This window comes from Salvia hispanica, chromosome 2 (assembly GCF_029641045.1).
Source record: "Salvia hispanica isolate PSC_SH4W2 chromosome 2, Shi_PSC_v1, whole genome shotgun sequence".
Lineage (NCBI taxonomy): Eukaryota > Viridiplantae > Streptophyta > Magnoliopsida > Lamiales > Lamiaceae > Salvia > Salvia hispanica.
Genome location: NC_142693.1, coordinates 34,809,200 through 34,923,796, shown reverse-complemented (window position 1 = coordinate 34,923,796; position 114,597 = coordinate 34,809,200). Strand labels below are relative to the sequence as shown.

The 114,597-nt window shown below is 35.6% G+C and overlaps 6 protein-coding genes and 1 long non-coding RNA gene across 7 annotated transcripts; 4 read left to right on the top strand and 3 right to left on the bottom strand.

The window, feature by feature from the left end:
- Positions 1 to 5,374: 5,374 nt before the first annotated feature.
- LOC125193593 (uncharacterized) lies at positions 5,375 to 6,677 on the top strand. The gene has a single exon (XM_048091428.2). The coding sequence runs from the start codon at positions 5,455 to 5,457 to the stop codon at positions 6,433 to 6,435; it is 981 nt and encodes a 326-aa protein (XP_047947385.2). The 5' UTR covers positions 5,375 to 5,454; the 3' UTR covers positions 6,436 to 6,677.
- A 1,065-nt stretch (positions 6,678 to 7,742) lies between these two features.
- On the bottom strand, positions 7,743 to 18,465 carry LOC125200730 (actin binding protein). Its single transcript, XM_048098476.2, has 16 exons — positions 17,935 to 18,465; positions 16,613 to 17,319; positions 16,310 to 16,531; positions 13,555 to 16,229; positions 13,209 to 13,335; positions 12,349 to 12,420; positions 11,064 to 11,162; positions 10,942 to 10,983; positions 10,117 to 10,248; positions 9,959 to 10,040; positions 9,584 to 9,678; positions 9,174 to 9,245; positions 8,977 to 9,093; positions 8,743 to 8,811; positions 8,597 to 8,663; positions 7,743 to 8,517 (listed from the first exon to the last, which is right to left on the bottom strand). The coding sequence occupies exons 1-16, from the start codon at positions 18,005 to 18,007 to the stop codon at positions 8,366 to 8,368; spliced, it is 4,803 nt and encodes a 1,600-aa protein (XP_047954433.2). The 5' UTR covers positions 18,008 to 18,465; the 3' UTR covers positions 7,743 to 8,365.
- Positions 18,466 to 20,947: 2,482 nt separating this feature from the next.
- Positions 20,948 to 25,253, bottom strand: LOC125200729 (protein IMPAIRED IN BABA-INDUCED STERILITY 1-like). Its single transcript, XM_048098475.2, has 8 exons — positions 24,217 to 25,253; positions 23,233 to 23,517; positions 22,831 to 23,148; positions 22,484 to 22,711; positions 22,177 to 22,362; positions 21,581 to 22,099; positions 21,334 to 21,469; positions 20,948 to 21,247 (listed from the first exon to the last, which is right to left on the bottom strand). Exons 1-8 carry the CDS (start codon positions 24,595 to 24,597, stop codon positions 21,228 to 21,230), a joined length of 2,073 nt encoding a protein of 690 aa, XP_047954432.2. The 5' UTR covers positions 24,598 to 25,253; the 3' UTR covers positions 20,948 to 21,227.
- A 16,153-nt stretch (positions 25,254 to 41,406) lies between these two features.
- LOC125201292 (putative LRR receptor-like serine/threonine-protein kinase At1g74360) lies at positions 41,407 to 45,236 on the top strand. The gene is made up of 2 exons (XM_048099342.2): positions 41,407 to 41,767; positions 41,920 to 45,236. The coding sequence occupies exons 1-2, from the start codon at positions 41,698 to 41,700 to the stop codon at positions 45,135 to 45,137; spliced, it is 3,288 nt and encodes a 1,095-aa protein (XP_047955299.1). The 5' UTR covers positions 41,407 to 41,697; the 3' UTR covers positions 45,138 to 45,236.
- Positions 45,237 to 45,257: 21 nt separating this feature from the next.
- Positions 45,258 to 47,640, bottom strand: LOC125201293 (flavin-containing monooxygenase FMO GS-OX-like 9). The gene is made up of 7 exons (XM_048099343.2): positions 47,024 to 47,640; positions 46,776 to 46,846; positions 46,406 to 46,564; positions 46,249 to 46,331; positions 45,992 to 46,127; positions 45,734 to 45,907; positions 45,258 to 45,644 (listed from the first exon to the last, which is right to left on the bottom strand). The coding sequence occupies exons 1-7, from the start codon at positions 47,574 to 47,576 to the stop codon at positions 45,447 to 45,449; spliced, it is 1,374 nt and encodes a 457-aa protein (XP_047955300.2). The 5' UTR covers positions 47,577 to 47,640; the 3' UTR covers positions 45,258 to 45,446.
- A 16,696-nt stretch (positions 47,641 to 64,336) lies between these two features.
- LOC148932265 (protein FAR1-RELATED SEQUENCE 5-like) lies at positions 64,337 to 66,719 on the top strand. Its single transcript, XM_089065048.1, has 3 exons — positions 64,337 to 64,737; positions 65,339 to 66,041; positions 66,681 to 66,719. The coding sequence occupies exons 1-3, from the start codon at positions 64,337 to 64,339 to the stop codon at positions 66,717 to 66,719; spliced, it is 1,143 nt and encodes a 380-aa protein (XP_088921174.1).
- Positions 66,720 to 99,064: 32,345 nt separating this feature from the next.
- Positions 99,065 to 100,661, top strand: LOC125221076 (uncharacterized). Its single transcript, XR_007176367.2, has 2 exons — positions 99,065 to 99,995; positions 100,462 to 100,661. It is a non-coding gene; the product is annotated as an uncharacterized LOC125221076 (long non-coding RNA).
- The last annotated feature ends 13,936 nt before the right edge of the window (positions 100,662 to 114,597 follow it).

The window sequence follows — 114,597 nt, the reverse complement described above, 5'->3', positions numbered from 1 at the left end:
AAGAAATGTTAAGAAAAGTGAGTGGAAAAAAGTTACTGGAATAAGAATTTCACGTATATATTAATTTAAATGAAAATGTGAGTGGAATAAGTTAGTGGAAGATGAAACTCTATTACCATTTATGATAAAAAATTAACTGAGATTCCTATTCATAGACGTACTAAAATGTAAAAACAACTCCTATTTGTAGACAAAGGAGTAATTACAATGTGATAATATGCCTCGACATAAGCATAGGATGTCTAGTCGGCTCTACGTGGCTAGTGGATGATGTGTCAAATAAAGATATAACAATGTGCACATTGGTTCTATATACAATTAGTGACAAAATTGTTATCAAATTATAATCGATAATAACTAGAATAATATAGAAAGACGCAACTTTTATAAATTGGGATCGACGTGTGATGTTGGACTCGTAAATATTCATTCTATACAAACATGATAAGTATAACATAATAAAGAAAAAGTTTGATCCATGCTGAGGATAATATTGATAACAATGGGTCTTAATCAAACTTAGTTGATAGTAACATGATAATGATTGACTTTTGCCGTTTATTGCGTATGAGAAAACATGTCACTTTTGTTGTACTATATTGTTATATATCAAGGTTTTGAGTGTCACTATGTTTCAATAAAAATAATCATGTAGGTAGGTAGTTAGTTTGGGCTGAAATGAGGCCCATATGAAGCTCCTGATGGTGAAAGTAAACAATATAAAGCCCAATTCGAAGCCCAAATGTAGTGGACTATTTCAAGATTTATAAATTCTGATGAAGTCTAATGTGTGCAGCCCAATAATCTTGATGAACAAATTCGACGGTTTAATTGTTTTATTTGTATGAAAATCAAGAATGTCATAGTTTTAGTTTGAATAAATACCATTTAATACTCCAAAGTTTATGAATTTTTAGGTGCATGTCTTAACGCAAGTCTATTGATAAATCAAGCTCTAACATTTTAAATGGGTTTATAATGACATTTAGACTACAAAATTCATACCCGTATTGCCTAGCTGACAAATCTAGAATCCTTGTCAATTACACATGAAATGAAAAACTAAGCTGTTTAACAGTTAACACTACGATATTTGTTATAGTACATTTTAAACGAGTTCATAATAATGTCGGGGACATGTTTATGTCAGGTCAGATTCGTGTGCACCGGAGGTTGCACCAATCCTTGTTGGTTTCACCGTACATAACTTAGTGATTTTTTGTCGATTATTTTTCGCATTAAACCAAATTCGAATATGGCATAATAAAACAGTTGTTAATAATTAATTGTGGAAGTTCAATACTAATAATGATGTGATTTGAAGCTGCAGCTGCAAAGGTTTATTTTCAAGAAGATGGGATGTCGATCTCAAGTCTTTGTTCTTGTTTGATTTTAATTAATATTGTCTGATTAAAGCTCGATATTAATTTAACGCATTTAATTTGTCTAAATAAACTGGCATTTTCTTTTATCTGCTAACCAAACTAGCAACAATTTATAAGTTCTTCAATGTATATTGATAATTTGTTAGGGAATAGTATAGTGAATAAATTCATCAATGAAGTGACTGATCAGACTTAAACTGTTAATTTTATTTCTTCACATTTATTTATTATTCTCTCTTTTTAAGTTTTATGTTAGGTTGAGCTTAGAAATATACCGTGCTATAAAACAAAATTGAAATGGGCTTAATCATTTCATAATCGTCAAGATTTGTCGGTAGATAATATTGCAATTATTTGATCGATCTAATTATAAAGTATCATTCAAACTGTTCACGATTTTAATTAGTTGGTGCAAAACATAATCCAAAGTTACTACTTTAATTAGTGATTCGTCGTCTTCTGATAGAAATTCAAACCAAGCTGTCAAATAAATTATATAAAAAGAATAAAGTAGGTTGTGCAATGTTTATATGGTAGTAACATTATAGAATAAAGAAAACATGCATTTTTTTATATTTCCATAATAAGACAAATAATAAATCTAATATTCTCTCCAGCTCGTTCTAATACTTATTGTTTACGTTTACTCAGACACAAATCTTTTATGCTAAATATGATAATTAAGTAATGAAATCTTTAAGTTTGTATCTATCATCACAACAAAAATAACAATAAAATAATACTCATAATAGAAAGCATTAATTATGTTAGATCACGCTACGGATAAATACAGCGAAAACGATTTCATTTATAATAATAATAGCTACTGCTTCAAATTAAATATTGTGCATCACTATATTTTTTATTACTAAATCAAACATTTCACTTGATTTTGAATTAATGGAAGTGCTTAATTTTTTTTGTTAAACTTTAACCATTGACCATTGTAATTATAATACTACCGAGTTAAGACCAAGAAAACAATGCCCTAGTATATTTAAGACCATTTTTTTTATATTCCATAAATAAGAAACTATAATTGATAATTTGATATCAAAATTTGTCATGTTCCATCAAATATATATTTGATGGATCTTTGCTAGCAGTTCAAGGCAAGATTAGAGTTTGGAACTCCACCATGATTATAATATTCTTAATTATTCTCACACCAAAATTATGCTTTTCAAAGTCACCTTTTATTCTTTGCCCCCACACTTATGTAGATATATATCAACTATAATAGTTGGCACACTTCCTCTATCACTAGGACTTCAATGTTTAAATATTATCACCTCTAGCTACTTCTCATTTAAATTTTCATAAGTTGCATTTTTAAAAGTGCTATCAACCCATAACATGTGTAATGTAAAAGTGAAAATTTTCAACATAAGGTAGTTAAGATTCTCCCTTAATGTCATATTTCTGGTTATTATCCTGAATTGAATTTAAATTTGAATATGACCATAATTACATAAGTATCATCCTACATATCTTGATTTCGTAAGACAATCTAATGTAAAATTTTTGTGTTCTAAATTTTTATTGGCTGGTATATATCCAACCTAAGATTGAAGTGATTGCCATCTAATTGTTATATTGATCAAATTGGACATTTGTTTGTTTATTACATAATCAAGAATCTATGTATTGCTCAAAACTATGTAACACAACAAAAGTAAAGGCAGATTTCGATAAGATTCGAGACCAAAATGGGTCTTGAAATCGGTGAAGCTGATTGCATTCAACACGTTTATATAAAGTGGAAATGCGTAATCACGCTTTTGGATTAGGTGATCAAAAAGCGGGTTGACCCAATTCATATACTAAGATTACTTTTATTAAAGGAAAGAGTTAACAAAAGATTAGAATAAAGTACTACTTCATTAAGTTGAGAGACCAACCAAAGTAGTATTGTAAATCAAAGTCAAAAAATCAAAATACTACCCACCGAAAATTTGCAATTGACATTTCAAATATTGTCTTCAAATTTTCAATCTATATTTACATTATTGAATTGCAAAATTGATAATATATCTTTACTCTATAGTCTATACTAATTGATGAAAGTACGTACCCTCTAAATTAACCATTGACAAATGACAAGATATATTTGAAGTGGGTTACGTGCATGTTTTCATAATCCACACATATATCTCTGTTTATTTATTAATTAGTTATTGATTTAGATGATATATAATTACAACACCAATAATCAATTAGGTCAGCAGTCAACTTCTTTAGGCACCACATAAGCATTTTGTGAGTTAAAACTCAACTCATGTAGGAATTAGGTTCATGCCCAATACATGGTTTCTCAATTAAAAATAGAACAATATAAAATTTTATTGTGAATATGAGTAGTTCTCCTAATTTGACTGTTCTCTACTATTTGTAATTAACTAGTAGTACAATATTTCTCTTAAAAAGAAAGGGGAGAGAAAATAGAAACAATAAGAAAAGTAAAAAAGAAGCTTTATGTATCTTTAAATTTTTGATGGGACCTTATTGTTTTAAAAGGAAAAAGGTTTGGCTATTATCAGCTTCAACTAATCAGGAAAATGGGTGTAATCTATTTCCTAAAATGGTATTTTGTCTCGGTTTGGAGAACTCAAAACACAATTTGAACTTTTTAATAGATCAATGTATATTGGTTTTCAAATAAAAAGATCTATGTGTGTTTGTATTTAAACAAACGTGAACAATTATTAAATGCCCAATTAAAATCGACACTGATATCTCACTTAATTACACCACTAAATACTGTTATTGTCCATAAAATGAAGATCTTATTCACCTTAAATAAGGAGATGTTAAAATATTAAAGGCCACGGAATAATTGCAAAGGTAAAAATAGCTTGTGCGATGTATTTAATCTACAAAAGTAAGTATATTCCAAGTAATCATAAAAGAGGTTGTTTTCTTTTTAAAATACAAGCAACTCAATAAAATTCCTAACTTAGATCCTAAGCTGACACCTGATAATGATGTTACATTTCACGGTGAAAATGAAAGATCTAATTCACATGATGTTATTGACAAAGAAGAAAAAATCAAACCCAGTATTATTAGTTGGGTTATTGCCTATTACCCCATGTTGTATATCACTATAAGATATTTTTGCAGGTCACAAAACACCTTTTGATATACTAGTCATATGTAGTACTATCATAAAGCTCAAACCAGAAGTAATGACCCCTAAAATTAACTAAAATTTTCGTTGTGCCGCCAACACTAGTCGTATGTAATACTCTCTCCATTCACAAGTCGCAACTAGGGCTAACAATTTTCGTCAAGACACAAAATCCCAATACTAACATGCATAAAATTAATAGGTTTGAGTCTAGCCTTATTGGTTTCTAGTCATTATCGGATCGACTTTTAGAAATTCGATAATTTCAGGTTAGATTTAGGCAACCCATTAAAAAATAACTAAATAAGTATTAAGTATTATTTTAATTATTTTATTTAAAAAATATATACGTTAGTTTTATTCTCTAGGTTCGCGTAATCATGTTTTTATTTGTGTAAATCAAGTCTAAAAATCAGGTTTAATCATGTAAATATAACATTGGTTTAAATCGTATAAAGTGTATAGCATGTTCAAGTCGTTATTCGTGTTCGAATTTGAAGGTAGCATGCCGAGTTCTAATTTGGTTGAGGATTTTCTTAATACGTAAGTTTCAGAATATGCCTTATTAAATTGAGTCGTTATCAAGTTGATCAGATAATGACCTAATATGCATAATTTGGCATCCCTATTAGCATCTCATAGTCCTGTTTTGTGCAATTAGGATATCTATGCTTGACTATCAGACTATGCAAGTAATTGCTTGGCATCCAAACTATTGGGATGGTAGTTAGTTGCCATATCAAAAATTCTCACCAGTCACACCAGGAAAACCAAAACACTCAACCCATCAAGAAACAACTCCACCTCAGCTAATGCCAATACAGTTAGTTCATAGCAGTTGTTAGACCATCCCATTCCATTTCCCTTCCCATCCCAATATCACACACACAACCCCCTCTTTTATACACTCTCTCAACCCCATCAATTCATCATTTCAATATGTCACAAAACTTCTACTACTACCACCACTCATCAACAATGACTAGTCCATCAAGAATCATGCGAAAATCCATCTTCACATTCCTCCAAAACTTCCACCACCTCTCCACCGCCCCGGCCCTCCTCCTCCTCCCCTTTGCCGCCTCCACCCTCCTCTCCCCTCCCCTCGTCGCCTCCTCCCGCCTCTTCCCCTTACTCCACGGCCGCCTCCACTCCCTCTTCCTCGCCGCGGGAATCCCCCCCCAATCCGAGCTCTTCGCCATCCTCAACCTCAAGCTCGCCCAAACCATCCTCTCCTTCTCCTTCTCCCTCCCCTTCTCCCTCTCCTTCCTCCTCCTCGCCAAGGCCGCCGTCGTCAAACTCCTCCACCACCACAACAAACCCCACTCATTCCTCTCCCTCATCTCCACCTTCAACCGCCTCGTCTCCACTCAGATATGCAACTCTCTCCTCATCCTCGCCACCAACGCCACCTGCTTCTGCCTCCTCGCCGCCGCCTTCAACCTCTCCGACGTCTTCAACCTCTCCTCCCCGAGATTCCGGCTGCTCCTCTCCGCCACCGGCGCCATATGCTACTCCATCGCCCTCGCCAACGCCTACATCGTCTCCGGCCTCGCCCTCATCATCGCCGCCGCCGACGATTCCGGCGCCGGCGCCGGCGGATTCAGCTCGATTTTGGAGGCGTGCGTGGCGATCCGAGGGCGGACCTCCGCCGCATTGTCGCTGGCGGTGCCGATGAACATGGCGCTCGCCGCCGTGGAAGCTCTGTTTCAGTACCGCGTGCTCAGCCGCGAAATTAAAGGAACTCCGGCGATGGTGACGGAAGCGGCGCTCGTCGCGTATCTCTACGCGGTGGTTCTGATCATCGACACCATTGTCGGTTACGTTTTCTTGAAGAGTTGCAGAGAAGAGCAGTCTGATTTTTGCCCTCGCCGGATTGAATTCACCAAGCAAGGGAAGGGGATGGAATCGGCGGTTTGAATTTCAGCATTCATTTTTTTTTTCTTGGGAATTAATAAAGGTGTGGATAAGAATTTGCTCTGTTTTTGAGTTAGAAAGTTTTAGCTGTGAAATGTAAAGATGAAGACAGATTCTTGGAAGAATTCAGAAACTGAAAATATGGAGTTTGTAAATGAAAATAGAGATACAGAGTCATGTGAATTTTTTCAACTGCTTAAGAATTTGTGTTTTGTTAATATGAAAACTGACAGTTGATGAACATACATATACTTTGGTATTAATATGTGTAACATTATTAAAGGAATTTTGATGCTATTTGTGGCTATTAAACTGCAAATGTTTTTACCATATCAATCATGAACAAGTTATATATGCTACTCTGCTACATTAATATGCATTATGTGTGTATTTATGAGATCATTGAATATAGTGATCATAATAAATTTGTACTATAGATTGATCAAATATTTTAGGGTCTGACCGGTCTGTACATAGTAGGAGTATATATTTTTATTTAGAAAAATGTGACATGATCAGGATTCATCAAATATGGTCCTTCTCCAAGTATGATCAATTTAATGTGCCATGTTTCTTGAAAATTACTCTTTCGATCTCCTTGAAAATAGTCCATAATTCATAGGTTCTGACGTTATGTCATACTCCTATATTTTAACGCGGAATCGGTAATTAGAAAGAGAAATAGAAAAAAATAGTTGAAATAATAGTACAAGTTAAAAAGTGAGACCGGCATTTTTAATAGTGTATAGTTATATTTTGAGTGGCGGTCTCTAGTAATATAAGTTGTAAATTAAAATAAGTGTGAGGGCAATGACACAATGTATTGTAAAAAAGTTTCGAAAAATCTATTGGACGATCCAAAATGAAAAATGAAACTATTTTTTTTGGACGATGAGAGTACCAAAGATAAAGTTAAAGACAATTGGCCCACTATCTGTGTGACCCTTCAATTTTATTTTTGAAATTGAAATTAATTACATTTGTAAAAGAAGAATTATAGAGCATATGTAACGTTGAAGGGAAGTTAAAAAGGGAAGAAAGAGATGGGACAATTGAATATAAAAAATGTGGTTATAAACAGTTGAGCAGCATTTTTTTTATCTTTTGATTGCCCCAATGAGAAGTTTAGGTAGTTAAGACGGTTGAACTTATTTCATCAAACTAATTACTCAACCCAAGCCAAGTGGCTTTCAATTTTTATACTAACATATAGCTATATTTGTCATCACCAACATCCCATACAAGACTTGTACTTGCAACATAAAAGATAAGATTGAAACACAAATGAAGGTAAGAAAAAACAACAGATCAAGCTTGAAAACTTCTCACTAATGAATGAATTTATCCAATTCTTGAAAGTAAATGGAAACATAGACCAAAAAACCTATGCTGGATTAGATCATCTATCTACAAATCTTAGACTATGCTCTTCTAGTTCTATATAATATATTCTCTCTACTCGGGTTCTATACAAGGACGCATTTCAACGCGAGGAGCCAAAACGAATTCTATAACTACACCAAAGAATTAGTGTTAAATCTAAGTAGAGGGTTAGCATTTATGTACAACTTTCATCTAGCGACCAGTGATTCAATGTGGTGATACTGAAAACCGGGAGAGCTACAGTTTTCTCACATAGAAACGAGCATGTGTTCTCATTAGTCCAACCTGCAATGTCGAGGGCTCAACACGTACCTCTGATGAAGAAATCTCCGTTGCGATCACCATCCCAACAATCACCGGGCTTTCTCAAATTTCCTTCTCTACAGTTTCAGGTTTTGTGATGGCTCGACAGCACCCTCTGCACCGGGTTTCCAGAAAAGCTGAGGGCTCGTTGGCTGCATCCTGCGGTGTATGCAGTCAAATATTGTAGACGGGCATAAGGCTGGGCGTTGGGAACAGCCATATGGGTCTCTGCTAAAAAGCATTCAACTCAGCGTTTGGCTCTCTTCGACAGGTTTAATCCTTGGGCATTCTCCAGTTCAGCTTCCTTCTGGGCTTTCTTCTTTTCCAGTTCAGCTTGTTTGCAGTTTTCTTCATGAGCTTTCCGGAACATTCTGACAAAGTTCAAGAGGGTTGCAATGACTGCATAAATGATAAGGCACGGGATCAGTAAGGTGCTATGTGGAATATCAGCAAGGAAGAGAGCATATTGTAATGTTACCTTGCTCGAAAGGGCATCGTGCAGGGTCCTCACCAAAATACTGAGCTAGTGCATCTGCATTTCTCCCCTGCAAACAATAATCAATGATATCAGATAACCAACAGCAGCCAGAAAATGATCTGAGACATTTGTTTAAAGAAATGTACCGCAATAGAATATAGAGATGTCACAGAGGCCACGTCACTCTCAGCAGTGGTGACGAATTCCTTCAATGTCTGAAAAAAAGAATAAGCTTCTCATGTTAAGACAAAACATAACAGATTTTCACAAGATGAAACCACAGCCTCAACGACAAGTTCAGAATTACAATTTAGACTGCAGAAGTGTAAGCATGCATGAAAGTGGTAGAAACTGAAAACATATTGAATATACCAAAATACCTTGCGAAAAGTTTCAGATACAGGACCATCGTTTTCCGAAGCAGCCAATTCCTGCTTTACCTTCTCTAAACCTTTGATAATGGCTTGCATCTCTTCTGCCAAGGATTTCAATTGTATCTACACGAGGAAACTCATTATTCTTCAAATAATTCAAGGGGTTTTGAAATCTATCCAACAGATAGAGGATTTATATGAACCTTAGCGCCAGCTTCTAAGCTAACAAGATCTTGATGAAAGTCTAAAAGAGCTGGTGTCTTTGCAGCAAGCACCTGAAGAAAAGGTGTTTTTCGTTAACACAACGCCAGATTTACTGGGTATGCACAGCCTTTGATAATAAACGGTCAGGTCAAAAGAAAGTTTTAACAGATGTTGTAACATGAAAGAGGAAATATGGCATTCCTAACCAGCTGTCCAGTGGTTAAATTTAAACCAATTAAAATAGTTGGTGCCAGAACTTTGAAGAAGGTGATAACCAATCAAAAGAACAACATTTGGTCATTTTAATTGACTCAATTAGGATAACAATAATGCTAACTTCTTGGGGCATGAGAGAAATTGTAGAAGAATCATATAGATAAATACAAAATCAATAAACACGAGACAATACCTTACAAAGATAATGCATGAGTGTCATCTTGCTGTTGGATGCACGTGTATCTGTGAGCTTCAAGAGACTGTCTAATTTGAATCCAAGAGCAGAACCTAAATACAGAAACTAAATATTAAGCTTTGAATATGCTTTTAGAACTGAAAAAAATGTTATTCTGCAACAAGAAAAATCATGAAACTTTTCAAAAATTTTAAAGAACTATGCTAAAATCTCAAAATGATGGGATTCTTTGGTCCCGTAAATTAAAGGGGTAGTAGTCCAACAAAATTTCAAAAGTGCATAAATTTAGACCTTTTGCCCTCATTCCAATGAAGTCCTTGAAGTCCTGCTCTTATATAACTTGAACATGTTTTGATTAAAAAAGGTCCATACCTCTAGCAGTTCCTTGGTTTAATGTATTTCCAAGATATAAAATCTTCTTCATAATTTCTTTAAGCTTGAGGGAGCTCCGAACCTAGCACAAGTGAAGTTATGTCATTGAGGTGTTTCTGATAAATACATGTTGGCTAAATATAGAATTTCAGGCGTACCTCGTTACATGCTGAATTTACAGTGTTCAAGCTTTTCTTGAAATCAGAAGACTGAGAGTTGAATTGGATCTTGAATAAGAAAACCCTTAACTTAGATTCCACTCGTGGAACCTTCATCAGCTCCAGGAAAAACTGAGAAGTAAAACCCGAGACCCGTGAGTGATCATAAAGCACCAATAAAAATAGCATTACATGGCAGAAAGGGGAATCAGGAAATGAGGCAAAAAAAGGGGATTATATGCAGATAATAATTTATAAATGAGCTAGAAGTCTGAAATCCATTAGTTAGTGTTCATGCTATGGTAATAGAATTAGGGCTATTTGCAAAAGGGAGGCAAAAAGAAAACAGGAAATTAATGTGCTTATATGCGAAAATTCTGTCACAATACACTATAGTCTATAGACCCTATACTCATCTTCACATATTGAATGTTATACCATGATTCAGAAGAATCGGAATAGGAATCAGAATATAGTACCACTGATTGCAAACCTATGAGGAACCTCAGAGTATTTCTCTTAAAATCATCTTTTCCATAAATAATGACTTCAAACTTGCAAGAATGCCTTAAGCCCTTAACAGAAAATAATGTCCTTAACTAATGCTTAGTAACTAAGAAATTACATGACCGTTCAGCAAAATAGGTGGACTAATCTAATCTCAAATTGCATGAGCACAAATTTCTCATTAAACCAGCTTAAGAAATAGTAACAAGATTCTAACAGCAAAAAGGATTAACTAGACTAATCCCTTGCGAGAAAAATCTTCATAATGCAAGACAAACATAATAGATAACTAAAGTAATTTGGCTAGAGTTCACAAACCTGTTCGCACTTCCCCAAAGTCTCCTTGTCCCCTGTGTAGCCCTAAATAGTTACAAATTCATTAGTTAAAAGACGATACGTTTTTTTGATTAGCAAACTGCAGAATTGCAACCAAGCTTCACCTTAAGAAGTTCCATCTCTTCTTTAGTTGGACAAAACTTAATGAGATTTTCTACTTGATCAGCATCCAAAATTGATTCATCCATTGCAAGTGCTGCAGCCTGTCAAGGTCATTCATCATGGTTATTATGGTATAATACTTTAAAAAAGTACACTGGATAGACACTAGGGATATATATTTCTACATAATCCTACATAAACAAGAAGGGACATTAACCTAACAATTTGGGAGCAAAGCGGGAAATCCTTCTCCATACAAGTTCTCGGAATTAAATATCCAACCATTTTGGCCTTAAATTCCACAAAATTGGAATCCTAAGTATCGCCATATAAATGTTAAATAATACCCTTCCCTCGTCCCTTAAAGTGGTCCATTTTGGTACGACCACAAAAATTAGTCCATTTTAATTTATACCCGACAGCATATTACCCTCAATATATCAACTTATTGACTCTTTCTACCACAAGTCCCAAGACTCTATCCACTCACAATACGTTTTAAATCATTACTACCACTATACTGAAGACGAGACCCCTTCTCCACTCACAACACAGCAACAACTTTTATTAAAACTTGTGTGGCACTCTATAAGGCCTATTTCTGAGGGACACGGGGAGTAAGTGATAATTAGGGAATCGATTTACACTTTGTCATTTGCAAACGTCAAAAGGAATAATGCATCGATTATTCATTAACTTGAGTAGAAATGCAATGTTATTATGTTAAACAACTTAGGAAAGGGTATTGGCATTATTTATATTCTGTATGAAATTCAAATATTGATAGGAAAGATTTGGAGATTTGTCACATAACAATCCTTAGGCTGTTAACAATATGATGTCGATCTTCTAACATACACTTTATACTTCTATGACAGAACTATCTCTGAAAAACAGTTTACTGATGTAAAACATTCCAATTTATATCAAGACAAGCTTCTACGACTCAGTTTGGTCTTCTCCAAAACATCATTTTCTTTCTAACATTGTTTTTCATTCATAGTTCTTCATTGCTGCTTACATGCCATTTTCACATTCTCAGGAAATTACAAAAGGCATCTTTCTTATATTAATGCAGTTGCATGTCAATTTTTAATATGCAAATGAACAAAACTATAGAGGCAATAAAGAAAAATGTAAGTACACAGAAGGCATCAAATTACATTGGTTTAGAAAGTAGCGCTAACTACGAAACCCTCTCAAGCTACATTTCACATATTAAACAGTTATACCTACAGAAATGATTTGTAAGGGACCATTGAAGAGAGAATGGGAATCAAAGCTTACCATCATGTCAGGAAGGGGCATTTTCACTTTTGTGAGCATAATTTCAGTGTTGTTTGCTCTCCTTAGGTCAATCTACAAAACAGAAGCAGTAAGATTGAGAAACATGCTGAAGAAAAGATTGACTACATGAAACTAGTCCAATCTCCATCTCCAGTCCCACACTAACAAAATCCCAATGTTCATGTTCTTCAGCATTTTATCTGTCATATTTTTCATGAATAAGTAGCAATGCATCGTGTCTTACTGTTAGCAATAAATATTACCCCCTCTGTCCCATTAGTGTTGAGTCATATTCCTTTTTGGGCAGTCCCATTACAGTTGGGTCATTTCCATTTTCGGCAAAATCCAACATACTTAATCTCTCTTACTTTATCCCCTCTCCTACTTTATCTCCCATTACTTATCTACTTTATTCCCTCTCTTACTTTAATCTCACTCCACTTAACTCACTAAATATATATTGCTTAATCTCCGTGCCCAAAGAAATGCATTAACACTAATGGGACAGAGGTAGTAGTAGTTTCTGGGCAGATGTGAGAGATCAATGTCAGTCATTAATCTGGCAGAGATGGGACTCTCAAGATCGAATGTTGTTCTCTGGTGGTGAGTTAAATAACACAATTTGGACTTATTAATGCAATATATGCGCACACCGACAAGCGACATGACACATTGTCACTATGAATAGATTTAAATTTCTTGAGATCATCAAGACTCTTCATCAGCTATTACATGAAGAAATTGGAGAAGACATTTGTCATTCAGTAAATCCAAACAATTCTTTAGTCATTTGCCTCTCCAAACCCCCAGGGAAATTATACCCCTAAAATGATAAAAAAAAATGATTAATATAACATTACCAGATGAACTTTTTCAGGCTTAGATCCAGTAGATTTTCTCCGACTTCCAGCTTTTCCTCCTGCATCTGACTTTGGTACTGTGGCAGAGAAAAGGGTCTCAAGTTCTGACACATCGAATTCTGGTGCCCTAGAGTAAGAGAAAAGCATATCAGTCATTCATTAGCAGCAAAATGAGACAAAAGAGACGAGAATTGGAATGGAGTGCAGAAATCTAGGCAATGAATTATTTGACATAGTGATGTTAAAGTGGTTTACTTTCTTTTCTAAGGAAAAAAGGAACCTATAAGAGATGCTAAAACAGAGTAATCTAATTCAAATAAGTCAACCAGTAGAGAAAGAGAAATACACTTGAGGATCGCCGAATCTCTGCAATTCTTCCCACAAGCTTCCTTGTAATACCCTGGTTACCTTGCTCCAATGAAGTGGCTTTAAGGTAGACCTTCGAGGTGCTGTTGCCATTGGACGTGGAAGCCCACGCCCTCTACCAGCAAGCAACCCTTTACTATCAGTTGCAGGGCCCTTTGCACCAAATGGAGGAGGTGGGGGCGGTCCACCTCCTGGAGGTCTCGGAGGTCCTGGAGGTGGGGGCGGTCCACCTCCTGGAGGTCTCGGAGGTCCTGGAGGAGCAGGTGGACCAGGCACACGACCTCCAGGAGGTGGTGCTCCTATGGGTGGAGGTGGTGGAGGGCCACGACTTGAAGGTGGGGGAGGTGGAATTGGGGCTCCACGTGTAGGAGGAGGTGGAGGTGGTGGAGCTCCCCGATTGGGAGGCGGTGGTGGAGCAGGCATTCCTCGTCCTGGAGGTGGTGGAGGTGGTGGAGGACCAGCCATTCCCTGTCCTGGAGGTGGAGGAGGTGGTGGTGGAGCAGACATTCTCCCTCCGGGAGGTGGTGGAGGAGGTGGTGGAGCAGACATTCTCCCTCCGGGAGGTGGTGGAGGAGGTGGTGGAGCAGACATTCTCCCTCCAGGAGGTGGTGGAGGAGGCGGTGGACCAGGCATTCCCCATCCTGGAGGAGGTGGAGGTGGCGGTACACCTGGTGCACCAAAAGGAGGAGGTGGTGGTGGTGGTGGTGGTGGAGGTGGAGGTGGAGCACTATGCAAAGGAGGAGGAGGAGGTGGTGGTGGAGTTCTATGGTTCTGAGAAGGATAATAATCTTGGTAGGTGGAAGGTGGTGGAGGCGGAGGTGGTGGTGCTCCATTAGAAGGAGGTGGGGGAGGTGGGGGTGGTGGAGTTCTATGGTTCTGAGAAGGATAATAATTTTGGTTGGTGGAAGGTGGTGGAGGCGGAGGTGGTGGTGGTGGTGGTGGTGGTGCTCCATTCGAAGGAGGCGGGGGAGGTGGAGGTGGGGGTGCACTACGTGAAAAAGGAGGTGGCGGAGGAGGAGGTGGGGCTCTATGAGATTGAAAAGAAGGAAGCCCATTCATGGGAGGTGGTGGCGGAGGAGGAGGTGGAGGTGGGGGTGGGGGAGGTGGAGGTGATACTCCTAAAGGCGCATGCCATGAACTCCCAGAGACTGGGGGTGGAGGAGGTGGTGGAGGCGGAGGCACTCTACTGGTATTCTGTACATTGGAAGAATGGGGAGGGGGAGGGGGAGGGGGAGGAGGAGGGGCGGGGGTTTTGGGAATGGCTTCCTGTAGAGCTGTCCATAAGCTTGTACCCGTGGATGGAAGATGGAAAGAGGAAGGTGAGAACTTACTAACTATAGCAGTATGAGGAAATGGAACTGTGGAAGGTGGGGGTGGAGGTGGAGGTGGAGGTGGAGGTGGAGGAGGGGGTGGGGGTGGCTGGTATACTCTTGAGGGCAAGACAGTAACATCATTTGCAGATGGTGGAGGTGGAGGAGTAAAACGTCCACCATTTGGTGAGAGGCTAGGAGGTGCAGGTGGAGATGAAAGAACACTGCCCTCACCATCTTGAAACAATTCTGTAGGTGTTGAAGAAGGTTCATACAGAAAAGAATTAGCCTGAGGTGGAGGAGGTGGAGGTGGTGGTGGTGGAGGTGATTGCTGGGGTGTTTCTGAAGGTGTTGGAGATTCTATGCTATTTTCAGCTTTACTTCCCACCTGTGAGGGTAAAGGTAGAGATGCAGCAGAAGCATCTTTAGCCAGTAATGCATCTAATGACGGTGAGCTAGATGCATGCCTGGAACGTCCTGATGCACTACTACCTCTGTCAGCAGTAGTGGTTACTGAAGATGAAGTAACAAAAGGAGGCTTAGATTTCCCTCCAGGCGCAGAATCTTTGCCAGAATCTTTGCCAGAAGTTAGTGATGCCGGAGCACTGTTATATCTTGACGGAGGATAATAAACATGCATTGAGCTAGTGTAAGAACCTTTATTAGTAGGTATCCACTTCGATACAGCATTTGGTTTTGCCACTCTAGCTGGAGTGCTCTGCGAATCCGGAAGCTTAGATTTTTTGTTGGAAGTGAATGCATCAGAAGCAGATCGGGAAATAGAAACAGGCGGCTTTTTAGATAAAGTCGAGAGGCTCCTATCAAACTTCGGCTTATTATTATCAACACTAGATTTCTGTTCCTGGCCCTGCTTTCCAAGATTCTTCATTAACCGAGGAGGTTCTTCGTTTCGCTCACTCTCTTCTTCATCTTCAGACTCATCACCCGTTCCACTATTAATAGATTTGGTTTCAGCATCAGTAGCTAGTTTATCAGTCTGAAGTCCAGACTCTACTTTAGCATTTCCATTACGCAAAGCACTGTCATTGCGTTCACGCCTCTGAATTCCCTCATCAGGTGCACAATCTTCGAATGCATGATGATCTGAATCATCCTTCACGACAACCTCCTGGTTACTCTCATTTACCTCAGAATTCGTGATTACTTCATAGTCATCAGACTCCGATTCCACCTTGCCATCATGAGTGTCCACTGCACTGCTGAATATCTCTTCGGCCTCAAAGAATTCCTCAGCTCCGGTATTTTCTGTCTCATTTCCATCGTCACTTTCTGCTTCGTCGCTGTTTATAACAGAGCGAACAGAATCTGCGTCTGAAAATAGCACCTATGCAGAAGGGAGGGAAAAGTTTAACTCCTAAAAGTTCAGGAATAGACAAGCAAAGCATGAAAAACACAAAATCTTACCTCTGCTTTGAATTCCCTAGAGAACTGATCCTTGGAATCCCAAAGCACATCAGCTTCGTCACGGTTCAGCACCAAAACGTTTGACCGGACAAACGCTGTATGGAACATTACTCTAAAAATCATCTCTTCTCTCACTAAGTCATCCTCCAAGTGGATGCACTCAAGAACAATATCTCCTTGAACACGGCAACGGATATTAATTTTTACTAGCTCACACTCTTCCTGCATCCAAAAGACATAAGAACACCTTAAAATCGCAATCTATCCATCTATTTGATGTGAATTTAAGGATTGAGGCCTTACCTGTTGATAGAAGCGAATTTTCTTTTGGACTTTCGAGGTTGAGAACAAAAGCTTCGAACTTCTAGTAGATGTTTTTGAAGTAGGATCCTGACCATACACACGAACTACTGGCCGGCATCCTCTTCCACCATCATATACAGGAAGGATCCTAAGAATAATGCAATCCAGACCCAGAGGTGTATCTGACGGTGGCCAGTCCGACCCAATATTCCTTCTAGAGATGTACTGAAGATATCTGAGCTGAGATGGTTGGGGATTTAAAGGAGACAAGAGATGAAGAAGTTCTTTTGGTGCTTGTTTGTAGACCATTTCAAGCGTCTTCTGCTCGCCCGTGTACTGTTTCCTGTACAGAAGAAGGCCCGCAAGCATAAAGGCGAGCACAGGCCATCCTCCCCTTTCGCAATGCATCAGAAGCACATTCTGTTGGCCCTCCAGTGACAGCCAGCTCTCACTGGAACGCAAGAAGTGGTGAATCATCTCCAGCGGTAACAGCGGACACCCTTCATACTGCCGAGGATAATCCATCACTGTCATGTCATACTGAGATAACACATCAGATAATTGGCTCCTTCTTTCACCTTCTTTGAAGTTGAAAACCATAAAAGCAGCATCGGGGTAGTGGTCCTGTAACTGAGCAACAATTCCATTCATATACGTTCTGTACTCATCCTCGTCAAGTACATCGGTGGAGAAGCAACAATCAAACACTACAGTCAAAAAACATCAAATGGCATCAGCCTATGGTACAATATACAAGTCTAGCAAGCATCCATACAATCATAAAATTATAATCACCAAAATCAACATCATTTTCCCAATAATTCACAAAAATGGCATTCATGTGACAAATCCAAGATGAAACTCCAGAGCTATCAGGCTATTCATTTCAATATGAGAAGACACATGGCTTACAGTTTAATGATACTACCTAAAAACTTCAGGAAAACTTAAAACCACTAGGCAACAAAACATCCTCTCGAACTATCCAAGTTCGATGATTCCAGCAGCTGTTTTCGAATTCGAAATACAGTAAATATATCCCATTTCCATAGTCTATCCAATTAACAGCATCCACAACACAGCTCCATCAATCCAGCCAAGCTATACAGTAAGAGAAAGGCATGAACAATTGAGCTAGAGCTGCAGCTAGAGGTTGATACACATTGAATTGATTGACTCAAAACAGAAAACTTCCAAGAATCAGTCAAAACTTCAATGCAACAATCACTTGAAACTTGTTCAAAATTACAGAATTTGCATAATGCTGAAGAACTAAAACTCATCACAATCAAACAATGAAGCAGAGGCCGAAAAGGGCATACCGTAGACCCTCTCGGAGATCTCGAGAAGCCGATCAGGCGGCTTCCGGTAGAAGAACCTTCTGAACAGCGCCATCTAATGGCGCTGTTTCCCCCCTGACCGGATCCAAACCCCCAATTTCCCCCAATTCAGTACCCCAAAATCCAAACTTCACCCCAATTTGACCTAACCAACCACCAGATCTCCACAGCAGGCCAATCACCGCCGCAATGCAACTCAGCAAGCTGAACAAGACCCAGATCAAAAACACCACCGACCACCGCAATTCAGCTCCGGATTCCCAATTCGCACCAATCCAACAGTTCAATCGCCGCAGCCCAACTGAACTAGAACAGAAATAACCGAGAAAAAGATCCGAGAACAGCAAGAAATTGAAAAAGGTAAGAAATTTCAGCAGAAATTAAGTCAAATTGCGAGCAGCTGACGATGAATAGAGTGGTAGCAAGAAAGGATAACGATACACAAAATATACTAGGACCGTTTTGTGATTGCAAAAAGGGGGGACTTGATCACATGGGGGGGTGAAGAGAGAGAGGGGGGGAGAGTTGAAGAGAGAGAAAGGGGGGAAGAAACGTAGTGGGAGTGAAAAGGTGAAAGGATAGCCGTCAAGGGGAGACAGATCCGACCCGAATGAACAGTGAATAGGACCCGACTTTGCGTTTGTCGATTTCTTGAAATTGTTGTTTTCTTTTCTAACTCTGTTGCGTTTTGTTTTTGGACGGATTGCTTTTCTGGTGGGATGTGGAAATCACGTGGCAAAATGTTGACAACGATTAAGGGACAAATCTGCCTCTTCTAGCTGTAATTCATGTAATAATTCTGTCAATTTTCATGGTTTTTGACACAAATAAACCTTGCCTTTTATTCGTATGATTATTTGTAGGAATTTTTTTCAACTTGAATTCATACTCCAAGACTCAATTTTTATGTCATTTTGACTTGGATTTTGCAGTCAATATTTTTTCTTTGTCAATAACTCTTTCTATCAGTATTCAAATTTCAAACATATTTTTTGAAATGTAATTATATTGTTTAGTACAATTAGTAGAATCATGATAATTTTTCCTAAATGATTTAAAACATAATAAGATAGTAGTGATTCGTTATTAGAATGTACAATGGTGATTAATGAGGGTGCAATTAAAGGGAAAGATTACTTGTTTTAGGATATTGAGTAAAAATAGGTATATTGGGTAAAGTAATTCATTGAACTACGCAAATTCATTTGAAGATTATCTATATTTAGCAGAATATTGTTTCGTACTTTATTATTAAAAAAGACTGAGAATCGCTTAGACATTTATTTTTTAGTGTAAAAGTAAAACATGTCCCAACATGGCTTCAAAAGACACAATTGTGAATGATAAAATGCAAAATTTTAGTGAAAAAATTTATTGGTTTAAAATGAAAATAGTCTTTATTACTGTCAAACATATTTACTTCATTTTTTAATTTGATAATAAGATTTTAATGTTTCAAAATATGTTTTGATTATTCTTAATACTTAATTGAAAACTTTCTTACATAAGAATTGAAGAAAGACAATCATTAACATTAAATGTGTGTAAATCATTAGTTTTAACTACTCAATTAATCAGTCAAATTGTCATTGAAATAACATTTTTAACACCTATTTTTGCTACAAGATAGTAGTATTTATTATTTTATTAGGAGTAGTAAGAAAAATCATGCATGAGTTTTTTTCATATACATTATGGTCTGAACGGCTAGCTTAAAATGTGCAATTAAAATTAGGCTTAATATATATTAACTCATTATTTTAACTGAATAGATTAATTCGAAACTAAGTGGGTTATATTGATCGACACCCCTAAATTAATGTAGCCTGCGCTAGAAAATCTAAAAGAGGACCATTAGTTCGATTCCATTATTATGAAATAATGACATTTCAATTACACTAACTTCCAATTGAACTACCAAGAAGGGGATCATTAATGTTTATGAGTGAAAAGTCTTGGTTGATCCATCATAATCAGAAAACAGAATTATTGTATTTACGATTTTTTTTATTAAATTGATACACTCCACTTGCTAAGATTTAGTAATAGTACTATACATTATTACAACGTAAATTAATAGTAATAATTATATAGCCAATTTGTTGGTTTTAAATTGTAACATATCTAACGGGACTAAACTGCAAAACGGTGACGTTAAAGAAATATGTAATCGTTTGTTGCATTTCATAAAAGGGAAAGGATAAATTGCATGTGATGGGTTTAATTTACAATAATTTGGTGGAGATTTAAATTGCCATCTTTAATTAGATATAAAAATATGAAATGCATTGACCATTTTAAGAACTTCTTCTCGAGTTCGAGTTCTTTCAGATATGGTGAAAAGTATTTCTAGAGATAACTAAAATGTTAGGGATTCACAAATTATTTTTCTTTTTTTTATTACACAAATCAGGTTATTAATCCAATAATTTATAATTTAGCCGTATATGTATGTATGTGTGCATATAATTAATAATAGAGAGCCCATTAATGGAAAACCTAGGGTGGGTGAGAATGTTTAAATTATGGTGTCATGTCATCATAGTTGTCGTTTGACATTGTATAGCATTTTTATGTTGTTATACAGCTTATGGACATTGATAATTAATCAAAACTTTTGTTTCTTTGTTTCTTGTATTCCACTTATACTTATCTGATGCACTTCCATCAATCGACAATCACATTAAAAATGCCGATAACATCAACTATATCAAAATGACTCAAAATTTGCATAGTACTTGCAAATAAGCTGACGAGTAAAACCCATCACCTTTGCCATGATATACAATGGATTCCAGACATCTGACATTGTTCATAAGGTGAAATCGTCATTCTATTTTATTTTTATAGTACTACATTTTTCAATCATTTTTTTATTTCAATTTAAATTCTTTAGCTATCGAAACCATTTATAAATAATGGCTTTTATTGTTTTATAATCAATTTTGATTTATCAATTCCAAATTGTCATCTATCAAAACAACAAGTAGAAACATTTTCTTTCAACTTTTATATTTCCATCTCTTGGAAATAAGAAACATTGGAAGGTTTGAATAACCAGCTATTTATGCATACTTCCTGTACATTAGTGGTGGAGCAGTAATACAAAAAATATTCCAAGGCATGAAAATCAATTTTGATGAATGAATATGGAGAAGAAGCAGTCATGGCCTTCCCTCTTCTGTCTCTCTTTTCCACATCAAATCATTCATTCCTCACTCTTTTTACTTAGCTCCATTTCCTCATCTAAATGCTTCAGTTTTAGCAATATGCACTTACTTCCCATTTCTTTTCACTGCATATATGTACCATTCTGCTATTAGTGTTATTACAACAAAGTCATAATCTACATTAAGACCAACTGAGTAATAATCAGCTTACCTCTCTGGAACCATGATCTTCGAACTGCCTGGCGAATGCATCGCTCGTGTTTCTCCAAGAGTTCGTCAATTTTCTTCGATTGAGATAGCAAGGGTCCTGAAAATTCAACCTTCTCCCCTTGATCATCATGATAAACCTGCATCATATCCCAATGAATATTACCAAAAAGAACACATTTTTATCATTTTCATGAAACCATTATGTCTGTAATCTTACTGTCACGGAGTAGAAAATTATGCAAACTAACCATGTTTCGTCTCTTAACAGACGAAGCTTCCTCTTTATGGTATAGCGCCATTGACAGTTCTTGAGAGTGGTATCCATCTGAACCATCAAAAGAGTCCGGACACTCTAACTGGCTCCATTTCTTGAGCATTGATCGTTTAAACGTCTCATACGAGTCGTGGTCCTTTGTCCCATCTTTCACACCTTCGCACTTTTCTTCCCCGGCTGAATCCAAATTGTTTCTCAGATGCATAGCACCAGAAGATTCAAGGATCAGACTCCTCGAACTAGACCTACTCCGCGACCTCAAAGATGAATCCATCATCCTCTTCTTCGCCCAGGCAAAACCGCTCGACCCTGATACTTGTAGAGGGCCTGGATACACATCATCCCCTTGAGATGCATTCTTCACATGGAACGCCTCTTTGGTCACGTTCATTGGCTGCTTAGGTGGCTCTTGATCCAATACATTCTCTGCTTTGCGATTGCTGCCTCCGATTCCGTTCACTTTCTTTTCACCTTGCTTTTGAGGAGGCAAGTTCTGTAAAATACAGAAATCAGATCAAGAACTACACATAGATAAGAGATTCACATACACAAGAGAGAGCAGGAAAGGACCTCTTCTGGGGCTAGTTTATTCATTCCGTTTTGCTTCCTAGTAGGCTTCCTCGATTCAGGCCCCCGTGATCTGCCAGCAGGCCTTTTCCTGCTAGCCTCCTCGTGATGTTTAATGTCTATCTCCTTACTAGGAGGGTATTTTGGCACGCTCGATGGATCACAGGCGTAAGGCTTCGTCTTGAAGTACTAAACAACACATTGAAAGAATCAAGTGATTAAAAAGAATCCTACTTGACATGAAACCATTTGAACCATACAACTTGCAGATGTGAAAATGGACATTGATCTATCATTATTAATAGGGTACCTCGGAAGCCAGGGCTGAGGCAGCCGAACCCCTCTTGTGTGGCTCCACGGATAGAAGAGTTTCCACAAGGGAGACAGCAGACTCAGGTAGGTCCTTGAAGGTTTGCCACAGAGAGCTCTTATACGGATGCTGCGGTTTAAACAAGGTCGCATGAGGAAGCTTCGACTTTTTCCAGTAATCATCGGGCGGTGATCCACAGAGTTTGAATATTTTGTGCAGCTGTTCAACCTGTTTATACAAATAACATACATTTTTCAGTATTCATGTGTCACAAGTTATGTGATGCTACAAATCAGTCATAATGTTTCACAAATTGTGTGATTTAGAGTGTTGGAAAGGATGCTAACCTCAGTTCTTCCTTGAAGGATGGGTCTACCGGTAAGAAGCTCAGCAAGTAAGCAGCCTACGCTCCATAGATCCACGGATGCCCCGTATTCTGTGGAGCCTAACAAGAGCTCCGGAGGGCGATACCACAAAGTCACAACTCGACTAGTTAGAGGCTGCTTCTGCCCATAAGAACTGAAGTTGGCTAATCCGAAATCAGCAACCTTGAGGACTCCTCCATCATCTACTAAAAGATTGGCTCCTTTTATGTCCCGATGCATCACTCCTCGTGCATGACAGTGCTCGAGGCCAGACAACAGTTGCTTCATGTAGCATTTAACCTGTAAAACCAAGCCAGTGGGATCATGACAATAGCCCCAAAAAGATCAATTTACTCTGCTCAAGCCTCAAAGAATGATCTATACCTGTGCTTCGGTGAAAGTGATCTCTGGGGAAGATAGTAGTCCAGAGATATCGTGCTCCATATACTCGAACACGAGATAGATGTTGCATGAAGATCGGGATGTGATCAGACCTTCCAACTTGATAATATTTGGATGGTCGAGCCTACGGAGAATTGTTATCTCCCTAGCCATGAAACGAACACTCTCGGGCTCAAAATTGTCAAACCGGACCTTCTTCAAAGCAACGATCTTCCCAGTTTCCAAGTCTCGTGCTCTGAATACTGTGCTATATGTACCCTGACCAATCTGTTCAAATACATTTGGAACTTTACATCTCTATCAGCAAAACCCCCAATTATATGAAACCTTAGTTCTTATCAGCTAACATTATTACTTCACCCCATTATCAATGGAGCTTATCATGCTCAATTGGAAAACTTCAAGATCAGATTTTTTATTAAAGAAATCATTTTCAGTAAGCAGTTAATGGTAATATGTAGCTGAAATGACTTACTACAATTGAAATGGTAACAAAACTAATCCTTTTTAACAACAGTTATAAGTTATAACTTCACCAACTAAAAAATAAAGACTCCAGCTTGAATTAACTACAATAACTGCAACAACCCTAAACCAGTAAGAACTCATCAACTCCTCCTTGAATCTTTCCATCTATCCATAGTTAAGAAAACTCAAGAGAATTTCATACGCATATGAATGATCTTGATATGCATAAAATTGAATAAAAGGTACTCCATAATTAATGATTAAATACTTCTTCAACCTCTAAAACTCGGAATATACAGACAACTGATGCATCCCATAGTTAATGATTAAAATTTCCCAATATAACTCAAGAAAAAGACACAGGCAAAGTACTAAAAGTCCCAAAAAAATTCCACCCTTAATCACTAAACAAAAACAAAGATGATAACGACTTAATTAATCACATGTTTACAAGCAAAAAACGTGGCTAATCCCAATTAAAGATTGTAAATTTCAAACCTTTTCAAGTTTCTCAAAGGAGTCTGCTTTGAGCGGCACCCATCCCTGGATGGCTTCACCGGCCACCGCGCTCAGCCAAGCCGGCCACCCCGCCGCCACCTGCTCCCCCTCCACAAACTTATGCAGATTCCCCAGCCTAAAACTCACCGACTCACTCCCACACCCATTCGAACTCGTCCTCCCCGACTCGCCCACCTCGCTCCCTGACTCAGTCGACCCTCTTTTCTTCACCTTCTTCAAGTTCGCATCCAGCTCCGCCGCCAAACCGCCGCCGCCGCCGCTCCCCACCCTGCTCCGGCCCGACCCGCCAACGAACGCCCCCGAGTGGTCCAGCGCGGCCGGCGTAACCGACCCCGTCTGCTTCGACGACACGCAACCCATAGCGGCCGCGCCACCGGGTCGACTCACCGACCCATCACACCCGCCGCCGTGAGCTTCGGAGAAGAAAAGCAATTCAAGCCCAGATCAGAATATACCAAATCTTGAGGTGGGCCGAACTCAGTTTGGGGAAAAGCAATGCCGGTTTCGTGGATCGTCGGAAACTAAATTCAAGCTCCCGTTTTTATACGGCAAATCAAGAAAAAGAAGATCTTTTTCACTTCTCCCCCTCTCTCACTGCTCTCTTTTAAATGCGGCGATTGCGGGAGAGCTTCCCTCTTAATGGGTCTCGCAAGAACACAAGCGGAATCAACGGAGTGAGAAACCAGTCGCCTCTTTTTCCCCTGTATACGTATAAATACTGTATCTATCTATTCTGCTTAATAATTGACTCGTTTTCTTAAAGAAAGGCAACTGGAATCTGCACAGTGTAAAACCAAGAAAAGTTGGCAACTATTCCAAAAAACTGAGTGGATGTATTTGACTTTTACGTTGATTTGGATTTGGCAATGGAAATTTCTGCACCATTCTTCTCTATTTTTGGTTTCATGTTGCTATATTACTTGCCTTCAAATTTACAAAACTAAATGCCCATTTTGGTGGGGATTGGTTGCAGAATTCAAAAGACCATTATAGTGACTGACACAGAATGAGAAAATGGAGGTGTTGGGTTGGGATTTTATTTATTTCTAAGGCATAATTTTTTAATTATTTGGTCCTTATTTTTTCAGTCTGTCATACGCTGTCCCACTCTATAGTTTTCCATGAGGGATTTTTTGAATAAATTTACAAGATGAAATATAAAAAAATTGATGAAATTTTATGATACTTTTGATTTGTTTTTTGTGGGGTGGGGCAATAATGGAGCGTGTGGGGGGAGTGAAGAGAGAGATTAGAGAAGAAACATATTGGTTAGGTTGGTGTTGACGAGTGAGTAATGTGTTCATATAGTTATAATGATAGGGGACAAAAAGAGGGGGAAGAATAACAATAAAAAGAGTGAGCAGTCAAATTCCACTATAATATGTTTGTGATATATTACTATTTTACTCTTTAATAGTAGCATATTGTATTTTGATGTAGATATAGAGGAGTTCTTACAGCGTGGTCAACCGGTCACGGGCATATTAGTATAATTAATATGATTGCAAATAATTTGATTTGATTGCACGAAAAAAAGATGAGAAAGAAAATGAGAAGTGGGAGTGATAAATGATGGTAATAATTTTTTTTTATCTACAGTGAGTTATTTATAGTCCTTCCTAAGATACTTAAAATAATACTCTTGCTCCTTTATCTCATTAGATATAAAATATTTTTTTTTATACGAAATTTTTTTAGTATTTTTTGTGAGTTAATAAAAAGAGGATAAAGTAAGAAAGAAAGAAAAATATAAATAATAAAATTTTCATTTTAATAAATTTAATAAAATAACTTAAAAAGAAAAATATTTTATTTTTAATTGGATAACTTTTAAATCCATAGCAATTCGATTTGAAAAGATCAAACTTGATAAGCATACATGTTCTTTTAATTAATTAACAAAACTCGAGTTTTTATGAGAAGGGAAAATGGAAGACAAGAAAATAGGAAAAGTAATTAGTCGATAATGATAACATACACATTACAAAAAAAATTCAAAAATATTAAAAAGCAAAAGTGGCAAAAATTTCACCCCCAACAAAAAGAAAAAGAAAACAAGAAAATTATTGAAGGGGGGTAAGCTTTCACCCACTCCCAAACTTTTTCCATTTTCTTCATATTTCTAAGTCCTGCAACTAAAATTGTCAAATTTTATTTACCATATGAAATTGTGGATTTGTGCTACCACTCTTAAGGCAATATTAAATGCATTAATTTTGATTGGTTGCTACAATAACCCACAATTCAAAGCAACGCACATGCACGTCCTTCTTTTTGCTCAAACAATATTTCTCTAATTAGTTTTTTGTATTTGTGTGTGTCCGTTTTATTATTTCACTTATTAATGTTTTTGTGTTTGTGTTAGTTCGATGTATTTAGAGTAATATATGTGTTTGTGTTTAAATAGAAAATACAAACGCTAAACAATGAACGACTCAACTTCAAATTACACTCAAGGATTTGAGTACTGAGAGAGATTAGTATAAAACAGCCTTGGTTAATACTTATATAATCAAACAGTTAATTATGATTTATTGAGATCATGAATTTTTTATTTTTTATTTTTTATTTTTGTTATCTGGTGGAGTCCACTAGTGTATAGATAAAGAAAATATCAACGTATTGAATCGGTTAAATAAATACTCTTACAATTTTTTACATACTACTATTTTACATTCTATCCGTGAAGCAACACTATTTATTTAGCAAAAAGTAAGAAAATTAAATTCAGATATATCACTTTTAATTATTTTGCTTAAATTAAGTAAATGGTTATTTTATATTTTGTCTCTTTTTATAATTACTAATTCGTCCTACACGTATTATTAAATATATTTTGGTTTCATTTATCATATGACAGTGACTGTAAATTGGAAATTGTCTACTCATAATAAGAAAATAATGAGACAAATACACTTGTTTTTGTTTTTTCTTTTGTGTAGTTTGTGTACTTGCATACAAAAGTGGGCAGCAGTCGGTACATTATTGTGCTAAAATTGTAGTAGTAGTAACAAAAAGATGAACTTCTAATTAAAATATTTTGAAATTTTGTAATACTTATAAATTCAGATAATTAAATGCTAATATCTTAGACAATTAACCGATATTTTAAAGTTTTGATGAAATGTGAATTCCCTTTGACTATACAATCTAAATAAAAAGGTGATGTTTATTTATGAACCTTAATCAATTAAAAGAAATTTTGAAATGATAAGTTGGTGTCAATGCCATTATTTCATGGATGACTTGTGCTCCTGGGAAGCTTATAACAATCGGAACCATTAATTCCTCCAACCTATCAATATTTTAATAGTATCATTTCTTTTCCCATAAAAAAATCATATATAGTCTTATTTTATTCAATAAGATTTTATAGTCCATTCACTTACACGTCCTTAATTAATGAGAGTATGGTTGGAATAAATTCTTGTTATTCAGTGCACTTATTAATTGAGAATAATATATTAATATATGAAGTAGTATTACATTTATTTTCAAACTTTAATATATACACCAGTTTGGAAATCTATATGGCTATATTGTATAAAGTGGGAGTAACATTTGCAAGCTATTTTATCTCCGGCATAATGAATCGTTGATTACTATTATTCCAATCTAAGTACTTATTTATCACTTGCACTTTCATAAAAAAATCACGAATTTATTTCCACATAGAAGTACATTAAGTTTTTCCATAATAAAATGGCATTAAACTATCAATGATAATGATCATTTGTTGAGTTTTATATTTCAAGAATGTCAAGTAAATTGGTGAATGGCCATATCTTCAATTTTTTAAAATCTTTTTTGTCCTTGAAACTTCTATTTTTTGAGGTGATATTGTTAATTGTATTCGCGGCCATGATCAATTATATATATGAAAAAAAATAGTAACTTGGATATTCGAGGTTAATCATTTTTCGATTCTTAGATCAACTTTTACTTATCCATAGACTAAAAAAATATGGATAAATAAACAATTCTAATATTTTTCATTCCCAATTCATTCTAGTATTAAAAAGGTTAGCCCATGCATATAGGAGTAATCGCATTTAAGAGCATTCCCATCCGTGCTCTTAGCTAAGAGCACGGAGGTGGGCCCGGACCCACTTTTATTCCTTGTCCTTAGCTAAGAGCACAACACCCACATCCGTGCTCTTAGCTAAGGACAAGCTCAAGGGTCCCACCATTCTATTATTCAATTTAAATACTCCAATTATTAAAAACATTTCTACATTAAAAAAATACATTATAAAATAAAAATTACATAATTAAAATCCTAAAAAATACAAATTACATAATTAAAATACTAAAAATAAAAATACATAATTAAAATAAAAAATACATAATTAAAATCCTACAAATTAAAAATTACAAACGTGGAAGACTATTCTTCTAACCCCAATTGCCTCTTGAGACCCCGGATCAATTGCTCGTGTGTTGCAAGTTGTTCCGGAGTCATGTGAGACGTATCGGTCATATGAAGTTGACTCAATATGGCCCACAACGAGTTGGTCGGGGGTGGAGGAGGCACAAAGGGAGCGGGGGCGGCGGCGGCGGGGGCGGGGGCGGCGGCGGATGGAGTCGGGGCGCGGCGGCGGGAACCGCTCGGGCCAGCGTCGGGGCTACCCATGTTAGTTCCGGCAAGCTGGGTAGCCACATCATCGGAGGAGGATAGAGCTACCGACCTCGACCGTTTGCTGGAGGAGCTGGAGGAGGATGCTGCTATGCCGCCCCTATACTTCGGATGTTGGCGCCCCTCCTGCCAACAATCGAGGTACTTGAACGGTTTGTACTCCTCCTTTTGGTATGCCGCCAAGGCGGCAGTGATGATGTCGAGCTCGTTCGTGCCGCTCCCCGCCGACCGCTCTTCCTGGAGGTAAATCCCCTGGAACTTCCCGATTGCCTCGTTGCATCTGTAGATGCAATTGCGAACCATACTATCATTGCGATATATGGTTCCCTCCGGCCGGGTTTCATTGTAGAGGCGAGTGATGCGCCACCAATAAGTTTCCCCGGTTTGGTTCGTGCCGACGTCCGGCTCTTCGGAGACTGCCAAGTAGGCTTTGAACATCGCCATCATCTCACCCGGAGTGTACGGGGTGCGGGTGCCACGAACAGGAGGAGTAGGACCAGAAGTAGGAGTAGGAGTAGAGCTGTTGCTCCCTCCCGATCCGGGTTCGGGTGCCCACCCGAACCCGGGGGCGTTTAGGTCGTGCACCGGGTAAGGACGGTAGCCACCCGGAGCTTGCGAACCTTGGGTTTGAGGAGGGGCCGTAAATTGGGTTTCCGGACTATATCCGGCCTCGAAGTCGAACCAATCGTGGTTCCAACCGCGATTGCCGGAGGGGTGATCGCCGGAGCCGGACATTGTGTAGTGTGGTGGGAATTTAGATGATAGAGTAGGAGGAAAAAAGATGAGAGAATGTAGATGATGATAGTATAGATAATAGATGAGAATGTGATTTTTTTTTGTGTTGGAGTGGGGGTATTTATAGATGAAAATGTGAATTTTGGGGAAAAAAAAATTGAAAAATTAATTATAAGTGGGTAGAAAACGGATATATTTTTTTTGGGAAGTGGGAAAATATTTTTTTTTATTTAAAAACATTTTTTAAAATAAATTTCGAATTTAAAAAAAAAAAAAAAATGAAATTGCCAACGGCTATGCCGTTGGCCAATCAGCAATTGCCACGTAATTGTGCTCAGCGGCACGGACGTGCTCTTAGCTAAGAGCAGCGCCGTGCCGCTGGCACGGACGGACAAGCTCCATTGGCGGACGGACGGCTTGGTGCTCAGCGGCACGGACGGACGAGCGGTGCGTTGAGCACCGCTGCGGATGCTCTAAGATTACTTTGTGCTATTTTCTATTGGTTTTTCCTATTAATAATTGATCGAAACACATTAACTATACATCATTGCACACCACTTTTGGTTGACACACGTTTATTGACTGATACATATCAAGTATCAATTATACATCATCACACACCACATTAGCAGATACACATTGATTGACCAACACAGATCTACTATACATCATTGCACGTCACTTTTGGCTGACACATTTCTTTCATTTGTTTTTTCCTTCTCTCTTCTTTCGTATGCTATTCTTCATCTACTTTTTTTTTTCTTTTCTTTTTCTCTGAGTACTTTATTTGTGTAAGCCAAAATTGATAGTATGTACTCCCTCCGTCCCAAGGAAGATGACCCCTTTCTTGGGCGGCACGAGATTTTATGCAATTTTATTTTGTGTGTTAAATGGAGAGAGTAAAGTAAGAGAGAGGGGATAAAGTAGAGATAAAGGGGTTTCCATTTTAAGTAGTGGGTCATCTTGATTGGGACAAACCAAAAAGGAAAGTGAGTCATCTTTAATGGGACGGAGGGAGTAATATATAATATAAAGTTGATGTGTGTACTAACGAGTATCAATAGTTAGATATACTAGCGAATGTCAACAATTGGTAAGAAAGTCCATGGATAATAATACCCCATAAGGTAAATTTTTAAAACAACAAAAATGTTAATTGTGCAAAAAGATATCAAATGTGAGTACTCATATATTCTTAGATTATTCTTACTAACGAAATTCACTAGGGACCAGAGATATTAGAACTGCATTGTGGATAGACTATTTTGTGGCTTAGTCATTTATAATAAACAAAAGTGAGGGAAAAACCTTTCAAGTCTCTGAGTATAATTAAGTTGCACTTTTAAGCATCATAAAAAAATAAAGTTCTATTAATTCACCTCACATTTTGTGAGTGACAGTGAAGTTGGTTAGACATATAATAGAAATGGACCCCTTACAAAAGTCGGTATATCAAACGAAATGGACTTATTTATTTTGGTTATGACTTATGAGAATATAATTCTCATTCATTACTGGATAATTCTCATTACTGGATATGAACGAGAATTATAAGAGTGCGCATATATCATCTATTTCATGTACAAAATAAAATACGAAATAAAATACGTGAGACTGAAGCAGTAATACTACGTGACACCAATAATTAACGAATTACTATATAATTGATGCGTATTTTAGAGTATCTGATTCAGTTCACACAAGATATCAAGTTTAATTAATTAACTCTAATAATACTATGATACTGCAAGATTATAGCGTCGTTAGTAGTATTTCAAGTGTCGATCCACAGGGAGGTAGAAGATTGTTTAAAACTTATGAATTTAAAAAGATGAAACATAAGGATTTGATTTTTTTGGTTTTGAAAGATTCAGACAAACGAAAATAAAAGATTAACAAAAGATGAATTTCTCAAACGGAAAAGCATGTCACTCCAAGTTGCTCAAAAGACTTGCATATTTCTACATCTATCAAAAGCACAAATTTTGGGATTAATTCATCAACCTAATCGCTTGCACTGAACATGTTTGCGACGTATAGTTCACAGTCAGCTGAACACTTGTTCCATGAACTAATTTTCGATGTTTATAAACTTCTGCGGAAGCGCGGGAGACATAAACATCTACTATATAAACTTACCTAATCCGTTGTCAAATTATCCTCTGAACAATTCAAATTCAACAACACATCAATTGATTACTCCATCCAAGTCTATGTTAAAGAGACGATAAACAAGGATTAAACATCTATAACGATAGAGGCCTCTAAAGTGATAGAATCTAACATTAAACACATCAACGATGACAAAACGTGGATTCAAAGGTGTAGATACATTCACAAAAGCCTAAATCACAACTTGGAGCAACATTGAGAGTTTAGCCTAAACACATGATAAAAATCACAATGAAAACCATAGGAAGCATGCTCTCGTTGAGTGGAATTGAGATTTGGAGACGAATAGTCGGAATGTTGGCCGTAATTTCTTCCTTCTCTTCTTCCTCCTCTCTTTCTCTCCTTTCCCCTCTCTCTTTTCGTCCAAGGAAGTTTCTCCGTCTCCAAAAACCGCCCATAAACCAATTTGAACAATGAAATTCGGCAGTTATCGAGAAAAATGCCCGGCCCGGGCGAAATGATGACAATCCGGGCATTTTGTATGTCAACCCGGGCGTTTCCACTGGACCCGGACGTTTTTTTATGCCGAAAACGCCCGACCCGGGCGTTTGTGCCGGTTTTGACTGCTTCCCGCAACCTTCGTCAAATGGTCAAAACTTTTTCATCCGAGCTCCGATTGAGGCGTACAATATACCCACGCGAAGCTATTTCAAAGACGAAGATAATGGTGGTAAGATAAAAGAATTTGCACGCCATCTTGATAGGCAACGAACAGTTTCAATCAGACCCCACTCCACATGTACATCTATCAACTAATATATAATAATCAAGTTTTAATGATTAATTGATAAATGATTTTAAGATATAAAATAGGAGAAATCATGGGGCAGAACAAGCATTATTTGATTCAAATCAATAATCATATAGGGTTGTGAATTTGTGATCCCTATAAATAAAGTTAACTTTTGCATGTGATATTTTAAAATACTAACCACAATCATTGATGCTTCCCACGTCTTATTTTTCATTATAATGATAGTGCAAGTCATTATACCACATGATTTCTCTCAACTTTCATATCTTGTTCAATTTCTTGAAATATTTATAAAGCCATTGCAAGGAGATTTATGGGATTAGTTTAACACTAATTTTTGGGATAATGAAGTTACTAAATGATGTCGTGATACGAAATTCATGAGACAATGTCAGAATATTGCAGTATTTAAGGACAGAAATCAAGAAAGTGGCACTTTGGACCTAGTGAAAAAAACTAAGGCTATTTTTTAAGTGTGTGTGTATGGGGTGCCAAAAAGTTTAATCATAGTTGGTCCCAACACCCACCCCACCCAACAAATTTAAGTATTACCAAATTTGCTTGCTAAACCCACCTCAAATTAAGGTTTAGGTTTAATTACAAGCCTTCACATATATGGTGCAAACATTGTCCATTATTTGAAGTGTAAGTTCTTGTTTGCTATCTATTTAGCACCAAATTTACGGATGTAGCTAATCAGCTCTTTTTTTTTTTGGGATGTAGCTCAGCTCTATCAATACAGACTATGTATATAATAAAAACATTTTTAAGGAACAAATTATTATCTTTGTTCATAAAAAATATTCTTAACAATAGACATACGAGTTACAATGAATATTCTTAAAATAAAGAGAAGAATCAAAGTAATGTTATTGAAAAATAGGACACTCACACACTTCACTAGAGAGAAATTTACCATAAACAAATGAAGACTAATTTTGGTGACACAAAAATTAAAAAGTCAATACTTTTGACTATAATTAATTATATATATGTGCAAAGATCAATAAGTAAAAATTACCACAAGCGTCTCAGTCCTTGTTTCAATATTTATAATTCTGATATATGAGTAGAATTCTGATAATAATAAAGCTGTTGTCAAATACCCATTTCCAAAAAATAGTCTTTTTTTTACCATTTAGTTCGTCCACCCAAACTTAATCAACTTCTGATTTTGAAAATTTTTCACCAATTAGACTCTATCAATAACTTGGTCACACCATCCACCAATACTATTTTATCAATATCATGTATTAAAACATGTGTTGTTCTCAAAGCCGCTATTTTTAAGAGATGGAATAACGCATATTGATATTGTCCAAAATAAAACGATCAATAATATATGTATCTATATATGTCGACAATAATGAAAAACCAAAAGACTATTTATTAAATAATGAAGAGGACATTTAACCATTGGAGGGGGGTCAAAGGTTGGTCAATTGGATTGTCTTAAGCCAACTACTTCACTCACTAAAACTAAACAAAATATCATCAAATGGTAATTAAAACATTAGAAAAGAATGGTTTCATAATTTTGGGAGGTATGGTTGGTGATGACATTACTATGCTACTTGATGATTTCCTAGATGAAAGAATCTTTATATGCACCAAAATCTGTCACACCCCCAAAAATAAAAGTTCCTTACACTTTTCTATAATGTTACCACTTATTACAGACCAAAAAGTCAATAAAAAAGCAGCCTGTATCATGAAAAATGAACATTTTTTGTTTTGCTATTTCAATTCTTCAAATCATTGTAGCTCTTTTCCTGAGCATTGAATTGATGTGTCAAAGTACATATGCAATGCTAAAGAGTAAAAATTTATACTACTATAAATTAGTTGAATTCAACTGATTTTGAATTAACACAAATCTAGGTATTTTCTCAGCAAGAGATAAACAGGAAAATCGACATAATATGAACAATTGAAGATGAATGAGAAACGATACAAGATAAGAGATTGCAACATGATTCATCAAAATAGACTTAATTATTATACACTCAAATCATAGTATATCGTGTATGCAATTGGAAATTGCAACACTAAAATGGAAATAATTAATGTCAATTTTATGTGTGTTGAGTTGATAGTTTGTAGAAAACATGATATTCTCCAACTAATAAAACACATGATGTGATAATCCTAACCAAATTCGTAGCCATCGACGGAGACAGGTCATCATGTTTCGGAACACGGCAGGTGCTTAGAGCAACCAGGTCGTGGCACTGCGTTCCGGGTTGGATCGATCCGTGTTCTACTATTGCAGCTTCAAGGGGTACGAGGGCACCCTCTATGTCCACTCCTAGCCCCAATTCTACCACATCTGCGAGACTGCGACATCTAAGATTGTGTTTAAATGCTCAACTTACAATATCGATTATGAATATATATATCTGGTTCATGTCCGTAATTTACTCTAAGGGGAATTTCTAACAATGATATAATTAGATTTGTATTCTAAGTTCTAACTATTTGTAGATTAAATTTACGAATTACTTCTTTCCGGTCCCTACTAATTGTCCCATTTCAGTGAATATTACTCCATTAGTCCATTACAAAGAACATAGTATCTTTTAAGGATACAAAAATTGAGACGCAAATACTTGTATTGGAAAGTTTTTAAAAATAACCACGTATGCAAAACCTAAATCCCTTTTTTTAGGACGTTTCCATTTGCGTCTTCTAGTTTTAGTTGAGACACCAACAATAAGGACACTTTTTGAAACATTGGTGGTATATTTAGAAACACAAATTAAGGTCCTTAATTGCATTAAAAAATATTCCGATTTTTTTGTTGTAGTGCCTCCTTTCGTCCCTTAAAAATAGACCACATTTGCCATTTTGAAATATCTCTTAAAAGTAGACCAATTCTATTTAAGACAACTTTTTTCTCTCTAATGAGGTGAACCCCATTATCCACTAACAATACTCTAATCATGTTTTCTTTCTATCTGTCTCTTACTTAATTTACCAATTATTCATTAAAATCTGTGTCATTCCAAATATTGTCTTTTTTTAGGGATATGAGGGAGTATTTCGTAAACAAAATTTTAAGAATGAAATAAGATTGTCTTTCGCATGAAAATCAAATTATTTTTCCAAAATCCAAATCTTTCGAATGGATTTCCATAATCCAAATACTAAGAATGAAATTAGATTTCAACTTCTTCTGGAAAGAATTTAATATTGGAAACCCACGGAATACCTATTGAGTCAGTTCAGAACATTTAGAACGTAGAATGATTGTTTTGTGTAACAAAATAATACCTACTCCTATGTTCAATAGGAGATTTCATGGCTTTCTACCAAAAAATTGTTTGGGCATCAGATTAGCAATGTATATGGATACATGAGTAATGAATTTGCAAGTGCAAGATTTGATCAATCCCTCTAACTATTGTGTGTGAATGTTGAACATGCATATTGATTGTGAAAATTTGATGTCCATAATTTCTATCACATAGTCATAATAAGATTTGATTATTCACTCCTTGATTGTATGAATCATTCTTTAACAAAATACGGAGTAGTTGATTACATTAATCCTTGTAAAAGGACAGAATAAAATGAGGCCAAATATTTTACAACAAAGAAAGACAAAATGGTGGGGAAATAGTTTAATGAGTGTTGCTAAAAAGAAGATCGGCAAGGGCTAGAATCGATGGTCGAGAGGAAAATCCGTTGCATGCAGAATATTTATGGGTTTTTCTTAGTGGCATCAGCAGTTTTTTTGGCCGCCACAACCACAGCTACTAGGGTACATCTAAGCAAGAAACTGAGCGAAACAGCAGGAAGAATGATTCTTGGCGGAAAATTTGCCACCGATCATATCAAATTTGCCATTTAAAATAATTATTTCTGCTGTTTTGCTCAATTTCTTGTTTAGATGTGAGTGCCACTTTAGTACACCCACCGGATGGCACTAATAGCTGTGGCCATGGCCACCAAGGAAACAGCCGCTGCCATGAAGAAAGATCCTCAAATACTGCGGACCTTCCCTCTCGACCACCACCGATTCTACTCACTCGGCCTCAATGCTTAATTCCTTGAAAAACTCACCGATGATCTTCTTAGCTAATTAAACTATTTCTTCACCATCTTGTCTTTGAGCATAAGAGTGTTTTTTTGGGCATGCTCATTTTATGCTACTCCTATCTCTTTACTTTTAGAAGGATTCCCATATTCAATTCTGTACTTTCATAATGAGGGGATCTAATTATATACTCCCACCGTCCCATAATAGGAGTGTTGACACAGATTTTAAAAAATGTAAAGAACAGGGGGTTAGAAAAGTTAGTGGAATATGATGTCCACTTTTTCATATCGTTTTTATAATAGAATGTGAGTGAAATGAGTTTTTTTTCTTTCTTCAAATTAACTCCTATATAAAGGAGGAAATTACAACTGACGTCAAGAGGGCTCGAACGCAGCACCTCACACATTGATGTCTAAACTCCTTGCTGCTAGGACAAAGACTCTAGACATGTGAGTGAAATGAGTTAATGGAATGTGAAACCTATTTACTATTTAAGGTAAAATTGAAATGTGACTTTTAAGGGAAGAGATTTTTGCAATACCAGATTATGAGTTCATAAACTAAATATTCTAGTAGATGAAATGAGTATAGGAATTACGGTGGAAAAAGGCTTTAGGCAAGAATATTGGTACGTAATTGTTCAATCCTTTACGTAGCAGTCTTCGGCACCTGCGGGTTTGGGTAACCCGATGTGGGTATCGGGATATATACCCGCAATGCCTTATGGGTAAGGTTTCGAGTAGTAAAAATTTTAAAATTTCAGGTTCGGGTACCCACAATTTGGGTTACAGATACGGTTTAGACACCCTTAACTGTGCATGCAAGGTGATGTGCAATAATGAATTTTTTGGATCATAACGGATTTCATAATTCAAATTTTGAATTTTCGCACAATTCAGATTGGATTAGTTTCATTTATTTTATAAATGTTAAGATCTTCTAATCGGATTGAATTGAGAAAAAAATCCGATTCGATTACTACTCACCCCTAACAATATAATTGGGCTATGGGCTTGAAACTGATTTCGTAACCAAAAATTGGGCTATAAACTGCATTGCAGTGTGTAATAAAAAATTGGGCTATTACTGCATTGCAGTGTGTAATAAACAATTGGGCTATAATTTGCACTGGAGATTAACAAATAATTGGGCAATAAACTATGTTCGATACAGATCCAAAATTATGGAGAGTTAACCACATATTATTGTTAGATATATATTGATAGTTAATACTCCTAATTAGTAGGAGTATTAAAGATGCTTTGATCCAACCAACATGATCCGCATGATAGTTCAGTCCTCGTCCGTTAAGTTTAAGGTCAGGAGTTCTATCTCTGTCCATATGAATTGAGCAAACCATTTGGTCAGTCCTAATATCGCTAAGAGCCTAAGACGAGGGATTCTTAGTGTTTTAGCCATTGACAAGAGAACACCTTAGAAAATATCCAATTTTGTTAAGTGTCTAAGTTGTCAAAGGTGTATGTATTTCAAAGGCAAGCTGTGGGAATATGCAGCTTTCTTCCTTTTATGCTCAAACCGTTAATTTCGACGTTGATTCTCCCCTTCTAGAAAGTTATTCCACTTTTTTTCTTTTTTTCCTTTCGTTTCCAAGAACCAAATGCCAAAAAAATCACTTGAATTATAATAAAAAAAATGGATGCCATTTTCCTCATATTTTCATATATTCTATTTTGGTCTGCTATGCCATCAATCGCAATTTTCTTTTCTAGAACCAAGTTTTTCCTATAATTATTGAGAAAATAAAATATTGAGTGTAGAATGGGCGGGTTGATATAATTAATATTCATTCAATTGTTTTCTCTCATTTTGCTATTTGCTTCGTTAATTTCGGCTCCGCAAGGTCATAAATGTTGATTCTAGTTTTGAGCTGAATAAATATTAGTGTTGTACTTAATTCTTACTTATATAATAATTTTATAATTAAATGATCCGTATATGTATAGACATTAAATTAAGATCGAAGTGTATTCCCTAAATAATTATAATCCGGACTACTACGTAATTGGCATTTTTTAAATACCAATCCTCCCCATAAATGGATTGAAAGACTAGTCACCTTTATTCTAAATAAAATTAATAATATTGACATAAAAAAACCAGTAATATAGATTGAATTAGACTTATACAGAATTTTAAAAATGCCACACTAATTAATTATCGACATTGAGCTGAAAAATCTTACTCTTGAAAAGTCCCTTTTTTATTTTTTTGATGCATATAAATTCATCTTCTAGAATTTTACTTGAGCCGATTTATTGGACATGTACATGCCCCTTATTTATTAATAAGATTGAATTATATTTGAGAAGTTATAGTACTCCTAAGTTAGGCTCACCCGATTAAAACTAGATGTGCAAAAGTTCAAATGACAATTTTGAAGTAGTTTTTGTAATTAATAGGATAGCAAGAGAGTTAGGAATCTATTTTAAGATTTCAACCGTTATGATATTTCTGAATAAATATTTTGATTTATATTATTAATGAAAAACACTAAAATTAAGTGGTTGGGATTAGGATGAGATCAAAAGCGAAAGAAAGCGCTAAATAGTACTTTGGTCGTTGCTCATTGTTAGTGTAAGTGTGACTCTAATCATGGTTAATTATTTGTCTCCAACCATGGTTTATTACCTCGGATCTAAGTTGAATGTGATAGTGCATTAGTGCTATAAATTGATGTGCTTATCCAAAACGCAATGCCTAAGCAATAGTATTCCTATCCATAATTTTGATTTTGCGCTGGTGATGTTTGAATGGTCATACATTCGTCCGTACAGTTGAATCATTACCCTTTTCTTTTCAAAATCAAGCAATCGCAATTTTGAGGTCTGAATTTAATATACAATATGTAGGAAAATGAAGAACAAAATTAAAATAGTAGTAGCAAGTGATTTTTCATTAGAATAAAGAAAATAGAGTTTACTTTTACATTTTTAGAAATATGGAGTACTATAATTTTTTATATGATCAAAATTAAACGAGATCTTGTATACGAGAGGTATAGATCTCCAAAGTCCAAACCCATGTCCAATGTATTTATAACTTTTTTTTTAAAAAAATTCATTTGATTTGATTTTATTTTCTCTTCGTAAGTAAGGATATGAAATTTTATTCTATGCTATAAATTATATACTAATTCAATACACGTATTTCTAAAGACAAAAACTTGATACATTTTTGTCGATCATAAATATTTTTTGGAAGATGGGATTCGACTCAAACTATTTTAGGACTTTTCCAAATCAAATTAATAATAATAGACTTGGTTTTAGACGTGCATGCCTTATAAATTAATATTCGATGCACTGAATATGTAATAGTAAATTCATGTTATTATTATTTTTAAATTAATGCATGATTATAAAATTTGACGATATGGATGGGCAAACTTCCCAACGACTTTATACGGACACGTCTCCTATGTATTCAAATAGTTCATTAATACAATCTTATATCATGTGGTCTTCGATTTTGCTTTTTCTTAATTTATCAAAAGACTGCCTCCTAAACCTAAAGTCAATATATGGACCTTTTCATAATATTTTCCTTACAAATTAATGTTTTCAAAGTTTTAACAATTGTGTCTTGTCGATCAGATTTGGGCTAATCTTGCCTAGCTGGCACATTTGAAGCCACGTAATTACGCGCATAGAATAATAATTTATGTAAATTAAGATAAATTAGAAGCCGATGATGTTTTTTGAATGTATATTTTGATTTAAGTTTTATGTGTAATCGACGTGGCATTCATAGGTGAATATTAATCATACTTAGGTTAGTATATGAAAAGATCTGTATAAATTAAGATGATGAGTGATATTTTCATTATAATTTATTAATTTGATAGTTTTGATGATTTTTTTTCAACGGCTACATTCAATGGTCTAAGCAAGTAAAATACTAAAAAAAATGTAGTAGTAGCTATACATACAGTAGCATTTTCCATTTATGAATATATCTATTTTTTCTAAAATTTTTATCCTAACTTACTTGGATATTTCAGAGTAACAATTTTCTAATGGATGCTCGTGTGATGGTGAGTTATGAGTAATTTGTAAGCAATTTAAAGAAATTCTTTTTCATTTTATTACTACTCCATTATATATGTGCATGTGGTCCTGCTTCTTGTGTGTTTGTTTAATGGTTGCTAGAACTTGAACCACTGAGTTTGGTGTGGTTAGATTCAGGGAGAATCAACTTCAACTTTGGCCCTTTTCTTTAAGGAAAAGTAGCCACTTATTTATTATTTTATTATTTGTAATATTCAATTCACTTGGCAATTAGGTAGTAGCTGTAATTCAGTTCTACATTGTAATTTTGCCTGCCAAGTTGTTGTTCAGCCATATGGAAATATAGATGCTTGTTGGTTTTGCCAAGAATGTGGAAATTCTCCTTTACTATTGGTGGTGTGATTTTTTTTGATTTTATGAACATGTGGCTCACCGTTTCCTTATTGGCTTTCAACGTTTTTTATGCACCAAAGACTTCAACACCGACAAACTATTACTCGTGTAATATTATCATTTTGTCACATGATGCAAATAGAATTGCCATGAGAAACACAAATTTAAAGATAAATACTAGAAAAAAGGACACATCAACTGACTTTTTTTTATAGTTTGGATTCAAATAAACCGGTTAGAACATAGAAAAATCTGGTCAACTTAGGCGGCCACCTTTGCCCCCATTTTGTAGTCACAAATTCATCAACCTCTTCTTCTCCCTTTCCCACCTCACCATAACAACAATAAAACCTAATAGTAATACTAAAACTAGACACATAAATTTAGTATATATTCCATTTCCAATCTATCAACAAATATACTATTCCTTCCCATTCAAAATCTGGTCAAATAAAACAAAAAGATAGTGTGTTTCACTTCACATCACTAAAATATTCGAGCGTACGTGCATCTAGTTGCCGGGCCCACCCCCTACATTCAACAAAAAACAATTGACCTCAAAAACTAAAAACAAAAAAACCCCATTAATTTTCTCTCAAATTCCACATTTTCAATTCGTTAATTATTTTCCAAGAACATGAAATCCCAACCACCACTGTGAGAAGTAATCCCCAATTCCAATACAAGATCAATCAGGATCATGTCAGAAGACGAATCCGATCACCTCCTCCTTCGCGCCGCAGTTGTCGTCTTCCTCCTCCTCATCACAGGTATAAATTTAATCATTTCTTGCTCAATTACATTCTGCAACTGTGTTTGTTTATTGGATTTGAGAGTTTCGAGGATGATTGTCGGATTTGACCAGCATTTATTACACCAACTTGGATACGATATTAATCAATCAATCCTCTGTTTTTTGTAGGAGAGCTCGTGATTGCCCAATCACCGCTAGAGAGAGACAGAGACATCCTTCTCCAGCTGCAGACATTTCTCAAGCGCGAAAATCCAATCGCCGAGAATCGAGGCAAATACATGAAATGGAACTCCGGCGACGCCTCCCCGTGCGCGTGGGAAGGAATCACCTGCGACAACTCCACAAACCGCGTGAAATCAATCGACCTCTCCGACTGCAACGTCGCCGGAGAGCTCTTCGATAACTTCTCCGCCCTCACGGAGCTCACTCACCTAGACCTTTCATCGAACACCATCGGCGGAGTGATACCGGCCGACCTCGGCAGCTGCCGGAACCTCAAATTCCTCAACTTATCGCACAACATCATCTACGGGGAAGTCAATCTCACCGGCTTGGAAAATCTGGAGGTTCTCGATCTCTCACTCAACAGAATTCAAGCGTTTATCCGTCTCACCATACCGGAAAACTGCTCCAGTTTAGCCGTGGCGAACATCTCCAGCAACAATTTCACCGGAGAAGTAGGAGGCATCTTTGAAAAGTGTATCAATTTGAAGTTTCTCGATCTCAGCTCCAATCGGCTGGAGGGAGACATATGGCCTGGATTCGATCGGATGGAGGAAGTCTCGTTATCGGAGAATCAATTTTCCGGCGCCGTTTCTGCTGCAATTTTCTCCGAAAATTGCAGCTTGACATCGTTGGATTTATCTGAGAATCGCTTCTTTGGAGAATTTCCATCTCAAATCTCCAATTGTAAAAATTTGGAGATATTGACGCTTGGGGGAAACAAATTCAAGGGGCTAATCCCTAAAGAAATCGGATCATTGCCTAAAATCCAAGCGTTATATTTGGGGAATAACAATTTTTCAAGAGAGATTCCAGAAAGCTTAGTAGGTTTAGCCAATTTGAAATTCCTGGATTTGAGCAGCAACAGCTTCGGAGGCGAGATTCAAGAGATTTTCGGCCGATTGAAGCAGGTGAAATATCTTCTCCTCCATAAGAATTCATATGTAGGAGGAATTCACACATCTGGTGTGCTCGAGCTTCCAAACGTCGTTAGACTGGATTTAAGCTACAATAATTTCTCCGGCGAGTTACCTGTGGAGATATCGCAGATGTCGAGCTTGAGATACCTAATTCTCGCCTACAACAGCTTCACCGGCGGGATACCTTCCCAATATGGAGACCTCTCCGGCCTTCAAGCACTCGATCTTTCCTATAACAGCCTCAACGGATCCATACCTAACACTTTCGGCAACCTCAAATCACTCCTATGGCTGATGCTGGCAAACAATTCCCTCTCCGGCGAGATTCCGCCGCAGCTGGGAAACTGCAGCAGCTTGCTGTGGCTCAATCTCGCAAACAACCAGTTTTCAGGGGAGTTACCAACTGAATTAACCGCCATCGGAAACGACGTCGCGCCGACCTTCATGCTCAACCGTCTCGAGAGCGATGTGGTGCCGGCTGGCTCCGGCGAGTGCACGGCGATGAAGAGGTGGGTTCCGGCGGACTACCCGCCGTTCAGCTTCGTCTACGACCTTCTCACGAGGAAGAAGTGTAGGGATTTGTGGGACAGGATACTGAAAGGGTACGGCCTGTTTTCGGTCTGCTCCCCAGGATCGAACATTCGGACGATGCAGATTTCCGGCTACATCCAGCTCAGCGGCAATCAGTTATCCGGCGAAATCCCCGAAGAAATTGGGAACATGCTGAATTTCAGTATGTTGCACTTTGGCCTAAACCGGTTCAGCGGCGAGCTGCCACCGGGGCTGGAGAGGATACCGTTGATGGTGCTGAACGTCACGCGAAACAACTTCTCCGGCGAGATACCGCCGGAGATAGGCAACCTCAAGTGCCTACAGAATCTTGATTTGTCGCACAACAACTTCTCCGGCCAGTTTCCGAGCAGCTTGAACAATTTAAGTGATCTCACCAAGTTCAACATTTCTTATAATCAATATATATCCGGCTCTGTTCCGGCCGTTGGACAGCTGGCGACGTTTGATAAGTGGTCGTTCGTCGGGGACCCTCTCCTCCGGCTGCCTCCATTCATCACCAATGAGACGAATGGGGCGCCACCGTGGAGGAACAGGGGAGGGAGGAAGAATGAGCCTAGGGGAATAGGTGTGTTTTTAGTGGTGTTGGCTTTGGTTCTTGCTGCCTCAGTTTGTGGGATAATGACACTGATTGTGTGTCTCCTTATTAAGAGCCCTATTGACTCGAGAGGGTATCTCTTGAATGAGTCGAAGGGAGTCGAGTTCGGGTCAGGCTCGAGCTCGTCATCGCCATGGGGGTCGAACACGATCAAGGTCATTCGCTTGGACAAAACGGCCTTCACGCATTCGGATATCTTGAGGGCTACTAGAAGCTTCTCGGATGAGCGAATCATCGGCAGGGGAGGGTCGGGCACGGTGTACAGAGGTGTGCTGCCCGACGGTCGGGAGGTGGCAGTGAAGAAGCTGCAGTCGGAAGGTGTGGAGGGGGAGAGGGAGTTCAGAACTGAGATGGAGTTGTTGAGTGGTAATGGACTAGGTTGGCCTCATCCGAACCTAGTCACACTCTACGGTTGGTGCCTCAACGGTTCGGAGAAGCTGCTTGTCTACGAGTACATGGAAGGGGGCACCTTAGAGGATCGCATCACCGACCGAATAGGCCTCAACTGGCGGAGGCGTCTGGATGTCGCGGTGGACGTGGCACGGGCGCTAGTGTTCCTGCACCACGAGTGCTACCCGAGCATCGTGCATAGGGATGTCAAGGCGAGCAATGTGCTGCTCGACAAGGATGGAAAGGCCCGGGTGACTGACTTTGGTCTGGCACGGGTGGTGGACGTGGGAGACAGCCATGTCAGCACCATGGTGGCAGGGACCGTGGGGTATGTCGCGCCAGAGTATGGGCAGACGTGGCAGGCGACGACAAAAGGGGATGTGTATAGCTTTGGTGTGCTGGTGATGGAGCTGGCCACGGGGAGGCGGGCCGTGGATGGTGGTGAGGAGTGCCTGGTCGAGTGGGCCAAGCGGGTCATGGGGGACGGCCAGAGGCCTCTGCCGGTGGCTCTGCTCGTGTCGGGTCTAGCTGATGGAGCTGACAAGATGGGTGAGTTGCTCCGGGTCGGGCTATGGTGCACGGCTGAGACGCCTCAAGCTAGGCCTAACATGAAGGAGGTGTTGGCCATGTTGTTTAGAATTACTTGCACACAAAAGGATTTTGAACATGTTTCTGATTTTATTTGATTTTGTTCAACTAGGATTGATGTATAGGCTCTCTCTGTTATTATTCTTTCTTGTAATTAACACACATTGTTAGAAAGGGGAAATTTCACCATTTTTGCATCATGCTGTTATTACAATAGATTTGACAAATAAACATCAATATTTCCTTACCAAATCACACTAAAACATATTTTGACAAAATTGCTTGGTTTTCTCAACATGAAAATACTAGTTTTATTTTGGCAATCTATGATGTTGAATTCTTATAGTACTAGTGCAACACATAATTGTGTTGTGAAAATTCAATAAATAGATCCATCCAGTTTCTAATTAGGTAGAATCTTGAGGTCCATGTTGAGTAAAATGTGTGCTGGTATAAGCAACTTTAAGCATCTCCTCATCTTGTTCATACGATTCGCGATACGTCTCCAAGTTCGTTTCAGCATTCACAATCGCAGACAAGCAAAGCACCTTCCTCCACTCCTCCAAATGCGGAAAACCAGTGTAGTCCGCGTATTTGTCACAGTACTGAAAACAAATGGAAAGTAGCAGCACATTGTTCAATAAGGTGAATTCCATTCATGAAAATGAACTATATCAGCGTAGTCCTTTTATACCTCAAACTCAGCAATGTCATGTGTGTAGTGCTTTGGGATGCCAGCGGCCTCCTTCGAGTCATAAAACTCCTCGATCGATTGCATCATAGCATCCCATGATGGCAAACTCCGTTTTCCAGACAAGTGTTGAGCAATCCATGTTGCTTGGGATTCAAAGAAAGGTAACCCTATGATCTACACATTAACCAAAAAAAAAAACAAATTTAGCAAAACTTGAGTTAGAACACCCTAGTGTGGTTTTACATGGAATACATTTACCTTTCTTGGGATGCCAATAAAAGATAGAGAAGGTGCTAGTGAAGGAGGGAAGGCATGCTCATAGAGGGGTCCCACCCTCTCATCATCTATCCTCACTATTCCTTTAGTATCAAGAAATGGGAATGAATATGAGTACCTACACAGTCCCCACTTATACTAATTAGCTCTTGTCATCCATGAACTAGTGTATGCTTCAAGATATGGCCACATAAAGTATAGTTTGAACTAAGCATGGTCATGGTAAAGTGACGGTTTACCCGGTACAGTATATGATGGTGTCGGCTATGATCCACGAGCCATCACGGAATAGGACCTTCCCGTCCTCGTATAGGGACTCTATCTGCATCCATGAAGAAGCTATTAAAAGGAAATCAACTATGAAATGTTTTTGCTTAAAATGTTGAAATAACAAACCTGTGGTTTGAGGTTTAGATTGTCATGTTTAGCAATGACATTTGATAGGCCTTGAGAAACATCAAGAGATTTAGAACTTAGGTAGATCTCCTTCGCTACATTCACAAGCTCCATTGAGATGTCTTGTCCACTCAAAGAACTCCCAACAACCACAACTACCTGTGAAGATTAGAATAATCACATGGAAAATGAAATAGTAAAAAGTTAGTATGTTTGAGAACAAAGTAATCAACCCTTCATCAATAAAACTGATGGGATTTAGTTAGGTATGCATGTCTACCAATAATTGGCAGTTAAACCTTTCCTTGCAAATTATTTCTATGTCTTGTCTTTACTAAATAGTATAGTAAAACATTAAATTTTATGCTACCTCATTCTTGAATGGATGTGGAACTCTGTATATGTGGCTGTGCATCTGTTTTCGCTTCCATGCATCCATTCCTAAACATATTTCAAGATATATATTGAGTCGAGAACTGATATTCATTAATCAACGAACTAACATTAATATATTTGCAAACTGATATAGTACTTTTGTGTTCTGACTTTAAAAAAAGTTCTGAAATAAACATCTCCATATGATAAGATATATCTTGAATAATGGAATATAAATTATACCTTTAATTGAAGGCAACCTTGGGTGGGAGTAATGCCCGGTGGCTACAACCACCGCGTCATAGACTTCCTCCAGCTCCTTCTCCATCTCCGCCTTGCTTTTCACCACCCACTTCAAATGCTCCTTGTCAAGAACAGGCAAGTCAAGTATCTCCACATTCTCAACCCGAGAATTGAACCGGATATGCTCCCTCAACCCGAAGGAGTCACAGAAATCTTGCAAGTAGAGAAGAAGCTCTTTATGGCCAGGAAACCTCCTCATGTCCCTACCCTTCTTGCCACTAAATGGAAAATCAGTGAACCCCATGATTTCTCGAGGCGACATCAGCCTCAGCGAGGCGTAAACGCTGCTGTGAACCTTCAAGAACCGGGTTCGGCCTAGAGGGTTTTCTTCCTCCACTTTAGAGTCATAGAGCCATTGACCTCCAACATCATGCTTTTGTTCAATGACCACCACTCCATGGCCCTCCCTCCTCAGCTCCCGGGCTGCGACCAGACCGGCCGGTCCGGCTCCGATCACGCACACATTCTTGGACAATTTCAAATATGAAACCATTCTTATTTTGGTATATGTATATATGAGATGTGTGACAAGAATTAATTTGTGTGATTGATATATGGGTCCATTGCATGTGAGGCTATTTATAGTTGAAAAGATTTGGGATTGCTAGTTTGGTAGATAGGAGACAAACGTGAAAATATGCGATCATTTAATACACATTATACGTCTTGGGACTCATCTTTTGGGAATCTTAAAACTGAAAGAAATAATGAGTTTTTTCCACTCGTCCTCGTGTGAGGCTGTGGTTCATAAATATAAACACAACTAATACATGAATTGTTTACCTAGTTCGATACAACTTTTTTTTACGTCTAGAGAGCCTAAACTCTCTATACAATATTGACCAGATCTGGTCATACTTCATTATAAGAAAATATTCATGAGGAAACAAATCTTAGTGAAGAGACAAAGGAGCTCATTCATTTTACATTATCATATTTTATATATTTTCTCAATCTCATAAAAAATGTCACACTTTTTTTTGTCTATTTATTTTGAAAAATTGATACTTCCTTCGTCCTAAAAAATTGATAAATTTGTATAGGACTTCAAGTTTTAATGTAGTACTTATCTATCTTAAAAAATCTGAAGGGGGTACTAAACAAAACACGTTCAAGGTATAGAAATTGGTGAGCTAAAAGTCCAACAAATAAGAACAACAATAAAATAACTAAAGCATCCAATGCACGGAAAATCAAATATTATTAAATTATAAGGGACATTTTTTTAATTAGAGTGAACTACGTAAATGGTATTCCCTACGTCCCACAAAAGATATCACACTTTCTTTTTCATATTTTCCTTTTTAGAAAAGTTCTTTCTCACATGAATATAAAAATTATATTTTCTCTCTTCGTTTAACACACAAAACAAAACCTCCTAAAATCCGGTGCCGTCCCACAAATGTGACATCTTTTACATTCGCATGCAAATGGTACCTGATCTTTATTTTATATCATTTTTGGTACCTAGTGACAAAAATAACCCTATGTACCAAACATGTGATTTTTTTATTATGGAGGATATTTTTAGAAATTTCCATTAAATAGTAGTACCAAATATGTGATTATTTTTTCCTTCTCTTCTTTCTTTTTCTTCTTTCTTTTTAGTATTTTATCTTCCTTTCTTCTTTCTTTCTCTCCTTAGTTTATGTTTCCTCTTTTTTCTTTCCTCTTCTTTTTCCTCTTTCTTTTTAGTATTTTATGCATACAACTAATTGCATTTATAATATAAATTAAGAACAAAACACCTAATTAAATTAATTATTTAAAATAATTAAATCAATTAATTTTTTATTGAATGATTTATACTCATTTTAGGATTGAAATACTAAACTAAAAATATTCAACTCTTAATATCATTAGGAATACAATTCACAATTTTTAATTTTATATTAAAACTATATTGATTAGTTATTAATTTAATGTATAATAATAATAATAATAATAATAATAATTATTATTATTATTATTATTATTATTTTATAATATTATGTGATTCATAATTTAAATAATTATAATTATTAATTTTAACTAATTTTAAGTATTATAACAATAATATTATTACAATAATTAAATATAATTATAACTATAACTATAATTAGAGTGAACTTCAAAAATAGTTCCTAGACTATGGATTTATCTCGAAAATGGTCCCTGGACTTTAAAAATATAACCAGTAGTCCCTGGACTAAGGGTTAATATAAAAAACGGTCCTTTTGCACTGTTTCGAGACGAAAATGCATTTGAGGAGTTTTGGGGGATTTGGGCAATTTGGTCTTATTACACTTTTAACATTTTAAATCTGATATTATTTCAGTTATGTACTAAATCTGATATTATTTCAAAATTATCATTCTTCTTCTTTTTTGTCATCCTTCACTTTGTTTCTTTATTTCAATATTAGATTTAATACAAAATTACATCTTAAATTTTAATTTTTAAATATCAATAAATTTTTTTAATTATTAAAATTATTATATAAAAAATTAATAGTCATAATCAATATTTGATAGTGCCTAATATTTAATCAATAAGATATGACAACGCCTTAGTTTTCATTAATATTTAATAGCTTTAATCATAAATAGATCATATAACACGATTTATTCTGAAATAAATATGCATCTAATGTAAGACTAATATAATTTTCGTTTATTAATTTGAAAACAATCAAAATGACTAGAAAATTTCAACAAAAATACTCCTATATAAAATATTTAGTCAACTTCATAATATTCAATCACAAGCAATTATAACAACCGAACGAAGGCTAAATAGAATAGCTCTTATTTTTCCATTATGATTAATATTATTTTTCTGTACTTCTTCAATTCAGCTGAATATTGTATTAAATAACAAAAATTAATAGTTTTAATCAATATTTATAGTGTCCATGAATTAATAGTTTTAATTAAAAAAATTTATTGATATTTAAAACTGAAATTTAAAATTTAATTTTATAAAGTTAAATCTAATATTGAAATAAAGAAACAAAATGAAGGATGATAAAAGGGAAGAAGAATGATAATTTTGAAATAATATCAGATTTAGTACATAACTAACTGAAATAATATCAGATTTTAAAATGTTAAAAGTGTAAAAAGACCAAATTGTCCAAACCCCCTCAAAAGGGCATTTTCGTCTCGAAACAGTGCAAAAGGACCGTTTTTGATATTAACCCTTAGTCCAGGGACTACTGGTGATATTTTTAAAGTCCAGGGACCATTTTTAAGATAAACCCATAATCCTGGGACCATTTTTGAAGTTCACTCTTATAATTAAGTATATCTGAATGATATTAAAAAAATAAATTATTACATCAAAGTAATAATATTAATATTGATTATTAATAATAGTATAAAGAGTGAGAAGAATGAGTGAAGATATTATAATATCACTTTTGGTATTTAGTTTTGTGTATGGCTGTATGCCCAAAATATCCTCAATGACACAAATGGATAAATGTATTTGTTTAGAAGGCATTTTGGGGTGAAAATTGTATCAGGTACCAAAAATGTGATTTATAGGTACCAAACATGATATAAAATAAAAATTAGGTATCATTTATGTGTGAAAGTGAAAGTTCAGGTACCATTTATGTAGATCACTCTTTTAGTTATTACTCCTTTTGTCCCGAAAAATTTATCACTTATTTCCTTTTTCGTATGTCCCTAAAAATTTGTCACCTTTCACTTTTGCCCTTTTTGGTAGTAGATCCCACATTCTATTAACTCATTCCCACTCACATTTTATTTTAAAACTACTACTAACATACAAAAGTAAGACCCACATGCCATTAACTTTTTCAATTCACTTTCTACTACATTTCTTAAAATCCGTGTTGGATCAAAATGGTGTCTAATTTTAAAGGACGGATGTAGTATTATAATTAAGGGTAAGGGAGAAATTAGAGATTTAAGAAATAAGTCTTTTGGCACACATCTCTATCATTTAATTGCTAGCTAAAAGTCCAACAAATAAGAACAATTAAAATAACTAAAGCACACCCAATGCACAGAAGATCAAATACTATTATTTAATTATAAGGGACCATTTTTTGAGTTACTATTACTATTATTAAGGGTGAAAGAGAAATTAGAGATTTATGAAATAAGATCTTTTGGTAGACTATCTCTATCATTTAATTGTTATTGAAGTGCAATGGGATGGAATCAACAAATCAAAATATTATTTTTAATTATAAGGGACAATTTTTTGAGTTATTATTACTATTATTAAGGGTGAGAGCGAAATTAGAGATGTAAGAAATAAGATCTTTTGGTAGACTATCTCTATCATTTAATTGCTATTGACGTGCAATGGAATGGAATACAAACCTCATTATTGTACTGCCTTGCTAGAAATTAATTAAGTTGGTCGGACAAACATTGAATTTGAATTTATTGAGCAAAAAAATAAAATAAAATCAGGGTTCTATATTTCCAAGTCATATTATCAGTACTTTTTATGTTATTTGAAAATAGTTTACCATCTCCGATCATACACTAAACTCATTTTTGGTGCAGGACAATTTCTCCAATCATACACCAAACTCAAACTCATTTTTGAGTTTTTCAATGAAATAACACCATATTTGTTACTGTAAAATTTTTGTGAGACAAATACCCAAAAATAGTGTAAATTTTAAATATGGTGTAAATGATTGGAGTAAAACAACTTTTTAGTGTGGAGCATGCTAAAAAATAGGTTTGAATTTGACGTAAATGGTTTGGAACGGTATGCTTCTGCAATTGTTTTCAAAACTAATAAAAATATTAAGGTACTCATTTATATTAATTAGTACTTATCAAAATATGATCACACAATATTAACGATAGTGGAGTTATTTTGATGTCAACGATTAATTTTAAATGAAATAATGTTAAAAAATGATTAGTTATAAGTAGTTAACAACTGTGAATCATGGCTTACAAATTACCTCACCATTTTAGTATTTTAGAAGAAAAGTCAGATACATGAGCAAAATATATGAATTTATATATAAAGATATCAAAAAGAAAAATCGACAGTTTACTACGTTATCAAGTTTTTGTTGTATTTTATAAGATATAGTTTATAACAAGTTATAAAGTTGGTAAATGGAAAAATATTTCCTCTTTTCTATTTACCTTTATTTTTTTTTATTTTTTTTCACAAAGTTTAAAATTAAGAGAAGGAAATTACATTTAGTAACTAAACTTTTATATTTGAAAAATAAAAAGACAAAACTTGCAGGTAAAAACACGTTAACTCGCATTCCATGTAAGTCGACAATAGCAATTATGAAACTATAAATTAATATTGTGAAACTTACTACATAAAGTATATATGTAATGAATTCAATATTTTCATATATTAAATTTGACCCTCAAAATGTGTATAATCATTGAAATTTTTAAACAAATTACAATAATCACATACAAAATTTTCAGATTTTCCTTACGCTTATAAAATATCCTTAACAAGTAAACTTGTCACGCCCCGAACCTTTTGACGAAAATATTTATTAAAATAAAATACAATTTAAAGTAAAGAGATCACATATTAAATATTTCACCATCTAAAATACTATAATTACAAAATCCATCATTTATTTTTGCTTATTTACAATATTCTAAATCCGCACATATAAATAAACATCAAATATCATATACAATTTCATATTCATACGCATATACCAATCTATCCCATTTATTATTCTGTGACAAATCAAACCTGGTATATGCCTGAGATTCCATTGTATATGACCCGTAGGTCCCATTGCCATTATATATATATATATATATATATATATATATATATATATATATATATAGGGATGTGATCAGGTCCATAAGTGAAATTCTGTCAAAAATCAAAGCAAATCTCAGCCATTGGATCCTGTAATGTAACCGTTAGATTAATGCCTCGTGTCACCTAATAATGTAGATTGTGTAGTCTAATAATGTAGCTCGGCTAATAATGTAACACGTTGTAGTCTAATAATGTAGATTGTGCAGTCTAATAATGTAGCCTAGTTAATAATGTAACGCTTTTAGTGTAATAATGTATCTCGGGTATTATGATCACAACCATCTAATCTGAGGATCCAAGGGCTGAGATTTGCTTTGATTTTTGACAGAATTTGTCTTATGGACCATAGTGCGCCCCTATATATATATATATATATATATATATATATATATATATATATAAGGATGTATTCAAATCCTTTTTATATCTTTTGTCCTTTTTCCTTCTTAATCCTAGCCCCACGATTTTGTCATCTGACGGTTAGATTAATGCCACGTGTCATTTAATAATGCACATTTTCATTCTAATAATGCACAACGGCTAATAATGCAACATTATAGACTAATAATGCATTGATCACAACCATCCAATTCAGGGATCCAAGGGCTGAGATTAAGAAGGAAATAGGACACTTAGGGTGCAAAGGAGCCTAACGCACTATATATATATATATATATAGGTTTGTGTTAAAATGACAACCCTTCTTAAAATGACAACGTGACAACGCTTATACAGCAATATGATAAACGCTACACAGCAATATCCAACACGTTAGACAGCAATTTATAGATTGCTGTCTAACGTGTTGGATATTGCTGTTCAAGAAAAATTGCTGTTTAAAGACTAGAACATTGCTGCCCGTCTTTTTGGGGGGTTTTTTTTTTTTTTTGGCCACGTGGCAGCTTATTATTCGTCCACGTGTACAAATGATTGGCTAGGAATGGTGGTATGGTGTTATTTTAAGGGGTGGTGGCACCCTAACATGCCCCTATATATATATATATATATAGAGAGAGAGAGAGAGAGAGAGAGAGAGAGTAGTAAGCTCCTTTTACCCCTTTAGATACTATTTCCTTTTTAATATCATTAGATTGATAGAATGGATGTACAAGATTAAAATGTGAAATCTAAGCCCGTGTTGCATTATTGGTTCTAATGTGTGCATTATAAGGGTAAAGCTGTAAACACGAAAATATATCAGCAGTTTCAAAACTGCAAGTGCGAAAATTACGTGGTTATTTGGAGAGACGATTGACAAATCCCTCATTCCATTCTCTTTTACAATCCTATGAAGATCGGTCTTTCTCACCACCACGCTGCGAATAACCACTGCGATTCAATGACTTTTCTCGGTGAGGATTTTTCTTTCCACTTCCAGCAACAGCAGTCGGAGATCGATTGAATCAATTTTGAATTTGATTTTTCAGTGAATTTATGGTTTATTCTGATAAATTTGTGCGTAACCGTCGGTTTTCGCAATTTTGAATTCGATTTTCAGTGAATTTATGGTTTATTCTGATAAATTTGTGATGAACAGACGGAGAAAGTGAGGTTAGAAACCCTAGCTGCTTTAAAATCGGAGAAACTCCATTGAAAGAGTCAATTTCTGCTAGCTTAACACCTTCGGTCGACGCAACACCATTTTAATCGGTGGAAGATTTTCAATCGACAACAAGGTATGGTTCCAAAGTTTCGATTTTTGGTAAGAGAGCAGTCTCTGAGTCGATTTTAGCCGTGAAAAAACCACAAAGTCGACGATTTGGAGTTTTATACTAAACATAATGTACAAATATTTCCGTGTAATGGATTTTATTTACTCAGTAATGGACGATTTGTGTCCTGTAATGTATATGTTTCTGAGACGTTTTTGTTCTGATTTTATGAGTAGTTTTAACTTATAAAAATAATGTGAAAATATTTCAGTGTAATGGATTTTATTTACTCAGTAATGGACGATTTGTGTCCCGTAATGTATATATTTATGAGACGTTTTTGTTGTGATTTTATGAATAGTTTTAACTGATAAATAATGTACAAATATTTCAATGTAATGGATTTTATTTACTCAATAATGGACGATTTGTGTCATGTAGTAATGGACGATCTGTACATTATTAACTGATCTGTGCACATTATTAGATACTATTAGTACATTATTTACTGTATCAGATCTTAAACGCATTAAAAAATAAAATTTAATTCATGTTGTGGTGCTATAACCTAGCCCCATGGGTTGCTAAACCCAAGGGGAATGATTCAAACTCTCTGCCCTTTGTGATGGTTCTGTTTGTGACTGAGTACTACAACCTAGTCCCATGGATTGCTAAACCCAAAGGACATGAATTCAATATCCTTTTAACATTTTTCTATTCAAACCGTACATTATTCACTGATCCTTTGCACATTATTAGATACTATTAGTACATTATTTACTGTACCAAATCATAAACGCATTAAAAATGAAATTTAATTCATGTTGTGGTGCTATAGCCTAGCCTCATGGGTTGCTAAACCCAAGGAGAATGATTCAAACTCTCTGCCCTTTGTGATGGTTCCGTTTGTGAGTGGGTACTGCAACCTAGCCCCATGGATTGCTAAACCCAAAGGGCATGAATTCAATTTTCTTTCAACATTCTATTCAATCTGTACATTATCCACTTATCCGTGCACATTATTAGATACTATTGGTACATTATAGCCACTTTCGTACATCAAGGATTATATGGAACCAAAAACAAAGAGTAAAAACATAATATTTTTATGGTAACAAATAACTAAGTGTGCGATTTTTATGGTCAATACTTTTACAAGAAATCAAACTAAGATATTGTAAATCTTTATATATTAATTTAAGTAAATTATAGATTGACTATTCAATGTGCTAGTGGCGTGATTTTAGGTAATTATGAAAAATAAATCTGAAAATATATTTACTAAACTTAATGGAGAAAATTAAGGAAGTGAAGAATAATGGAGAGAATTAAGGAAGATAATAAACCACTGCAAAAAAGAACTCCCAACATTACCCTTTTCTCATTTTTTAAATATTTTAATTAAATACATGTGGCATGATTTGGGGCCATCAGATCTTGAAATTGAAGGGCCAAGATTGATAAGGAAAAAGAACAAAAGATGAGAAAAGTATATGAATACATCCCTATATCTATATATATATATAGGGATGTAGGGGTGCGTTAGGCTCCTTTGCACCCTAAGTGTCCTATTTCCTTCTTAATCTCAGCCCTTGGATCCTTGAATTGGATGGTTGTGATCAATGCATTATTAGTCTATAATGTTGCATTATTAGCCGCTGCGCATTATTAGAATGAAAATGCACATTATTAGTCTATAATGTTGCATTATTAGCCGCTGTGCATTATTAGAATGAAAATGTGCATTATTAAATGACACGTGACATTAATCTAACCGTCAGATGACAAAATCGTGGGGCTAGGATTAAGAAGGAAAAAAGACAAAAGATATGAAAAGTATTTGAATACATCCCTAGGGATGTATTCATATCCATTTTCTATATACTGTTCAAACATTCAACTGAATCTCAGCCCCACGATTTTGTCATTTAACAATTAGATTAATGCCACGTGTCATTTAATAATGCACATTTTCATTCTAATAATGTACACCGACTAATAATGTAGCATTATAAAATACTAAAAATACGTGTTTCCTCAATTTTTCTCTCAATTCTTCGATTGCCGATCTCTTATTCAATCTTCATCGATCTTTTTCTCGCAATCTCCTTCATCTTCATCGAGCTCCTTCTCGCAATCACCTTCATCTTCATCGATCTCCTCCTCGCAGTCACCTTCAATCTTCATTGATCTCCATCGCCAGACTATTGTGTTGCCTCAATTCACGATGGCCGGACAATGGCCTCTATCGCGACCTGCCTCAATTTTCACAATCTTCTAAATCTCATCCATGGAGAATTCCACACGTGAAATGCATCAGCATCTCGATGTAGTAGGAACAACTCCAAAAAATTCTGCGGTAGATGTGGAGCTTCAATCTCGATCCGTCGCCGGAGGATTTGCCTCCGCTGGTAAAGTAGTACTACAACGGCGACATCAACTGTGGGATTTGGTGAATTCCGTTAGAATTTTTCTATCTCTCTCTCTGAAATGCTAGGGCTTTTGTTTGCAATCCTGATTTAATTTTTTCAATTCTGAATTCTAGTCAAATTGGATGTTATTTTGATACTAGTATGTTTTTAGCCTGAATTCTGAAATCCTAGCCAATTCCGAATTTTGAATTATAGCCAATTCTGTATCTGATATATGTTTTTAATATTGATGAAAAATCTCTTGTTGAACCTTGTTGGTAGATATTTTTTCGATTTTTTCATGTTTGTTGTATAAACAAATCTATAATGAAGTAACAGTTTGGCTTAATGAAGTAATCCTCAGGTTGAATGAAGTAACGTGAACTTAAATGTGTTTTATGCATAAGTTTGTGTATAGCTTTAGTTAATATGAACCAAATATCTAGTTGAATGAATTAATAACATGTTCAATGAACAAATGCCGGTTAATATGAAATGATAATATAAAGTGTATTGTATGCATAAGTACGTGATCGGTTGTACTTATGATGAACTAAATTGCCTTTTTAAATGAAGTGAACGAACTTAAATTCTGGTTGAATGATGATTTTTGTTGTTATTGTTGTGGTGGATGAGGCTAGCAGGAATGGTGATTTGCTCAGCTTATTGAAGGCAATATTGATCAAATACGTACATTTTAATATATCATTGCTGAATGGAAAAAGAAGTATTTTGTGAGGGGGCTGTCTTGTCCGTAAGTGACGAGAGAGAGACGATTTAGAATTTTTATGGCTTGAAAGATGATTTAGAATTTCTATGGTTCACAAGGCCTAGTGAAGTAAAAGTCCATCCTCCTGATGTCGTCACCACCTAAGGTTTGCAGTAGTCGAAATAAAAGTCTAAATTACTTCATTCAACTAGACTATTACTTCATTCAGTTACATTATTACTTCATTCACCTAGATTATTACTACTTCATTCAGTTACATTATTTACTTCATTCAACAAGTATACCACTTCATCACAATAGGATTTTACTTCATTGAAGTTCAATTGGGTCAGTTATATTATTTACTTCATTCAACAAGTATACCACTTTATCACAATAGGATTTTACTTCATTGAACTTCAATGGGGTTATTTCTTCAGTCCATTACCTTATTGATTGTTTGTGATAATTTGTAGAAACCGCGTCGGATTTTAATTACTTTTTATGCTTCTGGCTGCGATCTGGTCGAATTTGGGGATTGTGTTGTTGATTTGTTGTTTTATTGTGTTTATGTGTTTGTTTGTGGATAATGAGCTGCGTGTGTACTTCAATTTGTAGATCTAGCTAGTTCATGCATGAGTTGTGCATTTTATTTAAAAAAATAAGAGCATTTTTCACTGCTGAATTTGGAAAATCTTCTTTTTTAGATAAAGATCTTAACTTTTCTGCAACAGCTATGTAAATTGTACTTGGAACACGGACACACACACATACAAGCATGATACATACAAACTCGAGTTGCTGGGTATTTAATTAGCACTGGAGTCATTGTTGTTCATTTTTAGTGGATGTCACGAGATTTTGTTGATTGTGAGTTGAGTGTATGCTTTTCTGTTCCTGAAATTGTCTTGAAGTATATGTATATATCTCTCTCACGTGGACTTGTGCACCAAGATCCAGTCAAATTTCTTGATGCACATCATGATTGACCGCTAATTGTTGACTTTAAATGAATTGTAGAGATTGGGGAGGATGGTAGATAACATGGTGCTGCCACTTATGGTTCAACATAGGAGAGATGGTGAATAAAGAGATGCAAAAGGAGATAATTGATGAGGTTATAAGGCCACATGGAGCGAGCTGGAGAGGATGTTAGACAAGCTGCAGAGCAGCGTTGTCTTCCTCAATCGTCGCAGTTCATTGAAGGCATTTCGAATTGGAGAAGAACAAGTGTGGGAATCGCCAATATTTAGATTTCTATATTACTTCATTCAACTAGAATATTACTTCTTTCAGTTAGATTATTACTTCATTCAGTAAGATTATTAAGTACTTCATTATTTAACTTTCTTATTACTTCATTGACTAAGTCATTACTTCATTTTCTGTTTTACTAATTAATTCAAATAGTTTCATCACTTCATTCGACTAGGTTATTACTCTAAAGGATTTTGGAGCAAAAAGAAAGAGTGAACACTACTTCATTCATACGTGTAATTAATTCATTCAACATGTATATTACTTCATCAAAATAGGTTTATACTTCATTAAACTTCAAGTGAGTTATTACTTCAGTCCACTACCTTGTTAAATGAGGTTATAACTTTATCAATGAGGTTATAACTTCATCAAAATAGGTTGTTTTATTGTGTTTATTTCGGATGCTGGACGGTAAATTTCGGATTGTAGAAGAACAAATTGTTGTATGCATAGTTTGCAAAGAGTTATAATTGTAATGAACTAAATAACGTACTTGATGAAGTTATAACCTCAAGTAATAAAGTAATATGAACTGAACTTGCGTAGTTTGCGAAGAATTATAATTGTAATGAACTAAATAACGTACTTGATGAAGTTATAACCTCAAGTAATGAAGTAATATGAACTGAATTGTGTTGTATGTATAAGTCTGTAGCTGGATTTCTACATGTGTTATAACCTCAAGTAATGAAGTAATATGAACTGAATTGTCATTAAGAATTCCGATTACTTCGTGAGATCAGATTACATCTCAAGCTTACCTTTTGAATCTCAAGGGGAATTCAGATTATGAATGATCTACAAACACCAATTGACACTATTCTTTATACAAATTCAGATTTAGAGGTAGAAGAAGACGACAACTTATTTGAAGGTTCACGGTTTTTTCGATTTATTTTTTTTGGATTCCTGATGTGTTTTTAATTTTGATAAAGTTTTTTTTACCAATCTGATGAAAAATCTATTGTTGAACCTTGTTGATGAATGAATTATATTTAAAGATTTGTATTTTTTTGATTTTTTTCACGCTTATAGTGATAAACAGATTAGTATGAAGTAATAGTTTAGTTGAATGAAGTAATCACCAAGTTGAATGAAGTAATATTACCATAACTAGTTGTATGCATAAGTTTGTGTAGAGCTATACTTATTATGAACCAAATATCCAATTGAATGAATTATATTTAACAATTTGTATTTTTTTCAATTTTTTCATACCTGTAGAAACATACCATTAATGTTGTAATAGTTGAATGAAGTAAATGCGCCAAATACGGCGAGGTTGGTCGGCATGATTCAAGAATTGTGAGAAGATACAAGTGACGTGCTTATTTCCTTATAGTAAATTATTTCATGCCAGTAGGTTTCATACTTCATTCCTGTAGTTATTTATTTCATTCATGTAATTATTTACTTCATTCATGTTGTTTATTACTTCATTCATGTAATTGTTTACTTCATTCAATTGTTTATTATTTCGTTGTAATTTGAATTTGAATTTGTTTAAATATTTGGCAGACTTTAAATCAAATAGACTATGTGAAAGTGTTTTATTAATGAAATATTTATTCTTTATTATGACGTATTCGTATGTCAAGATTGAACCTACCTATTATTCATCCTAGTAGGTTCATTACTTCATTGCAGAAGTTTATTACTTCATTATAGTAGTTTATTACTGTGCGTGAACTAAAATCGTTTAAATTTTCTCCAAAATAGTCAACTATTCCCACAGTAGGAGAAAGTTGTAAACCACATAATCCTCACTATATAAACCCCATAACCAATACAAAATCTCCATCACTAAAAAGGAAAAAACACAAACTTGTCCAATACAAGATATCATCCAAAACTGACACACAAACACATCTCAATGGGCTGCGTCGTGATTTTAGGCACCACCCATTTGTTAGGCGTGGGGACAGACTGCACAAATGTCCTCATCTGCATGTCATCGTGCCTCAACTACATCTCCAGAAACTCTTCATTTTGCTCCTCCAATTTGATTTCTCACCCAGCTGTGAGTTAAAGGATTTTTTTCAAGCGTTTTCTTCATCTGTATATAAGAAACGCATAACAACAATTCAACATTTGAAATGATAATTATATTACATCATTAAAATAGTTTGTAACTTCATCATATTTAGGTTCTTTAGTTCATTACAAGTATACTCCTAGCTAAATATACATACAAAACAAGTCAGTTTATATTACTTCATTCCATAAAGTTATTACTTCATCAAATAGGTTATTTAGTTCATTCAAAATATTTTCTTAGCAAAATATGCATACAAAACAGACCAGTTTATATTCCTTCATTTCATAAGGTTATTACTTCGTCAATTAACTTAGTTGATTCATTCAATTGTTATTTCTTCACAAAATATGCATACAACACAGTTACTCCATCCCATGAATTTACTACTTCATCAAATAGGTTAGTTACTTCATTCAATGCTATTTCTTAGCAAAATATGCATACAATACAGTTAATAAAATTCAGACGAACATCAGACGAACTTTCCTTGCGATTTGATTTCCACGAAGCAATGTCTCCAAATTATGAAGTAATAAATCAAATTAAGAAGATGCAGATTATTTTTTACCACATAATTCAAAGGAGTCCAGAAAATGAACTAGAAACACACATTAACAACATACAATCGAAAAAACAAAAATCAAACACCAAACCAATAGCCTCATCGAATGAAGTAGTAACCTCGTGAAATAAAGTAATATCCTCAAGAAATGAACTATATCGATTTACGCAACCAAATTTGTTTTATACATCTTCTCTCAAATATCAAAAGTACAGTGAAGTAATTGATTTATGCAACAATCAAATGTTGAAGTAATCGCCCCTAAAGACAAATCAAAGCGAAAAATCAAATGTGTCTTACCTGAATCAGAGGTTCGGCAAGAGGATGGAGTAATCTCTCAAATATCAAAAGTATTGTGAAGTAATAAAAAATTAATCGTTGTTAGTTCATTACATGAGGTTAATACTTCATCAGATAGGTTATTTAGTTCATTACCATTATAATTATTCGCAAAATTATGCACACAACACATTTCAACTCATTGTTTATTACTTCAGTCCATGAGTTTACCTTCAAGCCGACCAACAAAAGAACTTTACACAAGATTAGCTTTGTCGACCCGCTGCGAATTAGCCACCAGCAAATGATTATATTTCACCCCTAATTGAACTATTTACCCACTGATTGATGAACTAATTACGTAAAAATCAGATCCAAAGTAAGAAAGTATGAAGTAAAGTAGAATTTTGAAAAATATAAAATTTCAATACAGTGTATTACATGAGGCATAATGTTCTGCCGGAATGCAATCGGCGTCTATCTGAAATAGTAAATCGAAGCAATTTTAGTCATAGACTTCAAAATATGAAGTTCAGAAAAACAATATAATATAAACCTTCACCTTCCATTGATGAATTTCTAGTGTCAACTATTTCAAATCACGTGGAGATGTGGAAGTCGGCTGATGGAGATGTTGAAGTTTGCGGATAGAGATGTTGAAATCGACGGATAGAGATGCTGAATTTGTGGTTAATCGACGACTATCGGTAGACGACTTTCGTGTGTCAACCATTTCGAATCTGTGGTCAATCGACTTGAATCAGCTTGAGATGTCATCGATTGTAGAAGAGGAAGTTGTGGAGTCGTCGATTTTGGCAGAGAAGCAGCGTTTGAGCGTCGATTTACAGTAGAAATGAGAGTCGATTTGGAGTAGAAGATGAGCTTCGCTTTGTAGAAGAAGATTCGTTGATTTGTGGAAGAAAATTCGTCGATTTGTAGAAGTATCCTTCGATTTGGAGAAGAAGAGAGCGAGAGAGATGTAAAAGAAGAGGAGCGGCGTGAATGAGGAGAAACAACATTGAAGTATATTACTTACATAATGAAGTAGCTAAATTCATGAGACTTGGTTTAATCTCATCCATTAAAATCTAGATCTAAGGGCCCTAATTTGGTCTCTAGTTCGGTCTTTAAGACTAGATTTGTGAATAATGAGACTATATATATATATATATATATATATATATATATATATATATATAGGGATGTGATTATATCATAACCCCCAAATCACATAATAACTCTATAACCAAATCTGGACCACACATATTTGATAATCTTGTGGTTGAGATTCAAACTTAGATTTACTTATAAAAAAGGCGCAGAGGGGTAAAAATGTAATTTCCTCATTTAATTTCTGAATTCTACTCCAAACGCGCGAATCACGCTTTCATTCTTTTTGAACTCAATTCTCTCCTTCATCTTCATCTTCACAATTAAGATCGATTCTCTCATCTTCATCTTCCATATTTCTCGCCTATTTTATTTCAACATCTCCAGATTTTCTTCGATTTGTTTCATTATTCCGTATTCTCCAGATTTTGTTTCCATAATTGTGATCGGGAAGATGTTTTCAATTTTGCGTTCTTATTTTCATTGATTACCTCTTCAATTGCTGTGAAAATTTGCTTCGATGGAATTTGTAGCAAATAACGAAGGTAACAATCATTATCTATTACTTAGCTTATTGATTGTGTTCATATTCATGTATTGAATTTGATTTTAGATTAATATTAGTTGTTGATTGGTTTATGTTTCTGATGTACTGAAATTCTTATTTGATTATATTATGTATTGTCGATTATGTGTTAAAATGATACTTTTGGCTTATAAATGTTAGGTTTACTGCATAATATGATAGTTTTGTCGGATAAAATGATATTATGATAAAATGATACTATGATAAAATGATACTATTACTGATTTGTAGGTATGTACATTCCTGTTTGTGATGATAGGTTTACTGCATAACATGATAGTTTTGTCGGATAAAATGATACTATGATAAAATGATACTATGATAAAATGATGCTATTACTGATTTGTAGGTATTTACATTCCTGTTTGTGATGATAGGTTTATTGCATAACATGATAATATTTTTACTGCATAAAATGATACTTTTACTGCTTAAAATGATATTATGATAAAATGATACTATGATAAAATGATACTTTTACTGATTTGTAGGTATGTACATTCCTGTTTGTGATGATGCTTTGAAGCCAATGATTGGTATGAAATTCAATACATTAGTAGAAGCAATTGGTTTCTATGAACATTATGCTCGTTCAGTTGGTTTTGGCATTCGTAAAATGGGTAACAAATCAGTTCAAGGTATTACTAAGTGGCAGTATTTGGCTTGCAGCAGACAAGGCTCTAAGAATTTTATACCTGGTCATGCATCCCAATCAACTGAAGTGTCTTTTAAAAAGCGTAGGTGTCGGTCATTTAGGTGTGAATGTCTTGCTAAGCTCAATTTGAGATATTATTCAGATGGCAAGAGCAGAGGATATGAGGTTTATCATTTTGTTGAGTATCATAATCACTTAATGGTTGCGGATGAGCATAGGCATTTTATGATGGCCAATCGCAATCTGGATCCTATCCATCGGAGGTTTATGGAGGATTGTGGCAGGTGTAATATTGGTCCCACTCTCACATTCAAACTTTTGAAGGAGATAATGGGTGGACCTGAAAATGTTGGATGTGATATTATTGATATTAGAAATGGTTATCGTGATATTATGTCCAATATTGATGGTTCAGATGCTCAAATGATTTTTGATTATATGCGTTCTCAAAAGGAATCATCTGATGCCTTCTATTATGAAATTGAGATAGGATCTCATGGAAAGTTAACTAGACTCTTCTGGGCTGATGCTATTTCAAGACGAAATTATCATATGTTTGGAGATGTAATTTCATTTGATTCAACATACAACACTAACAGGTATATTACTTTTGTTGCTAATAGACATAAAATGATACTTTTTGCTGATTAAATTATATTTCAGTTGATAAAATGATACTTTTTGCTGATAAAATGATAGTCATAGCTGATAAAATGATACTTCTGAATTATATAATGACAAAATGATACTTGCAGTAGATAAAATGATATTTCTTACTAATAAAATGATACTTTTGCTGATAAAATGATAGTTATAGCTGATAAAATGATACTTTTCTATATGCATGAAAATATAATTCATTTTTATGTTATAAAATGGTACTTCTGAATTATATAATGACAAAATGATACTTGCAGTAGATAAAATGATACTTCTTACTAATAAAATGATACTTTTGGCTGATAAAATGATACTCAGAATATACTCATTTTATTCACAGAACCTATCATTTTATTCCCCGAAACTATCATTTTATCATTTTATCATGCAAAAGTATCATTTTATCCGCTCAAACTATCATTTTATGATGCAAAAGTATCAGTTTCAAATAAAACAGAACCCCCAAAAAACATCATCAAACCTATATCATTTTAACCATTTTATGATAAATATAATTCATTTTTATGCTATATTCTGAAGGTATTGCATGATTTTTGCTCCATTCACTGGAAAAGATAACCATTCTAGACCAGTTACATTTGGAGCTGGCTTGTTATCAAGTGAAGGTAGAGAATCCTATTCTTGGTTGTTTGGCTGTTTTGTTCGATGCATGGGGGTAGCACCCAAATTGATTATCACTGATCAAGATTGGGGGATCAAACTTGCTGTTCAACAAGTACTTTTACAAACAACGCACCGATGGTGTATGTGGCATATCATGGTTAAGGTGTCAGATAAGTTGCCCAAATCTTTACTTGGTAATGAAGATTTCAAAAAAGAGTTGAATGCATGTGTTTGGTCTGATTTGTTAGAGCCTGATGAGTTTGATATAATATGGAGTGATATAATGGAACGGTATGGATTAGAAGACGTGCACTGGTTTGGATCAATGTTTGAAGATAGAGAATTCTGGGTTCCTGCTTATTTTCGAGATTTTCCCATGGGGTCGCTTCTTAGGACTACATCGATGTCTGAATCGGAGAATAGCTTTTTTAAAAACTACACAAAGCCACGTGCAAATCTTGTACAGTTCATCAATTTCTTTAATTATGCTGTGGGAGATCAAAGGAATGCCAATTCACGATTGAACTACTTGGATTACTCAACTATTCCTGATTTGTCAACTCAATTGCATATTGAGAAGCATGCATCTACAATCTACACTGATTCTATTTTCAAACATGTACAACAGGAAATAAGTATGGTATGTGAGATTGTTTCTATAACTACTGTTGAGGATAACATCAAGATGCATCAGGTCAAGGACCAATATGGTAGAACATTGGATGTTAAGTATGATTGTAAGGAAGACACATTCGACTGTAGTTGCAAGAAGTTTTCCAGAATTGGTTTGTTATGCTGTCATATATTTTGTTTGTTGAAGAATAAGTCTCCTAATCTCATTCTTGAGAAATATTTTGGTCGAAGGTGGTTGAAGAACTCTTTACTAAAGGCAGCACATGGTCTACCATCTGAGGAACAACAACCATTTGAACGTGTGTTCCATTTTTAACCTTATTTGTAAAAATTCTATTTTTCAGTCAGAGAAATGATACTACTTATTGTAATAATGTTATCTTTTATCTTGTAGATTTGGATGAAAAGCAGGAAGTTAAGAAAAAGTTGTTCTCCAACTTTTATCGATTAGTCCAAAAGTCTGAAGGAAGTATTGATCATTTGTCTTTGTTAAGTGCTGATCTTGATGATTTGGAACAGCATATATTTGGAAATTGTGCAGCACCTTCAGTCATTGAAAAGAAGAAGATGGTTGAGGATTTTTATGGAATGACAGTACCTGATGTAATTGATGTACATCCTCCAGACGTTGTCAGTACCAAAGGATCAGCTAGTGGCAAAGTAGCAAAGAGGCAGAGTGCAATAAGGAAAGCAAATAAGCCTCTACGACGGTGTGGTAAATGTCATGAGATGGGTCGTCATGATTCAAGAAATTGTAGTAGAGTCAATGAGAAGACAGATTGAAGCCATTTGATATAGTTTAGGTATTTTTGGTGTATAAAATGACATTTTGGCTGATAACATCATTCTTTTGTTTATAAACTGATAAAATGATACTTTAACCTGAAAAAATGATACTCGCAGCAAATAAAATGACAATAACCTTATAAAATGATGTATAAGCTGGAAAAAATGACATATAAGCTGATAAAATGATACTCTCAACGGATAAAATGATATTTTAATCTGACAAAATGATATATAAGCTGATAAAATGATACTTCTGACTTATAAAATTATAAAATGATACTCGCAGTTGATAAAATGATACTTTCAGCAGATAAAATGATAAAATGATACTTCTGACTGATAAAATGATACTTCTGATAAAATGACATTTTTGTTTAATAAAATGATACTTTGGGCTTATAAAATGATAAAATGATACTTCTGACTGATAAAATGACAAAATGATACTTGCAGTAGATAAAATGATACTTTGGGCTTATAAAATGACATTTTGGCTTATAACATCATTCTTTTGTTTATAAACTGATAAAATGATACTTTAACCTGAAAAAATGATACTTGGAGCAGATAAAATGATAAAATGATACTTCTGACTGATAAAATGACATACTTGCAGCAGATAAAATGATAATTTTGGGTGATTATATTCGAAACCACTATTACAAAACGCTATTATCAAGTCATATAAGTTAGTATACAAGGGGTTCAAATTCTCTGATCATCTTTTCAACATCAATTTCTCCTTTTTTGCTGTCATTCTCAAACTTCTTCTTTATCATTGTAAGTGTCTCAAAAGCCTTCTTGTTAGTATCTCCAATAAGCAATGCTTCAGTATATCTGGCACGGAGTTTTATGAAAGACTCTGTTCCCTTCTTCGTTAAACCTGAATTCCAGTTACGAACAGGACCACCCATGTAAGTCTCCAAATGGCGCATCACATAAATTCCACAGTCAACTTTATTTGTATCATTCTTCCATGGCATATTCATGTATCTGGTTTTTGACAGTTTGACAGTTCTTCCCATTGATGGATTGACTCCATTTCCAAGATAAGTTCGGAAGAAATTTCTCTATTCAAATAACACAAAACATACATGAGGTTGATTAAAAATTATATTATGTTCCATACTGAATTATATTCAATGCATTTTAACTAATAAATATTGAATGCATTTAACTAAACATACCAGAGTACTTGGTGCATCTTCATATTTCTTCTCAAGTAAATCTTCACTAACCAGAGAATTGTCAATCACATCCATCATTTGCATTTTGAGATTGAAGCAGATGATATAATAATGTTCATACGCCCAGATCGGAAAGAATATCTAATTTTCAAAACATTATATATAAATGTCATTTTCAAAAATATAGGTATGTTGTTCTGTAAGGGATGTGATCATATCATAACTCATATTTATGATGATAACCTAATAACCCTCATTTTATGGAAGAAAATTATCATTTTATAGAACAGAATATCATTTTATGGACGAAAAATATCATTTTATCATGTATAAATATCATTTTTAGTAAAAATGATACTTTTGACCCATAAAATGATAGGGTTATTAGCTTATCACATAAATATGGGTTATCATTATAACGCACCCCTGTTCTGTAATGTATATCTAATTATTACTTACCAGGTCATAATTTTCCCATTTGAAATTTTCAATCTTTGACACAAATTCATTCAAGTTTGAGCAAAATCTTTCTCGACTCTCTGCTTCAGTCCAACCAGATCTCCTTGCAGTAATATTGTAAATCTGTCATGTTTACATTTTTGTAAATATATTTTAACTTTTAATGTAATACTATTATTTATTTAATCGTTTACTGTACCGTAGGTGTGGTGTTGATGAAAAGACGACTCGGTGATGCCTTTGATTTGAATTTTTCATTGTGGTTGAGGAACACAACCCATGCATCTATGATGTTGATCCTGACGTATGTACGTGGAGCAAGGCTGTGGAAGTCAATCTTGAACAATGTGATCTTGTCGTTCTCATAAACTACCTCATAACTGATTTCAAATTCATATTTAATGTTAGTTAAAAGAACTGAATAAGAATATAATTATGTAATTCAAAACTTACTGTTCACTTTCTTCATCTGCCATCAACCAGTACATTATTTCTCTCTCTTCTTTATTCAGCTTTCCTTTCAGATTTACTGCTCTGACATTGTAGGGAGAGCAAATTGCTTCAACAATTTTCTTTGTTGTTCTGACCACTTTCTCCTTTTCCATTGGAGGATCTTGAGAAACCATCTTCTTCCCTTTGTCCTTATTCAAATTTTCTTCTCTTTGTTTTAAAACTTCATCATCTTCTTGAGAAACCACTTTCTCCTTATTCAAATTTTCTTCTCTCTGTTTTAAAACTTCATCATCTCTGTGGATATCCTCCATGACAGTGGTTATTATGGTATCAACTCTGTCATGCTTTCATTAAAAAAAAATATAAATTGTTATTGACAGAAGGTATACTATTTTATCCACAGGAATTATCACATTATCAGCCAAAAATCTAAAACTATCATTATGAAACAAAAGTATCATTTTATTCACAGAACCTATCATTTTATTCCCCGAAACTATCATTTTATAATTTTATCATGCAAAAGTATCATTTTATCCGCTTAAACTATCATTTTATGATGCAAAAGTATCAGTTTTCAAATAAAAGTATCAGTTCTGGGATGATGCTATTTCAAGATGAAATTATCATATGTTTGGAGATGTAATTTCATTTGATTCAACATACAACACTAACAGGTATATTAATTTTGTTGCTAATATACATAAAATGATACTTTTTGCTGATTAAATTATATTTCAGTTGATAAAATGATACTTTTTGCTGATAAAATGATAGTCATAGCTGATAAAATGATACTTTTTATGTTATAAAATGATACTTCTGAATTATATAATGACAAAATGATACTTCTTACTAATAAAATGATACTTTTGGCTGATAAAATGATAGTTATAGCTGATAAAATGATACTTTTCTATATGCATGAAAATATAATTCATTTTTATGTTATAAAATGGTACTTCTGAATTATATAATGACAAAATGATACTTGCAGTAGATAAAATGATACTTTTGTCTGATAAAATGATACTCATTGCTGATAAAATAATACTCATAGCCAAAAATCTAAAACTATCATTATGAAACAAAACTATCATTTTATTCCCCGAAACTATCATTTTATCATTTTATCATGCAAAAGTATCATTTTATCCGCTTAAACTATCATTTTATGATGCAAAAGTATCAGTTTTCAAATAAAACAGAACCACCAAAAAACATCATCAAACCTATATCATTTTAATCATATAAACAATCATTTTATGTACTTAAACTATCATTTTTAAAAGTTACCTCATATTCTTCATTCTGAACTTCTTTCCCTGAAACTTTTTCCTCTTCTTTTCCAGCTGCTTTATTAGCCATTTCCTTTTCGCTTTCATTCTGTTTCTCTTGCTCGTTTTCCACCTCATCATCTTTTTCCTTCTCTACATCCTTTTCCCGATTCAATTCTTGATTCTCATTAGGACTGTCGTCACATTCAGGTATCAGAGTGAAGGTAGGGAACTCATTCCTATTTTTCAATATATATGTCCTCTCAGCAGCTTTAGTTAACTCAATCATGATATCAATCCATTCAGGATCATCAGTTTCATCATTGTTTAGAGCCTGTGTCATTGTATTCTGACTTTCTATAACATGCTGCACACCTTCCTCTCTCAATCCCACTGCATTTCTTGTTGTATCACATATTATCTTAAAGCTATTTAGATTCCTGAGTTTTTCCGGCGCTGCTTCAAGGACATCAACAATCTTCTCCATTGACGCTTTAACATTTTTGGCAGCTTCCTTCCATTCATGTAAGAAATTCTCCCATTCATTGGTTGTCCCCACTTCTACATCTTGAGATTCTTCTTCTTCGTCATCTTCATCATTTTCTTCATGTGGCTGCTTTTTATATCTGTCATACATATGACCCATACCAAATGTTGAATTCTCCATTTCTGCTCTTTGTCTTTCTTTCAACAGTTCGGCAGTCCATCCTTTCACTGTTGGATAACATCTTGGCACCATTTTTTTTTCAAAAAGAATCCTGTCCACGTAACAAGCCTACATTAAACAAAAACTAAATATTAGTTTTTCTGTAAATAGATTCATAGACAATGGAAAACAAATATATTCTTACCACTACAAAGATAACTTGCCCGGTAAATATCTTTGCTGTGTTTTTTTTCCACCTCTTTTGTGTTTTATGCAATCTAGATATGACATAGCCACACCAATTGTATTCTTTGATCTTCTCAACATCAGCTATGTAATCTAAAATTTTTGGCCTCAAATTTCCATCAGCAGGAGTGTTAATCAAGGCATACTCCATGAGAACCATAAAAGTCCATTTAAACAACTCACCACCTTCTTTGTCTCTCTCCATCTGCTCTACAACATACTTTGGCACCATTTTTTTCTCTCCACCTTTACAGAATTTAGCAATTTCAGTTTTGATGTGGGTATTTTTCTGAAATTTGCTCTTATTGATAGGTAAAGATCCAATCGGGAACCCAAGAGTTATGTGAACATCTTCATCGTCTAAAAACAGTGATTTCCCACTGTTCAACTCAATTGATGAACTTTTACGGTTAAAGTTGTAGATCAGATAATACGCTAATGCTCTTGGGAAACTTCTTATATTGAAGTTTAGGAGTGCGCCAAACCCAATCTCTCTAACAGCTCTTCTTTGATTCTCGTTTAGAGATTCAAGCATGTCAACGAAGAAGTCAGTATTCCTTCTTCCTGCCAAAGTTGCTATCTTAATGACTGTAATATCTTCAACAACTTTTTTCTTGCCCTTCTTTGATGTTGTCTTACCATCAGTTGCATCATCATTCTTTCTTTTCTTCTTATTTCTTATATGTTCTACTTCTTCTGCTAATGTTCTATGTTCATAATCATCATCATCACGAATGTTCTTTCCTAATAAACAAAAGATTTTAGTGTGTTAAACAGTTTATGTCATTATATAAAGTCAAAGTATCATTTTATCCCATGAAACTATCATTTTATCAAGGGCAATTATCATTTTATCTTCTGAAACTATCATTTTCTAAATTTCAATGAGTTCAAAAAAGCAGAGAGGGCATAACTTGTCACTTAAGTAGAACAAAACACTATTCACAAAGTATCATTTTATCATTTTCAGAAACTATCATTTTATGCACCCAAAGTATCATTTTATCAAGCAAAGGCACAATTTCTACATTTAAACAGATCAACCAAACACATAGCAACACACACACACATACAAAAACACAGAGACACACACAACAACACACACACAAACACAGCAGCAGTAGCATCAGGACACACACACAAACAAACATAAAGTATCATTTTATCCCATGAAACTATCATTTTATAATGTAAACTATCATTTTATCCCATGAAACTATCATTTTATCCCATATCCCATGAAACTATCATTTTATAATCTGAAACTATCATTTTATCCAGGGCAATTATCATTTTATCTTTTGAAACTATCATTTTCTAAATTTCAATAAGTTCAAAAAAGTAGAGAGGGCATAACTTGTCACTTAAGTAGAACAAAACACTATCCACAAAGTATCATTTTATCATTTTCAGAAACTATCATTTTATGCCCCCAAAGTATCATTTTATCAAGCAAAGGCACAATTTCTACATTTAAACAGATCAACCAAACACATAGCAACACACACACACATACAAAAACACAGAGACACACACAACAACACACACACAAACACAGCAGCATTAGCATCAGGACACACACACAAACAAACATAAAGTATCATTTTATCCCATGAAACTATCATTTTATAATGTAAACTATCATTTTATCCCTGAAACTATCATTTTATCCCATATCCCATGAAACTATCATTTTATAATCTGAAACTATCATTTTCTGAATTTCAATGAGTTCAAAAAAGCAGAGAGGGCATAACTTGTCACTTAAGTAAAACAAAACACTATTCACAAAGTATCATTTTATCAAGCAAAATCACAATTTCTACATTTAAACAGATCAACCAAACACATAGCAACACACACACAGCAAAAACACACGTAAACAAAGCAAAACACACACACAAACACAGAAAAACACACACCAGCAGCATACACGGTAAAATGTAAATCTAAATATGTAGATTGTTCTCAATATTGTTATGCATGAACGATATTGTATAAATGTAAGAAATATCTACACTAAAAAACTACAGAATCTAAAAAAAATCGAGAAAATCTTCAGCAAAATGATAAATCGAGCAAAATCAAAAGTGAAATAAGTAATAAACTTTATCCAACCTTTCTTCGGTGAAGCTTCAGCGTTTTTCTTCGACATATTTCAGAATTGTGATGATTTTTCCTTCGATTCGTAGGGTTTGAAACGGGATTCGGAGGGTTTGATTGTGGGAGATATTGATGGAGGGTTTGAGTTGTGAGAAATCGAATGTTAACGTCTGAGTCAAGTTTCTTCTTTCCCACCAAATTTTAAAATGAAATGACAATTTTGCCCTTAATATATCCGAAAATGATAGTTTTATTTGATAAAATGATAGTTTTTGTTAGATTAAATCTAGACCATATATTTTAAAAATGTGTGGTGGAGATTTAGTTATAGGGTTATCACACAAATTGGGGTTATCATTATAATGCACCCCTATATATATATATATATATATATATATAGGGATGTATTCAAATCTTTTTCATATCTTTTGTCCTTTTGTCCTTCTTAATCCTAGCCCCACGATTTTGTCATCTGACGGTTAGATTAATGCCACGTGTCATTTAATAATGCACATTTTCATTCTAATAATGCACAGCGGCTAATAATGCAACATTATAGACTAATAATGCACATTTTCATTCTAATAATGCACATCGGCTAATAATGCAACATTATAGACTAATAATGCATTGATCACAACCATCCAATTCAAGGATCCAAGGGCTGAGATTAAGAAGGAAATAGGAAACTTAGGGTGCAAAGGAGCCTAACGCACCCCTATATATATATATATATATATATATATATATATATATTATATAGGATCATGATCAATTGAGATTATTTAGGCTAATTGAGAAATGAGATGCAATATCAGCCACTCATTTTTATTAAATGAGTGGTCCAGATTTTGCCACACAATAAATATTATTAGATTAATTTAATATGAAAGGGTAAAACTGTCTTTTCGCGTTTTAATTTAGGGTTCTTCAGATTTTCCAGTGAGAGTGGCGATTCTGGTGAGAATTTAACGATTCAATCATATCACTGATTGAATCTATTTTAACGATTTATGATTCAATTGATTCGCAAAATTAGATTCAGACGATTTCAACGATATCTGATTCGAAAAACAGACGACCAGTTCGACGGATTTCTGTGTTGATTTTGATGTTTTTCGGCCGATTTTACCAACTTTGATTCTATTTTTATGTTTTATTTGTTTATCTCCAGTCAAATTTGTTCCTAATCAATTTTTTTTTTTTTTTTTATTTTCTCATCTTTAGGTTCGACTTTAGCTCGTAATCAACAACTAAGTGTTATTTGATGGATTCTTCATCTTATTCCGAGTCTATGTCGACGAATGGTGGAGGTAGTTTGGTTTGATTTTCAATAACATGATTTTTTTGTGTTATGTTGGTGATTTATGCTCTGTTGACATGACTTGAAAATCTGTTGACATGATTTATGTTACTTGGTAAATATTCTGTGTTGTTCCTATGCTCTTTGTTGACATTCTGTTTCATTAACAATTTAACATTATTTTGTTGTGTTATGTTGGTGATTTATGCTCTGTTGACATGATTTATGTTACTTGTTAAATATCCTGTTGACATCATGTGTTTGAATTGGTGTATTCTAATTAAACTGGACATTTTGATCCCGGTAATTTGAAGCATGTTCTGATATTTTGGCTTACATAACTTATTACAATTGTCTAAGAATTTTACAAGAGTGCTGCCACCTCTTTAGATATAACTATAGGGGTAATTTTCTGCTTTAAGTGAAACTACTTGAGAAATCAGCTCAATAATTATTGACCGAGGAAATAAACGTTAGTCTAAGTGGATCAATGTTTGGTTGGATTTTCTTGAATGTAAAAGTCCATATGATATAACCATGATGAGAGTCCTTAACTTGACATAAAAAAATCGGTTAGTTATTGGCTAAGCAAAAGACCATAAAGCCTGAGAAGGTTGAGAAACATGGTTGAGTTTGGAATCCATGGATACTTTAGGTGCAGACTGTTAAACCCTTTTTTCTTAATCAGTTATGAGCTTTCAAGGGAGAAGTATGAGTTATGAGCTCTTTGTTGACATTCTGTTTCATTAACATTATTTTGTTGTGTTATGTTGGTGATTTATGCTCTGTTTGCTGGGGTTTGGTGCCCCTTGCACAGCAGAAGACTTGTACAAAACAAATAAATCAGACGTAGGATCTATTTGACCAATTATGCGATTAATCAATTCACATGTTAAACAGATAATTGCATGCTGGAATGCAAATAATTCATGCTCATAGAAAATAAATCCTAAACATGATTTCTATGGTTTAGAGTTACCGATTTGATTCTCCAAAGAATCGTCGATTGCTCGCGCCTTCTCCACGTGATGATCTTCAATACTAGACCACAGATCTTCTCTCTGGTTCCCGAACTGTATCTCGATATCAGGGTGGGCTGATCTTATCAAAATACTAGGACTCGAATAAAGAAGACAAAAGAAATCCTTCTCCAATTAGGAGAGAAATTCGAACTCCTCTAGGTAGAGGGGAACGAAAATTATGAGTAATGATAATGAATGATTTCTGTCTCCTTTATTCTCCTATTTATATTAAGTTCCTTTTGGGCCCAGACAGGGATCTATGGAAGGTTTTAGATATGGGCTCCCCCAATTAGCTTTTTACTAATTAAATTGAACCCACAATTTAATACAAGCTTATATTGGAATATTACGAGCAGCCACTACAGAAGTAATATTGAACTTTCCCCATCCAAATCCGAAATTACAAGTAATCCGGGTTTCCACTTTGTTTATTATTTATTTCCCGCGCTTAAGATATAAATGTCCATTAATTAATTAATGTCTGCTATGAACTTAATTAATTAATATCTTATTAATTCCAAGAGTGGACTTAGCAAGAAATATTTATTTATTATTCATAGAGTAATAAAACTCCAACTGGCCAGTTTTCCGAATAATAAAACCTTGTTCGAGCTCCTCTTGAGGACATTATCAAACGAGACTCACCTCGCGCACGTTTCAACATAATAGCAATCCTAGCACCGCTAGATATTAATCACCACTACCCAATATATCAGGATTATTGGGTTGCGAAAAACCCGCACCATTTGATAAGTCAAAGTAGTGCATAATCAATACCGTATGCTCAATGCTAACATATGTAGATTAAGAAATAGTATTTTATCAAGACCTAGTCTTTCAGTTGGTAGCATAAAGACACGTCTTGCTGTTAGATTCGTTCAGTGCTATACCACACCAATGTCATCTTATTTCAGTAAGGCTTAGAAATATGCGGACTGACATTGCAACCTTTCACGATAGGAAGCCAAAGCCTATCTAGGTTTTGAAATTCTTCTTTTTCTTTTGCAAAGCATTGCATAGATCTGACCGTGTTACCTTAAAGTGGACGACGCCCACAACCGGTCTACTAAGCAAAAGACTTAGACTTTGTTTACTTCTTATGCATTTAAATGTTTGTAAAACATTTTATAAATACACAAGCAAACACAATGTAATAATAATAGTGATTCTATTCGTGCGAGACTGCTCGAATAATACTGAATCAGGTTAAAAGTGGATTGTAGAGTTTTACGTATACAAGCAAGATTCTATTCGCGCGAAACTTGCTCGAAACATACTTTTCAGTATACCAAACCTAACAATGTCCCACTTATACTCAAAACATGCTTTCGAGTATACCCACTGCCAAAAACTCTCCCACTTATACTCAAAGTAGGTCTTTGTACTAGATATATCGAACTACCATTCATTTCACTAAGTGAAAGAAAAATCTGCTTGGTTGTTCTCTGATAATATCTTTTTCACCGTAATGTCTTTGCTGCGCACTTGATCTTTAATTAATTTCATCCCCATATGTGATTGCTTAGCTTAATAAACTCATGTGTCCCTTGAGTTAGCCTTCACTAGAGTAGTAAAAAAAATAATACTCATAGGCATACTCAAACTTACGATTAAAGCTATTAGGAAGATATTCCTAAGGTAAACACATATTCAGAGGATGACTTACTCGACCACTGATTAGTCATAAAACTAAGACAGTGTAACCCCAAGGACATTACATGAATGACTGATAAACTAGAATATAGTTACTAGTCTTTCTCAAGCACTAGGGTATATTCATTACCTCAATCAAAATCCTTTGCCATGGTTAATATGATATATACTTGCAATGCATAAGCACAACTAATATCAAACTTAGTTCACATTATAGCATATATGAGACACCTATCTCCAACACTAGTCTCATTATTCTTAATCTCACTAAGCGTCAAACGACACTTGACTAGAGATAAGACAATTCCATCTTGAGAGGTATAAACCTTTTCATGGAATTTCTAATGCTTAAATGTTCCAAGCAATGTGTAGATATAGGATTCGTAAGAGAATCTCAACATTCTTTCTAGCATCTTAAAAGGACTTAGATGCTAAGAATGTAATTGGTTTCTCTTAAATCATTTATCTTAAACTGGGTAGACAACCAGTTTCCTACGCCAGATGTCAATCTTAGTTGTTTGCAACTTTTGTAGATTTCATCATCGTAGAGTACCAATAATACCATATGTAATGCACTTTCAACTTCCTTGTGCTTACAGCACTATTAAGGACACAAGTCAAATTCCAAACATTTGACAATTTTGATAAAACACATGTACTCTGATTTAGATGCTTGCCTAAGACCACGAAGGTCTTTATAAGCTTCCAATCATGCGTTTCTTGCCCTCAATTACATATCCATTAGAATGTTCTAGTAGATGATTTCCTCAAGACTTCTATTTATAGAAGGCTGTCTTGACAATCATAATACATACATTCTAATTTATGTAATTTCTAATAGACAATAGGATCAAATAAATCTTGGCACAACGATAGCGAGAAGATAATTCTCTTTGGGCATAACCCATTGTCATTGTCTAGCCTTTTGAGATCCATATTTACACTTGCAAATATACTAGCTCCCACTGACTGACACAACCTATAGGTAGTTTTGCAAGTCTTGTAAAACATGTTGTCTATCTTAGATTGTAGTTTGGAATCTATCACCTTTTCAAGGATGAATATCCAAATGAACCAATACTACATTGTAGTTAAAGGGATTATGTTCAAGTTGATCTAAGACTGAGTCTTACGACACTCTTAGACCCATGAACTTGTTGTGTTCCAGTGGAACGCTCCCACTACGATATGATTCTTACAATCTTAGGTACTGAAGTTGATTTTATTAGTGCAAAAGTTTCTAATGGTATGACTTCTTGGGAATGTGGAAAATCTGATACCTCTCTCTTTATTTTGAGAGTTATCACGCTGTTAGGCTTGTAGTTCATCTCTAGATCTTCAGACAAGAATTATATCTTTGAAGATTACAGAACTTATAACCTTACATCATTTGGGACAAACCTTAAAACATGCCTCAGTACACAACTCCAATTTCTGGGACACTTTTCCAACACGTGTTGGAACAACATTACACCTTGAGATGTGCTAGACTAGAGACGCTCTAGTCCACAACTCGTGTTTTGTAGAAGGTACTGATGTTGGTAGTTTCTTTAATGTTTATCCCATCAATGATAAGATTTTAATGAGTACAACTCATCACATAAAACTTGTCTTAGAAAGACTTCGATTCCTTCTTACATAACTATCCCATTCATTAGATGAATGCTTGGATTCGTTAATGGAGATTAGACTCCCACTACTGATCATAACCCTTTGCTCGTCTTCTTATGGTGTAAACCATTAAGACTCGCTAGTCTTTCTATATTGCACTTCTATAAGTATTCTGAATCAATCGATTCTAACTCATAGTGCATCAAACAGACATTTTCGACTTTCAAGCTATTTAACAAACAAATTGTTAAAATCTTGATAGTCTATATCAGTTCGAACAATTGCTAAGTATTTTCTTGGCCTTAAGATTAAGAGCCATAAATACTTTATCATTCATTGATTAAGAAGTTGATGTGTTGTTGAATACTCAACCTTGTCGCACTTATATAATTTTAATACTATGATGCCTTAAGCATCAACCATAAAACAATAATTGAGCATTAATAGCTCCAACTGCAACAAAAACCTAACTGGATCAAGATCTCTTACTTAGAAGTTGCACTGTCATGTAAGTCATTGTCCTTCTATAAAATAGGTCAATCCAACTCACAAAGCATCTTTTCTCGCTTTAAACAAACTTCGATGACAATCCAGGCTCTCCCATTTCCATATCTAGTCTTTTGTTCAACTGAACTAGGACTTAAGAAAAATGCAGCCTTTATGAATTCGTCATCTATCATGTTACTTTCCTCTAATAGTAACACAACGACTATTATTCTGAAGATTTTCTACTTTTCAGTTAAACCTTCTTATAGTCATTTCTTGTTACTTTAGGCGATGACTTGTGTCAGAAACTATTTGAGTGATCAAAATATCCTCAAAACATTCTGTCACTCTAGGATATTCCAATCGAATCATCTTGACAGATTCTATTGATATCCATCTTTCATCGTCATTAACCAAGACTTGTCGAGCTACTTAAAGGAAAATAGCTTGACCTTATTCCTCAAAGAGCTTGTCAAGTACATGCATAATGCATTCTCGAACATTCTTCGTGGAATTTTGTTGAGGAAATGGAGGACATGAATCATTGAGTATAAAGTCAAAGTTTTCAGCGATGAGAAACTTATCCATTTTCGTTTCCGGTCTACATAATTTAGGCATTCGAGTTTTCTTTCTTTAAGGATCGCAGACAAATATTAAATGACATAATGAAGATTTGGCAAATAAACTTATTATCACATTCTTATGCTCAATACATAATCACAAATAACCACAAAACAATTATGTATCTTACAACAACAAAATTAATAAATTGTATCCTCCTTTGGAGGTTAATACGCATTAAAACTTTGACAATTTTACTGGTCACAACACCGACGCATCAATATCTTCCTCCTTTGGAGGTCAACACGCCTAATGCTGCCTAAGCACGACCATCAGATTTAGCATTACAGAATTTTATTTCTACAACACACTCCCATAACAATGTTCATGTGCTGATAACAAAACCAAGCTATCTCATAAATTCTGATTGAACCCTGAAACTCGTAGTTCCTTAGGATTATTGTCCCCACTTTGCAGGTGGCAATAATATTGGTAACCACTTTCTAGTTCATTCTATTTATTATGTGAGAAGTCCGCCCTTATGAACTTACTGTTTTCGTAGGATTATTGTCCCTACTTTGTAGGTGGCGATAATATTAGAAAATCAGCTTCACAAAATTTGGCAGCCCAACCGATGGAGACCGTATACAATGCACTTGTTGTAATCATCACTTAGATATTTTGTATGGTTTTTGCATAATTATCACATAAGCAGATAAAGCAGATAATCCACTTTAAATAGATAAACACCAAATAAACAGATAAATCGATTTAATGCATGACATTTAAACACACAGGATAATTAACGACAATTATTTAATCTAGTCAAGGGAGAATCAATTAAATAATTAAGTTTTATATTGGATAACAATTATCCAAATTTATTTAGGATTTATCAAGATAGAGTTAACTATCTAAATCCATTTAGGATTATTCAAGATTTTATTTCGATAAAATCAAATCCTACGATTCAAGATAACGTTGATCTAGGATTATCATTATTTAAATCGTACTAGGATATTACTAGATAGAAACACTTCCATCATAATCCATAAGATAAAAATAAAATCCAATCAATAAAGATTTGTACAAATCTTAATTCTATTTAGAATAGACATCTAGAATATATCACACATTACTTAGGATTTCTTAGATAAATAAATATATCTAAATCCAATTAAATAAGGATTTTCTTATATATTATCGATATCCTAATCTATCTAGGATATAAATCCAAAAGATAAGGATAACTTGGATTAATATTTATTTTTAATCCATCTAGGATTTGTCTTAATAGAATTAAATCTATTCAAATCCATAGGATAAAAATAAATTAATATTAATATTATTCCTAATCCATCTAGGATTTAATCTTGGAGTAAATCCACATAAATCCATAGAATTAGATAATATTATATTATCATTATTCAAATCTATCCAAGATTTATCTAGGAATAAATCCATATAAATCTATAAGATGAGAATAAAATATTATATTATCAATATCCAAATCCATCTAGAATTTATCAATGAATAAATTCATATAAACTAATAGGATAAGAATAAAATAATATTATGATTATTTAAATCCGACTAGGATTTGTCAAGGGATGAATCCACATTAATCCATAGGATAAAAATAAAATTAGATTGTCATTATCCAAATTTAACTAGGATTCATCTAGGATTTAAATCCCTACAAATCCATAAAATAAGGATAAAATCTATAATTAATCCATGATATAATACAAAATCAAATCTTATATAATATATAAAATCCACAAAAGATATATTCAAATCTTATTTCCAAATTAATCTTGAATACTTTCCAAAATTAATTGCAAGGGTTAGGAAACCCTAATCAAATTTGGAAAGCGAAGTTACGGAACGAGGCCAAGCGACATAGAACTCGAATCCGAGAAACTGCCCGCGAAGGACTCCCACTCGAATCACAGCCGTTGATGCTCGTCCTCCGTAGGCATCGCGCTGCTGTGCGCTCACCGCCGTCGAGCACAGCTACTGCTGCCCGGAACTCCACGCACAGCGGCTGCTGCTGGACATCTCCGACGCTGCTGCGTCGATATCACAGCTCCAGCGCTGCACTGCGAGATGCCGTCGCTGCTGTCGCAGCATCGTCGCACCGTCGCTGCCCGTTTGCCGCTGCTGCTTTTCCGGCACTGCTGCTGTGGCGTCGCCTTCGCAGCGGCTGCGACAATAGCTTCCTCCGAGCCCGGAAACTGCCCAAGAAGGGCTCCTGCTCGAAAAGCTGTGGCCACCGGAAAAACTGCTGTCTCGCTGGCAGATCTTCGATGCTGCATCTCCGGCGCTGCTGTTGAGACGTCGTCGCTGCTGCGACGTCGACTTCACCGCAGCCTTGCTACTGCCCGTGGACGAGGACTGCCAGCTTGCTCCGACCCCGGCTGCTCACGAAGGGCGCTGTCTTTTGAGCCCGGGAACCGCCCACGAAGGGCTCCCACTCAGACCGCCATCGCTGCCGGCATCCCACTGGTTTGTTCTCTCTTTCGCACGCAGCGATTTGAATCAAATCACGCACAAAAATGTACGAATTGATTCATGATTTATTAATCACCATGTAAACTTTGCATACATTAATAATAAATCATACATGTCATCATTTAAGTTCATACAAATTCACGCTAATTGGAAAAAAGAACCGATTGATTCTTGCGGATCCCAAAATAATATACGCAATTTGATAAAACCATCGCATATATAAAAGACATATTGCATTCATACAATTCACATGAAATTAATCCACATAATCAGAGCCAAAACCTGGCTCTGATACCAATTGCTGGGGTTTGGTGCCCCTTGCACAGCGGAAGACTTGTACAAAACAAATAAATCAGACGTAGGATCTATTTGACCGATTATGCGATTAATCAATTCACATGTTAAACAGATAATTGCATGCTAGAATGCAAATAATTCATGCTCATAGAAAATAAATCCTAAACATGATTTCTACGGTTTAGAGTTACAGATTTGATTCTCCAAAGAATCGTCGATTGCTCGCGCCTTCTCCACGTGATGATCTTCAATACTAGACCACAGATCTTCTCTCTGGTTCCCGAACTGTATCTCGATATCAGAGTGGGCTGATCTTATCAAAATACTAGGACTCGAATAAAGAAGACAAAAGAAATCCTTCTCCAATTAGGAGAGAAATTCGAACTCCTCTAGGTAGAGGGGAACGAAAATTATGAGTAATGATAATGAATGATTTCTGTCTCCTTTATTCTCCTATTTATATTAAGTTCCTTTTGGGCCCAGACAGGGATCTATGGAAGGTTTTGGATATGGGCTCCCCCAATTAGCTTTTTACTAATTAAATTGAACCCACAATTTAATACAAGCTTATATTGGAATATTACGAGCAGCCACTACAGAAGTAATATTGAACTCTCCCCATCCAAATCCGAAATTACAAGTAATCCGGGTTTCCACTTTGTTTATTATTTATTTTCCGCGCTTAAGATATAAATGTCCATTAATTAATTAATGTCTGCTATGAACTTAATTAATTAATATCTTATTAATTCCAAGAGTGGACTTAGCAAGAAATATTTATTTATTATTCATAGAGTAATAAAACTCCAACTGGCCAGTTTTCCGAATAATAAAACCTTGTTCGAGCTCCTCTTGAGGACATTATCAAACGAGACTCACCTCGCGCACGTTTCAACATAATAGCAATCCTAGCACCGCTAGATATTAATCATCACTACCCAATATATCAGGATTATTGGGTTGCGAAAAACCCGCACCATTTGATAAGTCAAAGTAGTGCATAATCAATACCGTATGCTCAATGCTAACATATGTAGATTAAGAAATAGTATTTTATCAAGACCTAGTCTTTCAGTTGATAGCATAAAGACACGTCTTGCTGTTAGATTCGTTCAGTGCTATACCACACCAATGTCATCTTATTTCAGTAAGGCTTAGAAATATGCGGACTGACATTGCAACCTTTCACGATAGGAAGCCAAAACCTATCTAGGTTTTGAAATTCTTCTTTTTCTTTTGCAAAGCATTGCATAGATCTGACCGTGTTACCTTAAAGTGGACGACGCCCACAACCGGTCTACTAAGCAAAAGACTTAGACTTTGTTTACTTCTTATGCATTTAAATGTTTGTAAAACATTTTATAAATACACAAGCAAACACAATGTAATAATAATAGTGATTCTATTCGTGCGAGACTGCTCGAATAATACTGAATCAGGTTAAAAGTGGATTGTAGAGTTTTACGTATACAAGCAAGATTCTATTCGCGCGAAACTTGCTCGAAACATACTTTTCAGTATACCAAACCTAACACTGTTGACATGACTTGAAAATCTGTTGACATGATTTATGTTACCTGTTAAATATTCTGTGTTGTAGGATCTATTATTCCAATTTGCAAGCCTGAGTTGAGGCCTTATGAAGGTAAAAAAATTTCTTCCCTTGAGGAAGGAATTTCCTTTTATGAAAAATATGCTCAGGATGCTTGTTTTGATTGTCGAAGATTTGGAAATAGGTCTAGTGGTGGTGTTGTTATGTTTCAGTATGTTGTTTGCAATAGACAAGGTCATAACCGATTTATGAAAGGTAATCGCAGTTTGAATGATGTTCATCACAAGTTTGTTGAAGATTGCACCAAAGCTAACATCGGTCCTAAATTAAGTTTGTTGAAGATTGCACCAAGAATGATGTTAGGAATTGTTCTCGTGATATTAAAGAGAAACTGAAAGAAGTGGATGTTCAAATGATCCTAAATCAGAGAAGAAGAGAATTTGTGAAGGCTTTTTTTACAAGTATCAATTATCACCTGATGATAATAAGTTAGTGAGCTTATTTTGGTCTGATGCTAGTCTCGGAAACATTACCATATGTTTGGAGATGTTGTAGCATTTGATACTACATATTCAAAAAACAGGTAGTTTATTTATTGTACTTAGTAATTGAAAGACATAGTAGTTGACATGGTAGTTGACATAGGATATACATTTGTACTGTTGAAATCTATGCCGGTCAATGGACTTTGACCAATTATAAATTTCAACGAGGCATTTAATTTTGTGAAATTAAATGATATAGTGTCGATCTACGTTCGGAGTAGATGACCGTGGTATATTCATTTTTCTCAAATCCGATTCCCGGTGAGTGAGAAATAATGGATTAAAGTTGTGCAAAATTGCAAACTTAATGAGCTATGAGAGAAGCTTAGGGAATAATTAAGAGAGTTAATTATCCCACATTGGAAGTTACAACCTTATTAAACTAGTATTTAATAAGAAGGATTATTACATGTAATAATTATAGTGTACTAAGATGGGCTGTAAGAGCCCACACACGCGCACCGCCCGCCCCGCCGCGAGCCGCGAGCCCGAGCCAGTGCTCGTGCCCGTGCCCTTGCCCTTGGACTTGGACTTGGACTTGGACTTGGAATTGGACTTGGATCTTGACAATTGGTCTTTGGGTGGTCTTTGGGCTTGGCCCAAGGCTAGTGGGTCTGGTTCTTTTTAGACCACCACCGTTTCCACGTCAGCGAGCCAAGGGATGACACCTCGTCAGTATGACGCGGTAAGCCGACGTGGCTAACATGTGACAGTCCACACCATGATCAAATCTAGAAGCTTCTAGATCCAGCCTCCCAGCTCTGTAATGCTTCGTAACCGATGACCGTTACGGTCTAGCATTGATGACAACCATCATGGCTGTTGACCCCCTGCAGTGGACCGAGCCTATAAATAGGCTAGCCATTCCATGCATTCTACACACCAAAAAATACTAGAAAGCACACTGCACCATAACCTCTCTCTCTCTGCATTGTTCTTCTGTCGAAGCTCTGCCCTCTCCTCCGTCCAGTTCGTCGGAGCTCTGTTGATAGCGGTGCTGCTTCACCAGAGACGCAGCCGTTTTATCTCTGGGGACGAAATGCCAATCCGAAGAGCACTACCGGGGCGTATCTTGTCTTGCGGAAAGAGGCCTCCTCGACTCGGCTATTTCCTTTTCCTACGGTTTATAGTTTCGATTTCCGTTTGTAATTTTCGTCTCAGTTCTTTTCTGTATTCCTTCTTGGGTTGTATTACGCCCGGTTATCTCTTGTAATTCCAGAATACCAACAATCGCAAGACGAGATATAACTTGCTTTTGAAGGGATTTGGACCTAAAACTGAAACTAAAACTTTTGAAACTTTAAATCACCTTTGCTGGAGATGTCGACTGAATCCAACACCGCCGCTGCCACCACTCCGGCCACCACCGCCGCCATCATTTCCTCCACTATGGCATCCACCACGATGATGCCATCTCCCGGGCTCTATCCATCTTCATCAACAACCCCTTGGGTGTATACTAATACCCAGGGGCTCACTGGTGGATCCACCTTGAGTGGGTCGGTTGGTTCCACTTTTAGTGGTTCCTTCGCATCCTTTAATGGATCGAGTGTTGGGGCCTTTGGGTCTCACACGAATGCTGGAAGCTTCGAGTCTCACGCGACTGCTGGGGCCTTCGGGTCTCATGCGAGTGTTGGAACCTTCAGGTTCAGCACGGGTATTGGCTCCTTCGGGACCAGTGCGACCATGACGGGCTCTATGCCCAACATGAATGGTGGGCGCCCTATGCCCAACCATATTGTTGGCTCCTTCGGGGGCAACGTGAATGGTTCCTTTGAAGGACCAAGTGCGGCACCGTTGGCACCTAGAATGATGCCACCCCCCGAGAAGCCACCTAAATTTGGAGGATCTGACTTTAAGAGGTTGTACCAAAAGATGTTGTTCTATTTGACAACATTGGGCGTCGCCAACTTCCTCACGGAGAACGAGCCGCCCGTGCCAAGTTATCAAGAGACAAGGCTCGAGATCTTGGCGGACTATGAAGCATGGCGCAAAGGAGATTATCTTTGTAAAAATTTCATTCTAAGTGCTTTAGATGATAGCTTGTACAATGTATACTCCCTTGTAACCACGTCCAAAGAAATGTGGGAAAGCCTAGAAAAGAAGTATAGTATCGACAATGCTGCCGGTACGGAACATGTTGTAGTATCCAAATTTACGGACTACAAGATGGTTGACTCTAGACCGGTCATGGAACAAGTTCAAGAGTTCCAAATGATCATCCACGGACTCATGGCTGAAGGGATGATTTTTCCCGACAACTTTATATGGTGCATACTCATCGAGAAGCTTCCTCCTAGTTGGAAGGACTTCAAGCACTATCTCAAGCACAAGCGAAAGAAGATGAGTCTTGAAGACTTGATCGTGAAGCTACGCATTGAAGCGGATGTGCGCAAGATCGATCAAAAGGCTAAGGGCTTTAGCCCACTTGATGCCAAAGCCAACTTGTTGGAGCGGGGCGGACCCTCCAACAAACGCCCCTGCCCAAATCAGAAAGACAAAGGGAAGGGCAAACAGTCTGCAAAGAAATTTGAAGGCGAGTGCTACAAGTGTGGCAAAATTTGCCACTTTGCCAAAGACTGCCGCAACAAGAAGAAGAAGCCGGCAGCCCACGTCGTTGAGAAAAAGTTCAAGGACTGGAATGAAGATGACCTCGTTGCCGTGGTCACTGAAGAAGTCAACATTGTTGACAACAAGGGCGGCTGGTACATCGACACCGGCGCTACGGCTCATGTCTGCTCAGATAGGAGTAAGTTTGCCTCCTACACTGCTGTTGAAGGGAGGAAGATCAACATGGGGAATCAAGCATCGTCCGAAGTCCTCGGCATTGGCAACGTGATTCTCATGATGACGTCTGGTGTCACTATCACTTTGAAGGATGTGCTGCATGTCCCGGACATCCGCAAGAACCTAGTGTCAGGATCAATACTAGTTAATAAGGGGTTTAAACTTGTATTCAAGTCTGATAGGTTTGCTTTGTACAAGTTTGGGAAGTCCCTCGGAAAAGGTTATGTAACCGACGGACTTTTCAAGCTTAGTGTGGCTACGCGCCTTGTTCCAAAGCCTTTGGCTAACAATAATAACAAAGCATCTACTTCCTCTTATTTGACCGAGTCTTCAAATTTGGGGCATTGTAGGTTGAGACATGTAAATTCAAAAGCCGTGAAAAGATTAGTAAACTTAGATTTACTAAAGGCAATTGAAGTGGATAGCCAAGACAAATGTGAAATATGTCTTGAGGCTAAAATGACTAAGTTACCATTTCACTCAGTTGAACGGAAAACGAAACCCCTTGAATTAATTCACACGGATGTATGTGATTTAAGGATGGTGCAAACTAGAGGTGGTAAAAAGTACTTTATCACTTTCATAGATGATTGCACAAGATATTGCTACATTTATCTTTTAAGAAGTAAAGATGAAGCAATAGAAGCGCTCAAAAATTATAAGAACGAAGTTGAGAATTAACTTGGTTGTAAAATCAAAGCGATTCGAAGTGATAGAGGAGGCGAGTATGTAGCCCCGTTTGAGGAGTTATGCAACGCAAGTGGTATAATTCATCAAACAACAGCTCCATATTCACCAAAATCTAACGGTGTAGCTGAACGCAAAAATCGAACTCTAAAAGAGATGATGAATGCGTTGCTACTGAGTTCAGGATTACCCCAGAACATGTGGGGGGAGACTATTTTGACAGCCAACTATATCCTAAACAAAATTCCACTCAAACGAAAAGACGTCACTCCTTATGAGTTATGGAAAGGAAGGAAACCATCATACAAATACCTCAAAGTGTGGGGGTGTTTGGCGAAGGTGATGGTTCCCCTGCCCAAAGAAGTCACAATTGGACCTAAAACGGTTGATTTTATCTTCATTGGATATGCACTTAACAGTAGTGCATATAGATTTGTTGTTCACAAGTTTGAAATATTGACTATCACAGTAGGAACAACAATCGAGTCAAGGAATGCCGTATTTCTCGTGCTTGTGCTTGTGCCCGTTTCCTTGCACTTTCCCTTGTCCTTGGACTTGGACTTGGATCTTGGCAATTGGTCTTTGGGTGGTCTTTGGGCTGTTCTTTGGGCCTGTTCGTGGGCTTGGCCCAAGGCTAGTGGGTCTGGTTCTTTTTAGGCCACCACCGTTTCCACGTCAGCGAGCCAAGCGGGATGACACCTCGTCAGTATGACGCGGTAAGCTAACGTGGCTGACACGTGACAGTCCACATCATGATCGAATCTAGAAGCTTCTAGATCCAGCCTCTCAGCTCTTTAACGCTTCGTAACCGACGACCGTTACGGTCTAGCATTGATGACAACCATCATGGCTGTTGACCCTCTGTAGTGGACCGAGCCTATAAATAGGCTAGCCATTCCATGCATTCTACACACCAAAAAAATACTAGAAAGCACTCTGCATCATAAGCTCTCTCCCTCTCTGCATTGTTTTTCTGTCGAAGCTCTGCCCTCTCCTCCATCCAGTTCGCCGGAGCTCTGTTGATAGCGGTGCTGCTTCATCAGAGACGCAACCGTTTTATCCTTGGGGACGAAACGCCAATCCGAAGAGCACTACCGGGGCGTATCTCGTCTTGCGGAAAGAGGCCTCCTCGACTCGGCTATTTCCTTTTCCTACGGTTTATAGTTTCGATTTCCATTTGTAATTTTCGTTTCAGTTCTTTTCTGTATTCCTTCTTGGGTTGTATTACGCCCGGTTATCTCTTGTAATTCCAGAATACCAACATGTACTTTGCATAATATCTGATTTAATAGTTGGCATAGCATATACCTATAGTTGACATTGGTTATCAAAAAAATGTGTTGATGTTTTGTGTTGATCTATTTGTTCAATAGGTATCGTATGGTGTTTGGTCCATTTACCGGGAAAGACAATCACGGTTGTCCTATTGCGTTTGGAGCTGGTTTCGTATCCGGTGAGAATTGTGATGCATTTTCATGGCTTTTCACTGTATTTGTTGAATGCATGGGTGTTGCTCCAAGAATCATAATCACTGACCAAGATTGGGGAATGAGGCTTGCCATTGAGAAGATATTATCTGGTAGAAGGCATCGTTTGTGCATGTGGCATATTGTGAGCACGTTGTTTGAGAAGATACCTAAATCTATTTCTAATAGAGAAAAGTTTAGTAAGGAGTTTAAGTCTTGTGTTTTATCAAAGTTGTTAGATCCGGATGAGTTTGATATATTATGGACTAGTATTTTTGAAAAATATGGTGTAGAAGATCAAAAATGGTTTAAGGATATGTTTGCTATTAAACATATGTGGATCCTAGCCTTCTTTAGAGATGTTCCTATGGGTTCTTTAATGAGAACAACATCTTTTTCAGAATCTGAAAAACAGTTTTTTTAAGAGGTACTCGAAACCGTTGTTTAATTTTGCTGACTTCACTCTTCTGTATAATAATGCCATTGATGCTCAAAGGAATCAAACTGAAAGGCTTGACTATTATGATTCTGTAATCACTCCAAAATATGTCACTGATTTAGCATTTGATAAGCAATTGATATCTGTATACACAGATAGGATGTTTAGAGTGGTACAAAAATTGATTGCTGAGGCTGATAAGAGTTGTCGGATGATTAGCATGTCCACATTGGAGAACATCGAGGTCTTTAAAGTTTCTGATGCTAGAAAGAAGACCTTTACAGTTACACATGAGATAGAGACTGAGTCATATGAATGTGAGTGTAAACTATTTTTAAGGTGTGGTTATCTATGCAGCCACCTTTTCTTCATACTCAGAAACAAAGTTGTCAACAATATCCAGAGAAATATGTTGGTAACCGTTGGCTTAAAAGTGAATTACTAAAGGCAGTTCATGGTCTCACGAGTGATGAAAGAGCGTCTGACAGAGGTATGCAAACTGTTTTGTATACATATTTCAGTTTAAGTTTTAGCATGTGTTGTATAAGCTGTTGACATATCTTATATTGGCGGTTGACATTTTATATGTTTGCAGGTTCTAACAAAGATGACAAACTACAGATTGCTAACAGGTGTCATGGACGTTACTTTGGTCTATATCAGCGTGCTTTTAGGAATAAAGATCATTTGATTGCTTTGGATAATTTGCTTGCGGGTATTGGTCCTCAAATCTTTAAAGATGACTGTGCTGGATCGTCGTCTGTTGATAAAAATGATTCAATCATGAATATATATGGTATTGCTGTACCTGAAGAAATAACTGTCCATGCTCCAGATGTGGTTAGTACAAAAGGAGGTGCAAGTGACAAGAAAAGCAAGATTAAGTCAAGCATAGAGAAAGCAATTGAAAAAGAAAATAAACCTCATAGGTGTTGTGGAAAGTGTCACAAAGTTAGCGATCATAATGCTAGAAGTTGTGGCAGAAAGCAGACATGATTGTTTTTTTTTTTAATAGTCAGAGTTGTTTTTTAGTTGTTGACATAGACTACAAATTATTGACATTTTCTTGTTAGTTGTTTATATCTGATTTTACTCTCTATTGAAATCTATTTATGATTCTGTTTTTTTAATTTTAAGATTTGTTTTCTGAGTTGTACACCTTTATACAAGGTGTTGACATTTGGTTATAAGTTGTTGACATTTCAATACAAGTTGGACCTGCCTTGCTTTCATGCTCCTTCATGTTTTTAAGGTGCACATGTCAACAACTTAAAAATTATGTCAACTATATATACTGCCCATGTCAACTATGGTGCACATCGTGTCAACGGCACATACCAGTCATGCAACTACGCTACATATCGTGTCAACTACACGTACAAGTCATGTCAATTATGTTACAAGCCATGTCAACTACACGTACTAGCCATGTCAACAACTAATATAATTATGTCAACTATGGTGCACATCGTATCAACGACATATACTAGTCATGTCAACTATGTTTCAAGCCATGTCAACTATACATAGAAAACATGTTAATATCAGTAATACAATTATATCAACTATGGTGCATATCGTGTCAATGGTACATAAAATTCATGTCAACTACACATTAGAGCCGTGTCAACTACACATACAAGCATGTCAACTATATTACATAGTATTAATCATGTCAACAAAAATTATAAGTCATGTCAACTACGTATAGACTCGTGTCAACTACGTTACATACTATGTCAACAACAATTATAAGTCATGTCAACTATGCACAGAACTATGTCAACAATACTTATAAGCCATGTCAACAACAGTTATATCAACTATGGTGCATATCTTGTCAACTGTACATGAAAGTCATGAAAGTCATGTCAATTACACGTTAAAGCCTTGTCAACTATATTTCATACTATGTTAACCACACATAGAACCATGTCACAAAAAATTATAAGTCATGTCAACAACAATTATAAGTCATGTGAATAACAATTATATCAACTATGGTGCATAGAGTGTCAACGTTACATAAAAGTCATGTCAATTACACGTTAAAGCCGTGTCAACTATATTATTTACTATTTTAAGTACGTATAGAACCATGTCAACAACAATTATGAGTCATGTCAATAAAAATTATAAGCCATGTCAACAATAATAATAAGTCATGTGAATCCTAATAAAATTAACAGAAAATATACATTTTAATAAGTTCAAAAGTAAGAAACCACAATAGTAGCTGTTTTGAAATCCATCCCAAAACAAGAAAGTTAACAACATTAAAAGTTAAATACATCCCAAATTTTGTTTCACTTCTTTTTATTAACAAACCACTTTTTGTATTTGTTGTTTAAACTAATTAATTTGTGCTTTTTTTCTTCCATCCATGCATCAGCTACTTCTAAAACGGGCACTCTTTGGTTGTTGTAACTTAATGCAATCAAGTTGTAGCAATATCTTCCACGCAGTACCTGGAGTATCTTTATGTTGCGTGCAGAGAAGCCAACATTCCATTCACTACCTTTTTTTCCAACATAAGTTTCCATGTGTCTCATTAAATAGACACCATAGTCCTTTATGTTGGTGCTTGTGGCCCACTTCAAGGAAAGAACATTGATGGAAGACTTGTTAATATTTTCGAATATCTCTAACAAGTTCTTATTTTTGTAGTATGCCTCCAACATATCTTTCTGCAAATATATTAATAAATAAATAAAAGTACACATAAAAAACATTTTAACATTGTGCATAAATTATATCAACAAAATGTAGAGACTGTTTCAATAAGATAAAAAATATCATACCAGTAAACCAATTTCATGTCTATGATCTCAATCTTACTTTGTTTCAGCCAAAATACTACCAGGTAGTAATGTCGGTTTTCACAGATTGGAAAGAAGACCTATATCACATGGAAGATAAAATTACATTCAAAGAACACATCCTAATATTTTCTCAAAAATTTAATTGTTAGATATAATTACCAAATCAATGTTTCTCCAATCAAGTTCTAGTCTTTTTTGAATCTCATTCTCTATTTCATCAATGAATTTGTTCGTTGCCATCGTAGTATTCCAACTTTCTGGCCGATTTGTAACATTGAAATTCTGCAATTAACATATTCGGTTAAGGAGACCTCTAATTCAAATATTTTATATAAATTTTTAGATTACTTACGGTTGAAGATGTGGTCATGAAAAAGCGTGCAGGTGATGTTGTTGGCTTTTCTTTTTCAATGTTGTTCTAATGTGAAGCCCATGAGTCAATAACACCAGATTTGATTTCTTCATGGGGCTTCAGTGAGTTGAGCAATTCCTTGGTTGCCCAAGTAAAATCATCATCACATACATATGCATTCCTGAAATGAAGTTATAAAAATGACATATGAACAACAATCATAAATCTTGTCTACTGTTTAGAAAACTAATTTTTTTTTATATCGTGAATATAATTAAATTATGGGTTTTTGGCTTTTTAAACCGAAACCTTTCCCCGAATTTCGGTTTTTCCCATGAACTATGAGATTTATTTTTAAAATCACGAACTTTCATTTTGTTAGGATTTTCCCCCCGGCGGGTCAACGACGAAACCCGGGTTGTCTACATGTCAATTTTAATCCTATTTGTCACTAAATTGATTTGGATCCTATTTGGCACAATAATACATACAATCACAATTATTACATAACAAATGACAAATTTTGAATAAACAAAACACAACTTTAACATTTTGAATTATGCTATTCGGGTAGGAATTATGCTATTCGGGTAGGAAATCGGAATTCAGAGAAAGGTTTTGGTTTAAAAAGCCAAAAACCCTTAAATTATACATACTCATATGTTCTTCCTGTTTCTACTATGTAGTAGTAGAGATCTCTTTCATGAACTTCCAGGTATGGCAGTATATCAACAACATATACTTCTGCTTTGTAGAGTTCTGTTTTGTTTGTATCTTCTGGAAGTGCAATATCAGATAATGAAGCAATATTCTGTTTTCATTGGACATAAAATTCATATCAACTACAAATTCTTGCTATGTCAACTACGGTACATAATATGTTAACTACTCATAGAGGCCATGTCAACAACACTTATAAGTTATGTCAACTACACGTAGAAGCCATGTCAACTACACGTAGAAGCCATGTCAATAATTATTATAACTCATATCAACTACACTATCAAGTCATGTCAACAACATTTCACTCATTTTATAAAAATAAATAATGTTTAATCTTAGTTTTAGTTACCTCAACAATATTATCTTCTTTATCCAGTGGTTTTTCTCTGTCCGTTTCAACATGTGTGTCATCTTGATTCTCCTTATCTTCAAGTTGTTTCAACTGGAACATATTACGTTATGTCAATTATATTTTTACCTATAATATGCAGAATATCTTTAGAGTTTAAGATAGTTATTGTAAATTGTACCTGTACAAGATCTTTCTGATTTTCTTTCTCACTCCCCTTGTTATCAGATTCTAGTACAGGTGTTGATATACGAGACACTGATTCATTATTGACGCCACATGTTGTGTCCTCTTTTGTGCCTTCTCCTTCTTCTTGTTCTTCATTTTCTTGTTCTTCATGTACTTCTTCATCAGCAGTCTATTGAAATAGTAATTTATAATTAGTATTAAATTAATTTCAACTTAGAGAAACATATGTAAACAAAATGGTTCATGTCAACTACACGTAGAAGCCATGTCAATAATTATTATAACTCATATCAACTACATTATCAAGTCATGTCAACAACACTTCACTCATTTTATAAAAATAATATATTGTTTAATCTTAGTTTTAGTTACCTCAACAATATTATCTTCTTTATCCAGTGGATTTTCTCTCTCCGTTTCAACATGTGTGTCATCTTGGTTCTCATTATCTTCCTGTTGTTTCAATTGAAACACATTACATTATGTCAATTATATTTTTACCTACAATATGCAGAATATCTTTATAGTTTAAGATAGTTATTGTAAATTCTACATGTTCAAGATCTTTCCCCTTGTTATCAGATTCTAGAATAGGTGGTGATATAGGAGACGCTGATTCATTATTGACACCACATGTTGTGTCCTCTTTCTGATTTTCTGTCTCAATCTCCATTTGAAAGTTGGAAATTTACTCAAATCTTCAAGTGCTTCCTTTTTCTTTTCGACAGTAACTATTGATTCACAGATTGTTTTACAGTTGTCAAATGCCTCATCTTTGTCTTGAAGAAATGACTCTGCCAATTTTACACACTTGTCTTCCACATATTGAATAGAAGTTGTTGGGCTTCCAATTGCAGATCTAGCAATATCACACTCTAATCCAAATAGATGATTAGTTTTGACGTGCGTAGGAACTTCTTTAAGGGTTTTTACTAGATTCCCATAATTTATGTGTTGAATGTATATTGCACTACATTCTGCATGATATCTTTTGGGACAACGCTTTGGGAAGACCCAACCCCACTGTCAACTACATGTGGAATCTGTTGTTGAGGCTCCTGCTCCTGCTCCAGGTTACGGACATATCTTTTGAAGATAAGTCCATTACCAAATATTCCTACATCTATCTCTCGATTTTCCCTAGCTTGCGGATGTATGCTTGTCCAGCCTTTCATTATTGGGAATGTACGAGAAACTGAACGTTTGGCTTGTAAAACTCTATCTATGTAGCAGAGCTGCATATAAAATCCATAACAATAACAATTACTAGCTATATCAACTACTCATACAACCTAATGTAATTATGTTCACTGTTAATAATCTGTAATGTGAAATGTAAAAAATACCATGAGCAAAGGAAGTGGTCCTGCAAAAGCATTCTTCTTTTTCTTTGACCAATTTTCCTTTGCAAACTTGAGCATTGTATGAATACCAGTTGACATTTCTAATATTGTCCAGATCATCAACTATTTCCCCAATCTTAGACTTGATTGTTCCACATGTTGATGGCTCAATCAATGTTGCTTCTAATAGTACCAAGAACAATCTCTTGATCCTTATCCCTCCTTGACAATATGCTAATATAAGTTCTTCAACGGCTTTATGGCTAACGTTTCCTCCTTTTTTTATTTGACAATCTTTTCCTAACTCTCTCATGAAAGCTGCATTACTTTTACAGATATATCTGGAATAACTAATCCTACCTCTCGGAAATCCGTATACCAGCTCCACATCGTCTTCTGTGATATTAACACTCCTCCCATTATTAAGCTTTATCTTGCACTGTTTTTCATCAAAACTCTTCACCAATTCGAATGCCATAAAGCTAGGAATGTACTCTATGTTGAAATGCAAAACATTCCCAAAACCCAACTCCTACACAACATTAACCTGTGCCTCATTCATTTTTCTCATGGTTTCAATAAAAAACAACGTCTTCCTTTTGATTAGAAGCCGTTTAGAAAAGTAATTACTTTTCTTATTCTGTTCCTTAACCTCCGTGTGCTTGTCATTCCGTTTTTTGCTTCTAATCTCAGAAGCAATTAATTGTTTCCGGTCATTTCTTCTTTTGCTTCTAATCTCAGATATAGTTAACTCGTTCTTATCAATTGCTGTGCTTCTTTTTCGCTTTGATGTGTTCTTTTTTTTCTGGATTAAAATCAAGTACAATAAAAATGTCAACAATACAGTAATATCATGTCAAAATTCATAGCAACTACAACCCTACATATGGCAAGTGCAGTCATACGCTTTTTAATATAAATAATACCGTGTCAACAGAACATATACGGTTTATAGCAATCATATGACTATATTGACAGCCATTCAAACAAGCATATATTATGTCAATAATTATTGTATAAAATGTCAATACCACTATGTCAACAAAATGTCAACAATATAGTAATATCATGTCAAAATTTATAGCAACTACAAGCATGCATATGACAAGTGCAGTCATACCCTGTTGATATATATAATATAATACTATGTAATCCTCTCACACTTCACATATGAATTCATCTTTGTGTATACAGAACATATCTATTTTTTAGCAACCATATGACTATGTCAACTACAATTCAAATAAGCATACATTATGTTAATAATTATTGTATAAAATGTCAATACCAATATGTCAACAGACATCTTCTAATGTCAATAATCATAAAAATTTAAATATATAGTACTTAACTGCAAGAATATTTTTCTGCTGTTTAAAAAAAGCATAAGTCGAACTCATCAGAAAATTAAATAATGAAATCTAAAAATAAAATCTTTTGAATAATCAAAATGTGTTTTAAAAAACTAAAATTGAAGTCATACAATTAAAAAAAGAATGAAATCTTTAACCTGAATGAGTCGTTTCATTGCTTTTTGTTGATTTGGTGGACCTCCATTTCTGATGTCGTTTTTCCAGGAACGGTCGACGATCCAACTGAATCACTTGTGTTTTTTTGTCCGGTTGACATTCCTAATACTCTTAATCGATTTAGAAATCTAGAAAAGAGATGAAGTCGAGTAGATGAAGGGTTTGTATATGAGAGAGTAGTCGAAATTTTTTGAGCGGTAATCTATTTGTGAGAGAGTAGATGGTAGAGAAATATTTATTGCTACGCTTTTTTGTGAGTTAGCGAAATAGTTTGTAGAGTAGAGGGTTTTGAATTAATTTTTTTTTCCTCCATTTTATTAGAAAAAAAGGCAGTTGACATTGTTAACATTTGAAAAAAAGGCAGTTGACATGACAATTATTTAGTTATTGACATTACATACAGTTTATTTATATTTTCATTTTTGTTTTTGACACTTAATTTGCTTTATATTGACATGTATTGTATGACCATAATTCATGAATATGTTCCAAATATTGAGTTTTCTGAAATTTTATATGCAGCCTATTGACAAGCTGTTGACATTTGATAATTAAGGTATGGACAAAATGTTGAGTTTTGATATGGAAACTATTAACATGTATTTTATGATAATGATGCCAGTACATGTTTTAAATTAAAAAAATAAGAAAAATAGTTGTATATTTTTTTTAGTTACAAGAATTGTTTTTGAGCTGTTGACATTTAATTTAAGTTGTTGACATTTCTATTTAAGTTGCTATACTGATTTGATAGTTGATATATTATTACAGAATGCATAGTTTAAAAACCACATTTGATAATTGTATTACACATCCATCTAAAAAACATGATAACATCAAATATTCAAACCACTCTTTGTTCAAATCAGAATATAACAGTTTTTTACTTATTGCGTCTACAACTAAACCATTCCTTGTATTTGTTCTGTAACGCAGACAATCTTTGCTTGTTTGCATTCATCCAGATGTTAGCATTGCGTATCATATCCATACACTTCTTGTTGCTCTCTGATGTAAGCATGGCTTCGCAATATCTTCCTCTGAGTACCTGTAGAATCTTCATGTCACATGGAGAAAAGCCGACATTCCAATCCCTTCCCTTGCTGCCAAAGTATGTCCCCATATGTCTCATCATATAAACATCGTTGTCTTCTTTATTGGTGTTTGTGGCCCAATCTAAAGCAAAAACTTTGTATGGTGTAACACCCCGACTTTTTCTACCTTTTTATTTGTCATCGAAAGACATCGTTTGTGCACCTGAAAAATTTCTACGTTTATTTCTTTTTTCGAGAAAAGGATTCTACATTTTGCGCCAAAATAATTATTCTTTCCAAGACCAATTATTCATATAAATTAAAGTCTTTTGAGAAGGCCTATATACCAAATTCTTTTTTCCAATTATGCAGTCAAATAGTTGGTAAAATATATCTCAACTCCCTTCCCACGACTCTTCACCCATCTTCCCCTTTTATCTGAAAAATCTCCAACCAAAATTAAATCAAATCTTTGAGATATATATATAGATATATTTTCCCAACTATAGTATAAATAGTCCATGTTTCACGTTCTTCCACAACTAAAAATCTGAGAGAGAACCACCAATCTACTGCAGTTTTTCTACCCTTTCACAAAGTTGAGAAGAAATAGTTTGGAGAGAAGAAACCGAGAGTTGAGGGAAAAAAAAAGGAGTGAGGCAGCGACGATTGAGAAAGAAAATAGACGATGTTAGGAGCGTGACGGCTCCCGTTCAACCGAACGCAGCGGCGGCGAGGCTGCTGAACGACGTGCTGGAGGAAGGCGGCGCCGACTCTGTGCTGGCAGCAGCGACCACGGCTGCACGGCGGCGCGATCCAGCAATAGCATCAGCGAAACTTGCTTACGAACAGGGATGGTGATTGTTTTAAACTGCGAACTACCCCGATTGGGCAGGAGATCGACGACGCTGGTTGAGAGAGGGATGAAGGGGATAGACGGAGGCGCAGCTGAGCTTGTCAAGCTCACTGCCCGATGAAAAGAACGGTGGCAGCGGCGGTGCCGAGTTTTGAAAGAGATCGGAATCTGTTTTGGAGACTGCGTGAGCAAGAGAGAGATTGAGAGTTCTATTTTGAGGTGATTTCCGAATGGTGGCAGCGACGAGGCGGTGCTGCTCAAGTGTCACGAATGGCAGCAATCGGGCACCGAGCAGCAGGGGCTCATGGCGGAATCACGAGCATCGGCACATAGTGACAGCACTGGCCATGGCGGCAGCTATCGGCTCGACGGAGAGACTGCGGCGCTGTAAAATCAGAAAGAGGAGATGAAGGTAGAAGCAAGACGGAGAGAGTAGACGACGGAGGAGAGAAACAAGTGAAAGGGGGAGGAAGATTTGAGATTGCAGGCGTTAGCAAATTGAGAGATGGGAGTTCACGTAAGGAGATGGATTGGAGTACTTGGTATGAGCCAAATTAATTAAATGAAGATTGGGCCGGAGTATACTAAACCAATAGGTGACTTCATGCACGCTTTTCGAGAATGAAACGTAAAGAAGAATTAAGAAGCTAAATGAACGAGGTGGGCTTTCTTTTTAAATAAGGGCAATGCCCTAAGTATATTTTTATGTGAAAATGAATATTTGTCATGCCGTGTTTTGTTTTATCTATGGAACCTATCTGCTGTGGCTTTTGCCATCTATGGATAATCGAATTCGGGTCTGACTAGGGAGTGAGTCCCTACTCAGGCTAGTGTACACCAATGGGGATCGTGAGCCGTCTTTTGGGTCGGCCGGTCTAGTGACTTGGAATGTGGCCACATTCCTTGTCATCAATGGATCAGATATGGTAGACATCTATGGGAAAATGGTTGATCAATCGACTTTTACGATGGAAATGATTTTAGTGTCTTGGGTATTTTTAAAAGTTAAAACCCCGAGTTCACTCATTGGTGGCATGATAAATACTTTTTATAAAATGTTTTCGGCATGAGTCCACTGAGTGCATCAAGTACTCAGCCCTGCATTTCTTCTTAAAAAAATGTGCAGGTTGAGCTGTGACGAGCGCGGTGGGTGTTGAGCATAAAAGTGAAGAAGATGTTTATCAAATGTTAGGAATATGTTGTGTCTTCATACATGACATTATTCTACTCTCGAATGCTTCCGCTAAATAGTATTTCTTTTCAGTTCAAGTATTGTTGAGATAATATTCATTCTGAGTTGTTGATTGTTGAAGTGATACTCTGATTTTTATTCGAGCTATTTCCTATTATTTCGAGCTATTTCCTATTATTTTGAGCTATGGTCGAGTTGTGTTGTTTTCCCTTTTCTTCCCCGCTTCTTTAGTCCTCCATTGGTCACGATTCACCGTGTTTTCTATCCTTAGAAAATGCGGGCGTGACAAAGGAGACTTCTTTACATTTTTTGATAGATCTGTCATGTTATTCTCTATAAAGTATGCCTCAAACATATCTTTCTGCAAATATATAAACAACTAAATTAAAATTTTCATACAAAGCATATTAGCAAGATACATAAATTATGTCAACAAAAATCTAAACATACTGTTAGTTATATTTAAAAAAGCATACCAGTATTGCAACATCAAAACTATACTTTTCCAAGGGATTCTTGTCTCTAGGTGGTTTGGCACTATCAATTATCTCAATTTTGTTCATCTTCATCCAGAATACCACAAGATAGTAATAGCCACTTTTAAAAACAGGGAAGAAGACCTGTATTGTATGATCGATAAAATTAGAGAAAAGAATTTGACAACTTCTGTCCAAAATTATGTAGGTGAAACTATGAGATCTTTGTACAAAAATAAATTTGTTACCAAATCAATCTTTCTCCAATCGAAATCTTCTATTGTTCTAATCTCCTGTTCAATTCGCGACACAAAGTTGTTCTTCGATTGTAATGGATCCCAATGAGGCTGCCGATTTGTTATATTCAAATACTGCATTTAACAATTTTTGTTAGTGAAAGTTGTCATCCAAATAGGTGACACAGAAATTTAGATTACTCACGCATGGGGATGTTGTCAGAAACAGTCGTGGAGGTGACGATTCTGCCCTTTCACTTTCCTTGTAGTTCAGGTGCGCTGTCCATAAATCAATTACACCTATATTGATTTCTGAATGGGGTTTCAGAGATGAAAACACTCCTTTGCTTGCCCAAACAAAGCCATTAGTGTAGACACATGAATCACTGAAATGAAAGCGTGGAGACAACATTTAAATATCATTCATAAATTATGTCAACTGCATGGAAATATAAAAGTATTGTATAGATTATTCAAAGAATTACATTATGCATACTCATTTGTTCTTTCAGTTTCTACTATGTAATAGTACATATCTCTTTCATCTGGGTTCAGGGTTGTTTTCATATGCACGACTCGTATTTCAAATGGTGAACGTAGCACTGGGCTAGGACGCATTTCAGCACGAGTCTGTCTCTCTCTAGCTTCAGCCAGTGGAATCTCAGAGATCGGAACAGGGTTCGGGTTCTGTTGTCAGTGAATTTAATGTTACTTGCAATTACAAATCATGTCAACTATATTACACTAACCGTGTCAATAACTAATATTATTATGTCAACTACGACATATCATGTCAACTGCACAGACAAGTTATGTAAACTAATCTACATGCTTTGACAACTACACATACAAGCCATTTTAACAACTATTACAAGCAATGTTAACAATAATTCATTCATTTTTTAAAGAATAATAAGGTTAATTTTAATTTTTTTACCTGGTAAACAGTCATTCTTCTGTCCGTGTTTTCAGGAGTTTTTTCTTTTTCCTCATGCATCTTCTCTTTCCCTTTATGTTCTTGTTTTTTTATGTTCGATTCAGGAGGGGTGTCATCCAGTGTTTCAATACCCTCTCTCATCATATACTCAACAATTGAGCATGTAGCTGCATCCTCCATGTCTTCCTGAAATTCCATTTTATACCATGTCAATTATATTTTTATCTATGTCAACTACGATATCCACAATGTCAATAACTAATATAAAATTATATACAAAGCTTCAAAAGTTTAATATAATCATTATAAATTGTATCTGTTCATTTATGATATCAACAATAGCGTTTGTTGCCTTGATTGCTTCTTCATTGTTGCTGATTTCAACGTCTCTACATGCTTTTGATAATATATGCAAGGCATTTTGTGTTCTTAAGTCTATATCAGATTCATCTTTTGCTTGAATTTCGAACTCACTTCTCCTGTTCTCAAATCCTATAATTGATGCTTGAATATTGACATGTCAAGGAGATTCATTTATTGGTGATGGCTTATTAGCTTCAACTTCTACTTGAATTTCCAACTCACTTCTCCTGTTTTCAAATACTATAAGTGATGATTGATTATTGACGTGTCCATGAGATTCAGTTGTTGGTGATGCTCTATCAGCTTCAACTTCATCTTGCATTTCCAACTCACTTCCTTTGTTCTCAGATCCTAAAACTGATGCTTGAGTGTTGACATGTCCAGGATATTCAGTTGTTGGTGATGCCTTATCAGCTTCAACTTCTACTTGAATTTCCAACCCACTTCCTTTGTTCTCAGATCCTAAAACTGATGCTTGAGTGTTGACATGCTCTGAAGCATTGACTTCTTGTTGTTGGAGAGATGGGGATGCTGTCTGTGGAGATCCTAGTACGGCTGTCAAGATAGGAGAGTTTGATTCATTATCACCATCACACATCATGTTCTCCTTGCTTTGTTCATCTTCTTCAACAGTCTGTCTGACCTCTTCAGGATTATCAACTGGTGATGTACGTAAATTTTCTCTATTTCTTTCTTCTAAAGCCTGTTAAAAAATTAGTTCAACAATGTTACTTTCTAAACTATAGGAGTAATCCAGTGTCAACTAAGAGAAACATATATTAACAAAATGATGTATTAATCTCAATATAGGTTGATTATGTGCTTACTTTATCGAAGAAATCTCTCAATCTGAAAGTTGGAAATTCATTCAAATCTTCAAGTGTTTCATTTTCTTTTACAGCATTCAGTATTGAGTCAAACACTACTTTTCAATTATCAACAGCAACATTGTTGTCTATATGAAATGACCGGGACAAATGCAGGAAAGTGTCACTCACAGATACAACCGGAGATTTTTGGCTTCCAATTGCGCTTCTAGCAATATCACAAACAAATCCGAATAAATCATTATTCTTGATCTTTGAAGAAGCTTCTTTGAGGACTCTAACAAGATTGGTCCTGCCATCATTTATCTGATTGATGTATTTTACTACATTTTTCACCATATCTGATGGGAGTATGTTATGAGAAGAAGACCCCACTCCAATGTCATCTACATCAATACTTTGTTCTTCATTCCCTTCCTGCTGCTCCTCATTTCGAATGTATCTCTTCTTTATATGTCATAAACCAAAAACTCCTGCACTGATCTCTCTATCTTCTCTGGCCTGAAGATGCTCACTTTTCCATCATTTCATTAATGGAAATGTTCGAGGAACAGGACGCTTGTTGAAAGGCTGCAGGTTTTCCCTCGGTCAACGTATGTAATTGGGAGTGTATCCAACTGATCAGGAAGAGATTCCCGACCCAGCTGAGTCGTTGGTACGACAACCGGGACCTGGTTTCAAACAAGTTTCCTCAACCCACTTCTACTGATTAGTATAGTGGAGGTAAGGGTCGAATCCCACAAGGATGGACACGTTCGGATAACTGCGGTGACTTTCCTGGGTGTTTTTGGTTAGCTTCCACGCTTGGGTTGAGATTTTACCTAGGCAAGAAATAAAGGTGGTACTCTACTGACTAGTAGGCTTGAAAATAACAGACATGTGGTGGTGTTCGTGAAAATAAGGGACAAGGTGTCTCAGAGGTATATGAAAAGTAGACAGTTACTAAAAGAGGAAATTTAGACAACAAGGGTATATCTGGTGGCTGGTTGGCTCTCTGACAGGTCTGGACATTACAATTGAAAAGTAGGGAACAAAAGCAAAAGTAACTTAAAAGTAAAGTGGTCCAAACTAAAGTTGATTTTGACGTTTTCTTCTTCACCAAGTATTAACAGAAATCATATACACACAAACACCATAACTAAACTCAGATTCATAACTTCAAACTCAAGATCCATTGATTAAAATGCTCAAACTTAAAATGAACGGTGAAACTGTAGTTTTACTTCTACTGACTAACATGCAAGGTGGTGATCACAGCGCAGAACAGAAAACTCATGCACGAAAATTAGAATGGAAACATGACTACAACTTCAGATCAACAATTCCAGATAAGAAAACACTTAGAAATTAAAAGCAACGACTAGATCTAACTTTCCTAGGAAAAATGAAGCAAACTCTAACCAAAGAGACATTCGGAATAGAAATTTCATAGTTAAAACGTTTGGATCTTCACCAAGTATTTCAAAAGGCAACAAAGATAGATGTTAGCGCAGATCCAACGAAGAAAGCGAATAAAGATTAGACTAGAAAGCAAAATAACGATTGTTTTGCCACTCCTGGCGGTGATAATGCTATACTACTGCGACAAACTGGCTGGAACGGTAGATTGATGACTTCTCCGGCAGACTCTTGGACGTCAAGTGACCATAGCTGTGGCGAGGAACGAGAGATTGGATAATGCTGAAAGACTGATCTTCTAGAGAGAATTCTACTAAGTGTGTATGAGAACCGAGAACTTGGAACTCCCAACCGAACTCTCTTTTCTCTCTCCAAGTGGCTTCTTTTATAGGGAGGCTTGCCCTTACTTTTAGGGTAGACTTCCTTCAGACTTTGACATTTCTACCCTTGTTAATGATTATCCCAGCTATCCTTCTTCTCCATCTCGAGCCTTTTCTCTGGCATGCATCCTGGTCAGTATTGCACCCTTCTAGCGCCCTTTTCACTTGCGTCACCTGAATCGTCTCCTACTGATTTGGATCCCTTAATCCTGCACACTTGAGCAACTGTTTTGCAGATAATACATGCATTTCACGACATACTGACCAGTAACCAAGGCTTAGAATACGACTTATCACTTGTCTTGTGTAACTCTGTCTAAGTAGCAGAGCTGCATATGTTAAAAAATGCATGTCAATTACTATTATGTCGTGTCAACTCAATACACAAGCCACTTAAATAATTAATACAACTTATGTCAACCATAGTACAAGCTATATCAACTACACACACAACCTAATGTAATCATGTTAATAATCAGTAATGCAAAATATAAAACATACCATAAGGAAGGGAAGTGGTCCAACAAAGGCATTCTTCTCTGTGATTGACCAATTTTGCTTTACAAATTTGAGCACAGATATTACATACGAACACCAATTTACATTTCTAACGTTATCCAGATCATCAATTATCTCTCTAATCTTAGATTTTATCATTCCACATGTTGATTGCTCAATCAATGTTGATTCTAGTAATACCAAGAACATTCTCTTAAACTGCTTTCCTCCTTAAAGATCTTTCAACATAACATTTTCAACATCGTTATGGTTCACACTTCCTGCTTTCGAACCACATTTCTCTGCTATCTCCCTCATGAAAGCTGCATTACTTTTACACTTATCTTTGGAGTAAGTAATGTCACCTCTTGGAAATCCATATACAAGCTCCACATCCTCTTCAGTGATATGAATTTTTTTACCATTACTAAGCTTTATCTTGCACTTATTCTCTTCAAAAAATTTTAATAATGTTAATGCTAATCTGCTAGGAATGTAATCAATTTTGAAATGCAGGACACTCTCGAAACCCAACTCCTTTACGGAATTAATCTGTTCCTCATTCAGTCTGCTTATTGCATCAACGAAATACATTGGCTTCCTTTTCACTAGAAGCCTTTGAGATAGATTTTCAGCAATAACAATCTGTTTTCCATCCTCTAAACTTTTCTTTTGCTTTTTCTTAATAATAATTAACTCTTTCTGAGATACTAAGGTACTTCTTTTTCGCTTGGATGTTCTTCTGTTTTCTGATTTAAAATCAAACACAATAAATCTATGTCATTTATACAAAGTATCATGACAATAACAAGTGTACTCTGTTGACATCAAGTGCGTGTATATTACTAAAATTATTTTATTAGATATACCAAGGACAATTAATAGAATTTCAGGAATTAAGTATGCTCTGTCATTAACAAGTGTTTCCCATATATAGTTAGAACAATTATATTATTACTATTATGTCAATAGTTAAAGTTTATAATGTTGACATAACCTGTTGATTATTTTATAAAGTTTATGGCAAGTATACTCTGTTTACATAAATATGACTATGTCAACTATTATTTAAACAAGCTTAGAATATGTCAATAGCTATTGACATACTACTACAACCATACATATGTTTTCTACAACCATCCTAACAGCCATTGAATCAAGCATACCCTATGTTAATAGTTGTTGACATACTACTACAGCCACTCTAACAAGCATACAATATGTCAATATTATTATGTCAATACCTATTCAAACAACCATACACTACTGTCAACAGTATATTATTATAGCAATGTCAATAGCTAGTATATAAAATGTGAATAATCTTAAAAATTTAAACAAATCCTTAACTAGAAGGTGAAGCTTGTTCTTTTCCATTTTTTGCAGCAGCATTTTTCGTTGCCATCTCTTCCGATTCTACCATCGCAAATCAACAAAAAAATTCAGCAAGTATCGAATTCATAAAAAACGAAATCCAGATGTTTTTTAAAACACCAAAATCAAAGCAATATACTTAAAATTTGAATCAATTTCTTAACCTGAAGAAGTGGCTTCATGCATCCATTATTTGGAATGCTGTTTCTTAGCTTCAATCGATATTTCAACCGATTCTTTCTGATTTTCCTCTTCATTCGTCATTAAAAACTCTATTTGAATGTTTACGGTTTGAATTTTGAAGATCAGCGAGATTTTGCAGATTTTGAAGGGATTCGAATTGTATGAATTGTATGAAGATTTGAAGATTTTTGAAGAGAGATTTTAGAGAGATTTTTAGAAATTGGTTTGAAATCAGTTTTGATGTTTTACCTTTTTTCATTAATGAAATTACAATTTTACCCCCTTGTTGACATAATGTTGTATTTGTTGACATTTTGTTTTAGCTTGTGGATTAGTGGCCCATATTGCATCTCATTTCTCAATTTAGCTAAATAATCTCAACCTAACAAGACCCTATATATATATATATATATATATATATATATATATAGACGAATAATCAGCTGCCATGTGGCATTCATAAAAAATTCGCAAGGGTAAATTTACGCGGACTGCAATATCCAATACACTAGACTGCAATTTTTCTCGTCTACAATATCCAATACGCTAGACTGCAATCTATAGATTGCAGTGTAACGTTTATACTATTGCAGTCTAACGTTTATAATATTGTAGTCTAGCGTGGTGTCACAATGTCACTTTAAGAGGTGTTGTCATTTTAACGCACCCCTATATATATGACCCGAAGGTCCATTGCCATTGTATGTATGACCAGTAGGTCCCATTGCCATTGTATACATATATATGACCCGAAGGTCCATTGCTATTGTATATATGACCCGTAGGTCACGTTGCCATTGTATACATATATATGACCCGAAGGTCCATTGTTATTGTATATGTGACCCTTAGGTCCATTGACATTGTATATATGACCCGTAGGTCTATTGCCATTGATATCAGACCCAGGACAAAACTGTCACAGATAATAATTAATTAACTACATAACATATCCTCCTTCCGTTCCAAGATAAGCGACTCAAATTCTTTTTTGGAACGTCCCAAGATAAGTGAACTATTTCCTTTTTGGCATTCTCTCTTTTACTTTATTCACTTTCCACTTTCCTAACAAAACTTCATTTCCTTAAATCCCATGTCGAAAAGTTTGTTCTCATTTATTTTGGGACGAAGGAAGTATAAAATTGTTAATGTGACACACCTGTTTACACCAAATATATTGGTCAGACGTATGATTTCCCTTCCCCTTCACCATTCTTCGTATCTTCTTTCAATTTTTCCTCATTTCTTTTATTTTCTTTTTCTTCATACTCTGCCATTTTCTTTATTTCTATTTCTTGGAGACAATTTCTACTGCCCCCAAAGACCTCTCGTCCGTTGTATGCATATATATATATATGGATAGTACTTTAACATATTAAACTTAGCTATTAGATTTAGCCTTGATGGATCACCAAAATACACGCGTAGGGATGCTTAGTTGTTCTGTACTTTCTCCGTTTCGCCATAGTTGAAGCGAAACTTTTCGGCACGGAGTTTTAGAAATGAATATTGAGTGTGTTAAATAAATAGATAAAAAAGTAAGAGAGAGTAAAAAGTAGAAAGAATAAAGTAAAAAGTGAATAAAGTAGAGAAAATAAAGTAAGAGAGAGTAAAGTAAGAAAGAGAAAAAAGTTACCTATAAGGAAATGACTCAACTATGAAGAAACTTCCCGAAATGTTAAAATGACTCAACTATAGTGAAACGGAGGGAGTACTAAATTACTCCACGTGTATGCATTAAAATATTACTATCGTACATGTATATTTATAATATGACTAATAAAATTTGCACGACCACTAATAAAATTTCGTATATTACGTACACGTATTAATTGATAGTTGATTAGGTAGTTATCTATTTTTATGCATTTGGAGCATGAAATATTTTATTCCTACATATGGAATTTATTTGTAAACACTGACTATACTTTTATCTACCTTCTTGATAATTTTCAAGCTCTATACTATTATAAATACTTATTATTGTTAGAATTATTTTCTATTTTAATTTTATACTCCCCATGTTACAATTCTTCGCCCCTTTTATAGAGAACAAAATATAATGGGTCATGAATGTTACAATTCTTCACCTCTTTAAAAATTTTGTCCTCAAAATTCATTTTCTCTTATAAACTAGTGTATCTAATACATATTTCCTTGTGAATAGTTGTATTTTTCTTTCGGAGTTACTCATGGCTTATACTCATATCTTTGGCATTTATGTAAATGTCATACGGAAACTCTGCCTCATACTTTGACAATCTTTTTACTTTATAAAATCATAGAATTCTTAAAACTCAATATACTTCGTTCCAAAACAAGATCTCATACTTTGACAATCTTTTTACTTTATAAAATCATAGAATTCTTAAAACTCAATATACTTCGTTCCAAAACAAGATCTCTCCAAACATCACATTCTTTTTAAGAGAATGACTTTCTCAAGTTTAAGGCTTAATACAAGTACACACGCTATATGCAAGTTCACGTGGTACATCTTTTGATCAACAACTTATGACTGATTACAAAACTTTGTATTTACACTTGATGGTCTAAGATAATAACACATATACCTGATTAACATATATTCATACTTATAGTCCAATACTTTTTTAATATTCTTTCTTCTTATATGCTTACTATAACTCTTAGTTTACTTACAAAACTGGCTACACTTATCATTGATACATTACTTCTTGCTCCACCAAGCAATATTTAATTATTTCCATGTGATACCACAGTTAAGCAAAAGATTATAATGTAAACATTGATGCACGAGAGCTAACCCTTCTCTCCTCGTGGCACACACTAGACATTTCTAACATGTCAAATGCAAGTATAACTTATGGCTGGCATATTTCATATTATATGCACGAATGCAATCCAGATTATATCCCTGCTCTGATATCACTTAAACTGTTACATCCCAACCCTTTTAATGAAAATATTTATTAAAATAAAATACGATTTAAAGTAAAGAAATCACATATTAATCATTTCTCCATCTAAAATACTATAATTATAAAATCCATCATTTTTTTAAAAAATATGTTCATTAAAAGGGCTGGGGTGTTACAAAACTACCTTAAATCAAAGAAAGAGGTTTATAGAAAAGATATGAGTTCTGGAAACATATATGTGTGAGATTTTTAATTCATAAAATATAATTTGGTGTCTGATGATGATTATCTAATTAATACAATAACAATGCAGAAAGGTAGTAGTAATTAATCAAGCTTCTAAATGGGGAAAGGTTAATTTGTCCAACAACAGAAACATAATAGGGAAAGCTAATGTAAATCACAAGTAATAAAAAAACAAATTGTTCACCTCACTCAATACAAGATTACTTGATGCTTATTAACAATAATTAGTAACTAAAATTTACATAACCATTGGCCCTAATAATGAAACCCTCGACCAATAGTTAATCACTTAATTATTACTAATTTAAATATAAAAATAGTTTATTTAACAAGTTAATGCACGGCTTTCATCAAAATGGCAAATTAAAGAGTTTCAGCAAAGATATCAACCTTTTATCTTTTAATCAACAGCAAATAGTAATTCGTAATTTATTTTGACAGTAACGATATACTCCCTCCGTCCCCGATCAAGAGTCACACTTTTCCATTTCGGTCCGTCCTCAATTAAGAGTCACACTTCATTTTTACCATAAATGGTAGATAGGTCCCACATTCCACTAACTCAATTCACTCACATTTTATTATAAAACTAATATAAAAAAATGGGTCTCACATTCCACTAACTTTTTCAACCAACTTTTCTTTACATTTCTTAAAACCCGTGCCCGGTCAAAGTGTGACTCCTAATCGGGGACGGAGGGAGTAGTAGTTAATAAGTACATTCAAAGTTGCAACTTAAAAAGACTAAAATTAAGAGCATCCCCATCCCAAATCCGGGCAGCAAGTCCCCTCCACGTCATCATTCCCCTAGATTTGAGTCTCAGGCCACAACTCCATTAACCACGCAGGCCACAATTCGGGCCACAACTATTATTTTGCACTATTCACATCTATACAACCTATTTTACTCGTAAAATAGAATACGTTGAACAATTAAACCGGAAAAATTCATTGTTCAGTCGAAAAATAGAAAATTGCAAATTCTAGAAAAAGAAAATTACAAATCCTAAAAAAAGAAAATTACAAATCCTAGAAAAAAGAACTACTTTTTTTTCATTTGTGCGCGAAGGTATTCGATCATCTCACTGTGCAACCCGAGGTCGTACTCCGACATTGTCGAGGTATCCCATGATGTCAACTCCGTCAGCTGGCCCATCCGCAACGTAATACTCATATCCGACATAGAGTCTGATATCTTATCCAGGGAAGGATTGGGTGGCGGCAGCGGCATAGCGGAGTAGCTCGCAGTTGCCTTCCCCTTTGCTTTCCTCTTTGCTGCCTTTGATCCCATCGGACGGCTTTGAGGTGGACCTCCTTCGCTCGAAGAAGTCGTCGACTGTCACGTTGAGGTGGACCTCCTTCGCTCGAAGAGTAGTGTTCGGCGGCGGAAACTTTGGTTCTCTTCGCCGCTGCTTCTGCCCCACCGGTGTACTTCGGGTTCTTCTCGACAAGCTTCCAAACGTCGAAGTACTTGAAGTGCTTCTTCCCGTCAGCGAAGTAATCTGCCTTGGCCTTCTCCACAAGATCTATCTCGTTGTGCCCGTTCGGCCACATCCAGACTACGTTAGTCCACTTGCCATTCCACTTGTTCATCTCCGCCTGGACCTGACCCCAATGCTTGTGTAGCTTCACGTAGGTACGCTCGAACGAGCAGTAAGGTCGACCAGCGTTGTACTTCTCTGCAATCCGCTGCCAGAACAATTTGATGCTTTGCTGGTTGCCGACTGATAAGACTAATTTCATGCATTGGTTATGGGATTAAATTATGTAATTTCCCGGGTCTAACAAGGTTTTGTAAGCCAGGTGTGTAGAGAAAATGCCAGATCCAGGAAGAAGGAGAAAATCGCCTGGAGAAGGGAGCTGGCAGAGAAAGTGAGCAGAATAGAGAAGGAGTTTACCAGACGAAGGAATATCTGAGAAAAGGGCAGAATGGGGATTACAAGGAAGAATCTAGAAGCTCCACTCCTTATAAATAAGAGCACGCCGCTTACATAAAGATCTTCATCTATCATCTTTTAACTCTCAGCTCATCTTTCTCACTCTCTACACACACACTTTAGGGCATCCACAATGGGACGCCCTAAGCGACGCCCTATGCACCACCACGTCAGCATTTTATCCTCCTCCTATTCCACCTGCAGTGGGGCGTACTATAGCCCGCCTTAAGCGACGCCCTAAGCATTTTATCTATTATTTGAATATTTAAATACTTAAAAATTTGGAAAAATAACTTCATTTCATTAAAATTCAAACATTAAAATACGAAATAAAAAAACTACAATTTCTCAATGGCGGCGGTTGCGGTTCCAAACTTCTTCAATCATGTCGGTCATGAGCTGAGTATGGTCTTGTTGGTTGCGCATTGAGGCCTGTCGCTGTAGAACCACAATGAAACTAATCGGTAATCCTCAAGTGACATGCGAGGTCGCCTTGCTGGAGCTAGATCCGGCTTCATCATCCACCCAATCGGTGACATGTCCATGTTCTTGTTCGACTATCATGTTATGCATGATGATGCACGCATACAATACGTCGGCGATGACTTCCTTGTACCAGAAATGCGCCGGACCTTTCACGAATGCCCACTGCGATTGGAGCACCCCAAAAGCCCGCTCCACATCCTTCCACGCGGATGCTCCCTAGCATCCGGCTTCTAGGATCATCGTCGGGTGGCTGCCCTTGTAGCCGCTAGTAAATTGGCCTCTCCAGGCCGTCGGGCAGTTCTTCCACTGCCAGTGCATACAGTCGATGCTCCCTAGCATCCTAGGGAAGCCATCCACCGTCTCGTGCATCCGCATCAGGCTCTGGCCATCATCAGCAGTCGGGCGTCGCAAATATGTGTCGCCAAAAGCCTCCACAACTAACTTACAAAAAGTCTTGAGAAATTCGCGGCCAGTTTTCTCCCCGACGTGGAGGTACTCGTCGAACATATCCGTTGTTGTGCCGTAGGCCAACTGGCGGATCGCAACCGTGCACTTCTGCAACGGCGTAAGTCCGGGTCTAGCGATCCCGTCTTCCCGATACTGGAAGTACTCATCACGTCCCTCCAACGTGTGCACAATGCGGAGAAAAAGATCTCGGCTCATTCTAAAACGTCGGTGAAAAACATTCGGGCCCCACCTTGGATTCTCGGCAAAATAATCTGCGAACAGACGTTCGCGCGCTACGTCATGCTCGTGGGGGACAAACGTCCGACGTTGTATCGGGGGAGGGACCCGCGCCTCCGCCGCCGCCGCCGCCTGCTCTCGCTGCATTTGTGCCAAGCATTCCTCCTTGGCTTCATTAACGGCATTGAACAAGGCTCGAGTCAAGGCCCATCCGCAGCCTTCCGATGTACTCAAATTGTAGTCGTCGGGATTCATTTTTGAGACGATAAGAGAGAATAATTGAAGAGAAATTGAAGAGAAACTGAAGAGATGTGAAATCGGGCGCGGACGATGGTTAACCCATCGTCCGCGATGCTGCAGTGGCGGACGATGCATCGTCCGTCGCATCGTCCGCCCCATTGCGGATGCCCTTAGGGGACAGAAATTGGGGGTACGGTTCAAAGTTTCATCGGAGTTGTGCAACACCGTCTCTACGGGAGGCGAAGATACAATCTATTTTCTGTTTTAAGTTTACGTTTCTGAATTTCCCGAGTCTTCACTGTTCGAAGCTCGGCCGTATTTTGTTAAATTTCTGTTGAATCTGCACTTGATCAGCTATGGAAATTGTTGCTATGGTTTCATTTCATGTTATTACTTCCTTTTCTGTTTACTTTGGATGTTTTTCGCGATTGATCTGAGTTTTGAGTTGAATTGTGTGGAGATCGTAGTTGATTGTTTGAATTTGTGTGATCGGAGATGGGGATTGCTGTGGTTTGTCAAGGAAAGCTTGGATCCGGAGCAGATGAAGCGTCCAGTGTTTGGATCTGTTCTTTTCTGCATGGTTTTGATGTTTAGTTTCTGCTTTCGCATTTACCGCGTCTAGTAATAGTAGATCTGCTTAATTTCAGTAGTTAATCGTAGTTTAATGGTTTGATATAGCTTAATCTGTTCCGTTTCATAGCTTGCTCTGTTTTCCTCTGCATTTCGATCGTTAGAGAAGATTAAGTTAATTGTTGGTTAAGCCTTTAGTTAGTTATTTTGCAGCTTTTCATTTGTACCTTGCCAATTTGGGAAATGGTCCCCACGATTTGTCTTTCCTCTGCCTAGGTTAATTTTAGGAAGTTATTCACTAGGTCTGGTAATTGTTTTCGCTGGAGAGTGATCTT

What these genes read in the sequence shown, in the direction of transcription:
- LOC125193593 (XM_048091428.2), top strand. Translation starts at nt 5,455, where the DNA reads ATGTCACAAAACTTCTACTACTACCACCACTCATCAACAATGACTAGT.
- LOC125200730 (XM_048098476.2), bottom strand. Translation starts at nt 18,007, where the DNA reads ATGGCGCTGTTCAGAAGGTTCTTCTACCGGAAGCCGCCTGATCGGCTT. An exon ending in AGATTCGGCGATCCTCAAGT is followed by an intron (nt 13,336 to 13,554) that starts GTATTTCTCTTT and finishes CTCTTACTCTAG; the next exon opens with GGCACCAGAATTCGATGTGT. An exon ending in GCTTAGAAGCTGGCGCTAAG is followed by an intron (nt 9,094 to 9,173) that starts GTTCATATAAAT and finishes TTCCTCGTGTAG; the next exon opens with ATACAATTGAAATCCTTGGC.
- LOC125200729 (XM_048098475.2), bottom strand. Translation starts at nt 24,597, where the DNA reads ATGGGTTGCGTGTCGTCGAAGCAGACGGGGTCGGTTACGCCGGCCGCG. An exon ending in CCTTTGAGAAACTTGAAAAG is followed by an intron (nt 23,518 to 24,216) that starts GTTTGAAATTTA and finishes GTATTTGAACAG; the next exon opens with ATTGGTCAGGGTACATATAG. An exon ending in AAGATCATGGTTCCAGAGAG is followed by an intron (nt 21,248 to 21,333) that starts GTAAGCTGATTA and finishes ACATATATGCAG; the next exon opens with TGAAAAGAAATGGGAAGTAA.
- LOC125201292 (XM_048099342.2), top strand. Translation starts at nt 41,698, where the DNA reads ATGTCAGAAGACGAATCCGATCACCTCCTCCTTCGCGCCGCAGTTGTC. An exon ending in CTTCCTCCTCCTCATCACAG is followed by an intron (nt 41,768 to 41,919) that starts GTATAAATTTAA and finishes TGTTTTTTGTAG; the next exon opens with GAGAGCTCGTGATTGCCCAA.
- LOC125201293 (XM_048099343.2), bottom strand. Translation starts at nt 47,576, where the DNA reads ATGGTTTCATATTTGAAATTGTCCAAGAATGTGTGCGTGATCGGAGCC. An exon ending in AAGGTTGCCTTCAATTAAAG is followed by an intron (nt 46,847 to 47,023) that starts GTATAATTTATA and finishes AAATATGTTTAG; the next exon opens with GAATGGATGCATGGAAGCGA. An exon ending in TTATTGGCATCCCAAGAAAG is followed by an intron (nt 45,908 to 45,991) that starts GTAAATGTATTC and finishes GTTAATGTGTAG; the next exon opens with ATCATAGGGTTACCTTTCTT.
- LOC148932265 (XM_089065048.1), top strand. Translation starts at nt 64,337, where the DNA reads ATGGTTGCGGATGAGCATAGGCATTTTATGATGGCCAATCGCAATCTG. An exon ending in TCAACATACAACACTAACAG is followed by an intron (nt 64,738 to 65,338) that starts GTATATTACTTT and finishes TATATTCTGAAG; the next exon opens with GTATTGCATGATTTTTGCTC. An exon ending in CTGATTCTATTTTCAAACAT is followed by an intron (nt 66,042 to 66,680) that starts GTACAACAGGAA and finishes TACATCCTCCAG; the next exon opens with ACGTTGTCAGTACCAAAGGA.